This window comes from Rhinolophus sinicus, chromosome 15 (assembly GCF_057876585.1).
Source record: "Rhinolophus sinicus isolate RSI-liver-muscle chromosome 15, RSI-T2T, whole genome shotgun sequence".
In the NCBI taxonomy this organism is placed as follows: Eukaryota; Metazoa; Chordata; class Mammalia; order Chiroptera; family Rhinolophidae; genus Rhinolophus; species Rhinolophus sinicus.
This window is the reverse complement of record NC_142515.1, coordinates 116,453,319-116,586,005: the sequence shown is the minus strand read 5'-3', so window position 1 is coordinate 116,586,005 and position 132,687 is coordinate 116,453,319. Positions and strand designations below refer to the sequence as shown.

Below are 132,687 nucleotides of genomic sequence, written 5' to 3'. Positions count from 1 at the left end.
AATTCTTTATATTAAATTCCTTTGTGTTTAAAATTATTAGAGTGGCTTAAGTCTGATAAAAATTGACACAGGCCAACCCTTTTGCATTCTGGAATATTTTATTTTCTTACTCTCAAAAACTGTAATTAAAGAAAATTTGGGGAGAAAGAAGAAAAATGCCCGCAAACTGTTACTTCCTATCTTGACTGAATATGCAGTTGTATTCTGTTTTTCGCACTGACCTCTGTCAAATATTCTCCCAGGTGTTAAGGATCTGAATTGTCATCTTTAAAGGCTGCATAATATTCCTTCAAGTATTTAAAAATACTCAGTGATAGTATCCAATGCTGATACTGGTGTGGGGCGTAGAACACCACAGGCCACCACTCGGAGCTTCCATTGTACAACGTTTTTAACAGCACGTGATCAATATAATCTTGAAGTCTTGATACTACTTAACCTTTAACGCAGCAATTGTATTTCAAGGAATTAATCCTAAAGCATCAATCAAAGATACGTACAAAAATTTATCACCAAGGAGCTAGAAGCGTATCCAACAATGGAGGGTGCTTAAATTTTATGTACATGTGTATGTAGCCATTTATAATATAGAACAATAATCTTTAAGTGCGGTTCTCCAACAGAAGAGACCTCTGAAACAAAAGGGAAGCCAAGTATTTGGGAGATCCAAACCCCTTTCATCTTGCTTTAATTAGGGAACCTCCACTTTTTCTACACTGGAAGATAATTGTAAGATTTTATTTGAAAAATTAGGTTTCACTACATGAAACCGTTGTAAGTGTTGCAGTAAAAGAATATGTGATGTCATGCTTTTTTAAAAAGCATGTAAAAATTCAGGCTATACAACTAAATATAGTATAATTCTATGTTTGCATGTAACTAACAGGATTAACATGGCAGGAATTATAGATATTACAGAGATTAAAATTATAAAAAAAGGTATGGACAACCTTAGGCCAATAAATTTGAAAATTACATAAAAGAACAAATTGGTAGAAAAAAACAACTGAAAAAAATTTGAATAGTTCTAATATCAAATAAAATGAATTTTATAATTAAACACCTTTTCACAAAGAAAACAGCTCAGATAAAATCAAGGAATTCTAGCAAACACTTAAGAAATACATAATGCCAATCTTACACAAGTGGGAATGCAAGGTAATCACCAAATCAATAAAGAAAAAAAATTACATGATCATCTCAACTGATGCAGAACATTGGTGATAAATGTCAACATCTTTGCATGATTCAAAAAACAAAACTCAACAATATGAAGTAAAAAGTGAAATTTGTCACAAAAAAAAGAATACCTATTTCAAAAGTCTATCAGCAAACCTGACACTTAGTGGTGAAATATTGCAACTTTCTCTTTGAAACCTAAAACAAAACTAGTATGTCCAGTATTACCACTTCTATTCATTATTGTACTGAGGGACCCAGCCAGTGAGAAGTATAATATTTGCACATAATAAAACTGTAATTACTCACAGATATGATTATGTGCATAGAAAATCCAAACAAATTTACAGGTTAAAGATTGCTAGAGACAGTCAATATGCAAAAATTAATTGTAGATTTATGTACCCACAACAATTTGAATATGAAATGTTTCTAAAAGATGGAAATTGAGATAGCATCAAAAGTATTAAATATTTAGGAACATATTTAAGATAGGATGTACAAAACCTCTGCTGTAAAATATTGTTAAGAAACAATAAATAAAACAAAAATGAAGGGAGGAATATACAATGTGCCTGGACTGAGTAATGCAGTAAAGATACCACGTTTCCCCCAAAGTAATTGTTAAATTCAATGCAATGTTATTTAAAATCTCAGGAGATTTTCATTTGTTTTTTAATGAACGCTAAAAACTGATTCTTAAATATATGTAGAAGTGCAAAGGACCAAGAATAACCAAACATGCTTGAGAAAAACAAGAATGGAACATGTACTATACAAAAGTCATGATTTATTATAAAGATAGAGCAATTAACGCTGTAATATTTGGTACAAGGAATGAAAAATACACCAATGGAACTCAAGAGAGAACAAAAACAGAACAACACACATATGCACACTTGATTTATGACAAGGTAGCTTTGCAAAGCAGTGGTAAAGTAATATGTTTTAATAAATTGTGGTGGACAAACTGTATATAAAGAACATTGACTTCTAATTCACATCATAAACAAATACCAATTCCCAGTAACCTGTAGACATTGTGAAAGGCAAAACAATAACAGCTAATCTAGGAGAATTTTATCATGATTGGAGTAAAAAGATTTCTTAAAAAGGACAAAAAAAGGAATTCGTCAAAAAAGAAATGGTCAATAGAATTACATCAAGATTAGTAATATGTGTTCATCAATAGACACTACTAAGAGTCAAAGACAAAATACACGGTGGGTTATATCTGCAACACATATAATTGACAAAGGCTTTATAACCTAAATATATTTAGAACTCCTACAGATCAATTAGAAAAATTCAGGAATCCGAAAGGGGAGGAGGAAAATAGAAATGAACACAGTTTTCACAAAAACAAATTTCCTAGTAATGAGGAAATGCAAATTAAAACCACAATGTGATATTAGGGAAAATCCACCAGAATGATTAAAATTAAAAAGACCGCCAATACCATATGTTTGTTGGCAAGGATGTGTAGCAACAGTTATTCTCATACAGTGCTAGTGGGAGTTCAAACTGATACAACTACTTTGAAAGACTGTCATGTCTTTACGGAAGGTGCACACATGCATACTCTATGGCTCCACGTTTATATTCCTAAGATAGGTCCCACTGACAGGCCTGCTCATGTGTACAAAGAGACATACGCAAGAATGTTCATGGTAGCATTATTTATAAAAACCAAACGTGCCAAATAACCCAGATGCCTCTTAACAATGGGAAAGATAAATTGTTATATTCTTACAATTAATCTATGTAAATGATGAACTACAGCTAAGTCACCTGCTCACAAATGATCTCACAAATGCAATGTTGACTAAAAGAAGCAAGACACAAAAGAATGCTTAATATATTGTTTTACTCATAAAGTTCAAAAACAAAGAAAACAAAAGTATAGCATTTAATGCATGTTTAAGTGGTAAAACTATAAAGAAAGAAATCAATTTCTATGAAAAGAAGAATAGTGATCATGCAGGATGGGGAGGGAGGGGTAAACAGATGTGAAGGGGTATATGGGGGATTTCTGGAGTGCCGGCCTGAATAGTATTTATATAGCCGTGTTTCTTTTGTAATAATTCATTGTGCTGCATATTTTGGTCTTGTGCACGGCTATATGTTTTGCTTCATAATAAAAATGTTAAAAATAAACTATTGTCAAAATTTTTAACCTGAATCTAACTTCCAGAGGACAGAGGAACAATTTAAACGATAGCACTAGGAAGCAATCAGACAAAATACAAAACATTCCATATAAGACCATTTGCCTGGTCTCTACAAAGAATCAATCATTAAAAAAAAAAAAAAATGAGGAAGTGCTTTAGAACAAAAGAGACTAGAGACACAACCACAATACTATGTGCAAACCTTGATGGGGGAAAAGAGTAACATCAGACATTTTAGGCACAAATAGAAATTTTTAAATGGACTAGATAATAAATTACATTAAAGAATTATTCATAATTTTCTCAAGTGTAATAACATTATTATAGCAATGTAGTTGAATATCTCATCAAATATAATAGATACATGCTGAAATATTTAAATGATCTTTACCTAGAAGAAAGAAAAAAGGAAGGAAAGAGAGGCAGAGGGAGGGAAGGAAGGAGAGAGTAAGAGAGAGAACAGAATGGTAAAAATAAATAATACATGAGAAAATCCTTGAGTTCATCAGAAGAACGTTTTTTTTTAAAAGCTGATAGTATGAATTAACGACCATTTAAAAATAGTCTCTTTATATTTTGCATATATTCTCCACATCCTTTTAATCAAGTTTATATATTAGTCTAAATAACACAAAATCATTTTCGTTACAAGGTATTTTTTCAATATAATATTTTGAATAAACAATGCAATCACATAGATCAAAACATAAAAAGCATAAAATATCAAAACATAAATAGCAAAAAGTATCCCTCTCACACATCCATGTTTGTCCTTCCAGATATCGTGCATTCATAAGCAAATTCATATATATTAATTTATATACATATTAGTGGTAATTGTAAATTTCAGTTGTTTTTGAGGATACTTTTTTTCCTGAGATTATATTTGCATATTTCCAGCACCTATGAACAAGTTTATTTGGTGGACAGCGCCCTCTTGTGTATAAACGGAATCTGCAAGGCAAGTCCTCAAAAAGTGGAATAAATTTGAGTATTCTTTCACGGAATTGCGAGTGTAAAAGTTCCTTGAAGTCATGTAGTCTGTCACCACACCTTCAATTACTCGATTATGACTAGCCCCCAAATATTAGCCCTTTTCTTTAAGTCCTCAAAGAAGGTGTCCCCATACTTGTCTTAGTGATCTCATACATATTTGGTGCTTTTTTGGTCTCCAAAGAATTATTACATCCATATTTTGTTTGATTAAAACAGGAGTTATTATCTTGCTTTTCCCTTGATATATTTTTTCATATACCATACAATTTACCCACTTAAAGTGTACAGCTCAATGGTTTTTAGTATATTGCATGTTGTGCAACCATCATCACAATGTATTTTAGAATATTTTCATCACCCCCCAAAAAAAACTCTGCACCCATTTCTCCAACCCTACTCCCAGCCCTAGGCAATCTCTAGTCGACTACTGTCTCTATAGATTTCCCTTCACTAGACATTTAATATAAATGGAATCATACAATACGCGGTGTGGTCTTTTGTGACTTTCTTCTTTATTTGGCTTAATGTGTACAAGGTTCACCTGTGTTGTAAACATTTATCAGCATTTCGTTCCTTTTTATAGTTGAATAATATTACATTGTAGGAATGCACCACATTTTAATTTGCCAGTTGATGGACATTTAGATCATTTCCAATCTGGTTATTATGAATAACACTGCTACAAAGATTCAGTTGTATTCCTTTTACAAATGCAAAGTTGGAAGCCTTCTGAGCTGAAATGATAACCCCAAGGCTTACAACAGGAGAAAAGAAGTGTCCTCAGAACTTCACTTTGCCCGTTGCCAACATCACTCCAACCACATTGGCAGCCACTGCACTAAGGGCATCTCACATCCACAGTCACCCCAACCTTTACCTGAAGTCCTGCCATCTATCATTTTCATTTCTTCAAACCCAAAATGATCATCCGATTAGCTGCCAGTCTCCCACCGCTTTTCCTTTCCCAAACCTTTCCTCTGGTTCTCTGAAAAACTAAATCTTGACTTTATGCCCAATGTGCCTTCATGGAATGTGGCTTCCTCTGAAGACACCATTTCCTCAACTCTTTCAAGAGGAATTATTTCCTGTCCTACCCCAGGCCCTAGGAGCAGGAAGGGAGTCCCCTTCCTCTCCTGCAAGTTCTTCCTCCTTCCCAAACTCTAGCAATTTGGAAGCTTCAGACACCACCTCTCTTGTCGCTGTAATCTGGTGACTCCTGGCCCCCCCTTCTCGTTCAGTGGTGACTCCCTCTCACTCCCCCGTGGCTCACCATCTTATCCTCTTCTCCATTGGGAGTTTTTAAGGTATTAATTTAATTTCCTAAGTAGTTAATAGTGCTATTCAGATTACTTCATGTCGTCTGAATTATGTTAGCTTGTATTTTTCAAGGAAACGGTCTATTTCATTTGTCAAATTTTTGTTTATAGTAGTCCCTTATTCTTTTGATGTTTTCAGGGTCTGTAGTGATAGGTCTTGTTTTATTCCTAATATTGGTGATTTGTGTCTTTTCTTTCTTTCTTTGTCAGTTTTCCCAGAACTCTGTCAATTTTACCTTTTCAAAGAGCCAGTTCTGTTTCATTTTATTTTTTTCTATGTTTTTCTGTTTTCAATTTCATTGATCTCTGCTCTTACCTTTATTATTTCCTTCCTTTTGGTGACTTTGGGTTTAATTTTGTTCTTTTTCTAGGTTTCTGAGATGGACGCTTAGATTGGAGACTCTTCCCCCACCCCTTTATAAATGTAAGCACTTAGTGTAAGCACTCTCAGCACTGCTTTAGCTGTGCTCCATACATTTTGATATACTGTATTTTCATTGAGGTCAATGTACTTTTGTCTTGAAACCTCCTCTTTGACTCATGGATTATTTAGAAGTTTGTCATTTAATTTGAAGACATTCTTTGCAACTTTTGGCTATTAATTTCTAGTTTGATTCCACTGTAGCTGAAGGACAGACCCACTGTACAATTTCAATTCTTTTAAATTTGTTGAGGTTTGTTTTATGGTCCGTATTGGTATATTTTTGGTGGATTCTTGTAAAGAATGTGTATCCTTCTATGGCTTTGTGGAGTGTTCTATAAACGCCAATTAGGATCTATTGGTTGGTGGTGGTGGTGGTGGGGAGTTCCTCTATATCCTTGCTGATTTTCTGCCTAGTTGTTCTGTCAATTACTGAGAGAGGCTGTAGTTTTCATCTATAATTGTGGATTTGTTATTTCTCATTTCAGTCTGTCAGGTTTTGCTTCATATATTTCGCAGCTCTGTTGTTTGGTGCATACACATTTTGAATTATATTTTCTTGGTGGAATGACACTTTCATCATTATATAATGGTTCTCTGTAATTTTCTTTGCTCTGAAGTCTACTTTATGTGATAATGATATAACCACTCCTGCTTTCTTTCAAATAATGTTTGAGGTATATCTTTTCTATCTTCTTAATTTCAATCATTTGAGCAAAGGCACCAGCAAATGTCTTAACCATAGCTTTGGCGAACATTAATTCCTTTGAAAATATTTCAGGGGTGGTAGTAGTTAATATTTAACTTTGGTTCATAATATTTTGGTTCCTAGGAGTACTTAACCTAGAATCAATTCAAAAAAAGAAGAAAATATTTTTCAAAAGCAGAAAGGAAATGCATAGAGAACTTGAACTTTTAAGTTGTAAATAAGGAAAAGGCAACTTTAATTGACTATATAAATACATGTATATACACACAACAGAGGCAAACTCACCCACTGATGTGAGCTGGTGATCAATTATGAGGGGAATGTATTTAAACCTTATTTATTTATAAGAGCATAATGTTTTTCTTTAATTGAAATCCCTTTGCATGGCAAGTAGGAGGATCCTGAAAAATATACATTGAAGATGGGATCACTGGTATCTAGTGTTGGAAATTCTCATTCTTAGATTCAAACTCAATACTGTTTTATTGTTGCAATGTAGTAACTAGACTTTATATTCTTAGGCTTTTGCAAAATAAAATAAGTATGCAGGAAGAAAGGCCCAGCATTCCTACTTTGTCCTCGATTAACTTAACTTCTTTCTGTTACCATTCAAGGCCAAAATGCTGAGATAGTCCTGGCTCTTTGGCATCTTTTGTCCTCCAGCAATATCTCTTTGCCCCACTCTATTCAGTATAGCACATGCTGTTCTAGCACACTAAGTAGGAATTTTAGGTAGAGACAATATATATTTGTATATTTGAGATAAAACACTAACACGGTTTCACATTAGCATTCTATTTCTGGGAACATACTTATAGCACTAATTCCTTCTAGTGTTTTCTTGACTCTATTCCCCTTATCCTTCTCCTTATTAAAAAACCACTAGGTTCCCTTTCCTCCAACTAGACTCTGACCCTTAATTAGGCTTATGATTTTTCAGGATAAGAATATCTAACACTTGAACCGAGAGCTCAGTCTATGTCAGGCACCGTATTAAACACCCTACGTGCACAATCTCATGTAATTCTTATGACATCATTGTAAGAATATTATCCCAATATAAAGTTGGGATAATATACAGGTATACCTTGTTTTATTGCAATTCACTTTATCACACTTTACAGATACTGCATTTTTTTACAATTGAGTGTCAAGCAAGCCTATTGGTGCCATTTTCCCAACAGCATTTACTTACATCATGCCTCTGTGTCACATTTTGGTATAACTCACAATATCTCAAACTTTTTCATTGTTAATATTTGTTATGGTGAATATTACATAAACATAGTTGATAAAGCAGCAGCAGGATTTTAGAGGATTGACTCCAATTATAAGAGAAGTTCAAAATTGGGTAAAATGCTATCAAACAGCATCACATACTACAGAGAAATTGTTCATGAAAGGAAGAGTCAATTGATAAGGCAAACTGCATTGTTCTCTTATTTTGAGAAATTGCTAGAACCACACCAACCTTCAGCAACCACCACTCTCTGATCAGTCAGCAGCCATCAACATTGAGGTAAAGACCTTCCACCAGCAAAAATGTCTGACTTGCTAAAGGCTCAGATAATGGTTAGCATTTTTTAGCAATAAAAAAAATTTAAGGTATGTACATTTTTTTTTTAGACATAATGCTACTTAATGCACACTTAAATAGACTACAGTATAGTGTAAACATAACTTTTACATGCACTGGGAAACCAATGTGACTCACTTTATTGTGGTATTTGCTTTATTGTGGTCATCTGGAGCGTTCATGAACCCACAGTATCTCCAAGGTATGCCTGTAATAATAAAAAGATGAGACGATTTCAAATCAGTTATATAACTTACCTGAATTCACATAGCTACTAAATTCTGGAGCCTGCACTGGAACCTAGGTTTGCCCTGCTCCCCAGCCTACTCTCTTACCACATTAATCCTATATTATGCTATCAATTCCAGAACTACTTGTTAGTTTTAGCCTATTAGTCATTGAAGAAAAATAGGCCGTTGTGATTTGGCCACCCTGTAAGTACTACATCTGCCTAACTCAGCTAATGTCCCTGTAGCTCAGTTTCCAGGCGTCCTGTCTTTTCTATAGCTCTTCTTTCCACTTCCTGCTTTTAGATCATGCTCAAAATTTATTTCTCTGTTCTTGATGTTAGTTAGATTAGTGGATTCCAACATACTGTCTCCGCTTCCTCCTTTGTTCTAAGTATGTCTCCTGTATAATTTTCCCCATTAAGATTCCTATACAGCTTTCATATGAGAAACCTATGGTGTAAATATACACGTTAAAAGACAATTGCCATTTTGCAAGCAATTTTATTTATTGCTTTTCTTGCTATTTATTGCTTCCCTTAAATACCTGTCATATTTAAGAAGCTTCCATTTATATACTTCAGTATAATTTTAGGGATTCTAAACCAGGACCTACCACTGTAAAGAGTGAAGAAATATTCTGAATACGAAATAAGTGTTATAGTCTTTCTACTTAACAATGTGAATATTAAATATTTATTCAACAACTATTTATTAAATGTCTATACATCAGATACCACCCTAGACACTACCTTTTTACCCTTCCACACAATGTTTTTTTGGTGAAAGTACATTTTTTAAATATTAAAAATAATTTTTCTCAACATGATACACAAATTTATCTTTGAAAAAATATATATAGACAAGCAAAAATCACACATCAGTAACAATCACTTCCAATACTTTTATGAATATCCTCCCAAACTTTTATCTATATTTTTGAACTATTAAACTTCTTTCAGTAAACATTATATAATGAACATTCTTCTACATTAATAATTATTCATTTTGTGGGTGTACAATAGTTTTTGGGTTTTTTTTATTTTTTTTAATTGGGGAATATTGAGGAACAGTGTGTTTTTTCAGGGCCTATCAGCTCCAAGTCAAGTCGTTGTCCTTCAGTATAGTTGAGGAGGGTGCAGCTCAGTTCCAAGTCCAGTTGCTGTTTTCAGTCTTTAGTTGTAGGGGATGCAGCCCACCACCCATGCAGGAATTGAACCAGCAACCTTGTTGTTGAGAGCTCACACTCTAACCAACTGAACCATCTGGCCACTCCGTTGTGCAATAGTTTTAAAATCATACTTTCAATGTTGGATTCATACTGTTATTAGATTTTTGCAATTACAGTGTGAAAACTATTATGAACATGATTGCAGGTACAGTAGTTCCTCGGTTTTCGAACGTCTCCGTTGACGAACATTTTGGTTTATGAACGCCATAAACCCGGAAGAAAATGCTTTGGTTTACAAAGATGACTTGGAAGTCGAACATGTCATGTGGCTTCCACTGAATGCAAGATCCTGAGGCCTACCTGTCAGCTGATTCCCAAAGTTTCAGAACTCGAACGGTCTTCTGGAATGGATTACGTTAAAAAACCGAGGTACCACTGTATTTATCTTTTCATATTCCTTATAATCTCAGAAATAGCATTGCTAGTGGGCTGGAAGACATTTATCCAGACTTCAATTAAAGAATTGTCATTCAATTATTTTAAAAATTTGTAAGCTATATATTCAAAGGAGATCCCTTCTGTTTGAAATTCTACTTAAACAACCAGTTAGCTTAAACATTAAGTCTCAAAAATGTGTCCTGTTTTTCAATAAACACTGATAAAATACTGGACAAGGGGATACAAAGATGAATAAATACCTGTGTAGGGCAGATGATTTACTGTAATATGCAGCTCTGTAATCAAATTGCATACAACGGACTTAAATTCTATAGCAGTTGGATACAGAAAGCTGGGTTTCAGAGAGCCTCAGACTGTGCAAATAATTAGTACTGATTATCTCTTCACACTTAAGGAGACTGTACTTTTTTTTTTCTTTTTTATTGGGGAATATTGGGGAACAGTGTGTTTCTCCAGGACCCATCAGCTTCAAGTTAAACCTTTGTTTTCCATCTTATTGTGGAGTCATTGTTTTCCATCTCGTTGTGGAGGACACGGCTCAGTGGCCCATGTGGGTTTCCAACTGGCAACCTGGGTGTTATGAGCACTGCGCTGTAACCACTGAGCCAACCAGCCACCTGGAGAATGTACATTTTCATTTAATACTTGGTGGTTAAGGAAATGACACAACCCAGGGCCTCGCTTCCTTATTTATTAATTACTCATGTTTCTCACTTTACATGGTAGAATACACACAATTTGTTTACTTTTCGCATATAAATTCAGAGGTAATATCTACTTTGTATCGAAGTAGAAGGTATTCAGAAATTGTTATAGCTAAAATGTGAAAATTAAGAGGAAAATAAATCACACTAATGGGCACTTCTCCTTAGACAAAAAACTGAGACGTCACTTGGGATAACGATAACGTCATCAACGCTGTGGCGTCACGTCTGTAACAAAACATGGTACTAAAAATGTTAAAGCCAGCACAGTCCTCCAAGTTTCAGTAGGTAGTGCAAAACCTGGGCAAGTTTTCAGCGAGCGACACAACCCAGGCCAGGCCAAGAAGACACCGCGGCCGCAGGCACTGAGCCGTTACGGATGCGCGCTAAGGCTGCGCTCGCGTCAAGCCACTGAGCCGACGCACAAGCCTGTCTCAGGGCTCTCGGTCGAGGCCCCGCCCACTCCTCGTTGTACAGGCCGCGATAGGGGCCGGAGGGGGCGTGGCAAGGGGAGGAGAGGAGAATGCGCATGCACACTCGGAACGCAGTCTATTAGCCAACTATCAATCTCGCGAGGGTTGAAAGTCGGTGGCGTAGGCAGTTGTCCTGGATGCTGGAGAAGTAGATGATATTGACCGGGGGAAGACGGGATCGCGAAGCTATTTCTTCGCCTCGGTCTTTTTTTCGCTTTCTTTTCCCCTTCCCGCAACCCTCCGCCCTCCTGTTAATCAGCCCGCCTTTCCTGACCTCAGTGACCCGGGTGGCTCCGCCCACTCTCGTCAACGTGATTCCCGCCGTGAGGTAAGCGCCGGTCGAACCCGATCCCCGCGGAAGAGGACGACGACGAGACCGGGAGATTGCTGGTCCCGGTTCAGGCTCGTCCCGGAGCCGCTGTGCAGAAGGCATTGGTTCGTTCCTCCATCAGTTCATTGAGACGTAGCCACCCCGGCCTAGGCCTCCTGATCCCGGCCTCCGGCAGCAGCGGGTGACGCAGACGGAACATCATGTCCGCGGCCGAACCTCCGCCACCCCCGCCTCCCGAGAGCGCGCCTTCCAAGCCCGCAGTCTCGGCCGCCAGCAGCGGGAGCAGCAACAACAAAGGCGGCCCCGAGGGCATCGCGGCCCAGGCAGCTCCCTCAAAGGTCGGCGCTGGTCCCGCTGACTCGGAGATGGAGGTAAGGGTGGCTTTGGGCACAGGGAGAGCGTGCAGTGGGGAGAGGGAGCTAGTTCACTTGCCTGCATTTTAGTGAGCAGACGCAGGGCCGTACTTCAGTCCTCTCTACCCCAGATCCGCCTCAGGCCCTTTGGACCTGCAGTGATGCTGCTCCCTTGCGTCCTGTGCTTAACCTGCCCAAACTGACTATGGGTTTCTGGCACTTAACATTTTTTAGCGAATCTTGCCAAATCTTCGAATGCTCTTATTAAACAGATGTTCTCGATTACTGAGGCCGAGAGCGACCTACCCGTTGTGGTTTTTTTCCCCTTCTAGACTCCCATAATTCCCTCTTCCATCTCTGAAGCAAGGTTTTAGTTTCTACTCAACTTCGGGGACGGGCGAGGGAGATGCCCCTTAGGAGTGAGAGAGAGACGGGCGGGGTGGGAAAGGGATTTAAAAGCAGCGCATCCTAGGACTCGGGCCTCCTTTTCCTCATCCTGGTCCTTGCGGGGGCGGTGTCTGTTCTTGGCAGAAAACAATGGCGAGAGCTGGATGGCCGAGTGCGCAGTGGGGATAAGCTGGGCGCAGCTGCTCCAGTGAAGGGAGTGGAGGCCCCTCCCAGGCACTGTTCCGTGGGGAGGGAGGCGACCAAGGCTGCAGCAGCTGTCTTGGACCCCCATCTGATTTTGAGGGAGGGGGATGGATGAGTGGGTGAATGAATTAGTAAGTCAGGGACAGTTGGTTGGTTGGCATTCAGTCCAACGCAGTTCCTCTTTGGGGGCCTGGGCCTTTCTTTGAAAATCGGTACTGCTCGCCGCCCAGCCTGCCTTCTGGACGGGTTGGCCAGAGGATGGTGACAGTACCGGGGAGGTGGAAAGATTGGGGAGCTGCCAGGTGGGTCTCTTGGGTGCGTTCCAAGGTTTTGTGATGTCGGAATAAAGTGATTGCTTGCTTCTTCCAAATTTTATTCTTGGCCTTCGATCTGTTTTGAGATATTTTATAGTCGCAGCTCAAAGATTTCTGGGATTTTTCCATCCTTGGATAGACAGAATGAAGGTAATACTGCTTTACAAATGAGCCTTGATGCAGAATTAACCCAGTAAGGAATTGTTAGTGTAGTTTACCATTGAAATATTTGGCGCAATAGTTTTGTTTGGTCACCAAAGGTCTAATTGAGGGCGAAGTAACATGTAATATTTTTGAAAGAACTTTTAGTGGTGAGGTAGGTTTTAGTGGAATAGGACATGTGATATTCTGTAGTTTTCAGTGGTTTGAGATTTGTTTAAAATTCCTGTCTACCGTTGCCTATTTTTTTCCTCTAAGGCTTTATATGGTTCTTTTAGATTACCAGGGAGGTTTAACTTGGATTCCTGCTCTATGCATGGCTTAAGGGGATTTGCAAACCTGTGACACTGAAATTGTGTCTAAATGCACACAATTCTTTTACAAAATGATGTTCATAGTTTTCACTTTTAGTTTTCGCATAGTTTCACCCTTTTCGAAAGGGTCTGTCATTAAAATTTTGGAATAACCAATGTCTCCCTAGAGATCTTATTTAAATATCAAAAGCAGAGTAATTTAAAACCTAAACTAAATATTTTGCTATTTTTAAATTAAAGTTGAATGAAAGTTTAAGTATGAGTATTGACGTGATAACAAGTACCGTATGAAGTCAGTGGTATGTTTATTTGCTAGATGAGGAAATTGAGGCTGCTGCTAAGTAGAACCTGTGGTAGAACCTGTATCAGGCTCTAAGACTGACACTTTTCCAACATATCTTGTCCTGTCATATTCTTAGAAAAAAGGTGGTTAGCAATTTCATTTATTGAAGAATGACTTAATAAGTTTTTTTACCTTAATATAGGAATATTAGTAATTTTGTCTTTTATCAATCTCTTTACTAATTTTAGTTTTGATTTTTTGTTTTTTTCACATAGTGTGATTTGGGGGGGTGATCTTTAAAATAAATGTACCTTCAGTCTGTTATTTTTGTTTGTCTCTTAACTGAATTCAGAAATCGTTGAGGTTTACTGGTAAAAACTAGGTTTGAGCATACATGCGTAATATATCTGGCAATCTGTTTCGCAGTTGGGAAAAAAATATTTTAATGCCATTTTCTTATTTGAAAGTAGAATTTAAGGTAGGTTTTTTCCAAAATCAGAAAATAAGTGAAATCATGCATTCATGATTTTTTCTGACAAAGCTGACCTTCCCAGAAATATTAGCTAGCTTTCCTATATAGTCAGTTAATTTTTCCTTTTTGCTTGGTACTGATAGGTCAGCGAGCAATCTTCTTTTTTTGTTGATTATTATGATCTTTTTGGTAATGTGATGAAGTCTGTCTTCCATCATCCTCATCCCTCACTACCGACTAGACTGGTAGAGAAGTACACTATATGCCAATAGACTAGGCTGACTATATGCCAATAATTGTATGAACTCAAGTCCTGGTCCAAATCTTGCTCTTTTTTTATCAACTATGAAAGAAAGAATGACTACTTTTGGAAAGCACATTTTGTGTTTTTCTAAGTTGTACTTGACCTCTCATGATATTCTACTAACATTTTGTGAAGTAGGCTAGGTAGGTAGCTTTGTCTGTTTTACTTGTGGAGACCAGAGATTTGTGATGAGTTTTAAGGTTACACAGGTGCCTAAAGGTCTTAGCAATGAATAATAGACTTGAATTTAGATAATTTGACCCTTTAATTCTAGTACTGTACCAGCCTCTCCCCCCAACATTTTAATCATGGGTAGCTTTATTATATAGTATGTATTACCATTCACAGATTTGTATGTCATTAATTAAAATTATACTTTTACCAACTTTTTTTTTTAATGGGTGATTGAAACTTTGCAGAGTAGAAGTTATTGCTGGTGTGTGTGTGTGTGTGTGGTTTGTGGCATTTTTAATGTACAGGTGAATAAGTTTGCAAGAATAGCACATTTATTAACAATTTAGGTATCAGACTGTGTTCAACTTAGGCTACGTGATAAATTTTTTGTAACATCCCAGAAGATGGAACTCAGGGTGATTAATAATACTACTTTCCAGGTATACATTTGTGTTGTAGCACAGTAGATACTGTAATTTTATGATTAAAAGGGAACATGTTTTCTTCACATTTTATATTACTTAATTTGATTCCATAATTTTTATTGATTAGAAAAAGGAACAGATTTACTGAAAGTAATTTTGTTTTAGGATGACATAGATAATAATCTTTGTTTTAACCTTGGCAATAGCCATGCAGTTCACTTATTTGGATTAAATTGGTTCTGTCATTTTGTTATTTCATTTCATCAAGGTTTTCTATCAGATTAGGTGATGGCCGTTTAAGTAGGTAGGAAGTTTGGGATAGGAATATATTATTAGGTTGGTGCAAAAGTAATTGCGGTTTTTACAATTATTTTTAACCTTTGAAATAGTAGTTACTTTTGCACCAACCTAATACTTAAAAAAGTGTTTTGGGCAGAAATCAGTCTAATAATGGTGTGTTGACTGTTTTTGAAGAACAATCCACAATTTTTCCCTCCTACCAGGAAGTATTTGATGATGCATCTCCTGGAAAACAAAAAGAAATCCAAGAACCAGATCCTACCTATGAAGAAAAAATGGTATGTTCTAAGTGAATGAATAGAGTCTATAGTAGTAACTATTTATTAGGTGATTAAATGTACCAAATTTCTATGTTTAATTTTTATAGTTGAGGCACAGCTATCTAATTAAAATATGTGTAACATGGGCTACTATAACTTTTATATGTTATATGTGTATATAAAACAAATATGGAAATACTGAAGTCACACAAATCACCTAATATTATGTAATTATGTGGATTATATTAACGTTCTCTTTATTTTAAGATTTAGCATCAGTGAGATGAGTGAAAGACCAGAGAAGAGTTCATTCTTCATGGTGTGTTTATTCTGCATCTGTCCAACATGTACTCCATTAGTTACAAAGAGAATAATATATTCCCCTTGCCTATAGCATTCTTACAGTACACATGGCATCTTTACAAAAGAGAACATGGTATTATACTTGAATCCTTAAACACAACAGCTCACATTTCATATCTACTTACAAAGAGTTTTTAAGTTAAATTCAGAGTCAGTAATAATAGTGGCTAACAGTGAATGCTTACTATGTACCGGGCCCTTTTGTAAGTTCTTTATGTGGAGTAAACTCATTTGTTTAAAAATCTTAAAAAGTTGAAATAATATGTATTAAATAATAACACCACTATACACCACAACACAGTATGTTCCTTAAGGGTAGGAACACTGTCTTAATCTTCCTGTGTTCAGCACCCAGAACAATATTTGGCACCTAGTAGATTTTAACAAATATTTTTTTTTGAAGCTTACTTTTTCCTTGTCCTTCAACATTCTCTTCAAAATCATTAAATATTTTGACTCTCTTATTAAATAGCTTCAAAATCCTAAAAGTACATAATATGTATTTTATGTACACATACAGAGGGTATTCAAAAAATGTATACACTTTAAGAAAAGAAAAAACGGTATTAAAATTGTGATACTCAGTATACACTAATAACAAAAGATGAATACAAGTCACAGTTGACTTCTGCAATTACAAGAGGTGCTCAAAGTGGTTGCCATCGCCGCCCAGACCCTTCTGGTGACGGCGAACATCGTTTGGTAGACTTCTGTGGGGAGCGTGTAAATTGTCCCAACGCCACAGCAGAAGCAGCAGGACATGTTGCTGCGCAAGGCCTCCCGGACCTTCCCTGGTGCACATCACACACAGCACCGTGTGTCTCAGACTTACCACGTAGGCGTGAATTGTTAGGCGTGTTGGAGGTTCTGCTGCATACTCACGCTTCCGTTGTCGTCGTACTGCCACAACATTGTCTGATTTCAGATAACACTTCAAAATGGTCTTGCGCGCCTCAAAAGACACCCATGCTTCCACTGTTTTCTTTGACTGTTCTGCCTGTCACATGGTGATGCTAGCATTCATTTAACGCCATCTTTTGAGTGAAGGTCATACTACATATTGCTACCATAATTCAGTCCAACTTTGAAAAGTAGTATGTAGATAACGTCTCTTAAAATGTGTATACATTTTTTTGGCACTCCTGTATATACTATGCATAATATATAATAACGATATGTAAATTAGATGATTTATTGTACATGATTTCTAGTATATAAGTGTATCTGTAACTGCCCCATCTCCTTTATTTGCTGTCAGACTTAAAGAAAAAGATATATTTGCCAGCTCTACTTTTTCCGTTGATCCCTTTAACCCTTCACTATTTAGATTCTATTAACACTGTGCTAGTGAGTCTAATTGCCAATTGTGTGGCTTAATATTAGTTTCATTCTCCTTGATCTCACTTGAGTTTGACATCGTTGACCACTCAAAAATTTTTCCTTGCCTTGAGGGACCCTTTTTTTCCTTGATTATGTCCTATTTACTTGACTATTCCTTTGTCCTCGCCATTATTTTCTGAACATTTCTTCTTAGACATTTGTAGCTCAGATGCCTCCAACTATTGTGTTTGCTTATTGGACATGTACCTCCTTTTGTACCTCTTAGTAATATTGAAAACTGAATTTATTATCTGCTACACATCTACTTAGTGTTAGCTCAAGTTCCTCTTATAAATACTCAAGCTGTCCATGACAATACCTCATAACTTTAGTAGTCTTGCAAGTTTAACCTCATAAATATTTCTCTTATCTTTTCCCCATCACCCTACTTCAGTATTCTTCTATTGCATGGATTATTTTGTTGGTGCCTTTATTTACCTTCTTTCTTATGATCTGGCCTTCTCCAAATCTCTCCATATTTTTGCGAAGTGTTATTTATGACACAAATCTGATTATACATTGGGGATTTTCGGGGTTGTTGTTCTTTTTTTACAGTGCTTTTCATCTTCATGGTGGCCTTATTGCAGATCTTTTCTCATTTCTTCCAAGTTTTTCAATCTAGTTTTATTTCCTTTTTCAACAGCATGATCTTCCCTTAACAATTTTCTTCTAAACAAGCTCCCATATCATCTGCTATTAGTTCCTAACTGTAGGATAGGATATCCATCTCTCCTCATTCTTCAACCCAGATGCTAAGTACTATTTGAGAAAACAAAATGTTAGTGTGGATTGCACCAGAATAAATTTGTGGTTTTTTACTCTCTTGGGCTTTCAGTGTTTATTACTCAACAATCCCACTTAGCCATTCTAAAACTTTACAACTCCAAGCTTTCTACTCCATTTTTGCCAACCCTCCGTTTCAGTCTTCCTCCACAAAGAATTGCAAGTCTAGCTTCACTTTATTTCCTCTATTTCCAAACATATGTGGCCTCTGCTGTCCTGTTGCTTCCTTTTGTCTCAGAGAAAGAAGCCTGTCCAAGGCTATTTATTTTAATCTTTCATTTGGTTTTATAATCCATTTTTTCCAGATTCCTGAAAGAAATCTACTATTCTGTTTTTTCTGCTTTTAGGATCTCTTAGTTTTTCTCCCTTCACCTCTTTTCCTTTAATACCCCAAGTCATTTTTATTTTAACCATCTCATTCTTTCAAGCAACAAGGTCTTTGGCTGTTTTTCTGCTTAACCTTTGCCACAGTTTTACTGAAAGCTTCTTCTGTACATGTTTTGAATTCCTTTGTTCTTCGCAACTAGTTTGGAACCCCACCAGTACTTGAAAGAATGAATAGTAGGAGATATTTTTGAAATCATACACTAATTTTTTTTTTATTATTATTAGTTTCAGATGTATAAAACAATGTAATAGTTAAACATTTATGCCCCTCACAAAGTGATAACCCCCTCCCCCAATCTACTGCCCCTCTTGTGTAGAATCCCTTATACTTAATTATACTTAATTCCTTACGGCAGTAATTCCATACTTGACCATGAAGAAGATAGTAAGGATCCTTGCATATTTTTTATCTGGTGGATCACCAATCACTCTTTTAAAAAATATCATCTTAAGACATCTAGAGTCATTAAAGATTTTTGAGCATTAGAGACATGTGCTAAGATCTAAGAGGGGGCGACCCCACCCCTTTCTCTACTGAAACATCACCTCTGTTAGAATTTTCTTGGTTATCCTGGTTAAAATTTCAGTGCCACTCTCACTTCCCATCCCCCCTTACTTTTCCTTAGTCTACCTCTGAGCATTTATTACCTTCTGACATCTTATATAACTTACCTATTATGTTTATTTTTAATATTGGACTACAATGAAAACTTCATAATGAGACAAATGCTTTTCTGATAGGCACACAAAAGCATTACATTGAACAGCTATTTAAGAAGATAATATTGTGAAAGAAGTGAAGAATACTTATTCACTGATTTGAATAATGTAGACTAGCTTTTACCTTAAAATGTCTAGGCTCTGAGCTATCTGAATTTATTTCCAGAGGGTATTTATCTTGATTCCGAATAATTAACAATAATCAAGTAGTCTTTTTTTCAGCCTATGCAATATCTTCTAGTTGCGTATTCTTGGCTTTTCTTCCGTATATGAATTAAGAAGCAGAACTGCAAAATACACACATACGTACACATTTATGTATTTTAGTTCAGTTTGTTAAAACAGTGTATAATATACAAAAACAAACAACTGAAGCTGTCATCTATATAGCACATTACTGGGGAGAACTATGGTAACAGCCTGTTAATGGTGCTTGTTGAGCTGCTTTGATGACTCATTTTTGACCTAACGAAACAGTGTCACCATGTGCCTTACTGATAGCAAATTGGTCTTCAGTTTTTATATTGGTGTAACATTTAAAAATTATGTTTTCCTTTAAAAAAATACATAACTTTTATAGCATTATGATGTTTGGATACCTCTCGTGTTTGCTTCGCTAGGTAAAATGTTTATAATTCATTCTAAAATTGACATTTTAAATATTTATAGGCAGAGATGTTGAATAATGGTTTCTCTGTTTAGGGAGCTCTTGTATTGTTTCTCCTTTTTTAAACCAAACTACTAGTGTATCTGAAAAGTCTGTTGCCTAAAGGCTCTAGATATCATTGTTCATTTTTGTGACAACTTGATTTCAAGGAACTTGCATTTTTTTGTTCACATTCTTCAGTTCTCTTGGTGGGATAATAGGGAACATTGAACTTGGCAGGTGTTAGATATGAAAGTGAGAAATAATATTAAGAACGACATTGGGTTAATGAAGAATCCGTAAACTTAATAGATGTTTTCCTAGTACGTTACTTTTTTAAAATTTGCACAGCCTAGCTGATGAATAGCCAATGGATTTTTCCCCACTTCTGGATAAATTTACTTGTATTACACAATGTCTTTTAATTTTTTATTTGATATTTTTTAGTCAACTCTGTTGAAGTACAATTTATGCACACTTAATTTTGTAATTCAGTGAGTCTTGGCACATATGAGTCAGTCATTTAACCATCACCATGGTTATGTTCTGCTTTCTGTCACAGTTAGAATTTCATAAAGTGGAATCATACAGTATGTAGTCTTTTGTGGTTGGCTAACATTATGTAGCAGAATACTTCTGAAGCTCATCTAAGATGTTGCATGTGTCAGTAGTTCCTTTACATTGCTGTGTTCCTTCTGTGCAGGCATGTGGAAACTTTGATTTCTGAAGTAATGTTAATATTCTGATCAAATGGGTCTTAAAATTTTTTGCAGCAAACTGATCGAGCAAATAGATTTGAGTATTTATTAAAGCAGACAGAGCTGTTTGCACATTTCATTCAGCCTGCTGCTCAGAAGACTCCAACCTCGCCTTTGAAGATGAAACCAGGGCGCCCACGAATAAAAAAGGATGAGAAACAGAACTTGCTATCAGTTGGCGAGTGAGTAATAGTTTATACTTTATGGTTGAACCAAATTTATGTTTGATAATCTTTATTAGAAGCATAAAATTATTTCATTAAAAATTGTTCTACTGCTGTTAATTATTTGGCCCCAGTTGGTTTGGGCAGGATGTAGCCATACATATATAAATAAATAAAAATATGTGTAATACCTTATTTTTTTCATAGCACTTATAATTTGTGGATTGCAACCACCATATTGAATAGGAAATTCAGATGTCATGCCATTCCTTGGAGAGGAAACAAATGCAGAGGTTAAGTCGCCTGTTTAACATCACATAGAATTAATTAGAATAATCCAAGTTTGAATTGGGATTTGCTCTATGTTCTAGTCTCCCAAATGACATACTTTCATTGAGGGTATCACTTTTATCTTAAGTCCATGCTGGTGTGTGGAATGTTGGGATGATTTATGATGCAGAAATTTGTTTAAAATGTTTGTTACACATACTTAGTTATGTTTATACAGAGGGTACCAAAAAGTTGTATACACATTCTAAGAAAGGAAAAAAACTATTAAAATTGTAATACTCAATGTATACCAATAACAAAAGATGAATACAAGTCACGTTTGACTTCTGCAGTTGTAAGAGGTGCTCAAAGTGATTCCCATCAGCGTCCAGACACTTCTGATTATGGCAAACTACTGCTTGAGCAACGCTGACCAACATGTTCACTTGTACACATTTTTTGGCATCCCCGGTATAGATTAAAGTGTTAAGTTGTGTGCCACTCTTAGGTCATTGTTCAAGGGGATGAGAAACAGAACTTGCTATCAGTTGGCGAGTGAGTAATAGTTTATACTTTATAGTTTAACCAAATTTATTTTTGATAATCTTTATTAGAAACATAAAGTTATTTCATTAAAAGTAAAATAACTCTTGCATGTTAAATTTATAAATTCTCTTTTAGAATTTTTGTACTAGTTGGGTTTAATTAGCAATAGTTAATAGATTTCGGACAGTCAGCTCCCTGGAACGGCCATGAGACAAATGAAATGTGATCAGTAATGAAAGTACTCAGAAGTTATCTAAAAAGGAAATTGTTATCAACAATGTTAAATTTACTGCACTGTTTAAAGGTAATTGCAAAGTATGAGCTCTGTCGCAAAGGGATTATCATCAAAAACATAAGCAAATACCTAATTTTATTTGAGTATTCCACTCATCCAGTATATCTTACTCCTTATCCATTGCATATAACCAGAATGCTGTTTTAATAGTTAAGAAGCATCCTAAGAGAGAACTTTGCACTTCAGATGTATTTATATTATTTCAGACTTAAATTTGCAGCTATTTAAATGGCATCAGTCCCATGCTCTGGAAAAGTGAATTACTATAGTGAATATTGTAATGCAGTAATCAATGTGATGTCATGAAAAACATTTCTATTAAGATTCTATGCAATAAAGTAAATAATGAATTGTCTAACTTGATCTACTTATTAGTGTTATTGGGGAAAAAGAGTCTCAGTTAATAGATTTCTTCTCTACTGTTGCTAGAAATTAAGCTATAAATTAGTTTTAGAGGTCACGAGAGTGACATAATCTGCTGTGATTTAATTTAAATGAAAACGTTTGTTGAAAGTATAAAGATATAAAATCGGATGCTTCCGAATTGGGGAGTAAGTAGTTTTACTAACTGGAGCCAGATTACAAAATTTGGCAATATTATAACTTCAGAAAATTAGTTTTTAAGAGGATGTATCTGACTCTCTTGGGATACAAAATCTGGTCTTGCGTATTTAAAAAGTTTTGAGTAATTCTAATGACTGGCTAAGTAAGAATCATTGCTTAAGCTCCTAAGTATCTGTTAGGCATATTCTGCAGCTTTTGGTGAAAGTTGTCATTTTAGAAATGTGACTTTTGGGACTATGTTTTTTCTGGCCAAAAAACTTAAAAAGGTGACTTTGAAAGATTTTTCTGGCTTCGTATTTCCCTGAAGATAAGTTACCATATTTAAGTCTGTCAGGTTCTGGTTAACTTAAGGTACTACTACTCTAACAATTACATATTTTAGAAAACCATGTAAAATATTTCAGATTTAAATATACTAATAATATCTGCTGTTCACTTGTTTCAGTCTTAATTTAGATGCGTGTTAAAAAATTACTATTGTTGGGTCTTGGTCAGCCAATGTGACTGTTATGTTGAAATAGTAGAACATAGTTAAAATTAAAGCCAAAACTCATACCACTTGATTTTATTTTAAACTTGACAGCTACAGACACCGTAGAACAGAGCAAGAAGAGGATGAAGAACTATTAACAGAAAGCTCCAAAGCAACCAATGTTTGCACTCGATTTGAAGACTCTCCTTCATGTATGTGGTACATACTTACTTGATTTTAGAAAAATCCCCTTTTGAGACACCCTTTGGTTAATGTATTGGATTTATCTTGGCTGTAATTTATAAAGGGAATTTTTAGTAATCTTTTGTATTGATTGTAAAATAAACTGCAGCTTTTTTGATAGTATATTAGTGGTAGTGGTGCTGTTATTTCAAAGGGGTATAAAATGCCATTGTTTGTGTTTATTGTTGCCTGGATGTATATGTAAAACCAGGAGTAGTTTTTGCCTTATATTTATTCGATAAGAAAATAATGTATAAAAAGAGGCACTTCACGAAGACTTGCTTATTCACTTCCAGATTTTGTATTGATTTGTTTTAAATTTTTTTCTGTATTTGTTATGAATGGTTTTCCAAAAGATAAAAATTAACCAGGTTTAAGTTTTATTATATATAATCTTCATTGTCTGGTGGCACAGAAGCTTCCATTGATCTTGACTGAAGTCTCGCAGTGGTTTTCAAAAGGGGATGGGGTATAGAAGTACATATTTAAAAAAAAAAAAAATCAGATGATTGTGATGTATATACTTGGTAATTCGGGGTTGAGGGTGGGGAATATATCGTAAACCCTGAAAGAGATATTATCTCTCTCTATAGGAGCTATTGGAAAAGTAACTTCTGAAGGGTAAAGAAGAAACAATCTCTATTTCCTATTTCCCCTTAGGAAAATAAAATCCCCAGAGAACCTCTATTTGGGTCATCATGGAAGTTGATAACACTGGTTAGAAACATTTGTGATAATGTTAAAAAAAAGAAATAAAGTACAAAGAGTCTCTAGGACCGGTACATGGGTAACATAGGAACTGAGGGATTGAGGTGGGTATTCTGACGTCTAGAGCCATGTTTCCTGGACTTGGTTATTTCCATACCCATCCAGTCCTCCTCCACCGGAGACCATATCAACTATCTCTGGTGACTTGCAAACTAACACTTGCAAAATTCCCATTCTTAAACCTAGTAAAGAAAGTCAAGTCAGAGTAAACACATGTAGGCCCAAGTTAAACTTTTGAGTATCAGATAAAGGGTACTAGCTGCCTGTATTATTATCTTTAAAATATCTATTGTGTTTTTTTCTTCTTAGATGTAAAATGGGGTAAACTGAGAGACTATCAGGTTCGAGGATTAAATTGGCTCATTTCTTTGTATGAGAATGGCATCAATGGTATCCTTGCAGATGAAATGGTATGTGTTTGGTAGTTGCTTAGAACGCCATATTTTGTTTTTTAAAATATTTTATACCATTACATTTATAAAAGTTAAGACAATATAACATCGTTTTGTTGATTGCAATCTAGAACTGTTAGCAAACAGTCTCTGTCAAACTAATATAAGGAGCTGTGCTTTAGTTGTATAAGTGGGATCCATATTTCAGTTGTGAGGAATTATCATCTGTGAAAGTAATACATTTAAAAAATACATTTTGAGAAACATGCTTTTGGTTGACTCTTATAATGATTTGACCATTTCCCCCCACTTCTGTAAAAAACAGATGGGGTCATTGAATCTTGAATTTATCATCAATATTTTTTCCAGGGTGGCAGTTCATATAGTTCTGTCTCATAAAGCATTTTCTCTTGTATTCTGCTTGCTAGTTAGGTAGTGAATGTTTAAAATGTTTCCATATACCTATAGGGCTAAAACATTTACTTACTTAGAGTATGAAGTCAAGAGAAAGGGATTTCAATTCTAGCTCTGCTACTTACTTTGGAAAAGTCTCTTAAACTTCTGAGCCTTATGGGGAGATGGTAAGATAGTACGTCCTTCATAGACTTATGAAGATTAAATGACATAGTACTCATAAACTTGACACATAATAAGTTGTTGCCATTTGTTAGCTTTAAAAGCACCTAGCTTTTCTTTTAAATGTTCCTATATATGTTGGGAAGTATAAATATGGAAGTCTGCTTTGTTTTTGTTTTTCATTGCTTTGTGGTTTTTCTGAAATCTTTCAGGGCCTGGGAAAGACTCTTCAAACAATTTCTCTTCTTGGGTACATGAAACACTATAGAAACATTCCTGGTCCTCATATGGTTTTGGTTCCTAAGTCTACATTACACAACTGGATGAGTGAATTCAAGAGATGGGTACCAACACTTAGATCTGTTTGTTTGATAGGCGATAAAGAACAAAGAGTAAGTTTCTTATTATTTTTGGTATAAAAGAATTTGAATTTAAGTTTGGTGGGAGGAGATAGCCAGAGGATGGATAAAAGAGTGGAGGTCCAATAATAAAGTTGGTCTTTACAAGTAGTAGTTTAGAAATATATTATCTTGGTGGTTAAGAATCATACTGAGAAAAGGAGTCGTAGACTACAGAGAACTATAAGAATATAGTTTCTCCTGCTTTGGGAAGTGGTTGTATAAAATCAAAGGCTGTGTTCTCACTTTAGAAGCATTTTCTTGGTTTTAAAAGAAATAAAGTGTGTGAGGTGGTTGGAAATTTAAGGAGCCCAATTTTTTAGCTTAGTGTATATACTGGTAATAGTCACGAACAGTTTTTAAAGATGGACTGAGTCGGTTATAGTAATTTGGTAACTTGGTATGATAGGTATCTAAATAAGTTAAAATCTGATCAATTAACATACCCTTTTAGAAGAAGAAATGGAAATACTATTAAGAATATAAAACTCAGATTTAAAAATTAACTCAAACTATATTGAAGATTATGTACTTAATTTTGTTTTTCTTCATTCACCTATCAGTGATTCTAGATTCTTTTTCCTCCCTTTATTGATACTTTAAGTTACCAAATTGCCTTTTATGTTTTGAGCCCAATTGTTTAACCACTGTTTGCTTCACTTTACTCACCTGAAAAATGAAAATAATAATAGCGATATCTCAGTATATCCATAAACATGAAAGGAATGAAAATGCTTACTGCAAACCTATCCTTCAGTTCTCTTCTTTATGTCAGAAGCCCCCTCTCCTTTGCCTAAACCTGTCTCCAAAGAATTTCAGGACCTAGTGTAGTCAAAGAAAAACATTTTAAGAGTTAGTTTGTTGAATTTTGCAGTGATTAATTTTGTCAATTATTTTTTACTGAATGGCTCTGACAAGTGATTAATGAAGTTACTTTAGTGGTAGGAAAGCTGGTTCTAGATGTTTGCAAATAATACTGATAACTAGCCCTTTTTAACATTCCACCCTTTTTATGTATTAGATTACTTGTCACCAACAAATTTAATGTACAGTTTATTTCTGCATGATTTTTTTTTTTTTCCTCTTGCTACACAGGCTGCTTTTGTCAGAGATGTTTTATTACCAGGAGAATGGGATGTATGTGTAACATCTTACGAAATGCTTATTAAAGAGAAGTCTGTTTTCAAAAAATTTAATTGGAGGTACTTAGTTATAGATGAAGCTCACAGGATCAAAAATGAAAAATCTAAGGTAATTTGACATTTAGACGTGCACATTATTTGTACCTTTATTTAGAATTTGGTGAACACGCAGACTATACTAATGATGAATTTGGTTCTTTCAGTTGTCAGAAATAGTAAGGGAATTCAAGACTACAAATCGACTCTTATTAACTGGAACACCCCTTCAGAACAACTTGCATGAGCTCTGGTCACTTCTTAATTTTTTGTTGCCAGATGTCTTTAATTCAGCTGATGTAAGTATTTCTAATTATTCTCTTGGTGGATTAATAATAATGTTTTTTGTTGAATGCTATACATTTTTGTAATAGAATTGGCCTGCTTTTAGCACTGCTTGAGGTAGCTACTAAATTTTCATGCTTTTACATGGTTAGCCTGGTGTAACCTACTAAGTTTTTTATGCATCCTGAGAGTTTGCTTTTGTGCCGTATAATTTAAGTCTCATTTTGTCAATCATTGATTATTGATTCCTCTCTTTGTAATGTCATAGGTTGACATTCCTGTTTGGTAATCATGTTGGCCTGACTTCATTTCAGCGGCTCTAGGTGGACTGCTTATGTTCTTAGGGTGCTGCTCAGGGGATTATTCCCAAAGTGAATTTGCGTACCTCAGATTGTCTGTTTTAGGTCCCAGAGATGGCCTTCAAATTTGATTAAATCTATCTAGCCACTTTTTTTTTTTTTTTGGTATAGTCTAACAATCTTTATAGATTATTTGCAGTGACAGAAATGGTTAGTTAGCTCTTTGAACTATTGATTGTATCTAGGAACATAACGTGTATGTCAAGAGTCTATGTTATTAATAATTTGTAGATTTTTGCTGAACCAGAGTTCATTTTGAACCTTTGTTCCCATGCCTGCAGGGAGAGAGAGAGGGAGAGTCTGTGTGTGTCTTTGAAGAGCTCTACATTAGTACGTTTATTTAAATAAGTTCTTAGGTGTTCATTTTAATTTGGTATAAGAAGGATCATTTTATAAGAAGAGAGAAATGTGTGTTCTCAAGACATTTAATCAGCCTCAGAAAGTTATAGTACTGCATTTATGTATTTTCATGTTTTTGTTTTTCACATTTTTTCTTCCTCTATTAACACTTTGATTTGTTTAATAATCTTTGTTTTAGGTAACAGAATGAAATCTAAAATTGTATACTAACAAAGCAAATAGTATATAATAAATATACTCAAGGCGCAAGGAAAACTGTCCTTGTTTAAATTCTACCCAAATGCTAGTAATCTCAATTTCACTTTTAGTAGGTTTAAGTGAAATTGACACTGCTTTGGAAACCCTTGTATTTGAGTACTTGGAATGGTCTTAGAGAATAAACTGTAAAGTGATTTTAATTTATTAATTTTCTAGTTCTTTAAAACTTGCTTTTCAACTATTATCACTGAAAATTACCTTGACATTTTTGAGAAAAATGTTAGGAAGTAATAGGATTCTGAATCTAATTACAAAATTAATTGCTAACAGTGATGCCCGTGTGCAAAATAGGGGATTAACTAAATGACTTTTGTGATTCACGTCCCAAATTTTAAAGAATTCTACAGATCATCATTCTATCTACCTAACATAATAGAGCATTTGTAGTTAATACTATCTCTGATCTTAATATATTTTTTGTTTGTTAATCTAGGACTTTGATTCCTGGTTTGATACAAACAATTGCCTTGGGGATCAAAAGCTAGTTGAGAGACTTCATATGGTAAGTATTTTGGAGTAGGATTAAAGCATATTTCTAATGGAAATAATGATAGAGAGTAAATTTGTAGATTACTTTTCTTTCAAAGAAAAGCATAGGGGCTTTAGAGTCAGATGTTTTTGAATCCTGCCACAGAACTGTTTGATCTTATAATGCAGGGAGGGAGTGATGATGTATGGCGGTTTTAGTGTTAGAACCCAGGATGCAATCCTGAATTAATGATGGGAACAAGTAATCCCTTAGGGTTAAAAAGAAGTACAGTTGGGGAAAGAAGAGTTGCCTAAGGATTAACATAGACAAGTTTTCAAAGCTTAGTTCCATTTACATTGCGTAGAAGAATCTAACCGGTTCCATTCTGAAAGGCTAACATGCTATCCATTCCTAAATCCATGTATAATCAATCAGCTGTTAATAGTGCATTGTGAGCAGAGTTCATACATTTTTGGTGTGATACATATAGATTTGTTCCTTCCTGTGAAGATTAACAACTCCAGAATTTATGGGTTGGCTGAGTGGTTTTTTGCTAGTTTTTTCTGGATTCATCCAGCTGCGTTTTACCTGGACAATCCTGGAAGAGGGCCAGCGGGGCTGAAGTCACTTACATGTTTGGCAGTTGGTGGTGGCTGTCAGCTAGGGTTATACTAGCTTCCTTACATGATACTAGAGAAGTCTTGCTGATTATTTTTCTCACCAATTTTTAATTTGTTGTGATAATAGTGTTTCTGTAAGCTTATAAAAATAGAACAAAGGAAGATAAAATAGGGTATCTTTAGTTTTATATTTTACAGTTTATTTTATGAAAATGAATTACTACATACAACATGGATATGTCTATAAACATAACATTGAATAAAACAAACCAGATATAAAATGTGTCTTTGTATATAAAGTTAAAAGTAACAGGCAAAACTGATCTACAGTGCTGAAAAGTAAGAATATTGCTTACCCTTTGGGACAGAAGCAGAGAAGAGAGTAGTAACTGGGAAGCAAGAAGGATTTCAGGGGTGCTCTCTTTAGGTAATGCTTACATGGGTATGTTTCCCAGATTAAAACTTACTGAACTGCATACTCATGATTTGTATACTTTACAAAAGGTCTACTTCTATAAAAAAAGGATGGTAAATTTAAAACCAGTAACTGTAAAGACACCTTAATGTGGACCTTGCCATTTCCTCTGTTAGACAATCTGCATGCAAGTAATTAATGTTAAACCTGAAAGGCAGCGAATGTTGAAAATATCTTTAAAATTTACCATTGTTTTAAGTCTGTTATGACAGTATAGCAAGATACACTCATTATATTGAATAAGTAAAGATCTAGTATTACCTTTCAGGAACTCACTAACAAATTATTATGTATTTGGAAGGGAGAAGTCCTAAAAATCACTTGATACTCAAGCAGATAAATTTATTTTCCATGTATTTAATAGATAGTTGAGAGTATGAGAGCCTGAAATTAAATACTGTGTTATAGATAAGGTCGTCTTTTTATGTTTGTTTACTTCTCTGTTAAGGTTTTGCGTCCATTCCTTCTTCGGCGAATTAAGGCTGATGTTGAAAAGAGTTTGCCTCCAAAAAAGGAAGTGAAAATCTATGTGGGTCTCAGCAAAATGCAAAGGGAATGGTATGTGATACCACTATTGATTCTTCACTAACTTTTATTTGTATTTTGTTTTGCTAATTCGTGTCCTCCAGGGTTTCCTGTTTGCTGTATTGAACTCAGCATGAAGAGTTTTCTGGTCGTATAATACAGGGCTTGCTAATCAAATTTATGACACAGTTTTGCAACTGCTAGATGATAGAATTGGGTGGGAGGTTTGTGAATCCAAAAATTAAATTTGGGATTTAATTAAACAAATAAAATATAAAGCCTACTTGAGTCTTTTTAAAAGGAAACTTTGGTTGCACAGACAAGAGACAGGGTTATTTGGTAGGTCATAAAGACTGGGTCATGGATTGCAGCTAGTCTGTGATGAAGGGAGAGACTGTACAGATAAGAGAAAAATTCCATACTTTCTTTTACCCACAAATTGAAATTTAATTAAGATTTCTTGTTCCATTCCTTGTTGATTTTTATTTTATTTTAGGCAGATAAAATGTCCTTTAGGGAAATGACGGTGGTGATGCATTGTAGCTATTTTTAAACACACTATATAATAGGATAAAAAAAACTTGAAAGCCTTGTAAGTTTTTTCTGTCTTTATATTTATTTTTTTAATGGAGCTATGAAATCCAAATGGCTAGAAACCTCTGACTTAGTTGTTTGTTTGTTTGTTTGTTTGTTTGGTGGCCATAGAAAGCTTAGCACGAATCAACAATGTGAAGTAGCTGCAGAAAAAGATACTGTAACTAGCACATATTATTAATTTGAATGTAGTGTTTACAAGTAGGAAATAAACAGCCATGCTAGTCTTTACTGGTTATAACACATCTCAAGTTTATTCAGTTCCGTACTTAATATTGATAAGTATTTGCAAGGGGCTGGAGTTGTTGGGAAACATACTGAAAGAATGTCAGATAAGGAAATGGGTGTGTTTTCTGAGAAAGAGAATCACCATAGAAGGTAGACCATCCTAAATGTCCTCAAAACTTTTGAAAGGCTTTATAGGGTACCAGTGATACTAGGCTTGTCTTGCATAGCTCTAAAATATAGAACTAAGACATGAATCAGTGCTAAGGAAAGACAAATCTTTTTTAGTTAAGCATATTGGTGAACTTCATATCAGAATTATGATGGAAAGGTCTGCCTTGAATAATATTTTGTGCCCCATAATTGGACTTGTTAAGCTAGAGTGCTTAGGTTATTTAGGTTATTTTGTTCAGAGGAGTCAAGGTCCTGAGACTTTGGTATTTAGATAGATTGCTCTTTCTTGGAGGGCAATGTCTAAATTCTTAGTGTGCATGCAAGGATTTTTACAATCTAGCCTATGGCTGTAGCTTCATTACTCTCATTTCTCCCTCTTTCTGCCATGTATTTTTACTTAATTTAAGTCACATTGTATTCTCTTATTCCCAGCATCATGCCTTACCTCTCATAATTCTTCCTCCTCAGATTAGTGTTCTTACCCAAATGCTATACTACTAGCTACATTGAATAGTAATTAGTGATAGTGTTCTATTAGAAAAGACTACAAATTAAAATTATGTTTAAAACTTATGTTTTAAGTTGTGCTCAATTTATTAAAAATGTAATATCATACTATTTTGTTTTAATTCATCCCAAGGAGATGAACTTTGAGCATAAGTGTGAACATTAGATCACTGTTGTGTATCTGGGGGCAATAAAGAAAAACAGAAGGAGAAAGAGGTTACTGTGGTAGATTCCTGACCACACCTTACGAGTTGATGGGTTGACGGGTGTTTTTGGGTTGAGATGGCGAAGGGGATTGAGTGCATAAAGAGGCAGGGACTAGACAGGAAACATTTGAACCCTCTTGAAATATTTTTCTTCTCAACAGGTATACTAGGATATTAATGAAGGATATAGATATACTAAACTCTGCAGGGAAGATGGACAAAATGAGGTTATTGAACATCCTGATGCAGTTGAGGAAATGCTGTAATCATCCATATCTCTTTGATGGAGCTGAACCTGGTCCACCTTATACAACAGATATGCATCTAGTTACCAACAGTGGCAAAATGGTGGTGTTAGATAAGCTACTTCCTAAATTAAAGGAACAAGGTATCTGTGTTACTGTTATCAAATTGAGAAGTAATAAAAACTTGTTAAAAATTCTAATGTTAAAATAAGGAGCACTACACTTTGAAAAGATGACTCTGGCATTACTAAAGTTATAAAGTGTGGGATATTTAACTTTTGTCTGAGTTCCACCTCCTCTCCCAATTTTAGGCCTTAAGTCTTTATTAGAAAGTAACCAGTAGTTAGGGCAACCATACTCCCTGGATTTGGGAGGAGAGTTCTCATTTTATATATGCTTTCCCAGAAATACCAACTTTTTCTTAGAAAATGCCAAGAATGCTCCTCCCAGCCACACACAGTTCCCAGCTCCTTTGATGAACAGTGATGTGTTTGTGGTGGCGTTTTTCAGTTATTTAATTAAATTATGTGCATGGATCCAAAGCAGTTTTACTTACAACATGCTAACTTTTTATATGAAAATGAGTATGTCTGGCGTATGTGTACAGGTGTACTTAAGTTGCATGAATGAACTTACTTAGAACAAACTTAGCATGAAGCCAGCTTCAATCATTATAAGCTCATGGTAAAACTTGTTAGCTATGTTGTACCTGCTTGCCTCCTCCCAGATTATTTTGAAGCAAATCCCAGACATCAAGGCATAAATTATTCGTTCTGTAATATGAAGTATACAGTCAGATTCCAAATGTCTCCATTTGTGTTTTTCTATATTTTAATGATGATAATTGTACCAGTAGATGAATCTTCTATAATGACTATCAAAAACATTGTAAAAGTTGTTAGTGAATTGTTTTTCCTTTTTCTTTTTATACCTTTTAGTAGAAATACATTTTCTAGCATGCTTTCTTTGAAAACTAAGTAATTAAAGCAGTTGAATTGGTATTGAGGAGTGAGTGAAGAACTTGGTAGAAATACTCAGATAATAATGAAAACTATGATAAATTCTGCAAGGAAAATGGAAACTATTGAACATCTTTATGCGTTTGGGGTTACGGAAGGTGGGACAGCAGCAAATTATCAGCCTAGCTTCCAAGACATGATAATTTCATAATTACTATTTTTTTAAATGATGCCTTTGTTTTCATTTTGCTGAAGGCATTGTGCAGCTGGCTAAAGAAATGGAAGGCAGTTGAATGATTTGAATCATGTCAGATAAGTTCAGGGATAACCAGTGGAGATGTGAGGCACACATTTACAGTCCTTCAATGTGGATTGGGTCTTCAGAACTAGATTAAGTCTGGGGTATTGGGTATGTGTTGGGAGCTCTGTAGGGCCATGTACATGAAAGAGTTGTGGTAATAGAAGGTTATTTTTAAATGTATGTGCAATTAAAAAAAATAATGATTCTCTTAGCCTTTGGGATGGCAAGACCTCCCAGGCTAGATACAAATCACCCTTTTCTATTTGTTTTAGTGTGTTCTATAGATATTACCCTCCTATACTTGTGCCATCATGGGGAAACTGTCAGGAGTGACTGAGTTGGGTAATAAATAATGTATAGTTTTTTCTTGTTTCCAACTAGGTAATTTGGAATTAAGGAATAATTGGTTAGTGTTAGTTTTGGTTAGCCTCAAATTTTTAAAGAAATTGTTTTGCTTTTGATCCTTCTGATAACATGCTGTTAATATTCACCAACAGGTTCACGAGTACTAATCTTCAGTCAGATGACAAGGGTATTGGACATTTTGGAAGATTATTGCATGTGGAGAAATTATGAGTACTGTAGATTGGATGGGCAGACACCCCATGATGAGAGACAAGTGAGTAAAATCCAAGGAGGGTAGATTAAAAAAAAAATCAGATAAAATGATTGTCTAACGTTTATGTTTTGTTTTGTGTCTATAGGAGTCCATCAATGCATATAATGAACCAAACAGCACGAAGTTTGTGTTCATGTTAAGCACACGGGCTGGTGGTCTTGGCATCAATCTTGCTACTGCCGATGTCGTAATTTTATATGATTCAGATTGGAATCCTCAAGTAGATCTCCAGGCTATGGTAAGAGAAAACAAATAAATATATTCTGTGCTTGTGGGTTTTTTTTAGTTAGAGCAAGCTAATAAGAGTCTACAAATGTCAGTGACTTAACCGAGTAAAATTTTCTTTTTCTCTGACCTAACAGTTCAGTGGTGGTATTTTGTAGGTGATCTTTCATGTAAATCAGTATATGGATGGGTGCTCTTGGACTTACAGTGTGGTTACGTTCGTGAAATGTAACCCCATCATAAGTTTAAAATATCGTAAGTCAAAAATGCGTTTACCCAATATTATAGTTTAGCCCATTTCTACTGAATGAATATTGCTTTTGCAATATCATAAAGTAAAAAAAAAAATCTTAAGTCAAACCATCATGAAGTCTGGGGCCATGTGTATTTCCATCTTACAGCTTTTCCTTATCTTAGGATCTTGGAGTCCTGCTATAGCCTCTGCATTCTGGTGACAGCAGGGGGATGAGAGAGAGCTGAGGATTGCCCAGGAAATTTTTTATGGGTTAGACCTGAAAGTGCCTCTCCATTCATTGGCCAGAACTGCTCATATAGCATAACTGACTGTGAGGGAACTGGTAAAGGATAGTAGAGTTGTGTCCTAGGAGGAAAGGTAAATGGTTTGGTGAGCTACTAACCTACCTGCCACATTAGATGATTCAGATTTATGCCCATGTGTGGGAGTACCTTGACCAGATCAGGAAGGTCATTCTTTTTTGAGAAAATTTATGATGTGTAGATGAATACGAGAACTTACAATTGAGTCTCTGGCGTTGGTCACTTTCATTCTGTGCTCTTTATAAGGGTGACGGGGGAAAATGGATCAATTAGAAATAGGGATGCTTTGCAGGAGCGTGCTTTGTGAACTTACCAGAAGTTAAACAGAAAATGGAATTCAAGTTAATTTGACTACTTGTATTTAGTTACTTGGGTAATATTTCAAGGCTGAGATTTTTATATTGTTTGTGAAGTTCATTTATTTATGTTACTTCTTTCCCTAATAGCAGTGGAAATTTAGATTTGATTTACGTAGAAAAACATTTTGAATTTAAACCTAAGAAAAAAGATTGTTTTAAAAAAAACTTTTATCAGATTTAAGAACTATAATTTTTTCATGTCTGGAGATGTTATGTATATTTTATCTCTGTATAATCTAGTAAAATTCATGTGATAGTTTCTCGCAGATTCAGCAGCTATGATGTATTCCACGCCTCCTAAAAGTTTTCCTTGTGACATAACCAATTAATTGAAACTGAGAAACTTTGAGAATTTAAGAAATATTAACATACTATGAATCTGTTTTAAAACAGATAATGTTTTTGTTTTGTTACATATTTTTAAAAAGTTTTGTACTTGAGAATATTTAGGCTTTGTTTCTCAGTGTGCACATTCAAATGTTATTTATGTAACTTTTTAACTTTATGGTAATTTGCCTAGGACCGAGCACATAGAATTGGACAAACCAAGACAGTCAGAGTGTTCCGCTTTATAACTGATAACACTGTAGAAGAAAGAATAGTGGAACGTGCTGAAATGAAACTCAGACTGGATTCAATCGTCATTCAACAAGGTGAGCCTTAGAACCTTAAAAATGTATCAAGTTGGATTGATGCATGTTTTTTTCCTGAATTTTTAAGGAGATTCTTACTATTAAGCATCTATTTAATCAAGGTAGCAGCCAACAATATTTGTATTCCAGAGATTAGTAAGCGTTGGTTTGGTTAAGAGGATGGATTTGGGCTCAGAAAGGTTGACAGTTGAATATTGACTGCCATTTAGCAATTCTATTACACTTACCTGAGCCTGTTTTTTTTACCTATTAAATACCTAGCATTTAATGTGGTACATATTAATTAGAGCTGTGGTGATTATGATTTACTTGTACTAAGCACTGTTGATTACTCTGAGGGATACTAAACAAATAAAAAGGCAACTCAAAGTAACAGATTATAATCTTTTTCTAGTCTGTAACTGTTTATTGAGCACTGAGCACATGCCAGGCATTGTTCTTAGTTCTGAGATAACAGTGGTGAAGGGAACTAAGAAGTGTTCTTACTTTCAATGAGTTTTTAAGTTAGTGAGAAGGAGAGATAGAATAAACATTTATGTGACTAGGACTATAAGGTGGAAGTGGAATTTTGTTTTGGATTAGTTGAAGGGAACTTCAGGGTCTCACTCCAGATCAGTTTCTAAGGAAGACATATATGTTTTCATGAAGCTACCAGTAAAGTTGGTGGTAGGATATGTAAAATACCAAAATGGAAAAAATAATCCTCAGTAACTTCAGGACCATATTGGTTTCTTTCCTTCTCATATTGCATCATGAGCATATACTTTCTGTCTACAGAGCTGAGCGGTATACTGTTAACATTGTTCCCTAATTATTTCATGTATGTGTCTCGGTTTTGCCATCTCTAGTTTCCATGTAAGTAAGGGCATGTTACATGTCTTTGGTATCCTGTAATGCCAACCATAGTGTTAGCCACATGCCTGAATACCTGAAGGCAATAAATGATGCTTAGTGTTAGTTGGTTTTTGTTAATAATAGCTTGACATTGAGTGCTTGCTCCGTGCTAAGTAGCATGCTAAATGCTTTACCGCCTTTATCTCCTTTATTCCTCATACCAGTTTGAGGTTGACATCAGCGGTAGAAGCAAGTCACTTGTGCACCATTCATACAGCTGGGAGGTAACTCAGACGGGATCAGGAGCTGTATAAACTATTAGGGTGACGTGTTCTGTTAGGAAAGTCTCTGGGGACTTATAGTGAGGTTTCTCATGGGTGATGTAATGACTAGGTGTTTTCCCCTCACGTTCATCCGTGTATTTACAAAACATCTGCCATGTGGTTCTTGGTCTCAATTATTCTCATCTATAAATGAGAATACAACATTTTTCAAAGATTACAAAAATATTAATTCTTTTATAGTCGCTTAGAAATACGTTTGAGTTTTTCCATTTAATTTTGTAATTTATTTAGTGGGGCAAATTTTGTGCTGATTGCTTTGTTAATCCCATTTGTAGTATTAGTCAAACAGCAAGCCTCAGGTGCTTACCTGTGTGTTACTGTCTTGGGGACTGAGACACATAACTAAAAAGAAGAGAACACAAAGGAGCATTTTATGTCTGAAAAGCACCCTCCCTGTCCAACAGGAAAGTAGTTTCCAGAAACCTAAGAATATTTTGATAGTAATGAGATAGCTTTCAATCCAAAGAAAAATGTTCTGTGGATACAGTAGCCCCTCCTCCATGTTTTTGCTTTCTGCGGTTTCAGTTACCCACGGTCAACCATGGTCTGAAAATATTAATGGAAAATTCTAGAAATAAACAATTTATAACTTCTAAATTGCGTGCTGTGTATGACACAGCATGATGAAATCTTGTGGCATCGCACTCTGTCTCACCTGGAACATGAACTGTCCCTTTGTCCAGTGTATCCACATTGTATATGATACCCATTAAGTCACTTAATAGCTATCGTAGTTATCAGAGAGAGACCACATTCACATAACTTTTATTACACTTTACTGTTACAATTGTTCTATTTTAGTATTAGTTATTGTACTTAATTTCTTACTGTGCCTTATTTATAAATTAAACTTTATCATAGGTATATATGTAATGGAAAAAACATAGTGTATATAGGGTTCAGTACTCTCTGGTTTCACACATCCACTGAGGGTCTTGGAAAGTATCCTCCCTGGATAAGGAGGGACTCCTGTATATCTTGATTATAATAACACATTTTTTGCAGGAAACGAGTAAACTCGTCATATTGCCTCTAGTTGGAACCGGCAAAAATTTTGCAAAGTAAATAAATAGAGACCTCTTTTTAAACTAAAACACTGAAAGTTTCATAGAAAAATATCAAATAGATTGAAAGATATGAATATTTTACGGAAAGTCTCATTTTGGCGAGAAAGTGTCAAAAAAGCCCCGCATTACGACGCGATTTGGCGGGAAAATGCCCGCTTACAAAGTGTTTTAAAAGTCACAGAAGTTTGGTTGCGCATTCTATTAGGGATTGAAAACCATGGTATTAGTAGTTAATGAAGTTGTAGAAAACAACTTAGGTCTTTATCAACTCATTAGAAATTGGTTGGAATACAAAAATTAAAGCTTTATGTTCGTATATGTGAATGGCCCTTGAGGGTGAAAACAATTCTATGCAGTATATTTTTTTGTTTTGTTTTGATGCCTTTTATTTTTGATAACACAAATTATAGAGTTGGCGAAATTCCTGCCACTTGAAGATCTTAATTACTTTTTCTATGATCAAATTAAGCTTGCAAGAATTTCAGTCCTTAAGATTAGGAAGTTTCAGAAATTGATGTTGTATATTTCAGTCCTTACATAAAATTGGCAATATGAATGTTTTCCTACTTCACCTTTCTAAATCGAAAAAGCTGATTTGGGAGTATTAGTTTTGATATCTTTCTGCTTATCAGAAACTTCTTGTGTTTGTAATGCTCTCTCATCTGTTAATATTTTTTTTTTTTTTTTTAGATTTTATTGGGGAAGGGGAACAGGACTTTATTGGGGAACAGTGTGTACTTCCAGGCCTTTTTTCCAAGTCAAGTTGTCCTTTCAATCCTAGTTGTGGAGGGTGCCGTTCAGCTTCAAGTTGTTGTCATTTCAGTCTTAGTTGTGGAGGGCGCAGCTCAGCTCCAGGTCCAGTTGCCGTTTTCTAGTTGCAGGGGGCACAGCCCACCATCCCTTGCGGAATTCGAACTGGCAACCTTGTGGTTGAGAGGATGCGCTCCAACCAACTGAGCCATCCAGGAGCTCAGCAGCAGCTCAGCTCAAGATGCAGTGTTCAATCTTAGTTGCAGGGGGCGGAGCCCACCATCCCTTGTGGGACTTGAGGAGTTGAACTGGCAACCTTGTGGTTGAGAGCTCACTGGCCCATGTGGGAATCGAACCGGCAGCCTTCGGAGTTAGGAGCATGGAGCTCTAACCTCCTGAGCCACCGGGCCGGCCCAATAATATTTTTTTTTAATCTTGCTAATAATTTCGATTTTCACGTATCCGAAATTAGTATTATTCACCCTATACATAAATTTTTGAGACTGTACAACAGACTTTATTACCTAATACGTAATAAGGTTTAGAAACATCTCAGAGCTTACCAACTGACTATTTGTCTTTAAATTTTATGTAAAAATGAAAATTAATCAGATGTAAATAAACAAATGATTGATGTTTGAGGCCAAATGACATGGTATTATTACATCTAACATTTAAAATTCAATGTTTCCAGTAAAATTAAATTTGTTCAGTTAACATTATACAACGTAATCTTTTTTCAGGAAGACTTGTGGATCAGAATCTGAACAAAATTGGCAAAGATGAAATGCTTCAAATGATTAGACATGGGGCGACACATGTTTTTGCTTCAAAGGAAAGTGAGATTACTGATGAGGATATTGATGGTATTTTGGAAAGAGGTGCAAAGAAGGTGAGATGTAGATTAAATGATAATGTTTTTAATATATAAAATACTTTAAACCAAAATCAAGGAAACGCTTGTTACGTGAATTACAGATAGCATGATTTCCATAAAAAGAAGCTTTTGTGTATTGTAAAGCTTAAATCCATTTTGACTGTAGTTCTCATACTTTTTGAATTCTTAACCTAATAGGTGTTTCTTTTGTTCCCTAGACTGCAGAGATGAATGAAAAGCTCTCCAAGATGGGTGAAAGCTCACTTAGAAACTTTACAATGGACACAGAGTCAAGTGTTTATAACTTCGAAGGAGAAGATTATAGAGAAAAACAAAAGGTAATTTAGAGGTTTTGGTTACTTGAGGCTTTATTTTACTTGAAACTTGGAATTTTAAATGTTAGGTGTAATAGGTATTACAATAGTAGTCATTTCTGTTTATTCACATCTAAATTATTTTCATGTTTATGTTCAATTTGATGCCAAATTTTCAGTTCGTAAGCTCTGAAATGTAAGGGTTTATGTAATGAAGCTTACTGTATCCTATTCAGTATAATATTGTGAAATATATGATAGTGAAGTATTTTGTGGGGGGCAAATATTAGTAATTTTAAGATATTCAAAATTTAAATTATTGGCAAAAAAATTGCCACAACCTTATTAGGATTTTTTTTTTAACTGCAGAATTGGCAAGTAATAAAGAAAAATTTCCTAACTTCGTAAGCAGTACTTGGAATTTATATAGAGAGAAATTAGAAAATGCTTCCAGTGTAAAAAAATAATTCTACCTTAGTATTTGCTTTGTTAACATTTAGACATGTATATCCTCTGGATTTTTTCCAGAGTAAATAGATATCTACATATTTCTCCTAATTTGGGTTGTAACATACATTCTATAGCATTTTTTTTCACCCAAGAGTATTATTAACTTGGTCTATTCATATACTATTCTTAGACACTTTCCTATGTGTTAATTGTAATTACAGTATTGAACAAAGTGTAGTCCCTGTCCTCGTACAGCTTATAGTCCAGGATTTTATGAATATCTTTCCATTTACAAACAGTCGTAATGACATAAACAGTACGAGTTACACTCATGTAAGGTTTGCAACTGTATATAATAAAAGTTGGTGATTGGAATTGTTTCCCATATGCTAGATTGCATTCACAGAGTGGATTGAACCGCCTAAACGAGAAAGAAAAGCCAACTATGCTGTTGATGCCTATTTTAGGGAAGCTCTTCGTGTCAGTGAACCTAAAGCACCCAAGGTGAGTTGATAGCACAAAAATTTTGAAAGATACTGTAAATGTAAATTGTTTTTCTTATATTCTTACAATAAAAACAGGTTGAGAATTATATTTTGTGATTTCTTTTTTTATAGTGTAACTTCGGTTTTTAATTGTTGAAAGTTTTCTAAAAATTAATTTTATATATGCATTTAAAATTTTATTGTCATTTCACTTTTATTGAAAGATGCATTCAGTTGCTTAGAGAACTAATTGGCTATCACAGTTTATGGAATAAAGATGATTACAGATAGATTTAAAGCAAAATAGTTTGTTATTTATGGATAATATTATTTTCATTTTTCTTTAGGCTCCTCGGCCTCCAAAACAACCTAACGTTCAGGATTTCCAGTTCTTTCCCCCACGTTTATTTGAATTATTGGAAAAAGAAATTCTATATTACAGAAAAACTATTGGGTACAAGGTAATAGAAATAACACTTTGCTTATACCTAGTCTCGTTTGTTTTTAACTTAATAAATGCAAGATATTGGTATGTTTTCTTTCATGGATGGATTAAAATTTGTGAAATACCATTTAGTTGGTTAAGCATTTAGTCCATCACATATCTTCTAAAATGTATTGATTTAATGACGTAGAAAAATATTTTTTTAGGTACCTCGAAATCCTGACCTACCAAATGCAGCGCAAGCACAGAAAGAAGAACAGCTTAAAATTGATGAAGCTGAACCTCTTAATGATGAAGAGTTAGAAGAAAAAGAGAAGCTTCTAACACAGGTATAGCCTTCAATCAACACAAAATTTATTAACTATTATTTTGTAAGGTACTGTTTTAGGTTGTGTTTGGGTATACAAAGAAGTACAAGTTTTAGCTTTCAAAGTGGAATGATTGGAGATGATAAAGCATGAACATGTGGCTACATGCTATATTTGATTGTCACTACTTTTTAAGGTAGTTGAGAAGATTATAGATTTACACCAGCCTTGATTGGTTGAGTGGGTATCCTTTTTTGATCACCTTTTTTCTAAAGTGTTCCCTTTCCTTCCTGTGAATCTTCCACATTGCTGCTAAGTCATGATTCTCAGTTAGATATCTCTGCTTGGTACTTTTTTAACATCCTTTAGAATTCAGTAAAGGCCTGTCAGAATCTGGCCTCAACCTACCATTAAAGCTTCATTTTCCCACTCTTCAACCTATGTTTATTCTTCCTAGCAAACTCCTACTAATTCTTCAAAGCTCAGCAAAAATGTCACCTTTTCATGCAGCATTCCTTACTCTCTTCCACTCAGTTTATTGGCTAAGCAATATATGATGTAATGCTAAAAGTGTACATCTATGTACATGAAAAGTGGTAACTATGTACATGTACAATTAAGGAACTTAATTGTCCTTCATTTTCAATTAAGGAACTTAATTTTTAAAAGATAACTAAGAGCAACCAAAAATAAGTTTCTGTAATAGAAGCATTGGTAAAGTGTAATAGCATCTCTGTCACCTTCATTGTACTGTGATTAAATATTATTTCTGTTGATTTGAAGGGATTTACCAATTGGAATAAGAGAGATTTTAACCAGTTTATCAAAGCTAATGAGAAGTGGGGTCGTGATGATATTGAAAATATAGCAAGAGAAGTAGAAGGGAAAACTCCAGAAGAAGTTATTGAATACTCAGGTAATTCTTTTATTACATTAATAGATAGATATAAGAACAGTTTCAGGTTTTTGGAGAGCTGTTAGAAATTTCAGGTTTTCTTACTCTGAATTACTATGTTTTGATAACTTAATTTTGTCACAACTTAGTGTCTTGTTTTGTTCTGTTTCTTAAAAACTGAGTTTAAAAAAAGTCCCCTTCTTTAAAATGGCATAATTGTTTGGTTTTCTTAACCTAGCTAAGTAGCTATAGCCAAGAAAATAAGAATAGGTTATTGAATAACTGCTTTCATTTTTATTTTATCTCTCTTTATAACTTCTCGTGTTATGTGCCGATTTTCAATTGACTAGTGTAGTTGTACTTTGATGAGTCTGCTTAGAATTTCAGAAATTGAAGAGTTAGAAAATACTTAAATCATCCAGTTCATCTCATTTTTTTACAGTTAAGGAAACTAAGAAATTATAAGTGACCTATTTATTTTCTAGTATTGGATGTGGGAGAACTGGAAATATTTCTTAATCCTTAGCAAAATAAAATAAGAACATTTATGATAACAAGTTATTTATATTTCTCTCCCTTCCTCCACCCATCCCATCTGTCCCAACTTTTACTCTCTCACAGCTGTGTTCTGGGAAAGATGCAATGAGCTCCAGGACATAGAGAAGATTATGGCTCAGATTGAAAGGGGAGAGGCAAGAATTCAAAGAAGAATTAGCATCAAAAAAGCACTTGACACAAAGGTACTCTGCATATTAATAAATATGGTAGTAAATAAAATAACTCCTACCTGTGAATGTGAGAGTTAAAGTAACTTTTAAAGAGGAAAAGAATTATGGTTTAAAATTAAAAATTTCTTCAAAGAAAACGTAGGTATTAACAGAATTTACCCTTGTATTTCAGTTGATACATCTGGGTCAGAGTCACTAAGATTAGTTCTTTCCTGCACAGTATCAGAAAGTCTGAGTCTGTGATTCCCTTTAGAATAATAAAGAATATAAAGTTGTTTCAGGACAAGGGATATAATGCAATCGAGATGCTATGGATAGGAAATTCTGATTTGAAATACAACATTTTAGCTAATTTTACTAAAATTGAGTTTGAAATACAGATAATACAGGCTTTATGTTTTATATAATATAAAATCTGACTTTGATAGATTGGACGGTACAAAGCACCTTTTCATCAGCTGAGAATATCATACGGTACTAACAAAGGAAAAAACTACACTGAAGAAGAGGATCGTTTTCTGATCTGTATGCTTCACAAACTTGGATTTGACAAAGAAAATGTTTATGATGAATTGAGACAGTGTATTCGCAACTCTCCTCAATTCAGATTTGACTGGTTTCTTAAGTCCAGAACTGCAATGGTGAGTGCTTGGGCCTTTTTGTGTAATGTAGCAAACAGTTCAGAGTAAGTGTATATTCTTCAACTGAGGTAGCTTCTTTTATTATTAACAGAAGATTGTGCTTCCACTGTATCTTTGAAGTAAATTTTTGTTAAATATTGTTAGTGTCATAGGTTAATTCAGTTGCTTAGAAAACAGTTCACCTCCATAGTTAAAAACTTGGCATCATAGGTAGGTTAAGTTTATTGGTCCCATCCATTAATACCACGTGTCTTTTAACATCACTATATATGATAAAATTAGTTTAATTATGTTCTAAATAGGAGGAAATGTCAACCATCAATTTCAACTTCTGAATCGTAATTACGATTTAAAATTTGTACTGTTCAGACTTTGGTTTTGTAAATGACATTTGCCCATAATAATATTGAGTCTAGGTTATTTTTGTTTTAAAGTAAATGTAGTAAAACACTCTTTTTGTACTGATTTAATGCTAGGTTGGTTTTTTTTTATTCCCAATATCTGACTGTTTCTGTTAGAAATTCTAATAACCTAAAATTAGAATTCAGAGAAGGTTGGCTTTGGTGAATTGGTCTTTTTCTTATTTATCTTACTTTCCCCTTTGAACTTTTAACTACATTTTGTGTTCCACAGGATGATGATAATGCTCAAAAGTTCTGTAATCTTAAGTTTGGAATATCCTGGGATAAACAGTTCAATCATCTTTATAATAACGATTTCCTTCAATGTTTTTAAAATACATTGTCACTCTTCAAAATGCAGGATAGTTTGCAGTCTTCACATTTGACCCGGAAGAATTATTTTATCTTTTTTTTCCCCCCCCAGTAAATATTCAGAGAGGTTAGTTTTCTGAAACCCTAGTTTGGGAAATGTTACATTACAAATAACTATAAATACGTAGTCAGAGGAAAGACAGATTCAATTACTAAAAGCTCTACCTTATCTCTTATTAAGTAGGAACAATTGATATCATTAATAAGGAAGAAAGATTTTATACTGAGTAAAACGATGCAGTGTCACATGGATTTTACCAGTATAATATCATGGTCTAAAACTGTTACTTTCTACCATGTTTCATGTTAAGGCACCCATAAAAAAAGATAACACGTGTGGCCCCTTCTGATAAATAATTGAGGCATAATCCTTGCCTAAGAGCCAGGATGATTCGTACTTCACATCTGTAACACATTCTGGCATGTGCGCCTGTGTACCTGAGAAATACAGTGCACTACCTTATATCTCTCTATAGTACTGCAAATATTTCTAAACCTTGTATGGTATATTCTATAAAATAGTATTTTTAAATGATTTTATTGTAATTGTGTAGTAGTATCACTGATTACAAGGAAAAGAAAAACAGTTTTTCTCAGGAATGGAACTGGGAACCAGCAGTGATTCAAATGGACTTCTATTTTCTTCAGGGTTATCTACCACTTCTACACTATACTATAAAGTCTTTTCTGGAGGCTGTTAGATTACTAGAGAGATGAGGTAGAACTCATTGTAGACTTCATGACTTTTTTCAGAATTGGGAAAGGTGACATGTGGCACATTGGTTACGATAAATCTACTGATAATGCTTTTAATGGGAAAGATTATGTACACCTCTTACTGAAGTTAGTTCTGGTTGATTTTGACCCTTAAATATGCACGCTGTTACTTTTCTAAAGTTTGGGTGTAAATGACAGTTCTCAGGCACGGGCACTAAGTAGCAGTATTGCATATACAGAAGATGCCAAAAAAAATAACATTTTAAGAAAGGAAAACAAAATTACAATAATATATACCAATAACAAAAGATGAATACAAGTCATATTTGACTAATGCAATTACAAGAGATGCTCAAAGTGGTTACCATCAGCATTCAGACACTTATGATTATGGCAAACTACTGCTTAAGTGATGTTGACCAAAGTGTCCACTTGTATACATTTTTTTTTTCTTTTGTGGCATCCCGGTATTATGAGATATTTTTATTGTTTTAATTCTTAAGTGAAAGGATTTGTGAAAAATACACAATAATTTGGTTTTAAATAATGAAATAAAAATACTTACAAATATATTTTTTAACCTTATAGCACAGACTGTGTATAAAAATCAATTCCTTTTGCTTTTTAAAATTTTTTTGGGGATGTGTAAGTGATTTTATATTACCCTGTTAAAACATACTTTAAGTTTTTATAGATAGAAAATACAAGTTTACCATGTAAATTTATGTTTACAACTCAGGAGCTCCAAAGAAGGTGTAACACCTTGATTACCTTGATTGAAAGAGAAAACATGGAACTAGAAGAAAAGGAGAAGGCAGAAAAAAAGAAAAGAGGACCAAAGCCTTCAGTAAGTAGTCACAAATATGTAAATATTTTCTAGATATCTTTTGTCTGTTTATCTTTTTAAGAATTTTAACATTACTTGGCTATCATAGATATGCTAGGGTTTTTGGTTTTTTTTTGTTTTTCGTTTTTGTTTTTGTAAATAATATAGCTTTGTGCCACTTGATTGCATTGTGTGGGGAAAAATCACGATATGATGGTGGGGATTGGTGAAAATCTGGGAAGGTATGTTTTGTGAATGCCAAGGGCCTACACTTTACCTTGGGGAATACAAGTTATAATTGTAGAATATTTAAAGAAATATTAGGAAAGCAATGGCTTTACAACTTTGCTATTAGCTTCTAGCTTTGATCTACTGTCCTCGTGATATCTTAGCAATGTAAAAGCAAAAATTTTAAGATAAAAAAGCCATCTTGTTATTTAATAATAGTTAATTTATAAATTCATGAATAAATGAATATTTCGGGATAATACCTATTATTTGTGTAACCTCACAAATTACTTCTTATTACTACTGCTTTCTTTTGGTAAGAGGGCGTTTATACATTTGTTTAGTGTATTGATTTACTACTGCTAATTGAGAGTTATTAGTTTATTTCATTATTAGCATTAAAATGTTGTGTTAGTAATATGAGTAGATAAGATTGTTCTTGATAAGAAAACCTAATACCTGTTACAATGTAGCAGTTATTAAGTAAAGTGTTGTCATGCGTCTGTCACTGTATTTCACATTACTGCTAGTGCTGTGATGAAAAGTAATCTTTGTGTTTGTTTATAGACACAGAAACGTAAAATGGATGGAGCACCTGATGGTCGAGGAAGAAAAAAGAAGCTGAAACTATGAATCTAAATTTGTTTCATAATCACTAACTTTAAACCAGTAGTTCTTTAATTTACGGGTCTTCATAAGATGTACTGTACAATGCTCAATTGTTATGTCATTCAAAGACATCAGGTTCATCTGTTTACTGAGCTAGAAACATAGTATGTAGTTTCACTTTTTAAAATGCAACAGCTGTGCTGAAATTTTTTTTTATCATTAACACTTGAAATAATAAAATAGGCGTCATATATTAATAAATGTTTCATTTGATTTATTTTTCTATTCTAGTTCCATATGTGAAGAGTGTGATTTTTGTTGTTGTTGTTAGCTATAATTTCTATACCCATAGGCTTAAAAATGCCAGCGAGTAAAAAAACTGCAAATGACATTTGTCCCTTCAGTTTTCAGTTAGTTCTGTAATTGTTTTAATTCACTTTGCCTTTGCAGAAATTTGGGTATCATCTTTGTAGTGCTGTTGAGTCTCATCTGGAAAGATTATGTAAATTGCATTCTCCTTGCTTATTATATGTAGGTAGAATGGGGGGGGAAAGGCAAGAAAAAATTTTAAATTTGTGCATATTTCTGTTATGCTTTCTGTTTCTATAGTTGGTTTTGAGATGAATATGCCCTATTCTGTTGGAAGAATGGCCTTTTAGTTGTATAGCCAAAGACATTTAGTATTTTCTGGTTCTTTAAGGTGTTATTGTACCATTTTGTAAGAGGAATATTATTTTTTTTAATTATTTGGTAAAAATTTTGACAAATTACCTTCTGAAGCAGCCACAATTTAGAAAGATAATGTCAAAACTAAGGTGGTTTTTGTTGTTATTTTGAAAGATCCAGCCAAGATAAGATGTGAATTTATTATACTGTTAAATTGAAATTGGTAACAAAATGTATCCCCTTGCAGTTTACCTTGAGTTTTAGAGTAACTGAAAATTTTACTATATTTTCAAATAATTTCTAAATGTGAGCAGCAAGACTGACAATTATTCCAGTTTTTATTTTCTATGGACAGACTTGATAAACTGGAGACCCTGAAGCAGGATTACCCAAGTTGTAGTGTCAGGATTTTAGCTGTACCAGAGGCCTTTATGTGCTACACATAATTTGTATAAAGTTTTATATGTGGAAATTGGGTACATAAACAGTTCTCCATTTTTCTAAGGGAATGCAATAAATGTAGCATCGTGAATAAATATAACTTTTATAATCCTTAAGTGGTCTTTTCTTTGCATTCCTTTAATTTTCTTTTCTCATTTGATTTTTATTCACTTTTTCCTTAAGGCATTATCTTTTCCCCTTTCTATAAGTTGTCCTGTTCATCTGCCCACACATAACTGAGATTGTTATTTATAGTTCTGATTTCTATAGTAATACTAATACTGCTTATTTTTCCAAAATGTCGGACTGCTGCTATCAATGGCATGCAAATCAGTGTTTATGGCAAGTTGTAGAGTAATTTGAATTTATTTTGTACTTCCCCAACTTGATTTCTATACTACCTTGGATTATTGAAATAACAGTTGTGGGTCTAATGTATGCAAAATTTGAGGAACAGTTACTATTTTTATGAAAGTAGCTATCATTAAGAATGGTGACCTCATTTTGGAAGAAACAATTGGAAAAATGTAAGGCTGAAGAAAACGTTACAAAAGTCACAAAAAGTGATATTATCAAGAGGAAGAGAAGCAGCCTGATGTGTAAGGGGTATGGGGGTGGGAGGAGGTAGAGAACGCAAAATGAATCAAGTATAATGCCAGCCCTTGAGAGCCAAGCAAGACGCAAATATAAAAGAAATAAAGGGAAGCACTTGAAAAAAGCATGGAAGAAACATCCAAATTTAGCATTGCAGTTTTGCCAATATAAGATACGTGTGTTTTACAGGTCAATTAGGCTATCACTTACTGCAAGATGTCAAGAAAAAAGCCATTTTTCCTTTCTTTAACAGTGTATTACACTGTTAAAGAAAGGAAAAATGACTCAAACCAACTTTTAAAAAGGAATTACATTGGAGAAGATAGACTAAAAATTGTAACTGAATTTCCAATTGATTTCCTCAATTTCCAGTTGAGGAAGAGGAAGCCTTAATCGGAGAATGGTGTCTGAAGCTGACCTAGAAGAGGCTGTATGTTTACACAGGTGCAGGTTACAGTAGTCTGTTACCCAGAATATTTCATTTAATAATTGAGTAAAGCTTTATATATTTGGAAGATTATATCCTTTTGAGAGGAGGTCCAGGTAAAAAAATCATTTCTTTGAACTTCAATGTTGTTTTAAATATTAACATTAAAACCTTGGAGAGGTTTCCAATAACTAACTTTTTAATTTAGGACACTTCACATTCATATAATAGATTTAAAGTGTTCTTAATTTCATAGCAGTGCTTACATACGCTCATTATAATGTATTAAAATTGTATTAATTAGAAAATCTGAATGAAACAGTCCTAATTTAGGATAGTTGCATTTATAAGGACCTCTAAATGTTGGTCCTACAGGATATTCAGTATTTTGTTAAGTGTGATAGATGATAGCAAAAAAGTAATAAACTGGTTGATATTTTAGTATTTTAACACTTGCACCAATTAGCCTATCAATTTGTTGGTAGGTTTCAAATATTTTTCTCAGAATTATACTTAGGGTTTTTGGTTTTTGTTTATTTTGACAGAACTGCACTCCTTAGAGTGATCGATAGGTTCAGGTGTAGTAACATTTCTGAGAAGCCCTGCAGTCCTTGACACTTGACACCAATTTCCTGTCCGGTATTTCTGTGGGGGTGTTCATTCAGTGGGTGGTCTCAAGCTGAAAAAGCATGAAGAAGTTGAAGCAAGTGCAAAACACTGCACTTGCTTCAGACATAGACACAGTTGTTCCGATTCCTATTGCCATTTTAAAGGAAGGAGCAGCTCTTAAAAATAACAGTGGTGTACCCTATTTCAGTGTATCTATATCCAAAACTAGTTCATAGGCCCTGCATTCAGATTTGTGCGGCCGAGGTTCAGAACCTGCTCAAGGTAAGGCAGCCACTGATCACTGGTGAAATAGGACAGCAGGAGCATTCTCACGTCCTCACCATGGACCCCTCACTCTTTCCTGAAACCACTGTTCTCTGGGTATGTCTCAGGCATCACAGCTCTGCAAGTTTCACTTGAAAAACGTGTCAACCTGAGCCTGATGTATTTTGAAAATTGAGATCACTGTATCTCTGGGCCTTCAGGTATCTGCTCTAAAACCTGGGAGCTTGTTACATGCAGAATTTAAGACCTCATGCCAGACCTGCTGAATTAGAATCTGTATTTTAATAAGATCCTCACAGGTGATTTCATATGCACACAAAAATGTGAAAAGCACTGTTTTAAAAACATTTTGCCAAAGCAAAGCAAAATAAAAGGAAACCTTATTTTGCCAAAGCAAAATAAAATGGCTATTTAGCAGGTATCTTCAGGGTAACTTGGATTTTTCTTTTTTTAGTTTAGATGAAGATGATTAATAGTATTTCAGAGAAAATGTGTTCATCTGGAATTTTAGTTATGCAGATAGTCTGCCAGGGGTTTCCCTACTGAGTTTTAATATACAATAAGTCCTCACTGAATGTCATTGGTAAGTTCTGAGGTTTATACTGAAACCAACTTTTCCATAGGCTAGTTGGTAAAAACGAGTTAAGTTCCTACGGCATCCCATCATTACAAGGAACGAAACAACATTATTCAAGGCTCTACTGTGGTAGCATTTATAGGTGTGATGTACAAATGGTTAAAGGACTAGACTTGGTGACAATGGTTTCGGATGATTGTGTCACCTCTTTCACAGGAAAGAGTTTTTAACATTAAAACGTGCAAGTAATTCTCAGCTCATTTACCCTGCTGTATATTCTCACTTGTAGGACACCGCTGATCTGGAAACAGGTCACACTTGTGTCCATGTTGATGCACAGATGACAATAGCTGCTTCTAGGCTTAGTCAAGTTCTGCTTGGTAGAGAAGGCCCTTCACACTTCAGCAGGTCGTTTAGACTTGTGCGGTCCTGTATAGCGGAGTCACTGCCTGGCTGTGTTAACATTGCTTACACGTGGGTCAGTGTTCTCATCTGAGGCACAGACCTTACGTCTGAGTAGAAGGGAAGTCAGTAATGTGATGCCGCTCAGGAATAAGACCACATGCACTGCCCAAGAGGGACATGGTGCCGCTTTAAGCATCCATACGTATCCTTTCTAGTCCTGTTTGCTCATGAGCCTTGCCACCTGAGAACAAGTCTGGAGTGAAGATGGCTTTTTCAGAAAGTTTCAGGGTGATAACGTTGACTGTTAGTGCCCCTGTTTTTATCAGCACCTGTATCTTGAGATAAGAGTCAGAAATTCAGGATTGGCTCTTGTGCATTTCAAGGTTTGGACCCAGCAAAGCAGTGTGGACTGATGATATTCCAGGCTCCTTTTTCAAACATTGCACTCTCTCTTGATACAAATTGTATGGCTATACCACTCTCTTCCACTTGCCATATTAGGAGGAAAATCTATTTTGAGGATGTTTACAAAGTACGAGAAGTGAGTGGTGTGGGGCGGGTAAGTTAGGGGTTATTAAAATGGGAGTTGGGGGCATACACTTGAGAGAGGGCAGCAGAGGACAGGCTGAAGCCCTCAAATCCTGGCTGTTTCACTAACGAAGTGCTTCCTTGTGGCTCATACTGCCACATTTTTTTGAGTCCTGCGCTGTACTCTATCCTAGAATGACATGGGATATTTGGTATTAACTTTTTTTTTTTTTTTAAGATTTTTATTGGGGAAGGGGAACAGGACTTTATTGGGGAACAGTGTGTAATTCCAGGACTTTTTTTTTTCCCAAGTCAAGTTGTCCTTTCAGTCTTAGTTGTGGAGGTAACAGCTCAGCTCCAGGTCCAGTTGCGGTTGCTAATTGCAGGGGGCACAGCCCACCATCCCTTCCAGGAGTCGAACCGGCAACCTTGTTGTTGAGAGGACGCGCTCCAACCAACTCAGCTATCCGGGAGGCAGCTCAGCTCAAGGTGCTGTGTTCAATCTTCGTTGCAGGGGGTGGAGCCCACCATCCCTTGCGGGACTCGAGGAATTGAACTGGCAACCTTGTAGTTGAGAGCCCACTGGCCCATGTGGGAATTGAACCGGCAGCCTTCAGACTTAGGAGCACAGAGCTCTAACCGCCTGAGCCACCGGGCCGGCCCTGGTATTAACTTTTAAACCCTACTGTTATTAAAAAGTGAATGGCCCATCAGTTTGTTCCTGACTAAAGCATAAAGCTTTGATTTCAAGAATTACCATTAAATAAATTTCATGAAATTGGCCTCAACATATCTCATCGACCAGACACAAATCCCTTGGTAGCGATATTATTCCTTGTTTGTCATCCCCTCTCTCTCTAAGGTAGTATACTACTGCGGATAGTTAACAAAGAACAAGAATCACATACTAAGATTTTGAACCTGTAGAATAGGGAAGGTGAATGAGACAGAGCCACATTCCTTATGTTCTGGGTTATATTTGGGAGTGTATCCGTCTGCTCCTGTACATAAGAACACCTTCTCAATGTTGCAAGAGAAAGATCTAAATTTTGAACTGGGAGCACTATTACATGACAATAGATCATTGAACCTGAAAGAAAGTGTGTAAGTCTGATGTCATGTTGACCATAAGGCAAAAGTCAGATCACATGAGAGTTGTGTGCCAAAGTGTGCTCAGGAGTTTGGCATCTGTACTTTCTTTTTTCAGATGCAAAGCTAGTAATTAGTGATTGCAAATCTTTCAGAAGATTGAAAAAATCATAGACTTAAAGGAGACATTTTCCAGATTTTTACCCAAAGCAGCCAATAGATGAATAGATGCCAAATACAGGGTTTTCCTAGAATTTCCTAATACAATTATGAAATACTGTACTCGTTATTGAAATATAGACGATGGCATCGCTCTCTCCAGGTTTTATTTTGTTAATTACTTATCCTGCAGAAATGAGGGACTTTCAAAGTCTAGCACCTACGAGATACTCCGGTGTATAATTCATACTGACCTAAATTTTCTTTTACCAATAAATAAAAACAGAAGGTCACATGGCCAATGGAGGCAAACTCATAGATTCTACTTCTATTGTGTTTTAAATCAGAGGTAGTATTGGGTTTCATCTCCCATGACAATTCTGAGGACTAGTGGTAACCACTTGGCGTACGGATTTGGGGAATTCAACAGAAACATCAGTCATTGGTCCATAGCAATGAGAGAATCTGATGGGCAAGAACTGTGATGACGCCTGCCGAGGGTGCAGAAGGGTCCGTTGTACCCTGTACTTGGCTTTGACCTGCGAAAGGGTCTTCCAAAAAACAGAAAAACGAATAGAATTCCAACTGATTTTATCTCATCGCACTTCCTAGTGTAAAAGTCATGACATGTGACTCTGACATAATGTTTTGTGTTTTGTTTTTGTCTCCTCGAGCCTGTGGGACCTGTCAAGTCTGACAATTGCGACAAACAGCCAGGCTCACACAGGGCTGGAGGAGAAAGAGGTGTGTGAGGCTGCAGCAGTCTTAGTGTGTTCGTTTGTGCCTCCCTAGAGCCTGCCCTGCACTTTGGGGATGACTTATCTATTTTCATTAAGAGGTTTTTTGTTCCATTAATTGTTCTGTCAGTATAATGGCTATATTGAGTGAGCAAGACCCAGAGCATACAAAGAAAAATTAGTTATGTCTCCTGTGTCCTTTAAAATGTATTCGGTGGAACTGGTTCTTCCATTGTTCCTGTGTCAAAAGCTGGGTAGACCCCATTACTATTCTGGTCACTGTTAGGTAATAAAAAGGATACAGACCTGTGCATGATACTGGGTAGAATTTTCTATTCATTTTTGCTTAAATGATATTTGGCTCTTAGGAGTTTTTTTTGTGAGAAATTTGCTACATTTGATAAAATAAATGTTTAGAATAAACCAGAAGGCTCTTACTCTAATTGCTATACACTAATCTCACTAAAATACCCTTTTCACCACGCCTTTTCATGCCTCCCCAAATTCTCTCCTCACAATGCCTCTCCCCGTTCTTCCTTCATTTCCTCCCTAGTTTCTAAGACCCTTTGCGCACACACCACACCAGCAAACACCCAGGCTTGAAGGAAAAAATTGTCTAATCAGCTTCACTCCCATCCACCACTCCAGTCCCAAATTTTAAGAAATCCAGCATGAGCTATGCAGGGATCGTGTTGGCTTCACAGGTTGGATTTCTTTACTGTAATCTTATGCCAGTTTAATTATAGAAATATAAAGAGAATAAAGGTCATTATTTTTCCTACAAACATTAAATTTAAATGTGAAAAGTCCATAGATAGAACTACAGAGAAATTAACCGAAAAAGTTCAAGGAAGTTAAAGCAATTCTTACTTTAATTATTCTCTGAATTCTCTTACCTTGGTCTAGATCGCACAATCACTCTACTCTCTTACTGTCTTCGACTTGTAAATTATTTTAGAGACAAGTTTATTTAGTCTCATAGTATCGCTTGGTTCAAGCTTTTATTTTTATTGAAAAAAGTACATTTCAAATTGCCTTGGTGCTTGGATCATTTGTTTGATTAAATTAACCCAATAATACTGTTAAAACTACTTTAAAAAATACATACCAACAGAAATATACCATTTTTATTCTTTATTTTATATAGTCAATTTAGTAGAAGAACATTCTCTGAACATACAAGTAGGTTAAGATTTACATTTTCTAATTTATTAAAAAATAAGTTGCCAGGCCAAAATATGCACATAATATTATTCACTTAACTATCACATAGCAATGGGAAGCCATATGGATTTTTATTAATGTGGAAATAGAATATCACAGGAAGGTGTTTCTTTGTGTTTATACTGCTTCTTAAGTTTCACTGTAAATGAGTGACATTTGTATTGTCACAAAGCCTAATCGCATATCTAGAAATTTCTTTTAGATTATTTAAACCAATTTCCAAAGCTTTATTAATAAGAGAAGCTGGGACTGGGTGGATTAAAGAATTTAATTGACAACTCTAAAAAGAATTTAATGGTGACCTATTAAATAGTAACCTGCATGTTAAATTTGCACATCTTGTTTCATTTACAAAGTTGTTAAGTTTCTTTTGGAAGGGAAAGTCATTAATATTTTTCTTTTTCAGGTTACTCTTGACCATTTCCGTAAATAACTCTTCCAGTGGCCTGAAGAAGTTAATGCTGTACTATAAGACAAATTATTTTAAATGAGCCATTTATACATATGTAACTTCTCACTTTTTAATGGGAAATTTTTTTGTATTGATTTATGCATTAAATGATGAATGTGAGTGTCATTTTATATGCCTATTCTGTGTATATGTACATATGTGTATGTATGTATATATGCAAGGCATTTCCAAGTACAAACTTCATTAGTATAACTAAAATATCATCATTATCAATGTAATACCATACCTTGCTGGTTCATCAGTGAAGGAAATGATAGGATTTCAGTGTCCCCTTAATTTATTTCAAACAATAAAAATAGACTCAGAAGTTTAGGATGAGAAGAACTTAGATTTCATCTATGATGTGACAAGCCTTTCATTTTACAATCATTAAAATACAATAGAATAAAATCAGTTAGTCTTTAAAAACTGCGGATGATGCCTACTAAAGTTTTGGATCAGAATTCCAAATAACTGTAAAAATTATGTTAACACATGAAAGCATAAAAAGAAATATTTGTTCTTCATTTTGAAATATTAATGAGTAGTGATATTTTCCATCATTGAGTCGCTGGACTTGATGATGAAATTTTCATCCTGAAATTGTACAATTTAGGAAGGTATACAATTTATTTGTGTGTCCAATTTACATGTTAATTTTCACTTGATGGAAGTTTTGTGTCTTTTAGTTCTTCCAAAACTTGGTTTGGTAAGCAGATTCTCATTGATTACTTTTCTGTAGAAGGATTATAGAGAGAAAATAAATAACATGAGACATAGTTATATTTAAATACAGCAGGAAATTAATTCATAAAATACATTTTAGAATTTTACATTCTTACAGAGTTGGCCTTGCATGTGATTGTGAGGAAATGAAAGGAATTTCCTTTTAGACTATCTCTATTAGAGTTATGTGTAAAGATACAGAATTACTTAGAAAGTCTATTCCAAAAGCTTTGGATAAGAAACAAACATAATTGCTGTGCTGTTAGTAGCTACAGAAATGAGAAACTAACAAAGAACTTTTGTAGGGGCAGAATATAGTGGGAAGGCAGTAAATGATAAGTGAGTTGAATTACATATGCATGTTTTGAGGTTAAGGCAAGCTCCCTAGTCTATAATCTCTTGGGAATAACCTTTTTCCTTGGGCATAAACAAGGAGAAGTCTGTACGAAAACTCACTGCTAAATTCCCCTCTGATTCTAGCATGAGGAAGGACACAGGACTGGTCTCCATCAAATCTAATGCTCCATCTTTCTTGGTTAGAAAGTTGGATTGATGTTACTCCAGGAGAGTGCGTAAAAGAGATGCGAAGAGTCTTTGCTCTTGTCGAAGTGAGTTTTTCCGTTTTCTTCTATTTGGGTTATCATAAGAACTGTGCACCCCAAGCTTTATCCCATGAGAAATGGACTGGTGGAGTCACACCTGACCACTACCATGGGCAGCTAACTCAGATTCACTTCTTATCGTTTCCCACCAAGCATAAATCATGTGCAAGTTCAAGGAGGTTAAAGCAATTCATCCTTTATCCCCTCACATCTCTAGTTCTTGGTAAGGTGACACGATCACTCTAAATCTCTTACTGCTTTTGGTTTATAAATTACTTTAGAGTAGTATTCTATAAGGACAGGACTGAAGCATTTTTAAATCATCTTACGTGTTTTCTAACATTTCCTGTGAGGTGGGATCAGATTTTATAATTCATTTCACTAATTTACTAAGACACATTTAAAAACTTCATTTGCGCAAATATGGGGAAATGAAATCAGCCTAAAATTTGGTTCATCTGACTTTCCACTGTCTTTACATATATTTGAGACAGGAACAGAAAACCAGAGCATTAACCTTGCTAATGTGGAAATGGTACATTTCTTGGTACACCACATGCTGTTTTCTTCCAGGCCTTGGCTCACGCTGCCCAACTGCCTTGCCCTGAGAACGTCCATTTCTCCTTTAAGGCTGGCCCCAGGTGAGCCTGTCTCCAGAAGCCTTTGCTACCTGCCCCCATCTCCTTCAGATGCTATCACCTCTGCTCCTTCTGGCCTGTTTACTGCAATGGCCACATTCTATCTGTCTGCCCCGCTAGACTCTCAGATTCTAAAGGTCAGAGAGTCATAATGGTATATTTAACGTGAGTGTGGTGCCCAGTCCACAATAAGCATTTGATAAATGTTTGTTGCACTTCAACTTAACAAGGATATTTTAATGCACTTTGGTGGATTAAATTGTCCCAAACGTTTATGGGCTAGTCCACAGAGGGGCTCAAGATTGTATTTAAAAAAAAAAAATAGCAGAGGAAATGCTAAACACTAACATCGTCACCAAAATAAATAAGTAGCTAAAAGGATATATAGAAATTTAAGTAACAAAACATTAGGCTTTGAGTGGTAATGGCTCCATTTTAAAAACAACATCCAAACTTTTTTTGGGAACAATGCAGGCTATAAATAAGTACGTTACAGATATTTGTTCCAGCAGCAAGTCCTATAACAAGGTAACCTTAGTAAATGAAGTGAATCTGGTACATGACTCAAAATTTTTTTGTTTTAAATATCTGCAGATAGGATTTCATTAATCCTTTTAGCCGAGAATTATGTATATGCCATTCACTCTACAGACCTTGAACTTCCTAGTGTTAAGTAATTAGGTAACAATCATCCTTAAGCTTTAAGGACCCACAAGATAATGTGATGAGGCAAGTCCTGCATATGGGTTATGGAGTTTTGAAGGATCTTTAAAAATCTCTATTTTTTTATGATCCCCCAAATCTAGAAAACCTAGCAAGTCCTTTGATGATAAGAGCTTCGTCCAGGATAAAAACTGGAATCTGGAAACTTACAGGACCTCATTTCTGTCATCATTTATGATAATTACGGGGAAACCTTCCATCGATGTTGTAGAAGGCGGAGTCAGATCTCTTTTGCTGGAGCATTAAAGCCACAGAGGCTTGTTCTTGGTGGACTTCTCCCAAAATAGATGTCACTTGAGTTTATGCTTCAGACAAAGGTTAATAGGAACTAGATACTCAATTAGTAAAGTTATACAAGAGGCCATAATGAATGAGATAAACGAAACTGAATAGATACTTAAACAAATATTCAAGGTAGCAACCACTAATCAGCTCTTATGAATTGCTCAGATTCTGGTATGGAGGCTCCAGGATCATTCAAGTTTACATTTTTTTCTGTAAGGAACTACAAATATGTGGGTGTTTTTTAATGTAAAAATCTGCTACATTTTAAGGCTAGAAATGAATGCTCTTTTTAAAAAATACTGCATGGGTCAGTACTCTTCTGGATGAACAAAATATACCTACAGTCCTCCAAGATGTTGTGTATTTACTTAGCAGCTGGGAGTGGAAATGAAAACAAGGGGCCAAGTGACTGGCCAGTTGTTCAGGGGAGTTCATTTGGGAGTGGAGCCTGTAGTATAGACACTAGTTAACAGACACGAATACTCACTCACTATGACCAAGAACTGTTTCAGATGCTTTATTTGTAGCTCTTCTAATCCTCAAGGAACTCTATGAGGTTGACACTATCATTACGGCCATATTAAATTACTTCCATGTTAACTATCATTATCCCCATCTGAGTAGCTTGCCCAAGGTTCCAAGTGTTAAAAGTGTAGATTCAAATCCAGGTGTGGCTCCAGGTCTGGGACTATTAAACTATTCCCATTGAAAGGTCTCCTTTACACAACTTTGCAGTTTGGAAAATAAGTACACAACAGAACTTATTTTTGCCTTACTTACAGTATTTGTCTTACTTTTTTATAAAAGATATTTTTAAAAGGAGAATTTCATTATGCTGCAGACATAAACATTTAAAAAAAAAAATCTTAGAGAGCACTGATGGTATATAATATAATGGTATCCTAATTGGACACACCCCTCCCAACTCAGAAAGAAGTAACTCATTAATTGGTTTCCCTTCCCAAAAGGCAAAAGACAATAAGAATATTCACACCAACCTGGATTTCCTGTTTCTATAGAACTTCAAGGACCATCTGTGTCATCTGAGGGTGATGGTTGTATGTCAACTGAACTTTTCTATAAATAAAAATCAGAAAAATATTAATGTCACTATTTTCTAAATTTAGGACACTATAAAGAAAAATGGCTCAGATTAAAAATATTTTTTTTGACTAAAGTTTGTTCTCTTTTGGTTAAAATTTACTTTGTAGAGTTCTTTTTTGGGAGAAGTCATTATTTCATAGATATTTAAAAATTTGATCTAAAATTGTATTTCTAAATAGTATTTGTCATTTCCATAGGTGAATTATTACCCCAAACATGGACTCTGTCATATTTCCCTACTATGATAAAAAGCAAAAATAGAAATTTTTTAAAAAAGAGGTAAGATCTCTTAGTCACACTGATCACAACCCAATTCTTCTACATCCATGCAGATTTTCTCTGAATTTTGTCAACTAAGTATTTCATTGACTTTTTCAGACCAAGAGAGAAGACAACTTAGTTTGTCACATATACACAAAACAAAAGGAGATATTTTCTCCTCAGTATTTATACTGCAGACAAGAGGAGTTATCTTATATTTAAGTCCTTACAGAATCTCTCATATTAGAGCAAACACTCTCCATTACTTTACTTTTATTAAGAAACTATTATTTAGAGAGAATTCATTTACAGAGTCATGATAATCAATTTAGGTTTAGATGATTATATAAGTCACCTAACAGAAGTAAAAGTTAAAGAGTTAAAAACAGAAAAGGGCAAAATAATTTATTATTGATTACCAATCTAACTCAACTATACGGTTCTTTTGTGACTAGACACTTAGTGATCTAGGATTACAGTTCCCATTACAGCATCATAAATACATGTGCAAATGTTATGTCTGAAATAAATGATGGTTATAGGAAAGGTCATGTGCTTTGGCATATGGTTTCGTTTGGACTTAAAATTAGATTTAGTGATAAAAAAATCACTCGTGCTGGAAAATTCATGGGTGAAGTTTGAAAAATTTGTTTCAGGAAATACGAGAATGAAAAAAAGTAAATGTTTTATAAACATATGTAAACATATCATGTTATTTTAAATATTTTTCATACTCAAATAAACTAAATGCTATAATTACAAACTTGAATATGTCATCTGTAGCCATCAAAATATATTAAATCTAGTTAGATAAAAACTTTGGAGGATCTTTCATTGGAAAGTGGGGATAGATCTATATTTGGGGGTTTCTTTATAGGGAAAATGCAAAAAAATAAAAAAATTCTACTAGCGTAACTCAGTAATTTCCCTATGTCCAGTTGAAAAAGATGGAGTCTCATGCAGTTTTGTTTCTCTGTGAGTTTAATTGAACCCAGAGGAATAAACTCTCCAAGTGATGTTCACACCAGTATTTATAGGAAATTAAAAACTGAATTCTCACCGTAATCAGGCGACCAACACAGTAAGCAACAAGGAGTATAATTCCAATGATACCAGCCATCACCCCAAAAATAATGCCTATTATAACTTTAGGAGAAAAGAGAGCAGAAAATTACAAAAGTGTAAAATACATGACCACATATCAATTGATAAAAAACAGTTAAAATCAAGGTAATATAACTTCGCCTTTATAGAAAGAAATTAATATGCTTATATTATATTAATACACTCCAGTATATTTTATCTTTTCAAATATGAAGTATTTTGCAGTAACCATGCTGAAACTGAACCTTTGAGTAGTAAAGTTTTTGGTCCACAGTGACACAACTGACAGAACTAACACCCAAGGGTTCCAACTCCAAGCCAAGTGTTCTTTATAGGCCCTCACAGACATAATTTTGGATGACAGTTCTGTGGACATGTGACCCCAATATGAGAAAAGCCACGAAGTCTTTCATAGTTTCAAAGTGATGACAGAAAATAATGCCTGCATGTAGAAAAAGGTACTGGATGGATAACAGAATGAAACTGGTATAAACAGTTTACTAATGAAGAAAAGAAGTCTGATGAATTTAAGTTACTTATCCTAGACAAGACACCTAGTTAGAAGCAATTGCCACTGTAATTCAGGTCACCGATATTCTAAGCTTCCGTTCCTTCCACAGTATCCTTATGCATACTCTATACTATAATCACTAAAAATGTTTTTCAAATCTTTCACGTGTTGGGAATGAAACAAACTTTAAGTTAGAGGTATATTTGCCTGTCTCCCATAGGCATAGTATATTTGTAGTGCTTCCAAATGAAGTAAATAGAACTGAAGACAAGACATAAAGGTAAAATGGCTTATTTATTTGGCTTATTTCTATTTAGAAGTTGCATTATTGATAAAAACTAAAAGTAACTTTTTCTCCCACTGGTATTGCCCAGCCTTCCTGTCCACTTAGCTTTAATTTATGAGATAGCGATTCAGTTCTACAATCCATTTTTGTTCTTATGGAGTATGGACACAGGCCAAATGTGAAGGGAGGTTTAGAAGGGAGGCAGAACAGTGAATAAGCACATAAATGAACAAAGCCGGGTCTACAGCAGTATCTACGGGGAAAGCTACAGTCTCCGGTTATAACAGGTCGGGAAGGTTGCCCCAAAGTGGTAGCACAGGGGCCAAGGAAAGAATCAGGATTGAGACATGAATGGTCTATATTTATTCTTGATATGATGCCAATTAATAAGAAGATTTTAAGCTCCTTGCGTTCTTTAAAGTACAGATAAGAGAAGTTCAATCATTTTATAAGCCCTTAGACTTTTCAAGGAACCATGGTTGCTGAATAGACTTTTCAAGGAACCATGGTTGGTGAAAAAGTTAAAAAACATCTAAATTAAAAGTAAAATTATTATCAAGTTATGTGTCACTATTTCCAAAACGTTTAAGACAATAAGCAATGCCTATTTTAATTTTTAAAAAGCGTATTTTGTTTGCCTTTATAATTTTGTATGAAAAGAAAGTTATTAACATACACTCTTTCGTTTTTAAAATTTACACTTCTTATTTTCTTAAGCATAATTTATAATGTAATGATTGTCATTTCATGTCAAATATTACCATACCTGGTTCTGAGAAATTGGGGGCAAATTCTGGTGTTTGTCCTAAAAAGACAAAATTTCAAAGTAGGTCAGAATACACGGGGCATGTCTAAAAAAATAAAGACCATTTTGAATTAGATTATATAGTGGGTTTCTTTTTCTTACATAACTGTGTTTAGGGAGCTATTGTTCAACTTTCAACAGTTAGCTAGTCAAAGTCATGAGATAATGTGTCAGTATTAACACTAGTAATCCTGTTATCTACTTTCAACCACCCAACGAATTTGCATGGGTCAGAAATTAGCAAACCATCTCATTAACTAAAGGGAAGGATACGAGAGAATACTGGAAGAAGCCCATGTGACTTCTACAAGAAGAAGTACATTTTTTTCAATGTAGAAATGGTGAGCAGAAAGGAGACACGTGCAGCCATCACCCCACATGAACTTCAGTCCAACCCCCAAAGAAGCAGTGTTGCTATCAACTTTCCAGATTTATGCTACAGCCACCAGCTGAGTCCCAACGCTTACTGCGTCCTACAGGAGCTTTTCTCAACTGTCCCACTAAATTTCCTGTCTGAAGTCTCTAGTAGTTTCCTAATGCTCTGCCAGAGTGAACCTCCCCCGTAGCAGTCCACACTTCACATTTCTTTTGTCGGTGGTCTCCAAATGCCATTTTATGCCCTGAAGCTGTCTTACTACGACGCTGCACAATTTTTCTTGAATTTAATTACTACAAATAAGATATTACACTATACTGCATCACATAGTCAAGGCCTGTTGGTCATTCAGTAGCAGTTGTTTATAAAGGTTAATTAGGGCTTAGCTTCCCTTTGTGACAGTGATTGTTGTGGTTGGTGTATGAGCTCTGGAATAGAACAGATGGGGCTTCAGCTTCGTCCTAGTTGGGTGGCCTTGGACAAGTTACTTAATATCTCTGTGCTTTACTCAACTTACTCAACTTAATATCTCTGTGCTTTAGTATTCTCTTGAGCACAGGAGATTAGAATCCCTATCTCTTTGGATTCCTATGAGGACCAAATTAAATAATGCATGAAAACTCCTAGCACAGCGCCCCTCCATGCTAGCCACCATTTCTAGGATTCATGGCATGTAGCAATCTGTGTGTCTATAGATGGCCCTTAGATGCTTTCTGGCTTGACACCATCATGTTGGCTTCACATGGAAATCACTTTGAAAATTAGAAGCCTAACAATCACCTAGTTTTCCTCCCTTGGTTTCTGTTAAAATTTGTTCCTTCCTTTTATCCCAGTACGTTTTCTTAATATTTCTATTAGCTAATGATTTCAAAGCCACTCTAAGTCTTCTTCGGGGCTTTATTTTAAATCTGGAGTATCCTGCTTACACCCCACCTACAAAGGACTCTCTTTCTTTCTACTTTCAACCATCTCTTGTTAAGTCGTCTCATCCCTAGAGACCACCCTTATCTCAGCACCCAGCTGGCCGCATGGTTCTCATTTATTAGGTACTTATGATGTGTCAGGCTTTGAGCTAAGCAATTTTATATACATCTTCTTAGTTCATCTTTAGAGAAACACTGTGAGGTAAGTATTATGGGGTACATTGGAAAACGGAGGGGACAGAGGCCTGTTGGGGAGATTCACTCAGGGTCAGTGGCTGGGACAGCTGAGCCCCACTCAGGTTCACCACCCCGGGCCCTCCACACCAATGCACTCTTGGCTCCCTTTTTCTGGCCCACCATTTCAGGGTCTCATTCACCCTGTATGTGCTTTGCTAGATTGCTTTAATTTCTTTAACCCACAATATTGTTTCTGTGAGATATTCTAGAGTGAGAATTCCTCTGGAGTAGGGACTGTCTTCTTAGCTTCCATTTCTCAGTCTTTGTCAGTTTCCTCACAGAGACAGGTCCTGTTAAATAGTGTTGCATCATAACAATAACTCCAGAGCAGCTATTTTAAAATATGGACAGACCCATTTTCCCTCCTGAGGGGGTTGTTTCTCTACCTTGTCTCGTTATAGCAGCAATAGAGAGCGCTGAGGGCCACACCGTGGTAAGCACATCTGTATAAAATAGAAGTTAAGAAAGGGATCAAGCATGAGGTGACTGAGTACACACCATAGAGCATATCACAAAAGACAAATTCATTTCACATCTCCCGCAGGGGCAGCTCCAGAAGCTGCATTTGCAGAGCATTTTGCATAATTTGGGGAAATAATCTCTGTCTCATTACTCCATCTCCCAGATATAATCCTACTTCCTCAGTAAAAATTAAAATAAAGATAGTCTTAAATTCAATTTTCTCCTACCCTGATAGAAGGTGAATCTATTCTAAGCTTCCTCACCTACACTTTCTTCTTTATACATCCTCACCTGCTTAAGCTACTGTCGTGCGGAGTGGCCTGCGGGGTCTCTGCTCCCATTCCCCACATAAGAACGCAGGATATGGTGAGGCCAAAAAGGAACACCCACGGAGCCATAGATACGGGAGTCATGCCACTATATTCTCACTGGCGGCATCCGCCTCTCTGCAATCCACTCTTGCCAGCTCAGCCACCATCTTGCTAGCCCCCATTTGCTGCTAGCGTAGCCACAGCAGTTATATTAGTGGCCAATGGCTCACTGGTTACAGCTGACAGCCAACTAGCCACTGCTGATGGCCATGCAATCACAGTTGATGGCCATTTACTACTGAGCCAGCACCTGTCTATGTGAGGCCGAGAGCCTGGAAACTACTCTTTGGGGCTCTGTCCCCACAGCTACTCTCAAATTTCAAGGTAAGGAAACCAAAATCCGACAACCCGCAACAACCACCAAGAATGTTCTAAGGCTATATTTCACAGCAACAGCCCACACATCTATCTGGGTCTCCCAGGTTTCTCAGGCCCTAATCAGCTAATAGACATCTGTGGACATACTCAGTTATGCAAAGTTGCAAAATTTCTGTGAAGCGGATTTAATATAAACCGGGCTTTTTACAATAGACTCTTGAGTTGGGTCAACGAGGTAGAAAGCAACCAAGTAAATCCGTAACCATTAAACAACAGACGTGGTTTGTCTCAAGCTCTCAGGGGCTGGATTACTGAAGAGTCTCACCTGCTTTTTCTTGTTTTTCTTGCTCTTGTGCTGCTGTGCTCTGAGCCCCTAACTTTCTGTAGCTAAATCAGCTTTGAATAAGTCTGCTTGCGTTGTTTTCAGATTACAGATCAATTTAAATATCATCCTATTTAATTTAGAATGTACTTTTACATTTATGTCACAAGGTCACTTGGAACATCTAATCCAACTTCCTTACTTTACAGGTAATATACTTGGTATCATAAAAATTAAATAATTAGCTCGGATTAACACAGCTGGTAATATGGACAGAAAGTGAGACCTCCTTTTGGTGACTTCCAATGTCATTCTCTCTCCCAGATCTCTGCCTTGTAGAGCTCTTGTCAGCAAGATTTCTTTGATGTGTTAACTTAGTAATTGGTGAACGCTGGGGGATGCACTGAACACAAAAAAGACAAATTTCTTGACATTTCCAGACATCCTAAGGACTAGAATTTGAATAATAATCATGTCGTCTTCATTTTGATGATTGTTTCACACCAATTTATTGCCCTCCTGAAATTTCTTAGCCCTCAGTGTCCCCTTGCTATAGCCACCAGGAGAAACTGTTTTCTGCTCTCACAATATTGACACGAGGGTCATTTTCTTACTCTTTTCACCTCTTCTAACAGGAGCACATCCAGATTATTTCTGAAAAATGCCACTTCTGTCTCCAAGAGAAGCACATTGACCGTGGGGTATTGTGGAAATGTGCCCGGCATCTGGCCACCCAGCAGCAGATGGGTTTGGCGCTGCAGTTCCTTCGCTACCCCAGGCTCTGCAAAACTTACTTGGATGTGCTTACCCCAGGCCCACTTGCAATGAAGCACTGGCTGAACCATGCAAGATGGGTAGAGTTTTAGGCAGAAATGTGGAGGAAGGAGAATTAAGGTAAAGGAAGAGCAGGGGCTAAAATGCAGAGAAAGAAGAGGACGTCTGCACTCAAGCAGAGGTTAGGGGGGCCGCTCACAGGCAAAGGTAGGCAAATTTCAGATTAACAAGGGTTTAATGATCAAGTGGCAAATGAGTGCAAAATAAAATAGGAGGGTGGGTTTAACAAGGCCTCAAACTCCTAGTTTAGAAAATTGTTTTCAGTCCCCAGACACTAAAATGGCGTTTGCTATGGTCCTTTGTACACAGTACATATTTGTGACCTGAACTGAATCCCATACTTTTAGGTTTGGGAAGGGTGGAATGAATGAATGAATATTCCAATATTAAATATCCCAAGTCAGAAATATTCCAAATTTGCTTGCTTTTTGTTCCCTCCTGACTTGCAGCTGATAGAAGTCTCATCTTGCAAAAGCAAACTCTTACAAAGATATACCCTGCATATAAAATGGCTTAAATAGTTTCCAAGTCAGAAATATTCCAAATTTGCATAGTTGTATCATCTCACAATTTACACTTACATAATATCTGAATTGTACCAGAACATTCACCTCTTTTGTCTCTTACCCTCACTGCCCTGTCCTCGCAGTTGCTCAGGAAAACTCTACCAGCCTGAGATGTCTGTGTTGGGGGAAGGGAGCCTGACAGGGCCTCTGCCACCATTATACCAAGGAGGCAGGGTGACCTGTGAGCTCAGAACACAGTCGGGATACAGTTGGGAGTAGAGCTCCAGCCTCCTAATATTCTGCTCAATCCATGAAACCACACGGCTTTCCCCAACAGTGGACATTTCTCACATAGAATGTTTTTAGAAAGAACAACAGTAAAATGCAATTGTGGACAAAATACCCGGTCTTTTTGCTTTATGCCAAAACTTCCAGGAGCTGAACTCCTGTCACGAATTGATAGCTCAGGCAGCTGCTGGCTTGGTTTCAATACCCTCCTGTCTTGCAGCTGATAGTCTTGTCTTGCAAAAACAAACTCTTACAAGGGGACACCCTGTGTACAAAATACCTTAAATAGTTTCCAAGTCAGAAAACTACATTTTCTAAATGTTACCGTTTCTTGGCATTGCGATGACCGTGAAAACTGATGGATAAATTTATTTGTGGAAGTTCTCCCCGGCTAATTTATGGTAAAACAGAAAAAAAAAACTCCCATCCAATGCCTTTTCTACTGAACCTTCCTGTTTAATATGCGATGAACTTATAAATGGGGATCTTGCCTTTCCAAATGGTGTTTGGAGAAGGCTATTGCCATGAAGCAATATTTTAAGGGAAATATTCAATTTTGCTTTTGAATCAAAGGCCTGACAAACTCAATCTGAGTCAAGTTGTAATAATATAATCAGATGTCCACCTGTCTATTGTCATTCATTTTTCAATTTTAGAGAGGTTTCATTAAGCCAAAGCAGCCAATTAAAATTCAGAACAATTGAACTTTCTAATGGGTTAAATGCCTGGTGTGATAACATTTGAGCTAGTGTTTTGAATATTTTGTTTGAATTCTCCGGTCAATAGCTGTTAACACAAAGCTACAGCCTGTTAATGTGTGTAGTTAGTGGGCCAGATGTCCAATGCTTTGTTCTTAAGTCACCTTTATCTAGAATTAGAACAGTTTCAGAAAACAATTCAATATGAGCCTGATTTGCTTGCAAAACAGTAACTTTCACAATTCGCCATATTCAATCTTGTGGTTTTTGACTTTGAAAACCTCCTCTCCCTCACAATGGATTTCACTCTATGCACTTTCCAAGGGGCAGCTCCCCAGCGGTGAAACACAGTGGAATGGCTCTGGTGGAAGCCAGGGTGAAACACAGTGGAATGGCTCTGGTGGAAGCCAGGGTGACAGCCCCGGGAGCCTTGAACCCTGAGTCCACAGCCATCTGGGAGCAGCTTTAAGGAACTCCACAGGAACTGAGCTTGGAAGCCCTCAGTCTATAAATGAGTTTTCAAACTGCAGGATGGGATCCCTGAGTGCAAGAGTTGGTAAGCTTTTTCTACAAAGGGATAAAGAAAACATATTTTTGGCTTTGTGGGCCATGTGGTCGTTGTCGGTTACAACTCTTTAACTCTGTTGTGACAGTGCAAAAGCAACCATGAGCAATAGGTAAACCAACGCCTAAATGAATCAGTATTGCTGTGTTCCAATAATTATTTACAGACATGACATTTTTAATCTCACGTAATATTCACATGTCACAAAATATTATTATTCTTGGGGGTGTCTGGTTGGCTCAATAGTTAGAATGTGGTACTCATAACACTAAGGTCGCTGGTTCAAGTCCCACATGGGCCAGTGAGCTGCACCCTCCACAATTAGATTGAATAAAATGACTTGACTTGGAGCTGATGAGTCCTAGAAAAACACACTGTTCCCCAATATCCCCCAATAACAATTAAAGAAAAAAAACCCCCAAAAACAATAACATAGAGAAATGGTTAATTTTCACTAGTAATCAAGGAAATAAAAATTGAAAAAAAATACACCATATCATTCATTTATCCTATTGGCAAAGATAAAAAGACTTCTGGCACACAATTTAGCAAGAAGGGACTGAAGCAGATACTCTCAAAATTTAACGATGGGTGTATACCTTGGTATAACTTTGGGGGAAGGAAATTTGGCAATATTCATCAAAACTTTTAAAATGTGCATACTCTAACATGGAATGATGAGTTACAAGGATGTCCATAATAGCATTGTTTGAAAGAATATAAAGTAGAAACAACCTACATATTCAAAAGCATAGCCTAGGTTAAGAAAACCATGGTTTATGCATTCGATATAATATCATGAAGCCATTAAAGTGTGTTTACTGATATGGAAAAAAAATGCACTTTGAGGAAGAAGCAAATTTCAGAATACTGCATAGAGTAATTTCTTAAGTATATATTTATAAACATATCTAGAAAAATATATGGAAGATTTGCACCAAAATGTCCAGTGTTGATTTCTGGAGAGCAGAGTGGGAAACAAACTGTCCTCTCTTGGGGGAGGAAATGCAGCGTGTTGCTTGAGGATGAAGGCTCTCCAGTCAAACCTCCTGGGTTTGTCTCCAGCTTCACTGTTCACTGGCCGTATGACTTTAGACAAGTTTTTAAAACTTTCTGAACTTCTGTTTTTTCATTTGTGCAATTGGGATAATACCTACTCCATATTGTTGTAGTAAGGATGAAATGAAATAATCTAGGTAAAGGGCTTAGCATGGGAGGTATTAATATCAACTTTTCATTTTTCTTTAATGAATATGTAAAAACTTAAAATATACTCCATGACCCCATTAAACAGATACAATAGAAGTCCACCATTCTCCTCTCTTTACGTATGGTTTATGCAAAGTAAAGAACTCATTTTCTCTCACTGGATAAGTTTTCTGTATCACTGGATCGACAGTCCCTAAGGCCAAAGGTGGTACAAAAGTAAAGTGGAAGATCTCTAACTGCTACCTGTGTGGACACTTTTGAGGAATATTAACAAGTGAAGGTCACAGGAGGTTAAGAGCACAAAGGCCTAATGTAACCTATAAGGAGGTCTCATTTTCAAATTGGATTGGAAGAAACATACCTCAGCAGAAAACCTTTAACTTGACTTCTCCAGGAAACTCAATTTCTCTTCCCTGAGTCAAGTGAGTTTGTTTCTGTTGTTCTACCTCATTAATTGATTCAACTTCAGAACACCTCTGTAGGCTTATTTATCACACTTCGAAGAGAAAGGCTCTTTGCATTGGACCTTCAAAGCATGTTGCTGAAATGGAGTCTGATCTAAATCATCAAAGGGGACCCGGCTCTTGAAGCAGTGAGGGTCAGAACTCGCCTGCACTTTGCACTGGGGTGTGGCATGGTACTAGGGGACTGAGAGAAGAACAACCATCTTTTATGATTTGGGGCTTACAGTTTTTGGAATCATTTCGTTTCCTGAGACAGGGATGAGCCAAAATTCTGCCCGACTCCCACGGTGTGAGAGAAGTCTCTCTGTGAATGAACTGTCTCAGGTTCTATATGCGGCCACTTTTCTGGTACCCTTAGCTACTGGAGCAAGGTTATTGGGGGTTTGGGGCATCATAGCAGACACAAGCCATATAAAAAACAGAAAATGGAACCATTATTCATGATGGGTCATTTCATACGTTCACTGTCAATTGTTGCTCTTGTCTCTACCAGATCTCTGAAATCACTTTCAGCATATATCATAACCAAGTTTGTTCAAGTAGTAATAACCCCGATGAAATGAATGCTGGTAGCTTAGTTTTCCTCTGTTAATGTTTGTTAAACATTGAAGACCTCTTCATGAGGTCTTAATTAAGAGGTCTTTAATGATAAAGACCTCTTAGAAAACATAGATTGTGTTTGTTCAGTTTACTTGTAAAACATATTTAAACTGTTGCTGATTACAAATTATGATTCTCTTTGCAGAAAATGTAGAAAATATTAAAAAGCAGGAAAAAAATTACCCACAATCCCCACACCCGGAGATAACACTGGGACGTTTCTTTTCAGTATTTTTGCTTTAGTTTCAATTTAGTTCATTTATCAAAGAAAGCCACACAGATAGGTACTTATTAAATATATGGATATGATAATAATGGCTGGAAATCTATTACCCACTTGTTTCTGTTAGTAAATTACCTGCTGGGTTAGGAGTGACCATACTTTCCGTGGTATCTGTGTGGTTGGCAGATGATGTAGAAATATAACCTAAAAAGACAAATTATTTAAAATGTGCTTCCCAAATTGGTTCATAGATGTTTTCATCAATACTCTAGAAACCAAAGTAAAAATAAATTTACCAAAAGGATGTTAAATTCAATTTTGCAATTTAGAATCAGTATAAATTGATGTTGAGATATTGTCCACTCGTTTCCCTCTCTTAGGACTCTTTCTTCAAAGGAATTCATAGTGGAGTGTCTACTTCTTTCTAAAAACCCAATTTCACACCAAACTGAAGAGATTTATAGGTTTGAGAACTAGGCTCAAGTTCATCTCAGGCTGACCTTTGAGGACTCATTGAAGTTTAGAGATGAAAGGGATTTTAGATACCGTCTATTCAGTGCTTTTTTTAATAGGCACAAGGAAACTGAGTCCCACGGGGGCTAATTGATTTTGCACAGTTAAACGAGTCGGCAGCAAAGCTCTGGTTATTTGTCATTTCTACAACTATTAAATATGTATTGACTGCCCACTATCTGCCTAGTTATGTGTGAGATACAGAAATGAAGACCAGTTTTACTTTTAAGAAATATACATAGTCTTGTGGTCCCTGAAACTCAACTCAGAGTCCTTTCCTGTAACAATTAAATGGACAGAAAGGCTCTCTTCTTGGGTCACTGAAGAAGAAGGAAATACCGTTTTGGGAACGTACGGGGGGATGGTGGATGGGGGGAGGGGGGTTCACACAGTGTGAGGGATGTAAATGATAAACGTCTAAGTTTTGCTTTGTCTTGTGCACCTGAAACTAATAAAAAAAAAAAAAAAAAAAAAAAAAAGAAGGAAATACCTTGCTTCGTTAGGTCATTCTAGGCACGTGCTTTTCAAACTGGTGTACCTGCAGGGTTATGTAGTTAAGATGCAAATGAAATTATGGCCTACCTACACTGAGCTCTCATTTTGCCTGAACAAATGAAAACAATATTCTTTTCTTTTCCTTCTCTTCCCTCCCTTCCTCCCTCCATTCCTGTCTTCCTCACTTGCTGATTCAACCAATATTCTACTATGTATCAAGAGTTGTGCTAGATTCTGGGGATAAAACAGGCATGAGAATACCTGTCCCTTTGGAAACTCCAATTAAATCAATATATTATGACCTAGAATGCAAATTTTGCATGATTTTTTAAAGTAAAATCAGGAAACTTTAGAGGGTCCTGGTTTGTGACATAATTTCCTAGTTGAAGTGATATAATACTGGATTCTCCAATTCTTAGCATCGGAATCTTGTTTTCAGATAACAGCTTTCGTTATTCCTTGAACGCACTACGTTCTCTCCTGTCTCAGAGCTTTTGTTCCTTTCTTCCATTCACCTTCAGTCCTCTTTTCCCAGATTTTGTAAGGTCGGCTTCTTCTCATTGTTTGACTCTCAGCATAAATGTCACTTACTAGAGAAAAATTTCCTGCCACCCTTTTCTAAAACAGCGTCTGTGATACGTTTATCACCTTACCAGGTTTGATTTTGTCTTGTTTTTCACTGTCAGTTATTTTCATAATTTACTTGTACTGTTTAATGTCTGTGTTCCCTCCCTCCGTGCGCCCACGCACACTGCATGTACCCTCGATGGGAGCTCACTGGTCTTTCTGCTCTGGCCTTGCTGTTTAGCACCTGACAGAATTACTAAACGAACAAATGAGTGAATGACTGGGAATCAAATTGTTTACAAAAAACTTACTCTTCATGTGGCAGATGACATGGCACATTGGAAATACTGCTTTATTTAGACTTAAGATTATTGGAGAAAGCAAAACAATCATTTCTTTTGCTAGAGCCAATGATGTTTAACCTTCCTCACACTTTCCAGGTTCCCCTCTTACACATAGAAGCAAAGGTGGGAAACCCTGTTCCCATACCTTTCTATGATCCTATCAAGTAGTCACATCAAGAGAGTTTCTTTGGCAGATGCAAAGATGAGAACAGCACTGGCCCTGAAAGGCCAGGGAAGCCTTCGGCGTCATACAGCCTTAATAACCTAGCCATGAGGTGTCACTTCAGGCCCTAATCCAGTTGCAGACACTTCTCCAGCAGGTAGAATTTCTTTCTTTCCCAGAAATCCTTTCCAAATTTTGGGCAGCTCGAAAACACACAAAGTATCTCCATCTATTTATGCCCCCCTCCAAAAGGTAAAGTGTCTACTTTGATTGAGTAATCCCACTTTGCCCTCTGAGAAAACACAAAGAATACCTCTTCTCCTGTGTAAAACTCTACCAATATTTGAATATATTTAAATATTACACCATACACTGATTTTTTTCTTTTCTTCAAGCTGTCTTCATACTTTGGTACTTTAAAAAATTTAGCGTAGCTTTGTTAGCCTTCTGTTTTCCTGTAATGTCCCCTTTCTCTGCCATTCAGAAATCACCATTGCAATACCCAGGTTTGTTCCCTAGTCTATGATTATTATCATAGCTAAATACTGATTAAGTTCTTTACTGTGTGCTGGGCACTGGAGTCAGCATGTTACATTAATTATTTTGTTTAGTCCTCATGTGATTACTATGAGGCAGGTACCCATCCTGGCTGAAGCACGCTCCTCATAGATGAGGATGCTGAGGCAAACAGAGGTAAGTCACTTGACTTTGTTGTTCCTCAGGCTTTCAGATGTGGAACCGATTTGAACCCAGTTTTCTCTGTCTCTCATGCCCTCGCTATTAACTATTTAATACATGGTTTTATGCCCAAATGTACTTTAGCAAATGCTGGATCTCTTCCCTGTCCCCTACAGAATGCCCAAAAGATCCCTGATACTTGTTCTGATTTGAGTTACAGCAATGTGTGATGGGCTAAAAATATTTCAAATGACTACTTCTCGTTATTTATGTGCTGGGCGCTAGTATTTCTAACACATAAACACTGAATTTTGAGAAGACATTTACCAGGAAGAGGCCAAAAATAATGGTAATTTAATACAACCTAAGAATACCCCTACATTATTTCTTTAATTTAATGAATTAGATTCAGATCCCCAAACCACATAGCACCTAAGCCAACAGAGTTGTTTTTTCTTTTTCCTGCCTCACACCTCAGGAATGGACCCACAGAGAGATAAACATGTCCCCTATGGTTTCAGAGTTCATGCTTGTGGTTTGTACCTTTCCAATGGGAGAAGGAGGAAATTATACTTTTTTGGAAAACTTTTTAAAACCTGAGGACTTTATATTCACCATCACCCTGATTAACGACTCTTTAATTTAGAAGTTAACCTCATTAAAACACAAAAAGCCACAAATTAATTCACACCGAAATCATTCTCATACTATTTGATAAAATTCTTTTCATTCTAGCTGGGCTTAGAATTCACGCATGCCCCTCATACTGGAAAGCTGTGATCCAGCCACAATGACTGACTTTCTGCTGCCATTTCCTTCACCTTGTCAGCTGAGTCCCAATAATATCCATGTAGCAGACCGGGATCTGATGTACGCATTCATTTAAGTAAGGTAGAATTAAAGTGGGGTACTTTATATTTTCATCTATCGTCTCATAGGCAATATAACAGCATCGGGCTAAAAACAAACTCCACTTACCTGACAATAGTAATCCAATTATTATATTTCTGTACATCCTGAGATCGTGAGCTGGTGCACAGTAGTCAGTGCAAGAAAAGCACAGGGATGACTGAGAGCGGCAGTCTAGCCCCAGCCTGCACACTGTTATCTCTCAGGCCCACCTTCCGGAGCCCGTCGTCCGTTGATAGGCCTGGGTGACATTTGAAATTATGCAAAGTTGTTCAACAACGCCTGTCAATAAAGATATATGGATGTCTGTCTAACTGGGGGATTAAAGTGTGAAGTAAAGTCTTCACTTCAAGGAACTGACTGCTATGTTAAATTCACTTTGCATAAATTAAGTGGGCATTCATAGGGAGCCTAGGAAATTGACAACCCCCTTCCAGACTCCAACACGAGGCTCCTCACTGAGGACACAAGTAACAAGGGATCGTATCCGGCACCTGAAACTGGAGAAGAACAAGAACCAGTTTCATCCAGCAGAACTTATCTCCTCGACCAGACCTGACCTTTAATTATAATGCCATTATAATCTCATTCACATTTCGGTTACTAGGACTCTCAGCATGCATGTGACGCCATGACAGTTTCAGGGGAGCCAAATAAGGAAGAGAGAGCAGGAAACTGAGGATCTAATCTACTGGCAGGAAACTGAAGAGCCTTGTCCATGGGTTGTTAGCAAACCCGCCCCTGGGAGGTACAAATAGCCTTGGTCAGGACTTGCTGGGTGCGACTCCATCTCTGAGTTTGCCCACACTTCCCTCTTTACGTGTGCACTTTCATTTCAGGAAACTTCCTGTGCTTTCTTGCATCTGTCTCGTTCTTGAATTCTTTCTTGTGCGGAGACAAGACCTGGTCACCGCTGCTCTGGGTTGAGTCCTCTCTTGGACATCCCTGTGAGTGTCCCACGACAGCATCAGTCAGGAGCCACCCAATGGGACAAACAAGAATTAGATTAGGAAGGCCTGAGGCTCATTAGGATGTGAGCCAGGCTGTGGTGGCTGTTCCGCAGTTAGAAACTGTGGGGACAGAGCCCCAGAAAGAAGTTTCCAGGCTCTCGGCCTCACATAGAAAGGTGCTGGCTCAGATGGTAAATGGCCATCAACTGTGATGGGATGGCCATCAGCTGTGGCTAGTTGGCCGTCAGCTGTAACCAGTGAGCCATTGGTCACTAATATAACTGCTATGGCTACGCTAGCAGAGAGAGAGAAGAGAAAAAAGAATGGGGGCTAGCAAGAAGATGGCGGCTGGGCTGGCAAGCGCGGATGGCGGTTTGCGGACAGTGTGGATCCAGTCTCCAGTGAGAGTATAGTGCCGCCAGAGAGAATATAGTGGTATGACTCCCCTACCTATGGCTCCGTGGGTGTTCCTTTTTGGCCTCACCATATCCTGCGTTCTTGTGTGGGGAGCGGGAGCAGAGACCCCGCAGGCCTCCCCGCACAACAGAAACCTTTCATTTTTAATGTGGAGATTCGTGGGTACGGGATGAAAGTGACTTCTTCACATGTGAAATAAATGTATTTGAGAAATGTAATGACTATTTGAGTGTCCTGAGGTTTGAAAAAAATCTCTCAAACTCATGACAAGTCATATGGTCATGTAAGAATACACGGGACACAAGAAATCTCTAAGTCAAATTAGAGTTCGAACTGAACAGCTGCCCACACAGCTGTAGAACTGGTGAGCTGTTTCTCTCTAAAACATGCCTCACGGAACAAACCTAAATAAATGCCAAGACAACAAATACGAATGCTCAAAAACAAAAACAGACACACCAAAACCCTTGTTGTGAAGTGGGATAAAATGAGGGGCATGGCAATCTGAGGAAGATCCATTTTAAAGGGAGAAAGAACAAAAAACAACGTGAATTAGACGTGAAACAGATCAAAAAGTGATTGGATGCTCCACCTAAATTGTGTTACTTCCTGAAACAATTTGCTAAGTTAGCAATTTGTCAAATATATCATATTTAAATTTTTACCCCAAAATATGTTTTAAAAGAAAAGTTTATGAAGTGATGTTTGCAACTTCAGGAAATTGAGCCACAAAGGAAAACAAAAATATCATTTCTTGGGGGAAAGATGGAGCTAAATATTAGCTAACATCCCTGAGAGTGGGGAGCCTGAGATAGAGGAGAGATGGGGAGCTGAGACACAGACTTGGAGGAGATTAAGACTGAGGGACATGGGGGGGGGGGGGGAGAAGACTCTGAGGGATGGTGCAAGAATCTTAAAGCCTTAGGCTCCTGGAATGCCTCTTAAGGCCCCTAATAATTCATTCAAAACAATTGCGGCAAAATTTAGAGTTAAATTTAACCAAGATTTTGTAAACCAATACCTTGCTTAAATCCAGTCATTGCTGTGGATGGATATCACGTTGGGTTGCAGAATTGTTCCCAACAGATAGCCAAATGTAGGAGATTTTGCGGATATTAATATGATTAATAAAGAATGATTTCACATGATTTTATATTGATAAGGAGAGAGCAATTATTAACATGAGCCTTAAAAGTGTTCTTTCCCTTTGAAATGGGTAAATAAATTAATCACTATCCTCCCACTGGACTATTTTAGGCAGCTATAAAAATCATGATTTCAAGAATAGTTAATGATACAGGAACTCAGGATAAAACAAGTAAATGGAAAGCGACAAGATCCAAAATGGCACATACAAAAATAGAACCCTATTTGATTCTTTTTTGACTTTTTTTCCCCTTGTGGGCTTTGTTATCTCTGCCTGAAACACACTTATTCTCATATAACATGGCCTACTTCCATTCTGCTTAGGGTCTCAATTAAACAGCACTTTCTCCAGGAAGCCTTCTCTGACTTCCTAAGTATTCGTCAGGGGCACCTGCCCTGTACTCATAATGTACCCTGTCCTTCCCTTATTATAAGACTTGTCACACGGCATTGTAATCATCTTTGTGTCTCCCCACTAGACTGTAAGTTCTAAGTGAGCATATCCCACCTGTGGCTATCTTATTTACCACTGAGTGCTTGGGGCACAGTTGACAATGGATAGTTGTCAAGTCAATAAATGACGAATATTTCAATGTAGAGGAAAGCAACTTCTCTTAGGCAGTCTTGGGAAGGGGAGTGGAGGCTGATCTTTATATATATAAAGATCATGTTTCCTGCTGCCTTCTGTTTTTCCCAGCATTATTGTCTTTTCCAAAGAACCCTTCCTTCTCGTGATGTACCCAAACTAGGACAGCTTCAGTTTTGTCATATCTGCCTCCAGGGATGTTTCAGGCTTAATTTACTCAAAACCTGTGAGGTTCTCAGAGTAGAAACCGGAAGGAGATGGGACAAAGCATTAAACACAGGGTGTGTGGAACCAAAACTCTACAGTGACCTCTAGTGGCGCATCTGCATAATGGGCGGAAAACTGTGAACCCTGAAAATGCAACAGAAAAAACAAAAAACAACAGACGACATACTTCCCTTTCAGGCAGTTCCCCAATTTTTATATTCTTATTGAAACACATGTTCAGGATCACCATAATTTTGCCCTAAGTGTTTTTAAAAAAACATTGATTTAGCTGCCAACATTAAAAAGGAAATATATATTAATTAAAAATCACGAGGGGATTTAATTAAAAACCTGGTCGCTCCTAACACGAAGACCTGTCAAGAGTGAGCTTGCATTCCCATCTAGTGACAATCCACTGGATCTGAAGATTGACTGTCCCTTGGGACAGGTAGGCTTTCTTGAGTAAAACAAATCCTCCAGCTGATGTTTGCAGCAGTCAGCTCAGAGTACATTATACTCTGATAAAACCTCTAAACTTCAGTGTCTTACAACAACATTGGTTCGTTTCCTGCTCAAATGGCATTGCCTGTGGAGGCTACGGGTTCCAGGGTCCAGGCTGAAAGTCAGGCTCCATTTGGAATATGCTATTCCTGCCGCAGAGGGAAAAGGAAAATGGCTACATGGGGCAATAGCTTCTAACACTTCTGCTCAGATGTGCTATATGTCATTTTTGCTCATATTCTATTGGCCAGAGCAAGTCACATGTCAAGCAGACAACAATGGGGAAAGGAAGTATACTTCCAAAAGTCGTGAGAACATATGAACCACTACAGGAAGGGCAGTGAGTAACAGAACAATAATACAATCAGCCACATTCATGTCTACTCCCTACCTAGTTTCTTTTTGCATTGGGTTTGCAAATTCAATTTAAGTATATATCAGTGAAAGATAAAGGACATATAATAATTTCTTACATTTATTTTTTATTGAGATGTCACATACACAGACTTTAAGTGGGCAATTTGATGGATCAGTTTGATGGAAGATACACATACACACACACACACACACACACACACACACACACACACACATGTGTATGGGTGTGTGACCACCCCGCAGGTCGAGATACAGAACATTTTAAACACTCCCAGTAACTTCTGTCTTGTTCCTTTCCAGTCAATACCTATCCTTCATTGAGGTAGCCACTACTCTGACTTCTAACACTGTTGATTAGTTTTGTCTGTTTTTGAACTTCACAGAAATTGAATGATATGTTATGAACAATTTTGTGTTTATATATCCCCCTCTTAACATAAAGTCTGAGAGACTCATTCAGGTTGGTTTTTCATAGTTAAGTAGATTTTTTTGCATATTACTGTCACTGGAGAGCAGGCCCTTCTCAGAGTGGTGTCCAGGCTTGGTTTCCACATCGGGGGTTGAACCCGGCGGTATCCCAGCTAGATTCCCAGACCGGGGGTCGAACCCGGGCCTCATGCAAAACTGGGAATCTTAACCACTCCGGCTGCCAGAGGATGGGCCTTCCTCGGTGCAGTGTCCAGATTCTTGACATCTGGGGCAAAGAATTGAATGAAATACAGAGGTAAAGTAGTGAAAGAGCAGTTTATTAGAAAAAGTACACTTCAAAGAAATAGAAGCAGGTCCGAGCAGAAAGCAGTGGCTCAAGGGCCATTATTAGAAGAGAAAGTACGCTCCAAAGGGTTAGGAGTGGGCCGTGGCTCAAAGGCTCAAAGGCCTTGTCATGCAGGGACTCTAGTCCTGCTCCCTGCACAAGAACGCAGGATATGGTGAGGCCAAAAAGGAACACCATCCGAGCCATGGATGGGGGGTTCATACCACTATTCTCACGGGCAGCTGGGTTGGAGACACAGGAAGCAGGATCCGCGTGAAGCGCAATCCACTGTCTGCTTCTCTGCCAACCAACCAACCCACCTGCTAGCTGCAATCCACGCTTCTCTGCCAACCAACCAACCCACCTGCTAGCTGCAATCCACGCTTCTCTGCCAACCAACAACCACCGTAGCCACGGCAGGTATATTAGTGGCTAATGGCTAACCGGTAACAGCTGATGGCCCAATGGTCGCAGCTGATGGCCACCTACTACCCAAGCCAGCACCTTTCCACGTGAGGCCGAGAGCCTGGAAACTGCTCTCTGGGACTCTGTCCCCATAGGCCTAAAGAACCAAAGGCAAGGACCACGAGCCCAAAGGGCTCAAAGGCCCAAAGGGCCAAGGGCCAGGGCCCTGACTGGCGAGGACTTAGAGTTTTTATCCCCTTTTTTTCTCTAGAATGGGCTGTTCCTCTCTGGGTGTGGGACCACTTGATTGACCACTTGATGATTCTTTGTAGCCTTTACTACGCAGATGTGAGTGACTGGTCTCATCTAGTTGAGTATTTTGTACCCATTTGTTTCCTCATAGGGGTAGATAATTACAATGAAAAGGGGAAGTTTTAAGTGGAGAGGGGAGGTCTTTTCGGCAGCCACATTCTGTGGGTTGTGTTGGACATGCAGGAATGCAGAGAACCAATGTCTGTCTCTAACTGCTTGTCTTGTTTTCCCCTTCAGAGATGTGATCCCCATAAAATCTCTATGGGAAGTTGAGGGACAGGTGGTCTTTTTTTCTGTATCTGCTTCCTGCTGGGCAGGGGCATAGAGCTGTCCCTACCTACTGGGGGATTCATGGAACTCTGGCCCTATCTCATCTTAGATGAGAGGAAGGGGTCTCGAGATCCACCTGGAAGACCGTGCAGGCTTCTTTGGTTGGGACTGGTAATCCTGCTGGGGTATCCTTTGTATCCCCAGCGCCCTTGAATGAGGAAACATAGATTTTAATTAATAAATTTCTTAAAGAGCAGAGCTCAAGGCTATTGATGCGGGGTGGCTACATGATGGAAAATCCATCAGCTCTTGTGGAGCCTGTGGCCATTCAACTGGTCACTCAGGTAGCGTCAATTGTCCAGGACTGGGCCCAGAACAGGTTAGAAAGAACATTAGGCTTCAATGATTACAATCAACAAGTATAAATCACAAGTTTTAGGGTAATTGTCTAAAGCATGGGTAGGAGATTTCTATGATTCAGGTTAAAAACAATCTATTGTTTATAATAAAGAAACTGATTTATAAAATAATTAAGAAACAGGGGGATAGGAGCTAAAAAAAAAAACTGGGAAAAAGGAAACTTTAAGGAAAAGGAAACTTAAAACTAAAATCTCTGTAGGAAAGAAAACTCAGTTTCTCAGTGGTGGTGGGGGTGGAGGGCCGACAGCGACTTGCTTGGCCTGTATCATTACTGTGGTTATTCAACTAATTCAGAAATCTTTGTTGAAAGACCTGTCTTAAAAAAAAAAAAAAAAGAAAAGACCTGTCTTTTCCCAATATATTGTTCCTTCAATGAAGGTAATTGTGTGTTTTTGTCGTCTGGTTGTTTTAAAGATTTTCTCTTTGGCTTAGATTTTCAAGAGTTTGATTATGCTATATCTGCATGTAATTTTCTTTGGGCTCTGAGCTTCTTAAACTTATGCATTGATATGTTTAGCAGTTTTGGAAAATCTTAACCATTATCCTTTCAAATATTTTCAAGTATTTCCCTTCTCTCCTCTGGGATTTCAATTATGCATATATTATACTTTTAAAGTTTACTCACATGTATGGGTCTTTTTCCATCTCTTTTTTTCCTACTGTGTCTGTATACTATCTAATGCGCTCTAAGAATCCTGTCATCTGCTGTGTCCAGTCTTCTGTTAAAATTATATCATGAGTTTTTTTATTCTGATACTGCATTTTTCATTCAGAATGAACATTTGATTCATTTTATAGGCTTCAATTCACAGTTGAAATTTTACTTATTTTCATTTGATCTATGTACATTTTTCTCTCGTTTCTTGGACATACTAATCATAGTTATTGTAATGACCTTGTCTGCTGACGCCAATATCTGGATATCTGTAGTTCAGTTTTTATTTTACTTATTTATTTTGATGATGGTAAAATATGCATAACATAAAATTTACCCTTTTCATAATTTTTAATTTTACATTTGAATGGCATAATTAAATGCATTCACATTGATGTACAAGCAGCAGCTTTTATTTTTGAAAATAGTGAATATTTGCTGTATCTCCCTTCTCTTTGCATGCCTAATAGTGTTTTTTTCTTTTATGCAGGACACTTAATGTAGGAATATTTCTGTGAGTGCCAGGATCGTGTCTCCTTAAACCGAAGAATGGAAGCACGGACCAAGGAGAGGCAAGGAGTTATAAAAGAGGATAGTTTATTAAAAGCAAAGGGTTACAGCTCCCAAGCAGGAGGGGGTTCCCGAATGGGATACCCCCTGACTGAGGCAAAAGCTCTTACTTTTATATCTTCCCTTGTCTGCTTGGAGAAGGGAGCTGGCGACTTCTGTTGGAATTCCTCTCTGGTTTGCTCTGTTTGTCCATCCTAAAGTTATTAACGAACCCATTCCTATGTATCAGATTTGTTCTGTTTGTCTGGCCAAAAGGGATTTATGAGATAATTTACTAACCTTAAGGTGCATTCTCCTCCCCCCTTTTTCCTCCTCCCCCCACCACTCAGATTCAAGCCGTTGTTTCTCAGTCTAGTTATGTAGGACACAGCTCCCTGGCCTATGCTAGTGGTATTATGAGCATTGCGCTCACTGCCCCCAGCCAGTGGGCCCAGCTCCTGGGAAAGCCGTTTTTCACAGAGAGACATTATTCACGATCTTAGCTGTAGAGGGCGGGCCCACTGGCCCATGTGGGAATCGAACCGGCGACCTAGGTGTTAGAAGCACAGCGCTCCAACACTGCCTGAGCCAGGGGCGGGCCCCAAGATGCGTTCTTATATCTTTGTCCTGGAGTGAAGGAGCCATTCCAGCACCTGGAGTTTCAGGACATGGCTGCCTTTTGTTTATTCCACCAGGGACCTCCCTGTCTACCTAACAACATGTTAACTAACCTGTCTCACATCGACCTTAGCCTTTTAGCTTCCCATCCAGGCAGCATTAATGGAGATTTCTTGAGGAAGATTCACCATGGTTTTTCGCAGTCCCCATCTCTCTGAAGGATTTTATTCCATTTTTCCAATTTAGCTTCCCAGGCTACTGTGCCGTTCTAGAGCTCAGTAAGTGTCCCGTGGGAGAAAACGGGCTTTGTGGTTGGGGCTCCTCCAGTTCCTAATCTGTCACGCCAGCCCTGATTACTCACCAAGGGAAAAAAACCAAAAAACCAAAAAAAATCCCACTCAGACAGTTGTTTTTTCTCCTAAAGTGCCCTTCTGCTTATACCCTATTAATGTAGCCATGGAGGAAACCTACAGATACGCAAATTCCCCGAGGGAAAGAGAAGATTCCCTCTGAGTGATTATGTCCCTATGACGTCTCATCTGCACGTGGTTATGATGCTAATAACAGGATTTTCCTGATGATAGTCCCACCCTTTTCCCCAATATGCCAAATTTGTATCATGTTTTAAATATCAATGCGCAGTCAAGCACCATTTTTAGTGACAGTTTTCCAATTTCTTAAAAACTGACCCAAAGGAACTGGTGGTATTTTAATAAAATTCTGGGATTATAGATCAATATCCCTTCTATTTTCCCTTCTTGGCTGCAGTCTTGGGGCTAGAGGATAGAATCTGGGTAGCTTGCTATAGTAACAAATATAAGTGAGCTTCTACAGGCCCTGAGAGCCAGCTGAACCCAAAATAATACATTTATTTTCAGGTTGTAATACCATGGGATCACTACTACATTGTTACTCTGTTGGCTCTGTTATTCTTGCTTCTGACAAATCCATGCTATAAATGAAAAGTTAGTGAATACTTATCAATACTAACCAAGAATTGCACTAATTACTCCTTGTGGGTAATGCATTAACCCTCATCATGATTCTGCTAAGTAAGTACCATTCCCCTAGTATGTGGTGGACAAGATTTGAGTCCAAACAGTCTGTCACCACGGCCCAGGTTTATGTTCTGTAAACTATACCCCCTCCTGCTATATTAGACCATCTAATGAAAAGTCAGCACTGTCTGGAGGGCAGGGATAGGTACTTAAATTAGGATATTGTTCCTTCGCTGCACGCAGGAGTAGGTAGAGAGGCTTTATACAGGGACTGCTCTGTCCCCGAGACAAGTATGTATTATTCTGAGGAGTGAACCATTATGGCCAGGGAATAGTGAATGAGAGGTGAGAGTCTGGCAAGAGACGTGGCTAAAGACTGTGGTCACTAAGATCACAAACTGGGAGGATGTGGAGTTTCATCCCATGGACAGTGGGTAAGCCCCTGGAGGCTGTGCAGCAGTGCCATGCCAACCGTCCACAGGTCAGAGAACGGACAGTAGGGCAGTAACACCGCTGACAAGACATTAGTCAGAGGCCTTAGCAGACACTAAGGTGAGAGTGAAACCAGATGTTGGACAAGGTTCCTGTTGTGGAGTTAGTTTACCTGATTTAACAACTACTTAGAACTTAGTATTGAATGGTCTTGAGTTTAACTGAGTAAGACAGAGACAGACTAAAGGTTGGTCCAAACTTTCCAGCTTACAGGACTGGGGAAAGTGGGGTCCTATTTGTGGAGATAGGAATTCTGGAGACAAAGGAGGGTTGTGAGGGGAGATGGTGAGTTTCATTTGGATGTGTTGAATTTTAGATTTGTCTGGGAGACCTGAGTGGAGACGTCAAGTAGGAAGATGGATGATTGAATTTGGCACTCAGAAGAAAAAAAATCTGGGCTGGAAGTAGGGACGTGGCAGTCGACAGCCTGTACATAGAGAGAATGGAGGTAGTGATGGACAGGAGACAAGCGGAAGTTTGTAGTGTCTGCAGCTAGATGGACCAGCCCCAGAGAGTCTCTAAACCTAGGCTTGGAACTGAAGACATGGAGGTACCTGGGCCATATTGTGTCAACTATGTTCCAGGTCCTGTAACACCCAGCTGCAGTCTTATAGAAGAAATGCCGTGTGCCCAGAATTTACCTCTTTTCTTAAAGTATCTCCCTCCCCTTCAGAGGGGAGCTCACAGTAAACATATAGTTTATTATGTAACCATTAATTTTGACCATGGCTGATTAGCTCATAGATGGATACCTGATACAACTTGAGCCTATCTTCTTCCCCTCTGGAGAACATTTTATTGAGAAATACAGAAAATTGGGAGTGAGAAGTCAAGCTCTATTAGTGATGGAGTTCTTGGGTGCAAAAATGTCCTGAGCTCTGATGAACTTGCCTGAATTCCCACCCTTTCTGACGCCTGGGGTCTATGAGGTAGACCAGTGCCCTTCTATTAAATTCTCTCATTCTATGAAACTATTTTGAAGTGGGTTCGGGATACTTGTAACCAAAAGGGTCTTAATTAGGACAGGCCTTGATGTGTCTAATTAGGGGATCATCCACAGAATGCAGCAAAGGCTGAGGCTGAGCTGAACTGGCCAGGGGCCAAGATAGGCAGTTTTACGAGTCTCCATGACAGGAGTGAAGACTGTGGTGACTGTACTCTCTGAAGTCAATGCAGATCATTTGGCTTCAAATGACTAACGGGTCCTTTTGTGCATGGCTAATTATGTGGGGATGTTTAGCACAAACCAATATGCCCCTTAGTCCTGCAACAGCACTCCCATAAGTGAGATGTGAGACTGCACTGTCTCTTCCAGACAAACCCTGCTGGGTGTTTTTTACTATCTGTCTAGCAGAGAAGGGATTCAATTACCCTTTAGCCTTAAAAATATGCCAAAGGATAGTGCTGGCCTTCTGTGGCTTGGAACAAACTTATATTGCACAAATCTGTTTCTCATTTGTGTGGTTCAGCCAAATCGCCAGGGTTGGTTTTTTCCCTCATAGAATGTGACAGTACAGAAGGCCGGCATCCTTTTCATTTGGGCATTCCACTCGGATCTGAGGCACAGGGTGGAGAAGGAGAAGAAATTACTGGAAAATTCTGATGTCTATCTTTATAGGACAGAAGGGCTCAGAATAAGAAGTCATGGAAGAAGGCAATTTCAAATATTCAGTTAATTGCTATGTTACTAGACTCACATTCTGTTGGCTGGTACGATTTAATAAATGAGTCGTATGGTGATGTTTTTCATGCAGTGTCTTCAATACAAAAATTGTGACTGATGTTAGATATAGTTTAAAAGAATATACAGGAAAATACTATGTCTTAAGAAAGAAAGCCAGGTTTCTGTGGTGTAACACTCATACCTGTATACATTTTATAAATTAGAATGATTCTGCAAAATACCATAGCTAGTAAAAACTTAGAACCTAGAAATAACCTAAAAGTTATTCCTTAAAAAGACACAATAAGACTGTCCATGAGACACCTAATTGTCATCATTATTTACCTGGCGAGAATGTTGAAATACAAAATATAAGTCTCACTTCGGTAATATGTGTCCTTCAGTAAAAACGATGACTTTGGTTCTGTAGAGAGTCTTTGCCTTGGGTGAGCAGGGTTGAAGAAATGCCTGTGTATATCTATCCCACAGGGTACTTTGACTGGAGGGACTCAAGCACGGGACATGCGTTGAACTGGCTCTTCCTAATCAGGCCCTGGAGAGACTGCCCTTTAATATCTTTTTCCTGGATTCCCTGAGCTACTCACTCATTCATTCATTCATTCATTCATTCACTCACTTACTTTTTTTTTAATCATTATTTTGCTCCCATTCTCCAGCATTGATTTATTTTACTTGCAATCATATAATCCTAACTAATACAGTAGAAAGCACACATAAGTAGAGAGAAGTAGCCCGAAATTCACAGTCCCAGTCAACGCCACACCTGAGGGGCAGGATGCACAGATTCCACCTGGATCACTTAATCCAAGCATCAATATCTTTGTGCTGGAAGAAGGCTGAGGAGCCAGCCTCCAAAGCCACTCTCTCCCTGGGGGGCGTGTTTCTGCTTTTGTTATTGAATCATGGGGGAGAGCCACAGTGACTATTAGGAGCTATGGGAAGGTCAGCAGCACTTTGAGAGTGTGGCTTGAGAGCAAGGACAAGTGTCTTGTCCTCATCACACATGTTTCAGCTTCACCACATGATACTCCACCCGCAAGGACTTGGCATGCTGCTCGGAGGCAGTGTCTCTCAATCTTTTTAGCTCCCGCCCTCCCTTCCCCAGTTTTAATCAACCCAGAAGACGACTGATTTTCACTTTCTGTGTTTGCATTGAGAAACAAAGGGTATATCGATATGTTTTTTAAAAGTGACACAGTCAGTCCCATGATATTCTAATACATCCTCTTGGGAGAGGGGGGGTGTATGCAGAGTGGTTGACGAACACAGTACATTTCTTTGTCGGCAAACTCAGAATGCAGTGAGCCAGGAAACTTACTGTAGACACTCAGAAAGCATTTTAGAATGTGCTCCCCTTCCTTTGATAATTGTGGGAACAGATGTCCAGAAATTCTCTTCTCCCTGCTCACCCCTATATTGCAAACTACCTGGGCATGATTTATCTTATAAAAAGAAGGAGGAAAAAAGAACTGTGTATTTCCATTGTGAATGCAAAAACCATGAAAATAAAATTAAGTCTTCAGCAAACACATTCTCCACATAGAACCTTCAGCTGCAAGCTAGTGAATATATACTTCATGGAAGGTTAGCAGTATTGCTGATGTGGGGACCATACTCCTATATGTGTTTACAAAACACAGTTCCTTGGACCCTGACAACTCTGTACAAATTCATTTTTTCAAGTGATGTAACCTTGAATTAGTGGGCAAGGGCTATTATGCAGCTTATATTAAGTGGGACAATTAAGTTCACGAACTCATCCTAGAAAAAGTGCTACATACCTCATTGCTGAATATCACTACAGTCACCTTCAAAGTACTCCCCTTGGGAAGCTATGCACCAACACCAGTGCCTAGTCCACCCTTCAAAGCAATTTTGGAACTCTTTTTCTGGAATGGCCATCAGAGCTGTCATCGTATTACCCTTGATGTCCTGAGTGTCATCAAAATATCTTCTTTTCAATATTTCCTTTATCTTCGGGTAAAGAAAGAAGCCATTGGGGGCCAGATCAGGTGAGTAGGGAGGGTGTTCCAATACAGTTATTTGTTTACTGATTAAAAACTCCCTCACAGACAGTGCCATGTGAGCTGGTGCATTGTCGTGATGCAAGAGCCATGAATTGTTGGTGAAAAGTTCAGGTCGTCTAACTTTTTCATGCAGCCTTTTCAGCACTTCCAAATAGTAAACTTGGTTAACTGTTTGTCCAGTTGGTACAAATTTATAATAAATAATCCCTCTGACATAAAAAAAAGTTAGCAACATCGTTGCAACAAGTTTGTGAACTTAATTGCCAGACCTCATATAGTTTGATCATTCTTGATTTTTGGTTATTCTTGGTTCCTTCTTCAGCCAGAGTTTCCAGCTCACCACATGCTCCCTTTGGATGTCACGATCAATACGTCTAGACCATTTCTCTCTTAGGATTATCTGGAAATTTGATACTATGGATTGACAGCCATTCTGTTTTGCATATTTTTTGAACCAGAAATTTTATGTCTAAGACTTGATCTTAAAGCCATAATGCCAGAAGAGCTTAAAGACTTAGCTCCAAGGGTAACAGAAAAAATTAAAAAACAAAACAAACCTAACTAGCCAATAATAGAGAACTGTTTAAATAAACTATAATGAAATAGTAAGTAGCCAGTAAAAATAATGTGGTAGAAGGACATGAAAAGATATTCACACATACTGTAAAAAAGTTACAAGTTACAATTATGTGTTATAGAATTGTACACTTGAAACCCATGTAATTTTACTAACTGTTGTCACCTCAATAAATTTAATTAAAAAAAGAAAGCTAGCCATTTTACAATAGAAATACACTTTTTTAAATGTGCAAGATCTGAATGATTAAATGTTTTAAATGCTATGAAGGCCTAAAAAAAAAAAATACAAGTTACAAAATAGTATGTTAACAGTTTGATATATTAATAGTATATTAACAGTGTATTAACTGTTTTAAATAGGAGTTGCAAAGCAAAGGTCATGTATGATCCTTTTGTGGAGAATTACCTACTTTTGTGTCTTGTTGGGAACCTGTATGTAAATGCATGGAAATAAGACCGAAAAGAATATACATTCTCAAATCACGATTTTTTTCTCCTCCCTTTGCTTTTTAAATAGTCTCCCATGAGAATACATTGCTGTTTACTAATAAGAAAAATTAGCTACAGTTATTTTGTTTAAAGACTGGGTAGAAAAATTACCAAAACAAATGCATAATTTCTGACTGGAAGATTCCTCTCTTCTAGAAGGAAAAGGAAAAAAAAAAAACCTGGTGAGTTTGTTCTCAGTTTGATCACTAGAGGTCACCAAAGTCATAAAGATTATTAATTGTTTCTATCATTTTTTTTTTCTTTTGGTCACAGAGGGACGTTTCTGGCCTCTTCTGTTATGCAGTTTTGAAGCATTTACTGGAAGACTTCTTGCTGCTCAGTCTTAAGGGGAGTAAACTGTTTGGACTATTTTTTTCTAACATTAAATATTTCCTGCAACAGACAGCCATCTATCTATGGGACTATTCAAAACGGATGGGTGTTTCTGGAGAATGTGATTTATTTCCTCCTCTGATACCAAAAGGCCTGTTGGCAGATACCTGCTGAATGTGAGTTCTGAGCAATGTTGTTGAGACAGAACCACAGAACACCCAGCAGCAGCACACACCGTTTCAAGTGAAACAGCATGGACCATTTCAAGGAAAAAACGCTGTGCCTTTACTGGTAACATGTGTGGTATAGAAGGCCTTCAATGAAGCAGAACATTCAAGAACAGCCATCGCATCTTTTGAATAACAGACCACATTACCTTTTAGTATGTTGATAATTCTGCATTTTTTTAAATTCAACATATGCCCAAATCCCCAGACATTAAAATTATGGAGAGGCAAGGAAGATTCAAAAACTAGGTTAGAATCCTGCAGACATTCAAAGAAACTGTCTCACTGCAAAAGATTCGTCAAGCAGAGGAAGAAAGATGTAATAACTAACTTCACTGTTCTCAGTGTGCTCATGTTTCAGGGAGGTGTCATTCAAATGAAAAGATGAGGTTTCTGGAATTAAACAAGATGTGGCATATGGAAGGTGTATGTTTGTCAGCAGTTAAATACTCATACAGTGGACAAAGAAAGATGCAATTGGTGAGAAGACTCACATTTTCAGTGTTTCAGTTACCAATAGACCAATGAGTTACCTGGTCGTATAGATGAGTTCTGTGTTTGAATCTGTTTTCTAGAGAAACTAAGCAAATTGTTCTTTTCAATAGGAACTCCCAGTGCTTCTATACCTGACAAATCCAAGGTCAAGGATTTGGTATAAGCCATAAACGAAGAGACCTCATGCTTCATGCCATTATAAACGTGACACAGTTTGCATTCAGGCTTGCTCCTTATTCAGTGGACTTTGTTTGACTTTGATCTTGGTTAACTTTGAAGTATCCAACATTCCCACTTTCCATAATTTGTTTTTTTGTTTTTTGTATTTTTTTTTTAAGTTCAATCAGACAGGCAGTCAAAGGAAATCTAAACCTTAAAAGAAGTGAAAACAACTAGACACAGTCAGTTATATATTTTCACTACGTTGTTTAAAGTAGCACATCACTGTACTTAAAACACTTCACATCATTGAGTTATTTATTAAGTTGTAAATAAAAGTCACATTTTCCACTGTGTCTCCTAAGATACAGTGGAAAACATGTTGTTGGGAACCTGTTGTGTGGTTCGTGTGAAAAGTTCAGTTAAACGCAAAGCTGCAGGTTGTTGTTAATGGTGTCCTAAAAACGACGACCACGAAACAGCTGTTAACCTAAAGGAAATATTTATACAAGAATTCTAATATTGGAGACCTTATATCTAAAAGTTAGCTCTTTTATGGAATTTCACAGACTATGTACTGCAAAGTCAGATAGAAATTTGTGTTTGCATTTGTATTTATAAAGTGACTCAGACCCATATCTTAAACACTCGTTAATTTTACTTCACTCTTATTCTGCTTTGGATTTATGGGACTATTATTATCATAAAGGGAATTTCGTTTAATGATAAAGTACATAGACACCACCATACACATATACATGCATGTGCTTGTGTTTGTATAGTAAATTATCATTTGGCACAAAAATAGAATCAATTACGTATTGTTTGTAAAACTTGTCTTACAGAGTATTAAGAGAGAAAAAGAATTTTGAGAGATTTCAAGTCCGGCTCACCCAGGTACCATTTATCTCTTCTGTGATACCTCACTTACCTAGTCATCCTCCTTTGTCTAAATCTGCCAAGTGGAACTTCCTTCTATGGAAGAAAACAGCAAATTTATGTTATGCCAGGTCATTAGCAGAATGTCCCAGGGACAGTTCATGTTATTATTTCAATCCTATTCCAGAAAGTAGAAAAAAGTATACGTTACCTTTCAGGTAATCTTGAAGGACTAAATTCTCTTTTGCGTAAGTCTGATCCTGTCAAAGTACAAAACCAATATAGTTTTTGGACGAATAATCTGGACAGTGAGCACAGAAGAGCTTAGTATACTTGGGTTGCCAAAGGGCTGGAGAAATGTTTTAGAGTGGAATAAAAACTCTTCATATACCTGGAGACAAGAGGTCCCATTGCTGCACCAGGGTTTTACCTTCCCATGAACATCTGGAGGAAAACCAGAAAGGAATTTATTCACTTGTCTACAATTGAGAACTGAGGGAAGAAACTTTAAAGAAGAGAATTTAGAGATGTAATAGTGATGTGGATAAATGTGAAAGCCTCTCTACTTATTCTCCTAGGTGAACATTGTTACTATGGAATGAGAGATAAGGTAGATGATAACGCTCCCAAGGCTGTGATTGCATCCTTTGTGATGACACTCGGAACCACCATTGCAGACGGGGATGTCAGAAGCAGTTATAAGGGCAGGCACTAGATTTGGGGTCTCAAAACTCTCAGCTAGAATCTTAAAGCGGAGGCATACCAGACAAGGTAATTAACCTCTTTGAACCTTAATTTCCTCATTGGTAAAATGGAGCTAATACATGCCTTGAAGAACTGTTGTAAAGATTAAGGGAAAGTCTAAATATAAAGCATTAACATAATGTCTAGTTCGTAATAAAGGTTTACTACAAGTTTTTTTTCCTTCCACAGAAAATTGTTGTTGGATTAAATAACTTAATATTGGTTAAAGTGTTTTGTAAACTACAAACTGCGAATTAAATATCAGTCATTATTAATGCTATTTTTAATCTGTATTTGATATGCATGTAGTTCTTTTTTGGAACTCCAGGCAACAAAATAGATGACCTAGACCTGATATGACAATCCTACCAGATAATCCAAAGCCAAATTTAGGAGAGCATCATTTCTTCCCTAAAAGAATCATATAATAATTAACAAAGAACTAACTTTATTATTTGGAATAACTACCATCTTTCTTCTTCTGAACACCAAAATGCTCCTAGAATAGGTAAGAAAATACATAGGTTGGGTGTGGGGAGGGCAAGGGAAAGAAAGGAAAGGAGAAAAACAGGGGCAGTGTTAACATCCTACCATGTGGATGATTGAATATTGGATGTGATTCTCATTACCTAAAGGAATGGAAAATCATTTTAAAATGTTGTTTATTTTAGACAAGTAAAAAGACACATTTTTTGACACCTACAATTAGATAAACATCATTCAATAGGTCGGGAAAAGGCTGATAGTTTTGGTCTAAAGATGCACTTTTGAGGAGAAGGAGGCTATTTCTGAAGTTCCTGTGTGTGTTTGTGTGTCTCTGTGTGTGTGTGTGTGTGTGTGTGTGTGTGTGTGTGTGTGTGTAGGAAAAGTTTAAATCACGTGAACTAAGTCATAAGTACATTCTGGCAAAAGCTGATGCCACTTGAGGGTTAGACCCTGAGAATTTAGTGCCCTGGGACAAATACTGTGTGCCCCTGAGGAGGCACTAAAAGTAGAAACTGAGTGTGTAAGTCACAAGAACACAGAATATATACAAGCCTTTCCTGTGAGCAAGAAGCAATTGGAATTCGTTAAATCCAAGTTAATACTCTGCGGGGATGTTTCTTCATAAATCAGGGTCCTAATGCACAGTGACTTGTTCAAAGCCTTAAAAGATATCTTAGAAGAATCAAGGTCGTAGGTCAATCTGATATGGAATTACTAGGCACCGAGCCACAAGAGAAGAAATGGCATCAAGACTGAGAGAACTTGCTTTGGAATTAAACCCGCCTGTTACTACCCCTGACTTTGTGCCTGTGGTCAACTTGCTCAAACTCTGAGCTTCACTTTCTTCATTTAGAAGATGGAGATCATAACAAATACTTTGCAGCGTTGGTGTGTGGATCAAATGAGAAAATGTATATAAAGGTTTTCACGCTGTACCCAACAAATAGCTAGGACTATGAATAATAGTATTAATAAAATACAAAAATACTCTATCAGGAGGATAGGGGCCTCTAACCACGGGCCCTTTGTGGAAATATGTGAGGAATGCAGGGGCTGTCCTGAAGAATGTTCTGTGTTAATTTTAACTGAAAGTGAAAAATGACTCCTGAGATAACAAGGACCAAACAAAATGCGAATTCTTATTTTAATATATTCTTTGAATGTCTCTTCATATAATAGTTACATTAGACTAAGTAAAAACAGCCTGAACCTAGGCGACGCACCTCTTAAACTGTAGAAATGTCTTTTTGCCCATAGACTTTGAACATCCTATTTGTTTTTAGCTCTGGAGACGGCATCATTTTTTTTTTTTTTTAAATATGGGAATATTGGGGGACAGTGTGTTTTTCCAGGACCCATCAGCTCCATGTCAAGTCGTTGTTTTTCAAGCTAGTTGTGGAGGGCTCAGCTCATTGGCCCATGCGGTAATCGAACTGGCAACCTTGTTGTTAAGAGCTCCAGCTCTAACCAACTGAGCCATCCGGCTGCCCCAGATACGGCATTATGTAAAAATATATTTTATTTTATTATACACTAGTCAGCTAGAGGAGCTACATTAAAAATGCTACATTCCAGTAAATATCCGTAATATACATTCAAACTTGTATTTGGTCTACATTTAGTTCTTTTTGGTAGCTTCAGCCAAAAAAGTAGATTACCCAGAATTGATATGGGGATTCTATAAAATAATCCAAGGCCAAGTTTAAGAAAGCATCCATTTTTTCCCCAATAAAAATTTTATAGTAATTAACAAAGAGTTAATTGTATTATTTGTAACAATTACCACATTTCTTCCTTTGAGCACGAAAATGTTCCAATGTATGCAACTGTTGAAAGACAAGGGAAAAATAACACATCATCTTCAATGCGTTACTTTTCCTCATTGTCTACACTTTACTCTGGTGCTGCCTGAATTTGCCTCCAGTCCTGCAGTCTGTGCTAAATACACTGTGAAATCTACCCAGAAGAGCGGGTTGGGGGATTCCTAAAGGAAGACAAAACAAAACCTCAAACAGAATGAATGCTCTGAGAGCGGTGGAAGAAGTAATGGTTCGCCCTTGTGGCAGATTTTTTCTAGTCACTGCTAAGATTTGCACCTCCGATTCCAAAATCCTCTTGCATGGGTCATTGACATGGTCATTTAAGGCCATGTCTTACCACAGTCACAGGTATAGTTTGTCCAGGTGGTTTTTTATTTCATGAAAATAGTTATGGTCTTTTGTACATAAAATATTAGTATTATAGTGTTCAGTGATACAGTCATAAAAGTAGAAGATAATAGTAAGTAATTACAGCTGAATAAAATCAAACTATCATTAGTTTTTCCAAGAATAACAAATCCATTATGGTAAAGTAGAACTACGGAAAAGAAAAGATTGAAAATGAAGACAGGGTGAAAGCCGAACAAAGTTTGCACTAAGGCAGTATCAGTGGGGCAGGCAGGAGAGGGAGGTGTAAAGGTAGGGATGGAGTGTATCTAAGAGGTGAGATAGCGAGAGAGTCTAAGATGACTCTCAGGTTTCTGGAGTGCTAGACTGTGTGAATGGTGGAGCTATTCCCTGAGATGAGAAAAAACAAATAGAACAATGGAAGAAAGGATAATGTGTTTGCGTTGGATGGTTGAGTCATCAGATTTGACCAATAAGCAAATGTATATTAATTTCTGGTGGTTCTGGGTCAGGGTGCCTCGTGAGATTTCAGTCAGGCTGTTGGCCAAATCTATAGTCTTCTCAAGGCCTGACTGAGGCTGGAAAAGCCATTTCCAAGCTCACACATATGGCTGTTGGCAGACTTTCTGGCTGTTGGCTGGGGGCTTCAGTTCTTCACCATGTGGACACTGTCATAAGCCTGCTAAAAACATGGCAGCTTGCTTCCTCCAGAGAGAGAGATGAGAGAGAAAGAGTGAACCAGCTTAATATGAAAGCCACAGTCATATGTAACCTAATCCCAGACATGACATTCCATCACTTCTGTCATATGCTATAGACCATACAGACCAATCTGGTACAATGTGAGAGGGAACTACACAAAGGTGTGAGTACCAGCTGGTAGGGATCACTGAAGAACATCTTGGAGATTGGCTACCACAGTAGGGCAATACTGATGATAAAATGTTAATTGAGCAAAATAAAGAATATAAAAACACCTGAATTATTAAAAAATGCAGAGAAAGACAATGTGGAGACATCAGAATATTAACTATGTCTGTCTCTGCTGCAGGACTACAGTTTGTTTTAGTTTCTTCTTTATAGTCTTTAATATTTTATAAAATTTTTATAATCAGCATGCATTTTATTCATTATATTCTTCATAAATGTTGGAGTAGCTCAGAAAATTCATGGAGCTTTTACTATTAGTTATTTTTACATTGACTAGAAGATGTTGCAATAAAATTCATATCGCTTACTGAAAAAATATAGAAGTATTCTACCAATTTAATACAATTAATTAAGCTTAGGATCAAGAGATTATACTCTGATTTCTTATTGAATAGCTCCAATGTATTTCCTACAGTATTTTATAGAAATTAAAATGCAATAGCTAGGCTCCTAGGTTGCTGACCATTAAGATATTCTTGCTTTTTAGTTTGCCCACTTTATCAAAAGTACTATCTGCCTAGGCTAGACAATCATTAAGGAAACTTCTAATCCTAAAATTCATTGATTTTTATTAAGTACTTAATAAGTACAAGGCATAGTGCTTTCTTAGCCAACTGTACAACAGTTCGATATTCATGAGGAATTTGAAGGTGTTATTGGAAAGAAAAGTTGTTGCAAATGTTTATTTTTTCTTGCACCATGAAATCTATACACCAGAGTTTGGTGTTTGGAGTTGTGAAAAGCAATACAGAAGTTTCACAGAGTTTCAATAGCTTGTTACACAGAGTGGGGGATATTTGTGGACTTACTTAGTCTTGAGGAGTGTCTGTTGGATACTCCAACAAAGGTTTCTCCTGGTGTTTTAATGTTTAGTGGTATTTCCTTCTGCAGGATATCCGCTCTGCTTGTCTTCCCGCATGAGAGAATGCAGATGTTTCTGAAAGCATCTTTGCGTGGATTTACTTGAAGCAAGATGCTGAGAGAAGGGGCAAAGCTCAGAGGGAGTTCTGGGGGTTAGAGGGAGGAAGGCAGCTGTGTAGGACTTTCCAGGCTATGGTAACATAAGCTGTTCTCTAGAAAACAGCTTCACATCTTTTTATGAGAATGGGCTCTTGCTGTTATAGAGGAGAAATATTCTTGTAGTCTTCCACATATGCCCATTATAGTAACACTCTTGGATATTCTGATGTCTCACTAAGGTGCTGAGATTGCAATTCAGCGTGTTTGAATTGGTGAGTGTTTTTGAAAATGAAATTACTGAAACATTTCTCAGTGTCTGAGATACAGGAGACCTGGAGAGAGGAAAGGAAGATCCAAGCAAAAAGGAAGACCGGATTTTACTCCAATATAAAATCTAGTCAAAATAAGTATAAACTTTTCTCAAAGTGCCACTCATATGTAAAGCTACTGCCACTGTGAAAAAGGAATTTACCAGACCTCGAGGGTGTAGGTGATTACAAGTGCAAATAAATAGTTAAATGTTTAATAACCTATGGTGTATTGAACTCTTGAGGGTGACTAGGTGATTTCTTGAAGATAGCAAGCACTGACTTCTGCTCCAGGGGTCCGAGAACTTACTAGAGAGGGAGAAATTCCTTGAGGATATTACTGTCAAATGACTAAGTCTAAGAGACTAATTTAGGAGTATGTGTATAGACTGTGATGATAAATACATTCTAAAAGGAGAGGCCATTGTACTCTCAAAATGGCATGTAAAGTAATGCACACAAAGTAACTCAGACTCCGGTTTGTGGACTAATACAGACCCGTTCCAATGGAAGCACAGTAGAGCTTTTAGCTACCTATTGGTTCTAAACCAAACCAACTTAGTGTACCAGTGAATGCAGACACTTCTGGGCCGTGGTCAAATCACAAGGCAGATGAGGAATCCATAAACGTTTGTCTGAGAAAAAAAAACAACTCACTGATCTCATCTTACCCTAACACGTCTTCAAAGGACAACATTCTGCCCCCGAGGTTAAATTAAATGAGTTAATAATGAGCACAGATAGAGTTAAGATGGGGAGGAGGCCTACTTAAAAGTTCAAATTTTAAACTGTGGTTCACAGTTGAACTTCTGACATCTCCCAACCAAATCTTTAAACATGTAAACACGGCGAGAATTATAAAGGAAACGTCCACAGATGGGTGGATGACGATGTGTATCTCCTTTTAGAACAAGTGATCACTTTATCCTCTTCCTTTTCATCTCTGGTCAGGCCAAAGTGACTCGTCTCCACGGCATTATGTCTGGTGCTTCCAGGAACTAAGGACATATGAATGCCTTTCCCTGAAATGTGATTGAGCTCACTGGACTCACCTGTTTTGGGGTACCCATCCCCCCCAGAACCCAGTTATCAGGTCACAATGATAGTGTAGTAAGTGCTGTGTATAGTTTGTTCTGCTGCTACTTCTGTTATTACCTTGAAAAGCAGCATATCAATTTTCTGATACTTATGCCTTGCCTTTTAGTGGAAGGAATTACCACTTAACTTTGTGCGGATTAAGTAGGTCCATTGGAAAAGAAAGTATTAATTTGGTAGATTCCCTGTGTGAGGGTGTTAAGGGCTCTTTATGGGACAAGGGCATTCTCCTCATCTCCTCATCAAGTTGTAGAGACAGGCAGACAAGATTTATATTCCAGCTCTGCTTCTTCTTTATCATCTCCTTCATCACAGGGATTAACCTTCATTTCCTCCTTGGCTTGAAATAGCAGTTAGTATATGACTGATCAATTCATTACACTAATCTAGGTAGGAAAGTTGATACAATATTGTTTCCCAGAATTAAACAAAATTTGTTTAATGTTGCTTTTCCACTAAGTGAATAAATAAAATAAGGAAGGAGGGAAGGAAGGAAAGAAGGAAGGAAGGAAGAAAGGGAGAGAGGGAGGGAGAGAGGGAGGGAGGAAGGGAGGGAGGGAGGGAGGGAGGGAAGAAGGAAGCTGGTTAAAGAAGAAATGAACTGGAAGTCAAAATGTTTGGTTTTGTCAGCTATTAAACTCATCCTTCACAATTCTAATTTTGATAATATAGAAGCTATAGCACAACTCTTTTCCTGAGCAATATGAACTGAACAAAGCTATTTTTAAAACTTCTTATTGACATAAAATACATATGTTGAAATCTGCATTTATCTTAAGAGCATACCTTGATGAATTTTTCACAAACTGAACAGACTTGTGGAACTAGCACCTAGATCACAAACAAACAAATATAACCAATGTCCTGCAAACCCTCCGTATTCCTTTCCAGCCATAAGATGAACCACTATCCTGACTGGTAACAGCAGGGCTTAGTATGGCCTCTTTATGTAATTTATACAAATAGAATCATACAGTAGGTGCTCTTTTGTGTCACACTTCTTTTACTGAATATTTTTGCAAGATTTATCCTATAGTTGCATATACTTGTAGACTATTCATTCTCACTGCTGTATAAAATTCCAGTGAGTAAATATTCCACAATTTATTTATATACTGTACCGCTGATAGACATCTGGATAGCATCCAATTTGGTTTGGGGCTATCACAAATAGTGCTGCTATGAACATTCTAGTTAAGACTTTGGTAAACTCAAGTATGTCTTTTGGTTGGGGGGAAAAAAAAAAAAATATATATATATATATATATATATATATATATATATATATATATATATACCTAGAGAAGAATGTTTTACAAATTTGCTAAACAGTTTTACAAAGGGGTTGTTATCCAATTCACAAGACTACCAGCAGAGTATAAAGATGTGAGTTGCTTCATATTTTTGCCAATATTTGGAAATTTTTGTCTTTATTGTTTTACCCAGTCTGGTGGGTATTTAGTGGTATTACATTGTGGTTTAATTTGCATTTTCTAATAAATTTGAGACCATTTCTATGTGTTTATTGGTGATTTGGATATCCTCTTTTATGAAGTACCTGTTCAAGATTTTTAACAACTCTGTTGAGTTGTTTGTATTTTTCTTATTGATTTGTAGTTTTTTATATGCTCTAGATAATCGTTCTTTGTGATATATATATATATATATATATATATATATATATATATATATGTTTTAAATATATTTTTCCACTCTGAGAGTTGCCCTTTTACTCTCTGAATGTTGTCTTTTGATGAATAGAAGCTTTAAATTTTAATTAGAAAACACTATAAAGCAAGAACAATGCTATACCAAACTTTCAAAAGAGGCGATGTAATTCCGTGACTAGAAGAGGCATCAGGATTCCCAGCACTCATTGGGCTGTGTATCAAATTCCCAGAAGTCACTTAAAATCTTTTTGCAACTTGCTTTTTCCAGTCATTATGTTGGAAAAGCAACAGTTGCCCCCAGGAGTCATAAGAATAATGGGGAGATTTTTGAAATTGTACTACCATCCAAGGATTCCCAACTGAAGATTCAAACAATGTGAAAATCTTAGCAAAGGTAGTTAGAACAGTAAGGGCAGTGTACAGTGTTCACTGTCAAGTTGATACTAGCCACGGACTCTTTCAGGAAACCGTTAGTCTTCTGAAAATAATAAATGAGAAAATCAATTTCAGTTTTCTACAGCACAGTGAGGATGGCAGTCAAAGTTAGTATTTTAAGTTCAAAATTTACCTGTAAGAGTCTTTCCAGGCCCTCAATTGTAAGATTCTGTAATCAGTGATATTTTTAGTTAAAGAAAATCAGGACATGAGATGGTATTATAGTATTGTAATGCCAAGAATTGGTATATATCCATCATAAGATTCATGTAGGAAAAAACAAACAAAGCAGATTACAGCTCTCTGTGCAATAACATGAACCAATGGGCATATTCCCTGGAAAATGGCATTTACTATGTGAAATCTCGTAAGTAAGGCATATTTAAAAAAAAAAAAAATCTTGGCTCTAAAGTGATTTGGTGAAATGATTATTTTCCTCATAAACCAAAATAAATTCTTGTCATATTATTAAACATTTTACAACCTCAAAATGCTGTTTTATAGTGGACCAGCTAGAATTTAGGATTAACGTTGACTGTATTATGGTCTGGTCAGAGTTTAAGCAGAGGACACCGTTTCTAGAAGCGGTTCCTTCAATCTGGATGTCAAGGACTGTTTGGCTGTTATCACCTTCAGCAGCTTCAGGCGCTCTGCGTGCTGCCTGTCCTACTCCCTGGAGAAAGGACTGTTTACCCTAAATACTCTCTGTGCCCTTTTCATGTTTGCCTCATAGTTAATTACAGAAAACTTGGTTGCACAAAAAGCCCGAGTCAAAATGAATAAACAAACAAAAAAGTGTCATAAAAAATACCTCCAAGAATCATATATAAGTAGAGATGAGAGATCGAAATGTAACTGTTTCGGATATTGAAGAATTTGTTCACGAATCGTTAAGTGCTTTTGCACTGTGCGAAATCATCAGTTTTTCAAGGTGAAAGTAGTTTTATTCACTTTTGTGGCTGTCTTTGTTTCTAGAGGGTAGTTCCACATCTATCTAGCACGTGCACAGTTTATGCTCGTGAATAAGTGAAAGTCAACTTTCATGGAAATGTAAAGTGTGAGTTTAACAGCTGTCTCTTATTTTTCATTTTCTAACTACTTGGCACTTGGAAAATGGATATTTAGTAGTAAACGTTTCTCTCTAGATATGGTTTGTTTCTTTAATGTGATGATAAAAAGAAAAAAAAAGGAAAACAAACTCAAACCATTACAAAGTTTTAAAGTACCAAATCTCTCTAAGGATGTGTAAAGAGATAACTTGAGGGCATCTTACCATCATTTTTTTTTATGGGTTACATTTTCTCTAAATGTGATCTTGTTTCATTTTGAAATACACATATTTTAAAAGCATACATTGTAAGCAACTGGAAAATTAGTTTAAAGCACACGTGATATAAGATTTCACAAATGTTTAGGATCATGGTGTTATTTCCATGACTATGAGATTTTATAAACACATCATATAGCAACCATTTATGGTGCAGTATGCTTCTGCATAACTGAGGTGGCTTATTAAACATAAAAGCAGTTTCTATCCATTACTGCAGATAGTTGTATTTTGTTGTATTTTAAATAAACATTTTGCATGCAGATCTGTGCAAAAGGTAAAATTTTTCTGGTTATGTATTTTTTCAGGTTATGTATTTCCTGTAAGTGCATATACAGCGAGCAGTGTTTAATCCCAAACAAACCTTCAGACAGCCCTGTGAAGCCCAACTGATATCACATGCAAAATTGGTTCTTTTTCATGTGCTGTAGTGAGAACATTTGCTGTTCAAACTACTGAATTAATAGAATTTTCATTGCCTATTTAGCCTAGTGCAACATTAATTTTGTTTATTTATCCTTACCATACAGTAGAATTAAAACTATAGAGGAAAAATCTCTTTTTCTTATTAGACTGCTGAAAAAAAAATCTCATATTCTGTGATATCTGTTTCTAATTTGTCTTTGGGGAAAGGAATGGCAAATAGTTGCCTTGTTTCCCCCTTCAGACATTCAGAACCTCACCAAACTGCAGTCAAACCAGGATGCACACCCCAGCATGTGATTTCCCCCGCCCCCTCAGGATCATAGTCAATAAATTTGATTAGTTTGTAAAGCATTCCAAGCCACCAGCCCACAAAGCAGGTTGAGCCAATACCTTCACTCACTCCCTGTTCCTTCTAGACCACCAGGGCTCTAGTTTGTATTTTTAAACCTGGGTTAAATTGTGGCATAACCACAAACCATTGTATGCTATTAACAGTGGGGTTCCAATGAATGACTGACAAACAAAATCTTAGCACACGAAGTCTAGTTCTCTCAATGGTAAACACATGTTATTAATGAAACGTTTCTAACGGGTGCAGGCAGTTTGAAGTCTGTCTTGACTGACAAGACTGTATTTTGCTATCTGGGCTAAACAAACAAAATAAAACATTTTAAAATAGTATATTAGAAGAATATGTTTTGGCGAATCACAAAGGTATAATTTGCCGCTCTAGATTTTGAACTTAAGTTCCCCTCCTCCAAACCTGGATTATAGTGTAATATTTCTTCAGGGTCCAGAGACAGCTCCTGGATCTTTCTTAAAGCCTGGGTGGTATTCAATTCAACCCTTGGTCCAGCCTCAAAGAGAGTTACCTGGATACACAAAATACTCTACACAGGTATTATATGGGTTACTGAGGAGGATCCAGGTGAATATCTGTTTTATGGGCAGTTTTAAGGCTCCAAATCTGGTCCCTCAGAGAGAATTGCTGCTGTGAGGTAAGATGCTAAATGAAGGTCAGATGTGATTCCTCCTCAGCTTCCTCTAAGTTCATGAGGTAGGTGAGTGGAGACTTTGTTCATGTATATTTGGTGTTTTTCTTTATCAGTAACCCTGGCTACTTAGTATGTAGGCATCCATGAAAATAGACAGTGAGTCTTTTGTGCAACTTTTTCCAAACTCCTGTTTAACATAAAGGGATAGCAAACCCCAAACCAAATAAAACAACACTGGCGTTGCATTTTAGATGTCTTTGAAACATTCCAATGTTTTGGACCACCAAACTCGAACCCACGATGGTTGCATTTCGTTTTGATCAAATTGGGCAGTGCTGCCTCAAGCTGGTTTGTATTTCTTCTCTTCAAATTTACCCTGACTCTGTTAGAGTAACCAGAGAATTACAGAAGAACAATGTACGGTTAATCTGTTCTGTAGAGTTCTTTCGAAAAGGAACTGAGTAGTTCCATCTCATTTCAGAGTGATACTGGTATCATCAAAACGGTTCCTAATGACAAATGTTTCTAGGAGTGGATTATCACCACCTCTAAGAACATCAAAGTAGCCAATCAAAGGTACAACTTCATACAAATCACATGACCATGCTGTAAATTATTCCTTCCCCTGAAGTAATCGGGTTAATTTCCTTCACTGAATTGCCAAGTTAATGTCAGAGGTATGGTCGAAAATTCAGCTGAGAGAGCATACCCTAAAACAGTTTAAGGGCAATGTTGAAGACAAAAAGTCCAGGCTATGTACTAATGGACACGTGTATCAATGAAGAAGTCTAACCAATCCCACTCAGACTTTGGCTCACTCTGTTTCCTTTCTGCTGTCTAGTCCACACTGCCTTATTCCCAGCCAAGAGCATGGTCTCCACATTCTGCCTTCACTTGCCCAGTTAGCTTGCCTGTGATCTGTGTGGTCTTTCCACCTGCCACAGTGGTCTGTACTATTTAATTTTCTCTGAAGGATGGCACAGTCGGGAGCAAGGGGTCCTGACACCCTAGTAGTGATACCCAGGATCTCCGTCTTGCATTCTGATGACCCTTCAGGGCCCTGACTTGCAAGGCAGACTCCCATCACTCTTCCTCACTGAAACCTTCCTACTTGCTAATGGATTTGATCATCTGAAAATTCTCTGTCAGGCCAAGGTGATAGCGATGAACTCAAACCCTCTTGTATGTATTTCAAAACAGAATGCTTGGAAAGACCACACCTTAAAACACACGAATGAACTGTAATTGGCAAACATTGAAGAAGATATTAGGGAGCAAAAGAAGGCCACTCGTTATCTCTTCATTTCTTATCCCGTACCTGAGTAGCTGCCCCGACGATCTGTTAAATGATGGCTGGAGCCCGTTTAATCCTCTCTACCTGAATGCTTGGTGATCAGAGGTTATACCTCACAATCTGTTTACTCACATTCCCATTTCTCAGGCGAAATAAAACAAAAAAGTGACTATTCTTTGGAGTTTCGTTAAAGAAGTTTAATCTATTTTTATTTGTTTGACTAGTGGGCAGAGCAAAATAAAGGATACTGCTAACATATATGTTCTAATAGAGAGTTTTAAAATTCTAGAATCCTATAGCTGGTAGGGAATTAAAGGAACTAAAGTCAGAGAAATTGATTACTAAAAGAATGAAAACTAAAACCCAAGTCTTTTCGGCTTTTCACTTCAGTGTGCTTAAATGGTATCATACATTGCAGTACAAATTATATTGTATACATTTTCTAACTATATTACTTATAACGTATTTCATGTAAAGGTATTTAAGTTTGGTTACTGGTAACTTGGTTGAATAGTACTTGTAATAATGGTACATATATATGTGTGTGCATACACACAAATACATACATAAAGATTTGGGGAATCAGAGACCTGACTTTAAATACACCTTCAATTTGTTCTTTTAAATTTGAAATTCTTACAAATTTCAGGATAAGCAAAAGCTATTAGTCATCTCAGTATTAGGAAACCAGCCACAGTGAAACATCAAAATTCATTTCTTGCTTTGGTTTTTAAATTGGTGAGTGCTTTTATCAAAATCAGTTCTTCAAATTTAGGAGAAGATGAGCCTGGATGAGACAAATGTTCCTTCATGCATAATTCTCAGATCTTAACTTAGGGACTACAACATCACTGAATATTTCATTCATTCATTCATTCATTCATTCATTCATTCCATACATATTTATGACATATTTATATTAAGCCAGGCTGAGTGCTAGGCACTGGGAGACACACCAGGTGGAATTAAACATTTCTGCCTGTGGCAGTGACAATTAATCCTTACCAATTTGTGTGTTCTCTTCTTTTCTAGACTGCTGTGTATCCTGGGGGGGGGGGGGGGGCGGGAGGTGAGGTGGGGGAAAGGTCTCCTTTTCCATATTCTAGCCAACAGAATGAAACTGCAAGTGTTATGTGCCTCCTTCAGCCCTTCCTCATAAATGCACCCCATGTATGATTCTCTCCTCTCTCTTTAACCTCATAACCTCTCTCTCAACTACATAAATGAAGATGACATAAAGAACCTAGAAGGAAGGTAGGAATCACAAGAAGACAGAAGCCCAGGTTCCTGGGTGGCTGTAGAGAATGGAATCCATCACTGTCAATCTATACTGGACTGTGACATAGGAAATAAACTTCATTGTGTTAAGCCACTAAAGATGCTCTCACTGCTTGTGAAAGCAGTTGGTCAACTGTATCAGTTTTGCTGCATGACAAACAACCCCAAATTTAGTATCTTAGGACAAAAACTGTTCCGTGTGTTCGCAACATGGACAGAGCTCAGCTGGGTGGTTCTTCTCTCCTTCTCAAGGCACTGACTAGGCTCACTCATTTGGTCATGGTTGGTATGCAAGTCAGGTGGAAGCTGACCAGTACTAAATGGCCTCTCTTGCAAATCTGGCAGTTGGTGCTGGCTGTTTGCTGAGCCATGTTTCCAGTATGCTATCCTGGACTACTTCAAGAGGAAAGGCAAGCTCTACTTCATAAGCATTTTTGAAATCTCTGCATGTATCACATTTACCAGTATTCTATTGCCCCAAACACATTGCATAGCCAAGCTTAGCGTCAACATGGGAGAACTACATGTAGTCACGAATATGGAGAGGCATGACTCATTGGGAGCTAGTATTTTAACAATCCCCACACCACCCTTGATGAATGAATTGCTCTTTAAGGAGCTCAGAATTCTGAGAGGCATATAAATAAATAATTACAACACCCTATGGGAAGTGTTAGAACTGAAACATGAAAACAATGCTATGGGGGCACAAAAAGGGAATAGCTAACTCTGCTTGGCCCAGGCATAATGACAGAACTTTCACAAATGTAATTTTGGTGTTGGGTCTTGATAGACGAGTAGAATTTTGTTAGGAGCACCAGGAGCATGCAATACAGTTGTGTGAAAGGAGGAAGGACATTCTAAAACTGGGAAATAATAGCGCAGGAAAAAGCATGGAAGTCGGAAAGACTATGGCCTGTGTGCACATGGAGAAGAATTCAATGGCACTGGGGTTTTTAGTTGACGTTATTATGAGATGGGCTGCACATGTAAGCAGGGAAAAGTGTTGATAAAAGTTTATAGCAAGAAGATAGGAGTTTAAGTTGACAATATTGGATTGCTGAATATACTTTAGGGGGTAACTCACAATATTAGTGATCAAAACACAATTGGTGACAACTTCTGTTGGAACAATAGGTGATACCTGCTGGCACAAGGAACGAAAATGAATCTCAGTGCATACACTTGAGTGTGCAAGAAAGGTTGTTTTCTTAATTTAACTTACAAGTTTACTATTTATTATACTTAATTCTACTATAATTCAATATATTTTCTGTCTTATACCCCCATTCTACAGGGGTGACAAAATGGTTCAATAATTTTAGGGCTTCCTCTTTACTTCGGACTTGTGTATAAATTTTGCAGGGTTAATCTAGTCTGATGGGGCACATCCACAGCTCTGAGAGGTCTCTAGTTCCCTCTCTTATCTCCATGCTATTTAGGGGTCACTGTAGGGAACCTGTGCCACAGGGAACAGGGAAACCCTGTGACCCTATCTCTGACCCTTTGTGCCTGGACACACTACAGGGTTTCTTCACTGGGACTTTATCTTCCTGGGCTCTACCCTGGAGAAGGACACAAGTATCCTTTGCACCCAGGTTCTACAGAAGGATTTGAAAGGTGTATCCTCCATAGGAAATCTCCTTCATTCCAAATACTATTGCTTCAGAATAAATTAGCTTGAAATGTAGCAGCTTGAACAACCTTTTATTATCTCAGAGAGTTTGGTGGGTCAAGAATTTAGACAGGGCACAGCAGGTATGCTGACTCTGCTCCATGATATGTGGCCCTCAGCTGGGGGACTCAATGGCTGTGGGCTGCAGTCATTGGAAGGTGTATTCACTCACACATTGGGAGCCTGGGCTGCAATGATGTGAAGCCCAGGGCTGCTGACTGGCGGTCCTGCTATGGCGTCTCTAGTTGGCTGGGCTTCCTTGTAGCATGGTGGCCTCAGGGTAGTCAGAATTCCTACATGGCAGTTCCTCGCACCAAGAACCCGTGTTCTAAAAATATGGTGGAAGCTGCATTACATTTATGGTCCAGACTTAGAAGTCACACAAGTCACTTCTGCCATTTAAGGTGAGGGGACAGACCTCTACCACTCAATGGGAGGAGTGTCAAAGAATTTTGGAGCCATGTTTTAAAACCACCTGACTTTCTCTCATAGCTTATCTATGATGTTCGTTTTCCCTTTCAACCTGGGGATTTTATTTGTCATTAGTCGAAGCCCAGGGTGGTGTGGGAAGAAATATTTGCTCTGACTCATGATTTCTTCTCCAAAATATTTTATCTACACCACTAGTCCTTTCCATTCACTGAGAGCCTGAATGTTTTGAAACTCAAAAGCCAGAAAGAGGTAGAAAGAACACCCTGCTTTGTTGCCACATTTCGTTCCTGAAGCAAAAAGTTCTACAGATAAACCTATCTACCTGAATGGGTAGACAACCAAAGTTATAAGGGAAATATTGTGTGTGTGTGTGTGTGTGTTTGTGTGTGTGTGTATGTAGGGACAGTCAATATTATTTAATGACATTTTATTTTATATAGTTAACATGTAAATGTTACTCTAGTAAACATACAACAAAACAAAACAAATAAACAAAAATATTGTTGTTGTTCTCTTATAATTTTGCTAAACAGAATCACATTCCTGTTTGAAATGGCCTCTTTCTATGGGATTCTCTCTCTCTCTCTCTCTCTCTCTCTACCCCCCCACTTTAAAAAAATTTCTACAATTAAATTTTTTTCCACTTTTTTTTCAATGTAATGGACCCCAATATACTTGGAATATTCCAGCAATTTTAAGGTATAGGAACCTCTACCCTTTAAGGTATATCAGAGCCTATAGTGCAATCCTTCCTGTTTATCTCATACTGTGTGTGATCAAAGAGTACAGCTTTTTATTCTCTTAACTACACAGATAAGAGATATAAACTATTTGGGTGAAGTGAGTTATCCAAGAAAAAAAATCCTTTGACTTCTCCATCACAGCTCACTGAGGACCAAAAGCCTCTCCAGAGAAACATGAAGTTAATATTGATCACCACAGATGTTGTTAATCATTACGTAGATGTGTGATTCTTGATTTTTGAGCTATGCATTGGCCTATGATGTAGTTGCTTTGTTTGTTCATACATCTTTTGTGCTTTATGTCTATATCTATCTCTGAATCAGTCACAGCAATTGGAGCATTTGAATATAATAAACAGTCCCATTCTTGAAACTGGGGTGGCAGAGGTGAGGCAAGATATTAGGTAAGCTTCCTGGAAGACACTTGACTGCATGACATCAGAGAACACATGGGACAATCGGATGCTGTTCTGGAGGCAGAAGTAGAGAGTAGATGCAACCAATCACATTCACTACAGAGAAAAAATGGAAAACTTGAAGCATGTAACCAAAGGACCAGAATCAATGGCAAGTGCCTAGGAGCCTAATGTTAATTCAAGAGATGGCCAGGCATCAGTTCAAGACTGAAAGACTAAGCATGTTGCGAGTGCTACTGATGAGGTTCTACACAACCTCAAGGCCAAGACCAAGGTCAAGGCAGCCAGGGCAGATGGCAAAATGGCCAAGGAGTTGCCTGCCAGCTCGTGGAGTTTACCAAGACGAAAAATAAACTTCCACAACAGAGGGTCAATGCAGAAAATCCTAGACTCTTGGAAAATGATGCCCATTGTATCAGCAAAGAAGAAAAAAAAGTATGCTTGGTTTTCAAGATACTAAAGACAGATTCACACTCCTGTTTGGTGGGAATACATCGATGCTACATGCCTAAATATATGTGAGACAACTCGGGCTTACAGAGATTTACAAACAAATGAACAAATGGTCTTTGGGAATGTAACGTGAGCTTTTGTATATTCGGAGCACTGTTCTCTGCTTCAGAGCTGAAATCCCAGGACCTTTTGGCCAGTGTGAAGCACCAGTGTGGACAGGCTAACATTTGGGAGCCATTTCTCTTTGGCGCTAAGAACAGGAGTTTGAATAAAATCCAGGCCGAGTCAGCTTCTAAACAAGGATGAAATGCAAGTTTACGAAGCTTATTTGCAAACCTGAAGCAGTTTATTTATGTATTTTTAACATTTGCCTTAAAGAGAAACATTGGTCTACGTCTTTGTAAAATGCTGAGTTGAATACTCAGCAAAAGCACACTTAAACTGCTTCAAAACGTTTCCTCCAACCAGGGCTGGCATCAGTGCCATGGTGACAGCACAGGAGACAGAGCATCAGGCTGCAATATAGGTATCCTGAGAACCCCTCCCTGCCTGGGCATTAAGGAACTTTTGACCTTGGACATGTCACTTCATTTCTCTAGGTCAGAAATAGATGAACTTATTAGATGAGATGCCGAAGGCACTAAAACATGTTAATTGCTATTTTCATCTGACTTTAGAGTTGAGGAATTTGAGTACAGTTAAGCCACTTGTCCCAGTCAAATATTGAGTCAGTAGGCTAGGAATGGCCTGCGTGCCCCTTGAGTCCTAGGCTGGGACGCTCTCTTTCTCCTCGACTGCTTTCCAGAACGGAGCGGTAAATCTGGCTGTGTCTAATGAAAAGGCTCCCACTGACAGTGCCACCCACAGATAAGCACCTTTTACTCTGGAGCTCCCACTAGGTCTTTCTAGGTAAGCATTCAGGTAGGCTTACCCCAAGAACCCCACCTGCCTTGGCGTCTCTGAAGCACAATCTACAAGCAGGCACAGGATGGAAGGAATAATCCCTCGCGATAAACAAATATCTTCGCAAACCCTGAACATGCTCAGAGAAGCATCTCTTGGATTAGTGGATTAAATGCATTAGTCTAAATGATCTTACTAATTTTGTATTATATAATAAGGGAAAACCTCAGAGTGATGGGAATGTTACTTTGCAAAGCCAGCTATAGCTTTCTTAAGGAAGGTTTAGACATAAGAGAGGAGACTATGATATAAAAAGCGTTTAATCCTTTGGTCACTCAAATGTTTCTAATGCCGCATAAAAGACAGCGAGGCAAGTTTTTGGTGTACTCAGGTCAGTGAGGATAAAGAAAGAGGAAACTGCTATGTTGTTTTGTACACCTGAAACTAATTAAAAAAGAAAAGAAAAAGAATGAGGAAACTGGCTCACAGACCTGTGATTCCTCAGGGCAGCTTCCTCCAGAGCAGGGCATGAAAATGGTTTGCTTTACTGGGGACTTGTAAAGCCTCGCTCCTATCCTGAAAAACCTTCAGTTATAATAAAGAGCTCACACCATATATGTGAAAATGTGGAATACATTTTATACTCGCTGCACAGTCGAGAGGCTGCTGTGACCTCAAGTGGTCACCTTCCAGGATTCGACAGCCTCTATTTCATTCATTGAGTGAACACTCAGGCTATTAGGCTCCTGTGGAGATAATATCAGGATTGCACTGGCCCATTGCTTCCAAACCCCGGGGATCCCGAGGAGAGAGGCTAGGTGTGTCAGAGCCTGCCTGCTGCTGGCCCCTCTCTCTGTCCTCTCGACTTGGCCAAGGGTCAACTCACCCCTCTGACAGGAGTAGTATTGTCTCAGGAGTTAAGCTTTCTTTTTAACCCAGATAGCTCAGAACTGTGTCTAGATTCACAGAGGCCTGCCTTGACCCTGCCTCTCTCAGCCGAACGATGGGCTTTGACGTTGAATCTTGGATGTGAAATCTCTTTTGGTTTGGCTTACCTAAGACCCCAGCAGCTTCTGCCTTGCTCCTGCCAGTCCCCATTCCCCAGTAGCTGAGGGTGTGAGCAGAGGAGTCAGGAAAGCTTAGGCTCTGGTCTTTGCTTTGTGTTTATTAGTGGAATGATTTCAGGCAGAATTATTCCTATACATCTCGGTAGCTTACCTATAAAATGGGGATGATAAAACCTATCTCCAAGGGTTGGTATGAAGATTAAATGAATACAGTATATAAAGCACTCAGCACAGAGTCCATAAAAACTACTCAATAAGTTTAAGCTCAATTAATATTACTAGCTATAAAATATATACAGAAGTATAGCAATTCTATTGCTCTCTGCTTCATTTATGTATGAATCTTTACCTCCAAACTGATTGTAGATTTTTTTTTTTTTAGGTCAGGGTCTGTATTTGAAAGCGTTTTCAGAACTCCAGAACTGAGCCCAATGTAGGGTACCTGGTAGGAGTGAATAGACTGTTCGATTGATCTGAAACCACAGCAAGGTATGAAATAATATCCTATTACTAGAGCTCAGATTGAAATTTTGCACATGCTTGCTGAGAAAATGCAGACTAGGTCAGTCTTCAGAAAGCGGTCAGTGCAGCACTGTTATTTACATCATGCCATGGTCCCAGGTCATGTCAGCCACAAAGGACAGACCTAGGTCTTAAGTTGGCTCTCAGGTACTAAGCGCTCTATGTAGCAGCCTGCATTAAAATCAAGCTGTCAGATACAGCACTCAGAAAGGATTGCTCAGTTTATATACAAAGCATTGTTCAAAATGGTTTAAGTAAAACTCTCTTGCTCATCATTGTTGACTCCTAATTATTAATTAGGTGACCTAGCAATTGTAAAGCTCCAACAGGCATAGCTTTTCTCTGTCAGATACTCACCAGGAAACAGCTCTCAGGAGTACAAAAAGGGATAGTGAGAGTAACATACATGAATCATCACCAACAAAAAGCAACTCGCTGGGTGTTTATGTGTATGGAAAGTTTTTGTTTAAACACAATGTGGTTAATAAACACAGATTTATGAAATTCTTTCTTTCATCAATGAACTATGGCAGACTTGAAATACATGGATTACATTTCTGAGTGTTGAAATTCAAAAGGCAGGAAAATGTCCCAGGAACAGATTCTCAACAATAATCACAATTTTTACTGGTTTGGAGATTTACCCTGACATTTTTCCTCAATTGTATTTAGGCATCCAAGCGTGTGCGTTCTTCTAGTCTTTTCACTAAAGTAATCTTCACAGTGTACATAGGTTGCCTTGGCACATAGCCAGAGAATGAAAAGGTAAAACTATCAAGCACAATCTAAGTGTTGTTATTAGTAATTTGGGGAACTTGAATATGTTGTTAGCCTCAGAAATTATAACCGCTAGGATGTATTCTTTTGAGTTCCAATTTTTCTCATGGAATTTAAGAGGCAACACTGTACATTGTATAGGAAGCAATATTTTGCCTGGTTTGGGTTTCATTTTTTTGGAGAAGGCGATAGAGCATTTTCAACCATCATTGGCTTTACAGTTAATTATGAAAAGTGAAGAGTGGGTTTTTCCCATGTTTTTCTTTCTTTCCATTATTTGTTCTGATATTTCCAAGATCCGTTCATCTGACCCTGCCTCCTTTTATGGTAATTTTATATTGCCATTTGTTACAGGGAACACTGTGCAGTTTCTAAAAATCAGGTAAAAGACTTAACTTTTTAAAAACTTAAAAAAAAGTTTTGTTTAAAAAAGTTCTTGTTCTGATAAGCAAAGGGCTAGCAGGGATTAAATCAGTGTCTGTTTTGGAATAGCAGGACTGGTCGTCTGAAAGAAGAGTTTTACAAACATGGGTCTTTCAAGCTGATGTGTTTTGTGGACTTGAGAATTACTGTATTGGATGTAAGCACATCCAGGTAGTGTGTATTGACATGAAGGAAGTAAAGGCCATGACACAGCCTGCTGGTTACCTGGTAGGAGATGAAATGTGTTTTCTCCAGGAGGCTCCCAGATCAGCATTGTGTGTTTCCGTGTGTGCAATTATGTGCATCCAAATTATACTTCCTTTAGAGGCTATGCAGTGTTCTCTATGCCTTCTTGTCTCTGCCGCCACACTTTTCCTCCTTGTCCATTCTTCCCTTTGATTGGTGTATGAGTAGACACAAAACAAAACAAAGCAAAGAAACAAAACCTGTTAGAAGACTATGGTCCACGCAAGATATTATGGTAAACTTGATTGGCAACATGGCAGTGAAGATAGAAGTAAACACATTTGATTGGTCTATTTGTCAACATTTCTTCACTGTGAAAGCAGTGAAGAAATCTCTACATACTGGGGATTTTCTCTTTTCTTCCTTTATCTGAACAATGCAAGGCAGCAATACTGGGTACTGTGGATCTATATTTTCACAAGGCCTGGATTCAGAGTGGTGGGGGCATAAATAGTTAAAAAAAAAATGGCTGCATATCCAAGCCGTGTCCTCGACTCCAGCTATTGCATAAAACTCGCATTTTAATTTCTGACTGACTACTCGTTCAAGTATTCAGAGTTAGGGTAATTGTTCAGAACTCAGGCAGGGAAAAAAGGGTGTCGTTTACTGGGTACCCGGTAAATCCCGACAATTAGGTGAACAACTGTAATCCAAATTTTCCAGTTATGCCACTGATTTACGTAGCCTAGAGATGGTCTCGAATAAGGAAGTGTTGAAAATAAATGTCAGGTTGGTGTGGCCTCAGTATTTGGTAAGAATGTGGAGGTGTTTCCTTTTGCATTCCTAAACTTTTATTAGGTGACTTTTTAGTAGCTGTAAAATAGTTGCAGTTTATAACACCGTATGATTATTTTGTCAGAATTAAGTCCTTTTAAAAAATCTCCAATTTTCTACAATATAAAATTTCTCAGAGAATTTCTAGAATTTAAACTATTTATATGTTGCTAACATGTGTCTGCAATTAAATTCTTATAAATGATGGGGTTTACTTATGCTCAGTGAAGTTGATTTCTGACAACCATGATATAAGCAATAATTTATGAAGTAAACCAACTAGACTAAAAACATGTGAACCCTTAACACATGAGCTTGGACCCGTCACTTAATTGTTCTGGGTGTGTTAATCTTACCTGGACCTTGAGAAAAATAACATCTATCTTGTCTAGCTCTTAAGACTGATGTGAAGGTCATGATGTGAACATTTGATGAAAATCAACATGTTTGCAACTTTCTACATTTGTCTAGGCCTCTAAGTACCATTTAATGTAGTTGACCCCTCCTTTTCTCCAGGCATTTGTGATACTCATCTTCTGGTTTTCTTCTACCACTTTGGCTTCTCTTTTAACATAGATTGAGATGGTTCACCTAGTCCTTTCTACCAGACCATTGTAGCCTGGGTTTCCCAGAAAGGAGATAAAAGCTTGCAGATAGTTTATTTGGGCAGTGATCCCGATAAGCAAGGTGGGGAGACAGGAGAGTGCAATAGGAAGAGGGAAAACTAATGTCATCACTTGGGGATATTAGTTCTAGACCCTGCAAGAGCTCTTGAGGAACCTTATGAAATGAATCTCAGGACTGTCTTCCCAGGGATGAGAAGGAGAAGCATCAATCCATCATCTCTTAATTTTTCATTGGTTATCCCACGGGCAATAACTGTTCTGGACTTCTAGATTACACTTATATGAGTGCAGAGTAGTTTCTGGGAGTGTTTCAGGCAGCAAAGCAGAGAAGCTCCAGTGTGGGCTGATAAGAGGCCTTGTCAGTTTGAACCTGTGCAATGAACGTAGAAGAGTGCATGGCACCAGTCACCACATCAGTGGCTGAAATAAGAGGGAGGTCACATGGACTACAAGGTGCAAAAGAGGTGCAAATATATAGACATCTAGATATTGAAGGTCCTAGATCCTTTTCTCTTTTAATATGTCATACTCTTCCTAGGTGGTTACATCTATTCCATGGTTAAAATTTTCATCTATAAGCTTATAATTCCCAAATATATATCATTAGCTCAGATCACATTCCTGATTTCCATATTCATGTATTCTGTTCTCTATATGGCGTTAACTCCAGAATATTTCAAGGAATACACAGTTCTATATGTATAAAACTAACTTTGATCTTTCCCCACAAATCTATTCCTTTCATAGTCTTTAGCAGCTTAATAAATAGGATAAACAAATGCATTACTTATCTTTTGCTTTGTAACAACTTACCACAAAATTTAGTAGTTTAAAGAACAATTTTTTATCTCACAGTTCCTCTGGGTTAGGAGTTCAGAAGCAGCTTAGTTGGGTGGTTCTGGCTTGGAGTTGCTCATGAAATTGCAGTCAAGATGTTGGCTGGGGCTACAATCATTTGAAGGCCTGACTAGGCCTGGGAGACTCGCTTCTAAGCTGTCCCCTCACATGGATTTTAGCAAGAAGCCTTAGTTCCTCCGTGGTTGTTAGCAGGAAGCCTCAATTCCTTGCCTCATGGGCCTCTTCGTAGGGCTGCTTACCTCAGAGCAAGTGATCCAAGAGGGAGGGAGCAAGGCAGAAGCTACAGAGTCTTTTATGACCTCCCCTTGGAAGTCACCTGCCATCACTACTGCCTCATTCTATTGATGACACAGACCAACCCTATTCCAATGTGGAAGGGAGTTCCATAAGGGTGTGAATACCAGGAAGTAAGGAAAATTGGGGTCCATTATGGAGGCTGCTTACCACCACAAGAAAGTTGAACATATTCTTTGATCTTTCTTCTTCCCAAATTTGTTGTCTCATCAAGCCCTGTTGGTTTACTTACAATTTACATCTCCAATCTGTTTACTTGTAGCTTCACTGCCATGTTGCCAATCAAGTTCACCATTATATCTTGCTTGGACTATAGTCTTCTAACAGTTTCTTTTTTTGTCTCCACTCATGCTTCTTTCTGATATATTTTTCAGAGAGCCAGAGTAATTTAAAAAAAAAAAAAATTACCACATTATGTCACTCTCGCAATTCCCCAATCATGCCACATCACTCTTAGAATAAAATTCAAAATCAAACCTCTTATTGAGGCCTCCCAGCCTCTTCTGATTCTGATCGCTGCCCATCTCTTTGCCTTCATCTCTCAGTGCTCTTCCCCGATTCTTTTTGATACAGATCCCTATCTGCCCCCAACTCCAACCCCTTGTCACCAGCCACTGTCACATCCACTCTTCTTCCTTTGACTAACTTTGACTAATCTTCAATTATCAGATTAAATTTTAGGGAGATCTTTCCTAGCTCCCTAATTATGTCTCATCTTCTTATTCTCTAGCCGCACCCCCTGTTTAGGACACTTCTTGATGTTTATCATTGGAAATGTCACAATGTATTTGTCTGATATCTGTCGCAGTGGGCAGGAACCATGTCTATTTCGCTCACATATGTCTATTCACTATCATGCCCAATACTTAGCATAGCATAGTTGCTAATTAAACAGTTGTTGAGTAAATGAATGCTCTACCCAGAAAGTCTTTCTGTTGTCATAGTTTAAACAAAAAATGGTCCTGTCTCTGTATGTCAAAATTTCCGACAAGTTACGAGTGATTGTTTATCAAAGAAAAAAGAAGAATTCTACTAAAGGAAATAAAGTATGGGTCACTGTCCTCACTGCTATAAACTTCATGGAACAAGATACAAGCAACCAGAAAGATAACAAACACAAACAGAGAGAAACAAACAAAAAGTTATTTCAAATGAGGCCATAGAGCTCATGAAGGATGTTGTTATAAGTGAAAAATGCCAACATAGACGTGCAATATAGTTAAGGAGTTCAAGACAAACCGAAAAATAAATGACTTTACATGTAATGTTTTGCTTTCTAGATGATTAATCTACTGACAGTGACAAAACATGAAGATAAAGCTAACATCTTTGAAAAGTTCATTGTTCATATGCTGTCCCCTGAGCATGATTAATCAAATGCAATCTTTTTATACAAAGCAATCTTTTTTTCATTCATAATGGTATCAAGCTGAAGCTTATTATACACAGAAAAGCTGAAGTGTTCACACATGAGTTTCACACAGTAGGTCATTCCTTCAGGTGACAGCCTTTCAAAACTTTATCAAGTTATAGCTTTTGGAAATTATTTTCCGTCCTCTATCTTTGTTATTTGTCTTTCACCCACAAACACTGGTATTCAGCAGTATATAACTCTTACCCCTTTTCTCAGGAATACCATTAAGTGTTTTTTTTTAAAATTCAATTGTTATTTATACAATATCCCTTGTGAAACAACCAAAGGTATTGAAAGACTACCTTTTCTCTCCTCCCTTCCTCCATCTTCTCTCTCCTCTCTTCTCCCCTTCTTCCCCTTATAACCACCCACGCATCAACCTAGAGTATTGTAGTAAATTTAATTATCATTTTTCAAATTCATCCCTGCACAAACTATTTCTTCTATAAACATTTAACAAACCCAGCTGATGAAAGGAGGAAATGAACTCCTTCAAGCTTATGAAGGGCCAATTATAACCAGTTCATGTATATATAAAATCAAAAGAGATTTCTCTTTCAATTGCTGAAGTGAGAACTAAAGCCTCTTTGAGAATATGAACTTTCAGTATTGCCTTTATGATTTCTCTTAGCTTAAAGAAGCAAACTTAAAAAATTACCTTTCCATGGTCAGTTGAGACCAAACTCCTTGGAATGAACATATAATTTCTTAGAAGGTGATGAAAGAAACAGTAAAAAGAAAATGAATTTCAGCACTTGGTCATATAAAACATCTCTGGAAGCTCTCACTACATCTGCAAAGTTGATCTGGACTAATGAGCAAGTAAATGTTTCCTTAAGTAAGGGGAAATACATTTTTAAAAAACTCTATATGCCATTTAAATTGAGTTACAAATACCTTACAGCAACAGGTTGGTGTTCCAAAACAATTTTTTTCATGCATTTCAGAATTATTGATAGAATGAGACCTTAAAAAAATAGGAAAGGGGACTTGTTGATAGAATACACATGTTACTATGGTGATATTTTTGGATCATACTGTTTGCCAGGAACATGGTGTAATTCTGGCTAATTTCAGTTCCAATTAAATGCTGTTGTGACAAAACAGAAATGTCTCTAGGTCACATCAATGTGATTTGCACTGGGGAATTAGATTAGTCTTCATTGGAAACATCAGCTACGAGGCATGACCACACAGCTTCATAAATCTTTCTGATTTAGAAATGGAAAATGTGCTCTTGTAATGTAATCATTATTAAGTGTCCTACATTCTCAGGATACTAGTTTGTAACTAGAAAACAACGCGGAGCTTCACCCTTCTAACTACTCCTCCCACAAGTCCCTATCAGAGTTCCAGTGATTAGCTGATGGGGCGTGCAGCCTGCACAAAGAGCAAGCGTAGATGGGATCTGGATCACAGCTTGGCTGGAGCAAATCTGCACATGAGGGCAAGATTTCAGGGCACATCTCAGCAACTCCATTTCATACGATACTTTAGGGTAGATTCTGTAAGACTTTGCTTAATTTAATGTCTCTGTGGGGATTTGCAAAAAGCATTTGGGAGATGGGTTTATTGTTTCTGTACTGTGGAGCGATGAAAGCAGCTGGTCCCACTATTTACTACGTGACATTGGGTATCTGTGAGTACCTAGGAGCAAATTTAAAGGCATTTACTTGATGGCAATCGATGTTCAAAATGTTCAAGTGTAAGGAAGGAGGTAGAACAAATGTTTATTTGAATGGCTTTCCCCCCCGCCTCCCTTAGCTTCTGAATATGGGCTTCTAGGCTGTATTTCTCAAGTACAGACTAAATCAGCACCTCCCAACCCACTGTAGATGGAAGGCATAGAAGATGATAATATTTGTACAGCACATTGAGGTAGGCAGATGGAGTTGTTTGAGGGTGGAGGTAACCTACTGAAGATTCCAGGTCCATCCTGCTGCCAAGAGCACCAAAGTGATGATGGAAAGCCCATAAGCTGTGACACCCAAGGGTGGCGTGGCTGAAGAGTGGGACGCTCTGGCAAATCACTCTGTTTCTCCGTCTTTTCCACAGATGCCTGCAGCTATTTCCTCTGCATCCAATCTAAATCACCTATAGCAATTTAAATTACACAGCCCAGAACTGTATCCAATGTCAGGAAAGAAACACGATAAATTTGTTTAGATTTTAGATTCCTACAAACTATGGTCTAGGTTAAACATTTTAGGTCATGTTTAGTTTTCTAAATAGCAATCACAAGAAATAACCAAATAACAACCAAAGTACATCTTTCAATTCAATTTGGTATCTCATAATCCCTGAATCAATAAAGGGCCAATAAGTATTAGATACAGTCTTAAAAGTTTAAGTTGGAGAAATCTTAAGTTCTCTTTAAAAATAAGGTAAACCGTAAATTAGCTATTTGACACACAAATTACAGTATCTTCAATATGCAAACAACTGACTTTAATTTTCCCAGTAGAATAAAAGGTATTAGTGACCATAGTTCGTTCTTTATGCAGTAGTTTGGTAGGCCTCATATCTGAGAGGATGAAGGGTATTTTGACTTTATTTTCTATGATATGTGCATATCACACACCCAAACATGACTACATTGGGTGTGTATTCAGTTTCTGCACGTGCGTGTATGTATGTGTGAACACACATGCTTCTATGTAGAAACAAGGACTCTATAGGTTTCACAGAGGTCAGGGGTTTCAAGTTGTACTTCATTTTCAATATTTTTTCTTTCCTTTAGCACTTGTCTGCAAATGAGATTAATACTTTATTTTATTGGGAATAGTCAATTCCATGGGTTTCCTCTCCTGGATAATGTTTAGACCAATCTGTAAAAAATAGCTGTATACAAAAGTGAAAAAACAGACCCTGTTTCCCAAAGTTTTATAGACAACTTCATTTCTTTTTTCCCAAAGTACTTTTATCTATGATTGCCTAGACCAGGTTGTCAAAAACTCATTCCAATATCCCAGGACAAAGAAATTACAATCGGGGAATGTTAAAGCTGGAAAAAAGTCTTAGAGGTTAACTTGTTTAACCTCCCAATTTAAAAATGAAACTTTGAGATTAATTTCTTTAAACTGATAATTTTAAAGAGGAGGAAACTAACATGGAAGAATTAAATGGTTTTCTCTCTCCTCTAACTCGTGGCAGAAGGAGGGCAAGAACTTAGGTATTCTGCTTTTCCAACATAGTGCTTTTGCTGGTGGACCTGCTATTTCTCAGAAGAAAATAGGGGTAAGTGAAATTAAGACTCAGGAAAATGATAATTTAATCTTTCATTTATGTATATTTTCTAAATACTCTTCCTCGTAAGAAAGATACCAGCAATATTGTATATCTGTTCATCTGAGTAAATAAGTGGCATTTTGGAGAATATACTTACTGCAAAAATATACCAAAGAAGTTAAATATCAAGAGTTAGTTAGTTTGTTTTTTGTGTGAGGACTGGGCATAGAATTCACCTCATTTTTTTATTATTAAAATTTATTGGGGTGACAATGGTCAACAAAACTGCATAGGCTTCAAGTGTACACTTCTATAATACGTCATCTATATGTTACGTTATGTGTTCATCACCCAGAGTCAGTTCTTCTATCACCATATAGAACTCGTATCTTGAAAAGCTATGGAAGTTCCAGTGACCTTTCAAGAAAGTCTCATATAATTTAAATTACGGTCTAAGCTCTTTTTGAAATTCTCTCCTCCCTTTGTATTCCTGGGTCAGTTAATTCTTAGATCTTCACTCTTATCCTTTTGTTACGTACATTTCTCATCCCATCTCTTCAAGTAAAGACTGCCATTGGCTTGACCCACTCCGTGCCTGGTAACTCACACAAGCACTCCGCAGTGGGAGAAATGGCACTGAACTGGGAGTTGGGGCCCAGCTTCTGGAGCTGACGCCATCCCTTCTCCATTCTCTATCCTTAAGAAAAAAGTTAGAAGACACAACTAGGTAATTTCCATCCCCTTAGCTCTAAAATGTCTTGGGTTTTATGATTAGAGTTTTGCCAGGATGCCAGGAACCATGTGGCCACTCTTCAATTTTAGTCTGGAGTCATCAACCTGCTTTGCCCTGTCCTTTTGCATTGCAGGCCTCAGCAACAGTCAATTTTGGGCCTGGCTCAGTCTCATCCGTGGATTTGCTGTGGAGCAGTGGGAATTTGGCGTGAGGCCTGTTGATGGACTAAATTGCCACAGTTACTCTGTATCTGTTTTTCCTTACTTTGGCCACACCAGGAGACAGATGTTGATACAGCGTGACTTCCCTCTGTGCTCCCAATCAGATTCCAAACCGAGCTGTGCCTGTGGAAAAGGCGTGGCTGCCAGACTCCGCAGTCAGCCTAACCAGGGGACAGCTTTCCACCATTTTCCCTGTGACCTCTCCGCACCTCTGCTCACCGTGCCTCCCTCAAATAGAAGAGCTGACCACTTTTATGTCATATTGAAGATGGTTTTTTGCTATACTCCTTGGGGGGGAACTGTTTGGTCAGTTTGAACTCTCCTCTTTTCTACATTCATGCTCAGCAACATACATCCATGTACACTTGCCCTTATGCATTGACGTATGACCTTGTTCCTTTAAGAACAGTTTAAGAAAGATGATTTGTTTTTCTTTTAAATGTTCATGATCACATACACTGGAATACATATCTGTTATAGGATTTGAAAACAATATGAAATGAATCATCAGCCTGTAAAATGGGTATAGTTAGGAGCAGCTAAGCTAAGAGTTAAGGTGCCTTCATGAAGTAACTTAAGATGATAAACCCCATACTTCAGGCAAATATCAGACTTAAGAAAACACTCTCATGAAATGATTTTCAGCTTAGCATTTCATTTAATATCTTCCATATCTTATCCAAAGATTTCAATGTTTTTCTCTTCTTTTTTAAAGGATGGGAAATGCTGAGGGAAATGGGTTGCTAAAAACAAGACAAGAAAGTCACTGAAATTGATCCCATGTAGTTTTAAATTGTAACCATTCTATCCTCTAGTGTTTTAAAATACAACCTTTTCCCACATTCCAGAACCTCTGTGGTTATGTTTAAGTTCATAAGGACCTAGGACATTTTTGCAGCAATTTGAAACCTACAGCCTATATGCTTTTTGAGGAGATATAGCCCCACAAGTTTAGCTTCAGAGAGGGGCCCACCCAAGTGGGGAAATACTTGTAAATGTAAGTGAACAGTACAGTAAAGAAAAGTCCAGATTTCTGCAAAGAATTCTAGAACCCCATGGCCAGCTTCCCATCATGTATGTGAATCTCAAATAGTTTCCTGAATTTGCTTTTAAACAGGAGTGGTAAGTTCTGGTTTTCTACACTTGATCTTAGCCAAAAGGCCGAGAAGCGATAAGTTCTGGTTTTCTAATCGTGAGGTATTTTGAGTATTTGGCTATCATCTCTTCCCAAATCTGGGATCTTTGTCCAGCAGATGTTTCCAGTTGTGTTAATGGTGTTGAGTTGTGCGTGGGGTATGATGATGTAGAAACCCGGAGAATAGTTTGAGACCAGGCCAAACATTGTTGCTTACAATGGGCCAAATTTGAACTCATGCTTCCAAAGGTTCAAAGGCTAGCACATTTAGCTTCTCCTGGAAAATACAGACTCCAGAACAATAAATCATTCTCAAAAGAAAATTCAGTTATTTTTATACATCAAATCATTACTACACGAGCCTACTCTCTTTTAAAAGTGGAATGATACGTAATGTGCAACTCGCCAAAACTCAGAAAGCAAGTTCCTTTTGCAGACTGAAGAAAATATGTCCTAATGAGGCAATATCCTAAAAATATTGTCAGTGTAAAATTCACAGTTGAGAGACCTGGTAATGCATCCAGTATCTACAGGGAAGATGAAAAAAAAAACCTGAGCCAAATGGTATCATATTTCTTTTGGGGTTTTCCTCTCTCTTGGTGTGGATGGGAGCTTGAGGTTTTATCATAAAGGGATAAAATGACAAGAAATCATTTACTGGCTTGCAGTCATGGAGAAAAGGCATTCACATCTGTTTCTGGTATTCTGCTGAAGAATCTCTCCAGTTGATAATTTGGATTGGAAGCAAATTGGTTTGTTTTCATAGGTCCTTTTCTTCCAAGCTCAGATAAAACAAACCTATCCTGTGGGTCCAATGGTTTGCATTCTGAATTCTTGGTTTACATGGCACAAAATCCCTCTATTATATTGCTAACACATTATCCATCTTGAAGAGAACAAACTAGCTAAGTTTTAGCAGGATTTATATTACATAAGCTCCCATGACTGACTACATAGTGTGTGTGTGTGTGTGTGTGTGTGTGTGTGTGTGTGTGTGTGTGTGACATAAGAATTCTTATAGATTCCTAATGTAATTCTGTCTGTTAATTTTATATTTGCTTTAAATGATGACTTCCATCAATAATAGCTATGACTTCTTGCTTACCCTAACATTTACTTTGCAAGACAAAAATAAGGATGCAATCAAATGATTAAAGGTGACAATAAAGACTCTTGTGATAAGGTGGGTGTCCTTTTGGTTGCTGGTTGAGGAACATGGAGGATTTTTTTAAAAATGCATCCATAATTGATGAAGAGAATACCATATATAGACAAGTTTTTAAGCTCAAGTTTTTAAAGTCAAGAAAAGGCAAACTACCAAATATATTCAAGGGGACAAATGCAAAAGTAAATAAAGAAAAAGTGAAAAAAGAATGTAAATGAATAAACACAAAACCATGCATAAACATGCTAACTATGGCTGTTTCTTAGGTTTGGTGATAGGCTGAAATGACTGGAGCCAAGCAGAAACAAACTAGGGAGATAACAGGAAGTGGTATTTTTCAAGGCGTATTAGAAAAAAAGAGACGTCTGTATTATAGAAATGTCTTAGATGAGCAATGCTTTAATAAGTACCTAATTAATCAGGAAAGTTATTTGTACTTGCTTTTACTTATACGAGAATTTTGCTGTTGCTTTCTGGTAAATAAAGTATAGAATGAAACTTTTTTCCAAAATTATTACAAAATTAAGTGCAACTCTCCAATCTGCCTTTGGTTCTTTCAATTCGATTTTTAAAAACAGATTCAAATTGGATAAATGACTATTCTTTTGAAGTAACATAATTTTAAAAATTTTTACAAAAACAATTTTTGGGAGTTATAATAAGAGACTGAAAAATGTGAAATTGTTTTAGAAAAAAATGCTGTCTCTTTGTCTTTTCCCAAGACACAGCAATATAAACAAGTAGCAGATTTCCTGTATGGCCTAATGAGACATAAACACAGATAGTAAAAGAGAAATGAACACCAGAAAACATTTTTTCTTTTAATTATGAAACTGGTGACATTCATAGATCTAGAGACATGTTGTTTGGAACAACTGGATGTTTTTAGCTGAAATGAAATGTTAAACTGCCTCAGCCAGGAGCAACCTGGTATACGGACGCCATTTTGAAGTTGTTTACCATCTTGGCATCAGTATCAGTTCAGTCTGTGCTTGTCCCATAACCTCTATTGTTCCTATATCATATATCTTAATGGGATACATTTTTTCTACTGCAGAAATGCATCTTCCATGTGAAAATAAATCATTTTTCTTTTAGATATCCTAAACTTTGGAATCTAAAAATCAAAACAGACACAAAACCAGTAAAACAAAGAAAGAGAAAGAAAATTATTTTCACATAGTCTTATGGCAAAAGTCTACCTCTGGGCAGAACTAATCAATTTTATTTTTTGTAAAAGAATGAAAAATAAAGATTTTTTAAAAACTGAACAAGAAAAGCTTAAATGGACAAAAGAGCTCTACCATGGTTTAAAAATCTAACATTGCTGAATTGAAATCAAAGTAATTAGAGCTTTAAACAAATTTTATAATATTTCTGCTTTTTTCCACTCTCCTAGCCCATGTGAATTATTTTATTATTTAATATGCTAAAATTTTGATTAATGAATCTGGAACCTTTAATTAACTGATTATTTATCCCTTGTCATTTCAGGGAAAGAGGCAAATCGATGACAGCAAGCTGATGTCAGAAATTTATTACAATAGATAAAAAGTACAAATTCAAAATATATCCTGGGCTTAATAAAATCATAGAACACAGGGATGGAAGTCAAAAGCAGAGCAGCCCACCTAAAACCACAGGCTTTGCAGTTGGACAAAGTTGGGTTAAAATCCCAACTCCACCATTCACTTGCTATGTGGCCACTGTTTAGTTATTTAACCTTACTAATTTCTAATGAAAAATAAATATAAATGTGATTTGAAATTTGCAAATAAAATAAAAATATTAAAGATGTTTTAGAAATAGAAAGGACTTTGGGCAGTGAATAGATACTCTTCAGTCTTAAGTTATATAATCATCTCTCTGTTGTCTTATCCTCACACAGTAAGATCTGAGGAGGAGACGAATTAAGAAGGGATAAGATCTCAGGTCTCCATGGTCTCCAAGGCAGAGACCCAAGAGTTGCAGCAAGGTGGGGCCTTCCTCCTTAAAATTTGATCACCAAGGTCCCTTATAGAGGAGGGAATCCATTGTGAAAACCACGTTGTGTATGCTTTGTCTTCTGAAGATAATCTTATAATTTAAAAGCATATGCTAAAATACATTAAAATAAAACTCTCCCTGGATCCATCATTTTTATTACTAGACGCAGCACCGCAATAATTACTACTAATAGAACTATTTGACAAGGTCAAAAAAGCAGTTAGGGTAATGCTCAATGTTCAGTAGGTCATATTCTTACACAATAGTTATTCTGCTCTAAGTTATTTTAATGGTGAAATTCTTAAATTTATTTTAAAAATTATTAAAATTATATTCTTATTTTTCAAAACATATAAAATATTACAGAAATTCAAGGACATTTTAAAAAAGAGACTTAAGGAAGTTACCACTCACGCTTTATTCTTTCCCTTTTCTTGTGAGTGGTATTCATAAAATACAGTAATTGGTATTTCCATCATTTATTCAATTATAGTGATAGAGTGGTATCAATCAATTTTTAAAAATGATCGTAACACTTTTGAAATGCAAAATGATGCATTTAAGCAGATTTGCAGTGGAACAGGCCTATTTACTTCAGCCTTAGGTTACCTGCAGTTGAGAAGTCATTGGAACATTGTGAAGAATAAAGCTGTGGGGTCATGCCAATCTGTTTGAGATCCAGCTCTTCACTCACTGGCTATGTCAGCTTGGGCAAGTGAACTTTGAATGTCCATATTTCTATCTTTAAAATGGGAATAAATAGAATGTTAGGGTGGTGTGCACAGTGCCTGGCATTTGATATATGCAGAGTTTTCTTTTTTTAACTATCTAGAAATATCCTCCATTCATTGAATAGTTTTATGGAGTACATAAGAGGTAATCAATAAATGTCAAAGTTATAAGATATAAGGATGCAATTTTAAACTAGAGCAAATGCTTCTAAACTAATACTCTCTAGCCCCATCAATTTTAAACATATAAAGATATATTTTACAGTAAAAGAATTTCTTCCAAAGTGATCGTGAAAGACTTTCTCCAGCACACTAGCTTCCTAAGAGAACTGAGCACAGCGGACGAATCATATGTTTATAAATATCGCATATTCACAGTGATGTGGAATCTCGAACTGGCTTAGGAAACTCCTGCACATTTAGAAGAGATACACTTTTCCTCCTGTGTGAGCTCAATTGTTTCATATTTTTATTACTTTTTTCCTGTCAAGACCAACAGTACATTTTAACTATCAAAAAAAGTAAAAAACATCAAATAAAAAATGTAGTAAAACTACCCTGAGTATTGTTAAAGTTTATAACCTGAGTCACACAGAGGAGAAGTGAAGATGGGTTTTATAATGTTAAAAAAGTGGTATTACCAATCCAAAATATTCGGGAAATGTTCCAGATTATGAAATATTCATGTATTATAACAATATACTTAGGGCATGAAACTTAATTTAAAAAAATGCCTGTACATAAAAGTACACGTAAACCGAATTATTACTGTTCTTCTTGCTGACAGATCCATTTATTGGGTTCACATAACTGATGTGACCTCCTTCACCAGGGAGAAACTTTCTTCATGACTTGGTATATAAATGGTTCTTTCACGATGGCAGCTCACTGGAGGGAGCATCTCTCTTATAGAGATGGTATGCTCTCTTAGGGGCCTGCAATACTGAAATTTTTCATCTCTAATTAGGGTAGAGGGAAGGTCCTAGGCAACACCACTTTTCATAGTTCTTTTACAATCTGTGACTCATAAGTAAATCAGCATGTTGTAGGAAAATCCCCACCCGTCTTATTCCTCTGGTAAAGATATTGATGGTAATAATAATGAGGAGGGGGAGAAAAAGCAAGGAGGAAGGAGAAGAAGAGAGGGAAGAGAAGGAAGAAGAAGGAAAAGGAGGACGAGGAGGAAGAGATGGCCCAGGCTCAGCCTACCCACTTGCTTTCAAGGGCCACCTTGAGGATAAAAATCTCAAAATTTATGCTGCTTGAGAATTGCCTGGGAGCTACATTTTAAATACAGATTTCTGGGTTCCGCCCCCAGATATTCTGATGCAGCATGTTTGAAGTGGGGCCCAGGAATCTGCATTTTAAATATAAGTCTCTAGGTCTATGGATAGTCCCTTGAGAAATACAACTCTGCATATTTTAGAAAATGAAATCGTGTTTTCTTCCTGGACAAGTCTCATTTCCAAAAGCGTATGTAACTCGCAAAATTTCACGTTCAACACTTTTAACGAACAATCATGCTAACAAAACTTCAGGTTATATCCTAGATTATCTTTCTGATTCTTTAACGGATGAGACTTCACACTCTAGACTAAACTCATACATCTATGAAAAAGCTTCTGGGTCACTCTAAAAGGGCAAAGTTTCTTGGTTAAAATAATACTCATATTGTGCCCAATGCACTTTCATTTGTGTTCTCTCTTCTCTGTAATAGTCAGAGAGCTGAAATAACCTGTTCAGGAGCAGGGGTTAGTAAGTGATCCACCCGATGGCAGACCTCAGGTCAACTTTCATCCCAGTTCTACTTCTCTCCAGGGCACGTCACCACTGTGCCTAAAGGACTTGCTCCCATGGCTCATATTGGGCACATTTATTTGTCTTCCATGAATCACCTCAGAGCACAGACATAAAAACCCATTTTGAAATGAGAAACCTCTTTACCTGTGTCATTATTCATATCCATCCTCTTTTTTGTTGAAAACACATGATTAGTCTATGTTCTGTGCTATTGGTAGTTCCAAAGAGTGCAACAAAATACCAGGTCAACAAGTGTGTTCAAATATATGTTCTCATTATTATTTTCTGCTTAAAGGATGTGTTAGGTGATCCAATATTCTTAGTTTATTACAGACTCTTACAGATCTTATATTACACTCTATACTCCCCTCCACAGAAGGCGTAGACATTGCTTAGGGGAAATTAGAGGGGAGGGAGCACTTTTTCATAATCTCTGGAAATAATAGGTAAAATTGCCTGTGAAACATACTATATCAAACAGTGCCAGACTAAGGTGAAATCACATTTTGTTTACAGTTAAATTTCTGCTTTAGTGCTTTTGACAAACTATTTCATAATGGAAAACAAATGTGTTTTAAATGTGAAACAAAGGGGAAGTTACAAACTATTCCCCTAATTAAAGAATGGTTATCAAACATGTGGTGTTTTTCATTGTAAATAAATCTAGATGATATCTTACTGAGTTGTGTTTATTTGGGCTTGCATATCTTGGATGAATTTGTCTGTGACAGCTAATATATATATATATATATATATATATATATATATATATATATATATATATATGACTAAAGTGAGACGCTAATTTTTATTTTTACATAGTGATAATCATGATCTCTTCTCATTAACATTCCTACAAACTTCAAACATACAGTGAGATTTTTTGTTCCACTTCATCAGAGTTTTTCTACATATGGAATGGCCTTTGAAGTTAATTGGAGCCCTCCATGTTGAAGCAAGATGAGGGTAAAATGTGGAAGCTAGCCCTGGCGTCCACCACAGAACTTGCGAGAACCTGCCTTGCAGGACCAGACACATTCTCATCACTGTACAGAAAGCCTTGGGTGGAGGTGAAGTTGCTGTGTAGATAAGTGCAATGATCTAAATATGAAAAGTAGATTTTTTCATTTGTTTCTCTTAGGAGTCTAATATCACTGAATATTTGACCTGGAAATAGAAAGAAATCTTATTCGCATTTAATCTACCAAATAAGCAATACCTGTTAGAACAGTGGTTTAAAACTATAAATTACTGATCATCTCATCTGTCCGTTTCTAAACTAGTATCCCATTTTCCTTTGAGGAAATGTTATGGCCCTCGATGATTAGATTATATTTCTAATTCTCTTTAGGCCTGATTATTGATTAGTAGTTTGTTACATGGACTGCTGCAGCCCAGTTGTAAAATAGAAGGGTTTCTTTCAGGTTAGGCAACTCATTCATTAATTCTTTAGCAATAATTTATTGAGCATGTAATGTGTTCTGAGTACTGTATTAGTCACTGGGGATTCAATGGTGAACAAAGTAGAAACAAAGCTGGTAGTATATCACTTGAATAAAAGGTTAGTTAATGGCTATATTCCTGATCAGAAGTTATATTGTGGAAAAGTTTAGTAAATTTTCTAACTTTTGAATTGTTAAGGTCCAATTTATTATTATTATTTTAATTTATAGTGCTCATTATTACAAAGAATCTTTCTTACATTATCTCATTTAATACTTTCAACAACGCTTTCTTCATTTTTATCTGCTTGTGAGATGGAAGGTTAAATACTTGCCCAGGGTCAAATAGTGAGTGGAGAGGTCAAACCCAAGTCTGCCTCACCCTGAAGTTTAAAAACAATGGACTATAAAGGTTTTTAAAATGAGAAGTGTAATACGTGAGACTTTCAAGACACATGATACACAGACTCTTACTGCAACTGGGGCATGACTAAGTGCAGGGGCATAACACTCAGAATCTCACTTCCTTCTTGGCAATCAGGGACCCACACTAGTTAGAGTGTGAGGAGATATGTAGCACAAAGGTAGACATTTTCGTAAGCATTTAAAGAGACAATGACTGCACTGGGGTCCATCTCCTTGTTTTTGAATAGTTTGCTGATGGGAGTTGTATACAATAGATGCTTTGCAGGACACACACAAGGGGATGCCACACTGACTGTTGTTTCCCTGCCACCATTGCTATGCCCTCTGTCCTGTCCACTTCCCCAGCTGCTGGGTCTGCCCATCTCCTTCTCCACACCCCACACAGTCTCAACACTGGCCGCCAAGTGTCATCATTCATGTGTGTAAGTGTCAAGAGAGCTGAAACTTGTAAATGAGGTTGAAGAGAACAATCCTTTGCACCTCGTTTTTGTGTATGAAGTTAGATGAAGCCATTGTCAATTACAAAATCAGTGAGTTGCCAAGGAGCATCTACATTCAAAATGATTTCGTAAGAACTTATTCTGAAGATGAATCTGAGATTGGAGGGTTCTCTGAGAACCTGGCCAGTGTAATATTCATATAGTCTTTGCACAGAAGGCCAATATATTTACGGACTAAAAAACATAATTTTTAAACTCCTGTGCCTGAACTTTTCTCTCAGCTGTTACAATTTTCACCTTTGAATAAATATCACATGAAGTAATGGTATTCTAAGCAGGGAATTGGCTTTAAGTGAATGTGCATAAAAGCCATTTGAGCATCTGCCTAACAAATAAATATCAAATGCTTCTTTTTTGTCCAATGAACTCAAAACAAACTGCTATCTCATGATCAGGTTGTAAATTTGGTGCTATGGTCACCTTATTTTCTGGAAGGAAAAATAGAATCATCTCTTTCCTGGGCTAATGTGATAGGCTGTGAAGTGACTCTATTCACAGCCACTCTGACATCCCTTCACTCTGTTCTGAAACCTCAGTCAGAGTGATGTTTTCAACACAAAAATTTTCTCAGGAATTGGGAAATCTGTCTCATTCTCCAAGACTCAATAAAATCCCACTCTTTCAGGTAAGGATAGGTAATTCTAACAACAGAAACCCCAGCTTAACTTCTGCATGTGATTCTTTATTTGGTAGTCTATTTCCTCATTATTATTATTCTGAAATCTCTGTGAGTTTGAGGCCAAGATGATTTTGTTTTCTTACAGCTGATGTTTAGCAGAATACTTAGCATGGATTAAGAGCTTAGTAAATATCTACTGAATAAATGAATACATGAGGACAAAGAAAATGATCAAATATTTTTGTGGGTGTTTTTTTTTTCTAAATTTAAGATTCTGTAGCATGTACTAGGAAGAGTTATGGGATACATGTCACGTAGTGCATAACCCATCTAATTCAATCCTTACAACAGCCCCAAAAAGTCACTATTTGTACCCTTATTTTACAGATGAGGAACCAGGTTGAGAAAGATCACAGAGCTAGAAAGCAGCACAGCCATTCTTCCTCCTGAGGTTTGAGTACTGAGGCCACGCTGACTTCATGCGGTACCATATCCTACACATTGTCTGATCAACAGGTGTCTGCAAGTTTTCATGATATGGGAGAAACAATAACATTGATTTAAAAATTAATACTTTGTGATTCAAAACTGTTCCAGATAATTCAGGATGTATGATCTAGGACTGGACTTACAACCCACCTGGTGAGCTAAGGTTTGTCTCTCATTTTCTTCCAACTATCACGATTTCCCACAGTATAGTCAGCGTCCTCCTTCACCTGCTAGTTAGGGAAACACACACACGCACTCATGCATTGCTGCGACAGTCCCAGTTTATGCCTATTGTCCTGTTATTAGTAGCACGATCCCCTGAGATTATGTCTTGATGCCTGAACTATGGTGTTTCACCTGCTAGGAATTTTGTCTTACCTCTTACCTTTTATCAAAATTACTTGCCCCAAAAAGCACTGGCCTTTGGCCTGTCTCTCTACTGCCAGCTGTTCTATTCCATGTTCTGCTTGACTTCAAGTTTCACCCCTCACACGGGACACAAGTACAATTTAAATGGAGCTTCTTAGACACACAGATTTCTTTTTTAAATCCCAAATAAGTTGGCCCTTCTAATTACACCAGGTTGCAGTGGCTCCTTAATCGACTTTAACATGGAAGCTGCTTTGGACTTGGCTCCAATTTTCAGCAATCATGTGTTTTTGGCACTTAAAACTAAAACTTCATGAGCCAGTCTTCACGTTTAGGGAAATGGGACTATATTTCCTCTCCTTTAATATGGTCATCCCTGGAGTTCCTTCCATTTTAGGCTTACCATAACCAAGTTCTAGAAGGAGAAGTCAGATGAGCATGTTTCATTTGTGTCTCTTTTCCACCAAAGCTGTATTGTCCCCCTTTCTTCCAGAGTTTTGTTTAATTTTAAATGACTCAAATGAACAGGCTCTTATCACAATTTTTTGTGACATAGCAACTCAGTTGATCCATAAATCTTTTATTATTTTACTCAGTGTCTTCCAGAAATATATAAGTAAGGCAGTTAATTTGTTGGAATGTCAAAAATATTCTGTCAGACTAAAAATGTCTTTATTATTTTAAACAGAAAATTAGTCATCCAGTGATACAGTTAGTGTTCATAAGAGAATATATTGCTGTATGGAATAAAGTTGTATTGAATTTATGCTTGAAAAACATTAATTTTTAAAATACAGCTGTAATTCTCTGTCATTTCAAAGAACATGTTGTTTTCCTTACTGGAAATTTTATAGTTATTGTGACAGATAACAACGGTCCAAAAGAATTCTTTTTACCATAAATTTGTTAGCATTTTCTTTTCCTTTCCCAAAGACAAATTTGAGGATTTTAAAGATTAAACTAACACCTCTTAACTCACATCACTTTTTTAAATGGCTTCCAAAGTTTCTTCTATATATTTTTTATCCAGCTATGCTTTAAATAAAAAAGAAGCAAGACAAAAATTATATCTGCTTCACTAAGATCGTTCAGGAATAAGTAGAAAGAAGAGGGACGTGACGGAAAGAGAAAAGTAGTTGGTACAGTTTAAAAAGGTAGCATAAACCTAACTTTTGGGCTCTTTCCTACTGCCCAAAATTCAGAAAAGTTCCCCTTAATGTTTGTTAATTGTAAAATTAACTAAGGATTGGTATACGAGTTCTGACAATTAAGTTCGTGAACTGGTTGCAATGCTGTTGCTAACCTTTTCGATTATCAGAGGCATTATTCATTATAAATTTGTACCAACTGGACAAATAGTTAACCAAGATTATTATTTGGAAGTGCTGAAAAGGCTGCATGAAAAAGTTTGATGACCTGA

The 132,687-nt window shown here is 37.0% G+C and overlaps 2 protein-coding genes across 3 annotated transcripts; one reads left to right on the top strand and one right to left on the bottom strand.

Moving 5' to 3' along the window:
• The first annotated feature begins 11,494 nt into the window (after window positions 1–11,494).
• On the top strand, window positions 11,495–48,075 carry SMARCA5 (SNF2 related chromatin remodeling ATPase 5). Its single transcript, XM_019730770.3, has 24 exons — window positions 11,495–12,104; window positions 15,626–15,700; window positions 20,735–20,901; window positions 23,142–23,242; window positions 24,351–24,451; window positions 25,222–25,401; window positions 26,503–26,658; window positions 26,753–26,884; window positions 28,281–28,349; window positions 29,860–29,969; window positions 31,804–32,030; window positions 33,645–33,766; window positions 33,852–34,004; window positions 35,429–35,561; window positions 39,300–39,448; window positions 39,652–39,771; window positions 40,591–40,701; window positions 41,030–41,143; window positions 41,334–41,456; window positions 42,219–42,351; window positions 42,952–43,070; window positions 43,487–43,699; window positions 45,929–46,036; window positions 46,811–48,075. Exons 1-24 carry the CDS (start codon window positions 11,934–11,936, stop codon window positions 46,874–46,876), a joined length of 3,153 nt encoding a protein of 1,050 aa, XP_019586329.1. The 5' UTR covers window positions 11,495–11,933; the 3' UTR covers window positions 46,877–48,075.
• Window positions 48,076–54,488: 6,413 nt separating this feature from the next.
• On the bottom strand, window positions 54,489–74,463 carry GYPA (glycophorin A (MNS blood group)). 2 transcript variants are annotated; one of them, XM_019730725.3, is made up of 7 exons: window positions 74,224–74,377; window positions 70,621–70,689; window positions 64,012–64,068; window positions 62,051–62,089; window positions 60,444–60,529; window positions 59,017–59,095; window positions 54,489–55,780 (listed from the first exon to the last, which is right to left on the bottom strand). In XM_019730725.3, the coding sequence occupies exons 1-6, from the start codon at window positions 74,258–74,260 to the stop codon at window positions 59,042–59,044; spliced, it is 342 nt and encodes a 113-aa protein (XP_019586284.2). In that variant the 5' UTR covers window positions 74,261–74,377; the 3' UTR covers window positions 54,489–55,780; window positions 59,017–59,041. The 2 variants fall into 2 exon arrangements, with proteins under 2 accessions (XP_019586284.2, XP_019586286.2); XM_019730727.3 differs by lacking the exon at window positions 70,621–70,689 and having other exon boundaries at window positions 74,224–74,463.
• Window positions 74,464–132,687: the final 58,224 nt, after the last annotated feature.

Bases quoted from the DNA above. Each gene is read 5' to 3' on its own strand.
- GYPA (XM_019730725.3), bottom strand. From the start codon at position 74,260: ATGTACAGAAATATAATAATTGGATTACTATTGTCAG. The intron at 62,090-64,011 runs GTAGAGAAACAA...TTGTCTTTTTAG, and splicing joins TGCTGCTATAACGAGACAAG to GACAAACACCAGAATTTGCC. The intron at 60,530-62,050 runs GTATGGTAATAT...TTTCTCCTAAAG, and splicing joins CCCCAATTTCTCAGAACCAG to TTATAATAGGCATTATTTTT.
- SMARCA5 (XM_019730770.3), top strand. From the start codon at position 11,934: ATGTCCGCGGCCGAACCTCCGCCACCCCCGCCTCCCGAGAGCGCGCCT. The intron at 41,144-41,333 runs GTAATAGAAATA...ATATTTTTTTAG, and splicing joins GAAAAACTATTGGGTACAAG to GTACCTCGAAATCCTGACCT. The intron at 43,700-45,928 runs GTGAGTGCTTGG...TTTACAACTCAG, and splicing joins TTAAGTCCAGAACTGCAATG to GAGCTCCAAAGAAGGTGTAA.